This window comes from Larus michahellis, chromosome 4 (assembly GCF_964199755.1).
Source record: "Larus michahellis chromosome 4, bLarMic1.1, whole genome shotgun sequence".
Lineage (NCBI taxonomy): Eukaryota > Metazoa > Chordata > Aves > Charadriiformes > Laridae > Larus > Larus michahellis.
This window is the reverse complement of record NC_133899.1, coordinates 42841614-42979379: the sequence shown is the minus strand read 5'-3', so window position 1 is coordinate 42979379 and position 137766 is coordinate 42841614. Positions and strand designations below refer to the sequence as shown.

The 137766-nt window shown below is 41.6% G+C and overlaps 1 protein-coding gene across 4 annotated transcripts; it reads right to left on the bottom strand.

The window, feature by feature from the left end:
* Positions 1-19001: 19001 nt before the first annotated feature.
* LDLRAD3 (low density lipoprotein receptor class A domain containing 3) lies at positions 19002-127130 on the bottom strand. Of its 4 annotated transcripts, none has more exons than XM_074584277.1 (6): positions 127004-127130; positions 92368-92514; positions 73497-73622; positions 70614-70748; positions 22174-22519; positions 19002-20502 (listed from the first exon to the last, which is right to left on the bottom strand). In XM_074584277.1, exons 1-6 carry the CDS (start codon positions 127035-127037, stop codon positions 20241-20243), a joined length of 1050 nt encoding a protein of 349 aa, XP_074440378.1. In that variant the 5' UTR covers positions 127038-127130; the 3' UTR covers positions 19002-20240. The 4 variants fall into 4 exon arrangements, with proteins under 4 accessions (XP_074440378.1, XP_074440380.1, XP_074440379.1 ...); XM_074584279.1 differs by having other exon boundaries at positions 19426-20499; XM_074584278.1 differs by having other exon boundaries at positions 19426-20502; positions 70614-70745.
* Positions 127131-137766: the final 10636 nt, after the last annotated feature.

Here is a 137766-nt window from a genome sequence, read left to right as displayed (position 1 = left end):
CTCATCTGTTTGTTTCAGAAGAACCCCCTTTCCCTTGAAAATTTCAGACCTTACATGTAAACCAGCAACTATCAAGACGATTCCCCTGGATACGCCATGTTCCCTTCTCCAGCGGCATCTTGTCCTTTAGCCTTACCTCATATAGCCGTGACTAGGGAGATGCGCACAGGAACAAAATCTCAGGTATTTAAATTCCCCGCTGTCTGTGTGATGCACATGCCTACGCAGACCGAGGAAGGGATTGTGGCACCTCCAAATGAATCAAGCCTGGATAATTCTGATCGATTCACTGACATGAATTTCATTTTCGTAGCTAGCTCCCTGTTGCCCAGGGTGTTTTGTTTTTGTCAGATTTGCCTGGTTTCCAGTCATTTGCAGTAGGACTTGCTACAAAATAAATGTGTCCTGGAGGGCAGTATAGCCTCAGCAGTCCTTTAGGAGGGTCTGCAGAGCTTGCAGATACCAGCGATACCTCATATGTGGGGTGATGTATCACTCAAATAAACCTGAGATGAGGCAGATGCAGGGGACGGGGAAGCCATCCTAAGTGAAATATGAATACAGATTATTTTTTTTTTTAGCTGAAATCATCATTGCCATTTATTGCCTTATTAAAGCATTTATGAAGTTTGGACCTCCCACACCTGCTATGAACTAGTTATGTTCATGTCTTGTCTTTGATCGGGGCTGGCCCATGAAGAGGTTTATGGGTCAATTACTGTCCCCTTGAGATCTACTGTACGTTGACTTATACAGAAAAAGTCACAAGCTCTTTTATAATTATAACACAGCCCCTCAGCTAGTGTTTCTGCCTCTCTTCCTCCCCTCGTGCCCCTCAGGAGCCCTCTGAATGCATCATCAAAAAGATCACTTGTCTCTAGAGTCCCTGTCATTGCATGCAGCTATCCCATTACCACACAGTCCAACTGTGCTTCCGAAAAGAAAACAAAAGTAAACCCAAGCCATCTCCACAGATTTCCCCACTTTACCCCACAGCTCTTTTTCGTGCCTTGTTAGCACCTTTGTGTCCAGTTTGGAGCAGGGTCTGAAAGGCAGATCTGCTGCTTAGGACCCAGGGCTGGGGCTCTCTGCTGTTAACCCTGGGTTTGCATGTCCGTGACATGTCTGCAGGCAGCACAGGGTTTTCTAAGCGGCCAGGCACCGTTTAGAAGGCAATGACAGCATCCGTACTGCTCCAATGACTACAGCTTGCCTTTTTTATTTGGTGCTAGGAGCATTACGGGGGCGGGGTGGGGGGGGAGAAAAAAGGAAAAAAGAGAGGGAGTGAGGCAGGGAGGGGAAAGATCAATTTTACTCTGCTCTTTGCAAGCACTGAGACTGAAAGTGTTCACCAGTCAGCCTAGTGATGAGAAATGGCAGGCTGAGACTGACCTACACCTATTTTAACACACATTAACCGGTTGCTAACTAACCCAACTAAGATTAGATTTAGCAAAACCTTTGATTTAGAAGTTCAATACCTATATTCACCTGAAAAAAAAAAAAAAAACCAAACCAGCTTGTATTAAAAATACTTCTACTCATTCCGGCCTGACCCAGGAAGGCTAGATCCCCGCAAGCCATGCAATGTTTAGAGCATGTAGCGGATGCGCTCGGTCCTGCAGATTTCAGTGCCGAGCTCAGTCAGTTGTTGAGTGAGCCACGCCGGGTACAGCAGCAGGGATCCAGGCAGCAGTTCAGACAGGAGACTTGAGAATAGCCAGCGCTTTAAACAGCCTGTTGTCAGTCGGTATTTGCAATTTAGTGGGCAGCAAGCAGGAAGGCCTCCAAATAAGAGAATTAACTGCTACATAAGGGCTTTGTGCTCCAGCTACTAGCTGGCAACAAAATTTGTGCTGATACTGATGCAACAAGCTTTAATCCTGCTATGTGTTCGACACTATGTTTCCAGGTTTAAACACTCCCAGTAGATAACATGTCCTTGAAAACTCACTGTCTCTTTAATTCCCAGCACTTTACTTGAAAGCATAATCCGAAATATCACATTAAGCAATGGCCACAGCATCCTTCATCCACTCTGGGACCCTTTTTTTATTTGATATCTACCACATTATCACAATCCAGCCTCAGAAATGCTGTTAAGAGACTCAATGCAACATTGCTGAAGTCAAATGACGGATTGCCCTAGAACTACATATCCTGACATTCAAGGAGACAACTAAAGAAGAAATATCTCAGGAAAGGCAAAGTGTTTCAGAGGGGCAGAGAGATGGATGGGCACAGTCGAGCAGAGACATTGTCACATGTCTTTGTCTGATCACAAACTGAGACTGGTTGTGAACGAATCCTTAAAGAGTTAACTTAATTTTACAGTTTTAAGTTCATGCAAATCTCGGGGTTCAGCCACACAGTCAGCGTACCACTGTTTAACAAGTGATTGCGTGTCAGCTGAGCCATGCTCACTCGCTACTGCCTTCTGCTTCCAGCGCCCGAGAGCACACAGCGCGCACGACTGCACTGACGTAAACTGCAGCAACAGGCAGGTTAACACCTTCCACCTTACACTTACCTCTTTCAGACAGGACGTGGCCGGGTTGGAAATGCCGCGTTAAGGCCATACTACACCTCCTTGTGAATGGTGGGGGCTAACCCGCCTCATCGCGTGCCAGGGTTAAATGTGTTTTGCTGGAAAAGGATTACCAGGAGATGAACCCACTCAAGCATCCATTCACCTGCTCTGCAAGTTTTCTGAACTCAACCCCTGAACTAATTTGTGGCCGGTGTCTGCTCAACAGCCAACTTGGCTCAGAGCTATGCAGTGCTCAAAAGAAGAGACGGAATGCAATTTTGCAGCACAAACTACCTAGCCCCCTGTTACAACAGAGACTCCTTGGCTTGCACAGACAAGCTCCTCGATGATAAGTCAGGGATCCAGCTCTCATGCCAACATTTCCTCTTCCACACTCTGTCCCCCTCCAAAGATTTGCAGATCTGCGAGTCTCAGCTACAGTTCTTGCCTCACAGACAGGCAGCAGCCTGGAATGATAAGCTGGGGGTCATAGCCTCAGCGAGCAGATCCCCGTGGCTGTCGTTTCTGGCTGTTGTGCCTTCAGCACTATCAGAAGGAGTCAGAGAAAATCAAACGTGATGGCACGAGCATTTAGGGCAGTGGGCAGGAAACACAGAAAAGTTTTTGGGAATCTGGGATGGGAAGGTCAGTATTTGGTATTTAAATAACGAGGCTACTAATCTCAAGATAAACTCTCACGGGTTGCAAAAAGCCTCAAATTAATACCAACACTCCTCTGTCTCATCAGCCTACTTTCTCGTCTGCTCCTTCACCCAAACGCAGTGAGTCCCCATTGCTCAGGAGCCCTAGTGAGAAGGCTGGGGAAGGGAAGACTCTTCTTACACAGCGTCTGCTGACAGGGATAGCATCCAACCTGAAGGGCATGCGGGGCCTAGTTGTAAAAGAGCATTCGACACAACCTCTTCCAGCTTTGTAGATAAATTATACATTACTGGGCAATGGTACTTGCAGATCTTGGATTCACAGCCCCACAGAAAAAGATTGACCACAGCCAACATCAGCAACAGAGCAGAATAAACACACAAGCTTATGAAGTGATCAGCAGGAGGGACTGATGCTGGGATCAGATGGACCAGTGAGATGGACAAATAGCCGGTGATCTGGAAGCCCAAACAGCACGTTCTGTCAGCCTGAAAGACATTTCCCTCCTTGTGCCATCTCACTCTGAATTACTCATTTGTACGTGCTTAAGAGTGAAAGGGTTAACTTGGAGAGAGTCCCTCGATACACTCTTCTGAAACGTGATGGAAATGCCAAGTGACCCCTCTGGTCCAGCATGTTCACTCAGGCCAGAGGCTGCTTCCTCATTAGCAACAAAAAATTCAAAGCAGATGGGAAAACTGTGCTCCATTCTCTGATCCAGCTTTCAAAGCCCTTTGATTTCAGATTCCCTTGGCTGCTCTTTAACTTTTCTCGCCTGTCAAATTCCCTGGCAAGACTGATAGGGTCTAGACAGGAGGACATCAGTGCAAATTCTGGTACCGGTCCTCTCCACTGCCGAATTTCTCACATCTGACCATGTTAATTGCAGCTTCTCTCCCTGCCTGTGGTGTAAAGACCTTTTGATTATTTTTTTTTTCTATCCTTCCTCCATCATCAGTTTATTACAACACTGCAAGGGTTAATAACTAACTCCTTACCATGTCTGCATAACTTCTGTCATACACAAACTATTGCCTGCCTGCATGTCACCAGGCCAGGCTAGGAACTGCTCAAAGCTACAGTAAGTTTCTTTAGAGAACGTGCTCTGTTTTTTCCATGCCACAAGCCGAAAGCCATGAAGTAAGGTGAAGTTTGTCAAGGACAGCAAGATAGCAACCTAAGTACTAATGCCTGGACAAACCTCCATGGCAAATGTAACACCAGGACAGGGTCAGTGAATGAGTGAGGCGTCCCCATACCACAGCTTGCGCAAAGTTGGGTGGGCAGGTCCTGCAGAGCAACTTGGGCAGGAGATGGGTCCACCACCACATCTGACAACCCTTTCCCTCAGCTGGCATGAGACATTTCCCGCAGCCCAGCCTGTGCCTCGCTGCCTTTTTCGCAAAGACATTTTTCCCAGTCCCCAGCCTGGATGTGAATTTTCAGCCGACTGCTTCTCGTCCCACCCAGGCAGTGGAGGGACCCTCTCCCTCCTTCCCCGCCACCACTGAAGTCTCCTCTCATGTCCCCTCTTGGAGGTCCTGAGGCTGATTGAGGGGGCCCTGTGAAACGAGGAGGTGCAGAAACAGAGTGATTTACTCAAGGTCACCCTAGGGAGCACCCTGAGGCCCTAACACTTCAACATCCACAGGTGGAAGCTCTGGGGAGCCTCTGAAGTAGGTAGGGGTCCCTCCCACCTTCCTTCAAAGGTCAGCTTGAACAAGGCAACACTGGCTAATGAGGCTTGGCAGATACCCCCACGCACCACCCCAGTCCCATCGTGGACTGAGACCAGCTCTGCCAGTTAAGACAGCTGCTATACTCCAATACTTCATTTCCACCTTTCACAAGCAAACTAGTGTTTCCTCGTGGATCTGTGATCTTGGTGGCAGAGGTTTGTGGTCCCTGTTCCCCACTGTCCTCCTGGGCGCTGCAGATGCTGTTCCTCGCCTGTGATCCAGGACAGGGGGTCATATGCCATCCATTGGAGCCCATGAAGAAATACTCCTGAAATCTGGGCAGGCCCTGGCCATCCTGGAGCTGTCCTGTCTGACCTTGCCTCTTCAGGAAGACCACAGAAAATTTTGCCTAAGCAAAGTAAGCTGAAATGAGGTTAAAAAGCTGTTGCACACAAAGCTCTAAGAAAATCTAGGTAATAAAACCATTCCCAAATCACATTAGCCTGAGGTTTTGACCTCTCCCAGAGCTGCTGATCCAACAGTCCTCCAAAGTACAGCAAAATTCACTTTTATACATCCCTGTGATGACTCCTTGCAAAAATGCAGCAACAAATATTTCTAGAAATAATGAAAGGCTGCTGGGATGCCTCAGCTGCTGTGGCACGTGGCAGGCTGTAAGAGCAGGGGTAAGAGACAGAGACGTTTCCTTCACTAAAAGCAGGTATCCGGCTACTGTCAGCAACATTGAGCTTACAATGCGCAGATAAGCAAAAAGCTGATTTCACGTAATGAAAAACAACCACGTGATAATCAGCTTTTTGACTAGACATTTACTTATGCCTGGTGCTTGATAATCCACCTTTTGGCCTCAAAACGATGGCGGGCAATGTATGTTTTTACTCACCCTGCAGTAACACAGAGCTGTGCCAGTGGTATATTCAACACGCATGAGATGATACATTTTGGAACATGCTGCACTTCCAAATCCCTTGGATGCTTTCAAAGATCTCCCCGTTGTCATCCCTTTTCACTGAAGCCAGTGCACACAACCCAGCTGTTGGAAGAGCCAGAATCCAAGGGTTCCATCCCGACTCAGGCAGCAAGCCTTGTGCTCAGGCTGTTTCACCTCTCTCTGCTTGTGAGGTACACCAGAATAAAAACAGATCATAATTCCTTCCCAGCTTACACACAGAAGCTGAAAAGTATCAGAATAATGTTGATAACACATGTAGTTTTAGTTGTCGCTAAGTAATGCTTATATTAAGACAAGGACTTTTCCAGCTTCCCACAGAAGATGAGAGGGAATATAGACAGGACAAGCTGCCCAAAGCAATAGTCCGTACCGTAGACGCCATGCTCAGTATATAAATAGGGGTTGGCTGGGGGAAAGGAAGCCACGATTGCCACTCCGGATGGGCAATTGGTCATCGGGTGGTAAGCAGTTGTATTGCATCACAATGTTGTATATTCTTTTACCATTATTATTATTTTCTGTTCCATTACTGTTCTATTAAACTGTCTTTAGCTCAACCCACCAGGTTTTTTTCCCCTTTTTTCTCCGTCTTCTCCCTATCCTACTATTGAAAGGAAGGGACGGGGGAGTGAGTGAATGGCTGCGTGGTCCTAGTTCCCAGCTGGGGTTAAACCATGACACTAGTAAAAGGCACAGTGACGCTAACGTTTCTCTCTGAGACTGAGCAGCTGCCACTGTTGTTTTGGCACAAAACTGAGTAGCAGCGAGCTGGGCCACCGGGGCACCCACTGCTCCTACTAGTTTGTGGGAAATGTGATCACAACAATGTTAATGATCAGAGAGAAGGGTGCAGGAGGGAACTTGCCATACAGCAAGGCAGGTGCAAGGTGATGCTCAAAGGCTGCAAAACTGTCATTTGATGATTATGGAGAGACTGAAGGCTGCTTTGCCTTCCTCCTCCTTTCAGGGTGCAATCGCAGGCACAGCAGAAACAAGGAAGCGTTTTGTTCACAGCAAACAAAAGCCAAGCAAACAAAACTGATTTCTAGTTCAGCAAGTCGGAAGAGAGAAACATTTGGCTGTGTGTTAATGAGGCTGCTGTGGAGACTTCAGCCAACAGAAGAGCACAAGTAATTTTTACTGGAAGTATCGGAACGTCAGACACTGAAATACTAAAGCTCTGGAGATGTGCATGTCTTGGATGTTGATTTACTTGTTACCTCCATGTAGTCAAGCGCAGAGGAGGGAGAGGGTTACCCTATGGCTAAGTGTGCTTCTAAAACTCACTCCTTTCCTTCCAGCTTTGGTAGCTGGGCCTGAAACAAAGGTGTCACCTCCCCTCTTCCCATCCTGAGGGACTTCATATTTGTTTAAGTGAATCACTTGTAACTTCCCAAAGTGCTTAACACCTAGGTAACTGCTTTCCGAGCCATGGTAGGGGCCAGGAAAGCAGGCTGCAACAAACTAGGGCAGGGGAAGTGGAGACACTCCATTGCTCCGGCAGCAGAAGCATTGAGAAGAGCAGCAATAAAATCAGTTTAAGGGTTTTTCCTCAGCCTGCAGTCTTGGGGCAGAGTCCACTACCTATTTTTACTTCGGACTTGAAATAAGTAAATTATTTGTTTTTGTTATCCTCTGTCCTCACAGAAGCTTATAAATCTTAATTCATAGCGTTCGTAAAGCAGTCTGCAATCTCCAGAGAGAGAGTACCGCTGAAAGGCCAACTAGCAGCATCAGCCAGCCTGCCGTCACGGAGCACAAGGCAGCCCAGAGACAGTGCAGAGGGAATAGAAAAGGGGAGCGATGAGGCAGCCAGCCCAAGGGTCACCCTTCCCCATCCCCGTTCCTAACTGAGGGAGAGGATACTCAGCTTGCCACAATACAGTCTAATATTCAGAGGGTCACAGTTTTGACTTTTGCTTCAGGCCTTCCAGACTCTCTGGCACAGCATTTCAAATTGCATTAGTTTGGGAAGGAGACAAACAAAAAAAGTTGCATTTTTTTTTCCCGGGCATTGCTTAAAATAGAAAGCAAACAAATGTCAGTGCTGATACAGACAGCCCCGGAGACAGCAGTGAGACGCACAGACACAGACAGATGCACGCGACTGGCCCCTGTGCTAGATCAAGACTACAGTTCCCTATTTTCAAGATAGGAAATATTTTTTTTTTTAAATATCAGATTATGGAAGATAATTAAACACCTTTCCACTCACATGCTGGGCCATTTAGTGAATAACATGAATACTGTGATGGTTTGTTCTCGGTTTTCCATCACTTTCTTTTCCCCAGTCTCCTGTGTAATTTGCTCTGTCTGGCTATTTCAAAGCACGTCTTTATGATGTCCTTTTACTCTATTCAAATCACCATCTGTTGGTGTCATTAGCATTCTCACTTGGGGGGTGGAGTGTATTTAGGAGGGCATTCAACATTCAAAATTAAAAGCCTTGAAACTAACATTATTTAATTGGAAAATGATAAAGTGACGCTGTTTGGCATTTTTCAGAAATGTCAATTTCTTGGTACTTTCCCCTTCTCTTTTACCTTTAACTGAGAACCACTGGTTTACTTGCAGCCTGAAGAGGGCCAAATGCTTCACGCATTTCAAAGAGAGGTTGTTAAATAATCAGGCTAATACTCGATGGGTTCACTTATTTATCTGAGCGCGTGGTGCTCAGCAAAGATACGTGATGTTACCAACTACCAACCCCTTCTACCCTGCCTTCAGTGGAGTCAAATCTAACGGAGATTGCTCTCGGCCAGCAGTTCACAGGCCAGCAACACATTAGATTGATGAGAGGGCCACTACACAGCTTACCTAGAAAAATGCACAATGCCATAAAATAAGCAGGCATAAAAAGGGGAGTGCTTGTCACCTGCAGTGTAGTGCCACGTGGAAGACAAAGCATCACTTTTCACGTCTCCACCAGGGAGTGCAAGGTTGTTGGGACACGATGGCAACTTACTGGTCTAGGAAAAAAATCTGAGTAATTTCTTTCTGAACCAGAGGGGGAGCAATGAATTCAGCTTCATATCTGCATGCCCCCCTTGTTCTGTAGCACAGGGTGAAAAATAAGCCCAGCCGGAGAAGGAATTATTCCTTCGGAGAACTCCATATCGGAGAAGGAAAATGCAATATTACGTTGCATTTGGTTTTGGGATGATGAGGGTAGGTTGGCTGCAGGGGGAAAACGGAGATCAGGCAGCCTAGAAGCATGAAGGGTCACATGGTGACCTGTTCCTTCACCGGGCCATTAACTCAGCAGCAACCATCCCAGATGTTTTATTGGTTTAGATCCTGGATTTGAAAAGTTCTTGAATAAATCGTGACTTCTAGACTCACTAGGCTACAGCCGAAGCTATGATTTCCAACAGGGAAAAAAACAGACACTTGAAAAACAGAAACACATGGTAACTAGTGCACTGCTAACCTGCCTGAATCCAGGGTCCTGCTTACAGGGAAGTACGCTACTACTGCCACCTGCACAGGCTGCTGACCGAAAACACGACTGCATCAGGAAAGGGTAAGTGGTGCCTCAGGTGCTGGGTTACCAGCATCTGATGTGCCTGGTGTTACCAAGCCATTGCTGGTGTACTGCTAGGGAGACTCTTCTCCAACCTATCCCCTCAGCAGAGGGACGCTCAGTTGCCCCTTCCCACTGGCTACCTAAAGACAGCGGGTGGAGATCCAAGCAGTTGGTCAAGCCACAGCAGTGCAGCCAGGCCTGCTCCATGCTGGAAAGGTTTGGGGCAAAACTGTCTGTGAAAATATCCCAGAAGAGTTCAGAGATGGCCTTTAATTGCTCGAGTTACCTTCCATCAGCAGGGCACCGTAAAGAAGTCGTGTAAGCTGAAGAGGACGCGAGGGCAGAAGGCAGTCCTCAGACTGAGCACGCACAGAAGCACCACACCTTCACCAAAGTGCCACGTAACATGAAGCCAACAGAAGAAATCTAACCACAGGCACAAATAAAACAAGAAATTCTTCAGGACATCTTAATAAACTCTCAGACTGAACAGAGATGAGGGAAGACAGACCCAGTGGCATTTTCCTAGCAGTTGAGAGTGGTGGGGGAAAGCCCCCCCATAGCCTCAGGGATCCTTCGCAGGCCCCTGCTTGGCTGGCCGTGTGAAGTCAGACACTCTCCAAGTATCTGAAGTACAGCACAAGCTCATTTACAGATGATGTTTAATGTTCTTATCCCTCCCCTGCCTTCATTTCCCGCTTTGCCTTTGGACCTGTCACAGTCTATTTGGTGAAGATGAACTGTGTTGCTTCCGTTTAAGGAGATGCTCAAATCCCATAACGTGGGTTAAGGGCTTTCCGACAGACCTACTCCTGGTGCTGCTGTGCAGGCTCAGCTACCATCCCCAGTCACTGGAAGAGCGCTGAAGCCCAAAGCCCTCATCTTGAGCATATCTAGCTATCCAAGGTCTCCCCTCACATGGGTCTAGTCTCAGTGACCTGAAAAATAAAAATCCTAGGAATGATTAATTCCTTAAAGGCTCTCTTACTTCAGAGGCAGGACAGCCACCATCAAAAGTCCACTCAGCACAGCTCAGCAGGACAAGAGATGAACCACTGGCTACAAGTGATTGTAGAAGCTCAGATCAGACTCTGCTTCCACTGAAATAAGTGCCTGTTTTTTCAGAAGAACATGAAACCCTCAGGTGTGCCGGCGCAGGCAAGTTCTGCGTCACTGAGAAATAATGGATAAGCCCTGAAGCCACCGGTGCTACCCAGCACACCGTGCAGCAGTATTAACCTCTGCACGGGGGTTATAAGCCTCATTACCCAGCGGCTTAATGGAGGCCCACCCTGGCACAGCAGTATTGATTTCAGCTCTCAAGCTAGCTGGGATCCCACCACGCACACGGCGCACACACACCCCCAGGAAAAAAACAAGGGTGAAAGCAATTTCTGCCTCGATGTGCTTACAAGGCAGCAATGCTATTAGCTCCCCGGCTCCCTGCCTCCCTCGTCCTCTCCAGCCTGGGCCGGGGATTTTGCATTCGGTCCTCTGTCTCGGTGTCGTATCACACCTTCCCTTTACAGCCCAAAGCACGCGGTTGCAGCCCACCTTGCTGTGCACTGTCAGTGCTTCTCCATGCTGCGCCTAGCCTATGCTGGAAACAGAGCTTCCTTTATCGGAGTAACACAAAAAATGCTATCACCATAGTAGCAGGCTCTTAATACCAATTAATAGTTGCAACTTAGGCGTGATTAACGAAGGGAAGGGTTAATGTCAGAGTTTGTGTGACAGAGGCTGTCAGTGGTGATTAGGGGAAACACCCATCACATCTCTAAGTTCTTGTCTGCTTCCACTGTCTTTTAAATAGAACGTATTTTGGACAGTATCAAAGTAATTGGGCTCATTAATTTTGTATGTTTTTCATTTGTCTTTGCAGATCGTGGCTTTTTTCTCTTCCTCCGGTCATCATCACCATGGGAAATTAGCTCCTTAAGTCTTACTAATTCTTTTGCCGGCAGTCTTTAATGGCCTTGGATCTCACAAGGCATTTCATTCATCTGGCGACTGCCAGGCTGCATGAGCACCGGGGTGCTCTCCCCCCGCACCCTTTTCCTCAAAGCAGAGATAAGAGCACAGCTATTTTAAAAGCAGAAGGTGAGATGAAAGCGCCTGCTTCAGATCAGAGGCTGCTGCCATTCCATAATTAACTTCACCTAAATTTTCAAAGGAAGAAACAAAAAAAAAAACAAAAAAAACAACCGCCATCCAAAAGTCATTTCAAACCACTCTCTCCCCCACACGTTAGTCATCTCATTCTTGATACCAGTATCAAGAAAAGAAAGTGGGGACAGGACTTTTCTTTTTTTTTAAAATAATATTACCAAGACACCCTTCAAAGCGCTATCTTGAGCTCGTTTCTCAAATGCCAGCATAAAAGGCAGCCAGGTCGCTCGCTTCTCTCTGTACTTCCCTCTATCACTTTGGGCTACCTATATGCTCAGGGTCAAAATGACATTTCTCCCTCCCACTTTCTCACCCTCCTTTCCCGATTGCATAAAGGAGAATATGTTGGTGCCAGCCATCTGGCAAAGTGTTCCTACAGCTCCTGTTGGAACCTGTGCCCTTACCCGCCGCACACTGCAATCGCTGTTTGCATCTTTAAGCCAGCATGATTTACAGCAAGCCACTTCCAGTACACCCCGGCTCCCTTCTGGCAGACATTCACAGTCCACATATTTGTTAACCTGTGGAAACCTACAGAAATATGTACTCTAGGTTAAGTCCCAGCCTGGAAACTAGAGCAGAATCCTCCTCCATGCAACGAGCTATACAGACTAACTGTTTCAATAAGTCTGCAAATATAAGGCAAACAAGTACCTAGAGGCTAGAAGAAAATACGGAATTCAAGTATTTGTTTCTGTTTTTTGATGACTGCCTGAATTTTTGCAAAAAGGAAGAGAACTTAAAACAGTTGCCTGCTGGCCCAGACTTACCCTTTCTTTATTTTTTTCTTATATCTGCAAAAATCTTCTGTTAAATTGAATGTATTCAAAAGACGACAAATGGATGGATAAGGCAGCAGTACCCAGTGGTCAAGAGGCAGGTTCTTGTAAGAGGCAGGTTCTGTTATTTCTGAAACTCATCTTGATGTCTCTCTCTGTCTCAGGTGTCCCCACTTAAAAAACAGTGCAAATCTTCCTCCCACCCCTGCCACTGATAAAAAGGAAGAGAGAGAGTAACAAGAGCGTTAGTTGCTTGAGAAACATGACTTCAACAAAGCAGCCATGAGATTTCTACCTAGCTTCCAGAAGGATGGTGACAATCAGTGTAGAATTATTTTCGCATAGTTTGGGTATCAGATACCAGACAGACCAACTCATGCTACCAAAACTGTAACAGCCATTGCTGCCAATTGTGAGTGCTGCACCCAGGCTCACGGAAAGGGATTTCTAACCCCCACCTGCAGCCAGCTCCTACAGAGTGGCGCTGCTAATGAAGATCTGCTGCATCTCTCAGATGCACAGGGTTGTGGGGGTTTTTTTTCTTTAGTAGCTCAGGTATGATTTTATCTTCTGTAAACCACGTCTTAACCAGCATATCTAACGTGACACCTTGAATGCAGATATTTAAGCCAGCTCCATTATTTCTGAAGCAGAACACTCTCCAAATCCACTTTGGATAATTCATTGGTTCTGCTAACTCCTCTGCTCTGCACAGACTGCCAAGGGAGAACAATAAATACAGCAACAGATGCATGGAGAATTTTTGCTCTTGACTTTGCATCGTATTAGAGTAAACAGAAAATAGCAAAAGAGCAGCCAAATATAAACCATGTTTCCTTAGTCTGCAAACGCACTTATTAGTTCTTATTCAGGTAAAACAGCCGGAACACTTAAGAAACCTCCAATGAATTATATCTGTATCAAACAGCCAACCTTACTGTCCATCCCTTTACCCCGCACCTCTGCAAGCTAGTGCTACTTTGGATGCAGGGCTGGGCGAAGAGCATTTTCTAAGGTAACTCTGGCACAAACAAATGAGAAGAAAAAGCTACTCTGTCAAAGAATACATCATAATTCTTCATCACTGTGCTGCAACATGACTTGCATTTGTCAAGGAAATAGTAGGTATTCCAAATAAATGCCATAGACCATTCATTCATTCCTTCAATCAATCAAATTGACGCTGCCAGGGTGCTCCTCTAGAAGTGAGATGGTTTGGGTCAACCTGAGCTATTACTCCTATTGTTCTTACACAGGTGAAGGCTCTTGTACTTTTGTGCTGAGAAATGACCATGGTTTAAATTCGAAGGAGTTACAGGCTGTGGTATTAAGTAATGAGGTATGAAGTTTTTTACCTCAGGGTAACTGGTAGAAATTAACCTTAGGTGAGAGCTAAAAATAATAACAAAAAAAAAACCAAAAACCAACAAAAAACTACTGTCCTTTATAGTGGCTGTTGGGAAGCATATAGGAAGTAATGGTCTCAAATCAGTTCTCAGTGAAAAGGGTCTTCTCTACGGTATTCAGCACCAAAGCAACTGCGCTACTGGACCACCTTGTGCCCGTTCTCACGGAAATGCTAAGGGCCAGATCAGCCACAAAACTGCTCTACCTTTTTCATCTGCTGCGATCCCCTCGGTAAGGCTGTAAGGAATACCATTGGGATTTTGAGAAGCAGATAATCACGTTTCGGTTTATCTATTCACAGTATGTTTGGCAGATAAACAGAAAAGTTAATTCCCCAGGGAGATCGATCCAGTACTTTTCCAAAGTGCTTTATGCAATATGCATACCCTCAACTTTGCTTTGAAAAGAAGAGCTGTGAATTTCCACGTGAAGATATTTTTACTTCAATTAATAACAGCTCATCATTTTGGACTACAGCTCCCCCAAAAGTGAAGAGCTGCTTAGTTATCTCACCAATAGATAACTGAGGCTGAATGATTAGGAGACTGCTTGCAAATCAGCAAGAAAAGATGCTGCATTCAGAAATCACTGCTGAAATAAACTGTGTATTTAATTTTTAAGGTGTAAAAATTAAGATCTTTAAACAAACGGAAGCAGAGAGAATAAAAATGACTAATCAGCGAGCTTAGCTGGAGTATGCTATTTATTTTCATAAGTGGCTGTCTTCTGAATCAACATTTCTTAAGTATAGCTCTTGCTGGGACATGACTGAACGCGCCAGCTCTGAGACACCAGTGTTCCCCCGCCTCGCGGAGAGCCCATTGTGGCAGCCTCAACAGCTCTGCCTCCCTTGTGCCGCTAGTGTAAATTCTGGATCCACAGCTACTGTCTCAAACAAAGATTACCATCTGAGAATTTCAGTGAGGGTATGTGACTTAATTAACCGGGATAATGATAAAACTGACATGCCTTTGTGAAGGTAGCAAGTGGAGTTGAGTCATGGAAGTGAAATATGTCAACCTCCATATACTTACACAGACTGCAATATTTAGACGTAACGTTTCCACCCATTCTCCTTAGTCTGTGAAAATTACTTCATAATACAAGGGTTACTTCCTAACACCAGTCCTTTGAGTGACAGGACCATCTCTAATTAAGTGCCTTGACAAGAAGGGTGTCTATGACCAAGATGTTAAGTGGGTCTGGACTTTGTGGCGCTGGATGGTTCACATGATAGTGGTGGTGCCTCCATCAGGCACCTGCTGGGGAAAGAGCCCTGACATGGGACTTCGGCCAGACACACAGCCTCCACGGGGCATCTCAGCTTGAATCTGGCTCATGCGTCTGGCACATGGATCATGGACCTGGAGATAAACAGGGACGTTGTGCTAGGAACGTAAGTGGTGGGAAAGTGGCAAGCAGAAAGGGGGAGGCAGAAGCTAATGCTAGTAAATCCGATTGCAGCAACCACCACAGAGCATCAATCTCTGCCGAAGCCTCTAGAGCTTTGCTACAAAGTAGACAACAAGAAAACACAAATGCTTCAGACACCTCACCTTTGATAGCACAAACAAAATGGCAAAATGAAAACAAGTAATTATGAAATAAAGCAATTTTCATTTGTGTAAATATGGAGACATATATATCAGTATATTTTTATACACACGTGTACATGTGGGTTTTCAATATCACTTCCTTTTAAAAATGTTTAAAACCCGCAAAGATTTAACAAAACTTAACATTGAATGCAAAGGAAGTTGGGAGAAGCCTCATGTAGGAGGCTATAGAACTAAAACAACTGAGACTTCATGAGACGGGACATCCTCACTTGTGAACAGCATTAAACCAACAACTTTATTCAGGAATACAGAATACATTTTTGAAGATTTCCAGTTTACAAAAGTTTAAGACAAGGTCGGGTTTCAACATACAGCCCCCCCTTAAAGCTCTTATGTAACATCTCCATTTCAAGTTCACAAAACCCCTCAAATCAGTAAAAAAAAGGACAAATGAAGGCCACAGTCCTGTACTGGGATACATTCAGGCAGAATCCAGCACAGTATTGAAATTCTTTCTGCAGTCACATATTTTAGTTCACGGGTGCAATATAGCCTTGTGTTAATAAAAAATATTTCAGATCTAGTATGAACTGGGAAGTGGAGCACTTGTCTTACCATTTTAGTTCCAGGCATTATATGCAAAGTGGCTTCCAATGAGCAACAGTTAAGAACAGTACTTGCCATCTGATCACCATGTTAAAAATACAGCATTAAATTCTTCCTTCATTTATACAATTTTAAATATTCATTAAAAATTAAATTCAGAATCAGTGTCCCTCTATCCTTTTCATCATTAATAGTTTTTCTTATCTACTAAAACCATTTGTCTTTTCTAAGATGTCTAAAAAGTAAAGCACACAAGATTAACAAGCTGCAGCATTAATTAAAATGAGAGTCGTCATCTCTTTCCTCCACTCAACTTCTAAATCTATCACAAGGGCCCTATTAGCTGTATCAAAGTGAAGTGGTGTAAATAAAACCGATTTGACTTAAAAGGAGAGGAAGGATGAATGCAGAGTTATTTAAAAACCACGGTGCAGTCAGTGTTGTTCTGTATGTCGCTGTAGACGAGAACTGAGAAAATTATTCACAGGCTCTTTTTTAAAAGCATTACTGCTTAAGTTTTCCATCACCACAATACCAGAGAGGTAAACTGTAATTTGCCTTAAAAGGAACTTCAGATTATTATCAAGTGGATTCACTAATGGCCTCATTTTAAATAGAGAGCACTCCGACTTCAGCAGAGGTTACAGACACTCAAAACTCCTGAAATCTATTTGTTTATTTTTAAATAACCCAAATCTTGTTTCCAACAGGCTAATCCACATTCCTTCACTTCCCTCAAGTAATCATTTCTTCAAATTCCTTTGTTGGAAACAATTATATTAATACCTGTGCTGAGAACCACTCACAGTGGTCACCCTACCATACAGATGTGGAATCAGAATTTGGCTCTGGAAGAAAACTTTAATCAGTTCTACTTTTGTAAGAATAGGCCTTTGAAATAACATCCATTTGTTTAAACATTAAGTATGAAGGAAAGCTCCTGCAGAACTAACCTCAAACTAAAAGCTTAAGAGCAATTGCAAACAATAGTATGATCAATCCCAATTTTACTGGCTACTGGAAAGAAATCCTACCATGTGGTATTTCAAGAACATTTAACTTCAGCCTTACAAGCTGCAGAATTTTCAATGAAATATTTAATTTCATCAGCATGGTTGTTGCTACCATGTTTTCCCAAAGATTCTACTGAATAATGCAGTATAATGCTGTATTAACACTACTAGAAGTGACAAGTTATAAACAATTTCTGTGTGATACAACAGCAATTTCCAAAGAAACCAGCTAGCAAATCTGTTCTACAAACCAGAAAACTGGAATAAGATTAAACCCCCCCTTAAAATTTTAGCCTGCCTTTTTGGAACAAGATACTGAACTTCTGTACTCCTCAAAGTTCAGTGGTCCCCATAACAAATAGGAAGACAAGACTTGTTTCTCTCTTTGGATCTCTAGAAAATGATATGTAACAACACCCAGAAATGTAGTTAACAGCCCCACAAACCGACATTCGATCAGAAAGGCACAATATCCTTTTGTAACTCATGTTCTCAAAAACTAAAAGATTCCTATACAAAGATAAATACACCCTTAGCTGGAAGGGAAAACGTCACACCATTTAGAATGTTTTTTCTTTCTTTTTTTTTTTTTGTAAAGTCCAAATGGATTATCTTAATGCAAAAGTTACATGAATATATACAACCTGAAAGAGTATCTTGAGAGATATATATATATATATATATGTACATATATGACAGTGACTGACACAGAAGGCAGAAGCAGCAGGCTATGTCCACGCTTTACCTGCTTCTTAGCAATGCAAGGCAATGTTTTTCAGATGCCACAGGCAAATGATATTTGGTTTGCACAGACCCTGGTGTCTTAGAATACACATGTTGAAATACAGTCCCCATTGCGTGAGGGATATGTGCGACCTAAGTTACACTGGACACGATGATTTAGCTTCACTAATACAATCTTAGGCAACTTTAAAATTAAAAAGATGTCTAATTCTACTACTGCAAACTCTTCAATAATATGTTTTAAAGACCAATATAATGTTTTAAAAACTGCAACAGAAAAACGTTAAGGGTAATTCTGATACAGCACCACGTAGCTCTCTTACAGAGGCCTAGCAGAACCTTGACAAAAGGCAAGAGGGACGGCAGAGCCCAAAGCTCAGAGGAGACATCCCTGCACCCACCTTTGCTGTTAACTCAGCTATGTACCTGAGTTTAACCCACCTGTAAAACACAGAATAACTGTCTGCTATGTGACAGTGACAACAGTCTGCCAATCAAGTCAGACGGAGTCATTAATTAGCCAAGTCACGCTTTGTGAAGGACAGCATAATTAATTAGATTGCCTGAGCTCCCAGCAAGGATGAAATGTGACCCAGTGCTGTACATTGTTTTACAAGGACCTAGGATCACCTTCACCAACACACTTCAAGACAGGCTGCCTAAGCTTGTAATGAAAGGCTGCCATTAATCTGCTTCCAAAGTCAGCCAGGCCCATCAGCATTAGAATTCTCCAGCGCTCCCCACTCTTACGTCTCATTCCTGGAATAACCTGTGCTTGTAAATCCGTCTGGCCCCTGCCTCTTACATACCATGGCAGTAGACTCCAGAGCTGGAAATGAAAAAAAAATACTACAAAAAAAATTCAGGTGTATGTGTGGGAACTGAGACAGACCTCGAGTCACTCCCCTACATACACTCAAGCTCAAAAATTCTTGGGTTCCGAGCATATAACCTTTGGACATAAGAAGTTACCTTAGAAAGATGGGGGGAAAGAAAGCAGAAGGTGTGGGCAGCCATCTTCCTTCATTTCCATTAAACAGCAAAGTCTGTTTAATGACACTGTTCATTGCATGGAAGGAGGAGTGGGAAACATGTCTGACAGACAAATATAAATAATTTTTCAAGGCCAATTTCCCTTGGGACAAGAGGAAGACACTGCATTGTTTTTTTGTATACTGAGCACAAGCAGAGCACTGCAGTGGCATTTAAATTCACAGCTAACCTTGCCTCCTGCCACTCTGCATACCTCTGAGATGCTTTCACATGGGTGATTCAACACTGTGCACTGAAACACACTTCACAGGAGACCATTCCAAGAGTCAGGACAAAACAGACACAAATAATTCTTTTTTTCTGCAGAAGCTAGAATTTCAACCAAACAAACATGAATAATGGCAAACTCCATAAAAAGCAAAGAGCATATCATCAGTGAAACCTTGACATTTTAGAGTTCTACTGGTCCAGTAGAACTAAACCTATGCAAAATACACTACTTACATACATACACATAGCATTAAACATGTATATCCATGCATGTACGTATACATGCTGTAAAACAAGGCTGACAAGCCCACCAGCTTTCACTACATGACTTGCTTTCAGCTATTTTACACATATAACAAACTAGTCATTCACATTAAAGCTTTCTGTGATGGGTGTTTGCCTCTGGCTGGTTTTGGTGTTCAAGATTTAGCTGAAACCAGGTTGGTTTTGGTTGGGTTTTTTTGTTTTGTTGTTTGATTGGGTTTTGGTTTTGTTTTTTTTTTCTTTTTTTTTTAGGAAGGAACACATGGACAAATGTTGTTTTGCCACACTTGAAAAGAAGTCTTGCGCTGGTTTGTTGAGAAGCTTCAGTGCCTCTGTACTCAGCCTTGAAGTTTCACAGATAAGCCAACTCCTGTGGCGTTCCTGAGAAAAACCATGCAAATTTGTCCTAGATATTAGCAATTGGGAAAAAAACCCTCATTTGCTCAGTTAGAGAGTTGTTGCATCTTCACAAGCTTAAACTTTGAAAATTACATTCACAGTTAGAATGTTCCAGACCATGAAGAAAAGGGTCAAGCAGGACATTTTCTGCAATGTGAGCACCACCAGTTGGCTAGCATTGGGCACCAGAGCTCCAAGCAGAAAGACTGCCTCTCATGTGCTTCAGTGACCACCAGTTGGCACCAGGCAGTAAGAAGAAACAGCTCACGCATCGACAGAATGGTAGGCAGTCTGAAAACCAAGAGTCCTTCTGGCATAGTTTTTGTGTGCAACATCTGTATGTATTATACATGCATATATATACATTCATATACAGTAAATAGTCCAAGAAATACATCACATCAGTTCTTTGACAAAGCACTGATGTTTGTCTTACTAGTCTGAACTGGAACTTGCTCATAAAAATACTGTGGAGAGCTGATGTAACTCTCACAGCTGGGTCTTTGATGAGCCCAAAATGCAAAACTCAAATATTAACTTAGTGTGGATTCAAATCAAGTCATCATTCAGGCACATGTACCCCTGAAACCTATTAGCCACAGCAGATTAACCCATACAGACTTGAAAAAGTAAATGCCTTCCTGCCCATCCCAAATACCGGAGCAGTTACACTTCTCTTTCAGCAATGTGGTTAACCAGTGAATCGCTTTGATCTGCTGTCCTCTCGAGAAGAGTTCTGTGGCCATCCATGCTGCCATGGATATCTCTTGTCCAACTGCCGGCTGTGCCCAGAGGGCTTCCTGCCATGGGGGTGTCTGTGCTCACCAAGCTTCCTGTCCGAGATCGGTAAGGAGGAAGATCTGGCTGATTAGGGGATTCAGATTCAGAACAGTAAGGCGGTGGAGGGAGGTCAAACCAAGGTGGTCTGCTGTAAGAGACACAGCATAGTAAGAGGTTACTGAAAACAGTCGTACAGAAGAAAGTACGTAGTTTTCCAATTATGAAAAAAACAAACAGCATTTCTTAGCTTTTCCATGATGACAACTATCAGGAGATCTCAAACAGACCTGCCTACATTATTCAGGTCATCCCAAAATATCCACAGCACCACTGGGCACCAAGGTTTCTGGTCAAGCTGCAACATAGCTAATTACATCCTGCTTAACGCTCTACACTCTGATTTTCATGGGTATGCACTTAACAACAAATCTTGGCTTACCCTCAAAGACAGCTGCAAGAGGTGAGACTTTTTCCTGTATAATATTTACACAACCTGAGAAAGTGCTTTAAAAGAAATAAGGTAAGTAGTGGATTTACACCTATAGATGATGATGTGAACACCAGAAAGGTCTGAGGAAAACTCCATTAAGTGACAGAGATTAATAGCTTATGGTCTACAAATAAATAATGAACTGAATTCTCCACATGACAAATAACTTTTGCTGTCACGATATCACTTGCAGACCAACTACTATGTAGGCACAGACGAGATGAGTACTGGATTCAGGAAAACAGTTTTTTGGTTCTAACAGTAAACAAGTAAAGGGACTGAAAGGTTTAGCAGATTGATAACAGGTCCTGGGAGCAATTAGCTCTAAAATTGCTGATGCTTTGTATCAGCCCAGGTGAGCAGTGATTACAAGCTGGACTGCTGTTCATTTAGTTGTCCTTACTAATGAAAAGATATCATTATTATGAATGTCAACATTAAGACAAGGGAGCTGCTGCCAAATGCAGGGGAGAATAAGAATGTAAAGATTATACCATCATTCTTAGATCCCAGAGTTTGTACTAAAAAATACTGACAGTGTGACAGTGAATGGTCTGGATCATTAAAGTTCATACCAAGCCCTTTTTATGTACAGAGGATGTCAGTCTAGAGAGTTTTGTCTGGAAAGACTTTACAAACAGAGGTTAAAATTAAGGTTAATTATCTACAAATAAAACCAATGTCCTAAGTACAAAAATATCATAACTCAAACCACACCCATCCAAAAAAACCTACAAAGCACTTTCAGCTATTTAAAATGAGAACAGCACTTTCCATTTCAGAGTCCTGTTCTTTTCTTCTATTGGTAAAGGGAAAGCAGTGCAGACTAGAGAGACTATACAATTTCTTTATGCAAGAATTGAAGACCTCTAACTTTTATATACTTATCGCATACGAGGGTAATTTTTTTTTAAATAGTATGACCTATAACCTAGTTGGTTTTTGGCAAAACTCCACTTTCAGCTTTCATGTTTTGATTCCAGACTGGCACAGGATATCACTACTAGACAAGGGATACATTTCTTTGCATTCTCCTACCATCCTCAAAATCTCTACTACCAACAACATGCGCTAAGAGAGCATGACTTAAGTTTGCCTTAAATCCCTTTAATACCAGTAACAGTAAGAGACCTGAGGACCGCGAATTTTTCATGTGCAGGGGGAGATCAAATTTGCCCAAATTTGGCGCTGTGCATGTGACAGAACTGCAACACTGTACTTCTGTCAAAAGCAGTAGTAAGAATAAATGGGAAGCAGAAGCACAGATTAACAGAGCTGCAAGCAGTAGCGTGCAACTTTCATGAGCACAGAATTAGCTTCTGTACATACCTTTGGTCGAGCACAGCCTCTGAATAGGACGGCGGAGAGTCCAGGTCCACTGGTCTGTGGTAGGCCTGGTTGGACATGTACTGGATCCCATTGTTGACATTGTAGGTGACGCTGCAGTGGTGTGGGTGATCGAGGACCACCAGTCGGGACAGCAGGACAGGGTGCTGCAGTCGATGCACTGGCAGGGTCATGAGATTGTTGCGTTTACGTTGGTGATGCAGGACTAAGGCAAGAAAGGCCACCACGAGTACGAAAATGACAGAGCTACCAATGATGGCATAGGTAATACTAGGGTAGTAAAGCAGCTGATTTTCCGAGGTCACGTAATCTTGGCCGCTGCCTGCCTCTGCAAGACAAAAGGAAAAGGAAGCCTGAGATACAATATAAAATTGTTTCAATATAAAACTGCTCTTAAGCTATGCTGTGTTTTCCACTAACGCACTGTGTGACAAAAGTGAGTTTTCCTTTTTTCTTTGGATTGTGGAAAATTAGCTTATTAAGAGCATGTGCATGTAAATCAGAGATTGGCTGACTATCACTCAGTCCATCCTCACCTGCATTAAGTGCCAGCATATAAAGTACTAAGGAGAGACAAACTGAGAAAGAGGAAAATACACACTGTAGTAGGAAGCATGTGCACTATCATGGGAGTATCTCTCCCAACCCTACCAATTAACATTAACTTTTTGTTTCCAGAGGTGAGACACCCAATTCCAAGGCATAAGCACAGTACCTCCGCTGTACCCGGCAAACCATACTAGAATCAAAGATGTAAAAGGCCTAATCTTCACTTTCAATGATAACTTTCAGTGCAATCAAAGTTTACATAGAGTTTATCAAAAAAGGCAGCAACTACATCCTGTGCTCCACAGATCTAACAGTCCAAAATGAGTACAGGAGAAAATATAGACAGCTGCTGAGTAAAGGGTGGTTATTTGGATGTTTGTGACCAGAGTACCACCTGCCGGAAAAAATTCAAAAGAAGAAAGGGTGTTGGAACAGCAAAAACAGCAATGTAAGCCTAGTAGATGTGATACCAGTAAGAGAAATGAAAGTCTAAAAGCAAAGAGTGCAGTGAAATAAGTGGATAGTAAACAAAACAAAACAAACCCCCCAAAGTAAACTAAAAAAATGGTTAGGATAGAACAAGATAAGGAAAAGAAAAAACATGAGCTGGGCTGATGCCATGAAAGATCACAAAGGTGAGCGTCAATTTGAGATGGAAATGGTGAAGGGAATGGTTGGAAACGGTGAGTGGCAGGGTGCAGGAGCAGAAGCATGACCTCAAGTAGCAGTATTAGAGGGATAATGAGAAGAATAAGAAGACCAGATCAGAACAGGTACTTCAGACAGCATATAGTATATGCTTTATTTGCAGGAGGCACCGAGGAATTGGCAGTTACTGGGAATTGTAAGAGAAGTTACCGTTGGATTTGTTCAGTCATGATACAGAAGAAGGGATTCCCACCCGCGCTCTGGGCCCAGATAAGCAAAATGGTAATGGAATAATGACTGTGGACAACATCTGAAGTGATCTTGAACAGCATGCAAATCTTATAAGAAAACACAATAAAAGGCAACAAAATGCAAAGGAGCAAAGAAGCTCAGAGAAGCAAAATGGCATAAACACACTGACATGACCCTGTTGCACTTGAGGCCAGCACCAGCACCACAGAACCGTGTTCCTCTGACTCCATTTCAGCCCCCTGCTTACGAGGTCATACAGCCTTTGTGTACTGTTCTCTTTTTTGGGGGGAGAATTTCCATTTCTGTGCAGGCTGTAACTCCTTATAGCCTCAAAAAGAAAAATACTATTCTGATATAAGACATTCATCTACCTCAAGAAAAATGAGAGGCTGAGTAAAAAACAAACAAAACAAACCCAACCCCTTGGCCTCCAAAATCCACACAATTGCAAGAGGACTATCCATCCAAATTCTTCATTTCCTACTGCAGAAGGCTGGGACAGTAAATCTTAACATACCATTTTCCTTTCTTTGGTCTGTCAGCTAAAACTGGTTTTTGGCCACTCAGAATTGCAACTTACAGATTTCTCTGGCAACTTACAAATAATGAAATATATACTAACTGTGTATCACCATAAAAGTGAAGAACTTTCCTCAAGCACCCTTTGTTCTGCATCAAGATGCTTTGCGTATTTTTCTCAGTATTTGATTTTGGTAATTCACTTCCATGGTTAAACACCAAACCACATTTTCCAGCATCACTAAAAATAACTTACGCATTAGTTAGGTAAGACAACATTAAATGGCTAATCCTTTAAACGTCTACAGTTTAAATCATAGATTTTTTTAGCAAGAAGGGATGAGATGGGAAAGAAAGACTGTACCAGAACTAAGAGAACATGATTATTGGTCCTGCTACTGACTACAAAATCTACCACTCTTAAATAGAGCTCTTTTACTGGTGATGCCACTACAATCAGACCAGAGCTTTGCAGGCCAGCTGCAAGCCACAGTTTTCTTGTTACCTGGTGTCACACCTCAGTGAGGATCCTTACTAAATTTATTTACTTGTGCAACTGTGCTGGAGAGAAGGCAGAAATCATTGTTGCCAGTCAACACTACATCTCTGGCTCACTTGGCAAAGTGAACAAAGTCTGCATGAAGCATGTAAATCACAGCAGAAGGGAGGAAAGGAATTTACGTGCATTAGTAATTTTAATTACAGCTCATCACATATTGCCGTGGCTTCTTCGATACACTCCTGAAATTCACCAGCTGAGAAATGAATTCATGTCAGGTATCATGGACAAGGGCCAGTGTAGGGAGTATAGTGACAAGCAGATCATTTTTATGCAACCATCAACAAGTTTATTTGCAAGGAATGATCTATGGGTGAATACCACTACCTGCAATTCTTCAGTGCAAGGAAGGTAAATATATTATGACATCCCAGTAAAATACCACAAGACTTTCATTCAACTTGGCTCACTGGTTACAGTGCATTGGCATAAGACTTTTATGCATAAGGCATAAGAGAACAGGATGCCTTTGTAGACCTGATGAGACCTAATTAATTACCATGGGATCATTCTGCAGCAGCACAGTCCCTTCTTTTTATAATCTCCACCTTATTAAAAGTGAAGAAAAATGAGATAAATTAATTATCCATCTGTTTAGGATAGTATCTTCTAGGTCCTGCATGAAAAGCGTCTATAAATCCGAACAGATTAACCAGACTGCTGAAGAAAAAATATTTTGACAGAAGTCATAGAATCATAGAATTGTTAGGGTTGGAAGGGACCTTAAAGATCATCTAGTTCCAACCCCCCTGCCATGGGCAGGGACACCTCCCACTATATCAGGTTGCTCAGAGCCCCATCCAGCCTGGCCTTAAAAACTTCCAGGGATGGGGCTTCCACCACCTCTCTGGGCAACCTGTGCCTGTGTCTCACCACCCTCATGGTGAAGAACTTCTTCCTAACGTCCAGCCTGAATCGACCAGATGGGACCTGATGGCCAGCTTTAGGACAGCTTGAAACAAAACCTGGTTTATCTGGTTTTATGATCCTTTTCATACAACAACCCTCCTATCTTGCAGAGATTTTGGGTAAATTTGCAGTTAACATGGTGTTTTGAAGCTTTGGGATTACTGTGGCTAAAGAAACATCATTTGTTTACCAGTAACACTCTATTCGTTTTCAGGTTGTTAGATCTGTTGCTTGTATTGCCACTGTATTGTTCACTGCATCTCTGAGAACAAGAGCAATCTAAGGGCATGCCTACACTAGGGACCACTGATCTACGTAGAGACCTCTGAACCAGAAGTATAGCCATGAAGGTGCTGTTTTGAATAGTGCTATCTGGTGCAGTCTTTGAACCGCCCAACACAGCAATATTGCTTTTTGGGATCTAAATTAGCATCTCCATCAGTTCAGCTCATTCTAGCTTGTGTGTCTCTAGCATGGAGCTGCACTGAGGATTACAGATAAGTGAACATGAAAGAATCTGGTTTATCTGACAAGTGCTCTTTCTTGTGCCCCGGCCAGTGTTCAGTACTTTGCATAGAGACTCTCTCTCTCCCCATGCAAAGAATCCAGCTCCCTAAACATGCATATTCTTTATACCTTTTCAGGAAAAGACACAGAGCGCACCAATATCTCTGAGACAGATTCTGCCTAGGAAGATTCATCTATCATTGAAACACAGTCTTCTTCCACCACCTTAACAACCTTTTTCTTGCCCTATAGGTGGGTTTTCTCGGCCAAGAAGACGTAACGTTAAGATCCCTTAGCAAAACACGCTCACAAGTGAAGTCCAGTGGTATTTCACTTCTGCTGTGGGGTAGTTTAAACCAAGAAAGACCAACTTGCATCCAACCTCCCTTTTCTAGCAAAGTCAGTACATCCAAGCCTGCAAAAGACGAAAGTAACGTTTCCCATTCAAGGAAAAGAAATGAACTGCCCTTAATGGTCTTCCAAAATAATGCTCTGTCAAGAAAACTGCTCTATAGCACAGCTAAAACAAAAGCAGAACTATCAGTTTTGCATATAAGAGACTTTGACTTTTCTTTGTCTTAGTATATATCTGATCATGTTGAAATAAATAACTTTTTGGTTATTGGTAACATTCTGGTTTTTTGTAGAGACAGGTGAGTATACAGAGGTGTGGAAGGGAATGATGGGTATCTAGCTGAGACTGCTCAGTGAACCTCTATCCATTTTGTGCACTTCGTAATAGGGAGAAGGCAAGATACAAGAACACCTGAAAAATCTTAGCTGGACACGCACAACTACTTTAGAAAGAAAAAGCCATGACTCTTTAGTTCTGCTCTAGTAACTTTCAGCAAAGGTTTACATATCACAGAAGTCATTGAACTGAATTTCTTGATAATTAAGTCATCTTCTCCCAGAAGAAGCAGGCATTATCCAGGCAGGTTTAAAAAGTTATGTCTGCTCTGCTATTAAATGCAAATTCACAAAAAAAAGGTGAATGAGCATGCTAATTTAGCTTAAATTCATGGAGTATTCTTTTGTGCCTTTTTTTTTCCCCCTTAAGAAGATCTATGTTTTCTAATCACACCACATATAAACAAGTTTATCAATGCCACTTATGCCTACTACACTTTATTACCTGGGAAATACTGAATTTGCAGATTAGAGATTTTTTGAATGTAAAAAGCTTTGTGAATAATTCAGGAAAAGACTAATAAAGGAAACATAACAGGTTGTGCTCAGAGGGCTATATTATTGACTGTGAACAAATTTGCTGTCTCAAAGTTTTTAAAAAGATGTGAGAGTAACTGCATTAAGTCTGCCAGACACAGGGACGAGTAGCTATTATTTTATCTTTCACAATCCTCTGCTCAAGCCTGGCTTTTCACAGTTCATCAGAGAAAAAGCTTTTGAAATACTTAATCTGAGCAGACATCTGTAGCCTTAATGAGCATGAGTCACGGTCCATCTCCAACAAAGACGCTACTGTAACAACACATTTAAATTCCAACTGGTTAAAGAGCAGAGCTGCAGCTTGGAAGGTTAAAGACGACAAAAATCAAATACAGACAGGCAGAGCCTCTGAACATTATTTACTTTTTGTGCTAGGAGTACCTAGGGCATCCAGCTAAGTCTCCAAAAGCTCTTAAATTTCTGATCCTTGATGATTTTATGTCCCACTAAAAGAAGTCTTATATAGATTTTGAGCACTGGACTTTCAGAATATTCTTCATTCTAGTGATGTCCTTTCTAACGCAGTTATCTTTTTTCCCTACTGCCCTTCTCCAAGCTACAAACAAGATCTAGCCCAGACAGCACAGCACCTTGCTTTCATGCAGTTCTGTGCTCAGTTACTATTAGTTCCCCTCCCCACGCATCTTCCTATTTCCTTTAGACACCCAAGACAAGGACTTGTTTTCAACTGCGTTCAAAGTGTGCTTTCTGCCCTGTTTTGGCTTCCACCCTTTAAGGCACAGAAGAGAGATTTGTTAGTTATACGTACTAAACAGACCTTATCTGTGGGAACTGGCCAAAATAACACAATGTGATTACATCTTTGCTTACCAGGTACTTGGTAAATGGATAAGATTTCTGGGAAAGCAGCAGGATGAAACTCCAGCTCCTTCAAGGTACATCTACAACTGCGATGCCTCCACTTCCAGACAACACTGATCTGCACAGATGTCCTGGCTCAAAATGGCACCAGGTTATTCTGTGTTTCACCCTGTGCTAATCACGAGTATGCCTTATACCCAGGGACCAGAACCACAGCAGCCAGCACATTCCCCGAGCTAAGTTGGAGCAGAGGGTGCCTCTATTCACAGCTCTTGAAGTTGCCTATCAGGTAATTTTCTCCACCTCTGCCTGGCTCCCTGCCCTGCTATCCCCACCTGAAAACTAGATAATGATGTTCTTGGGCTCTCAGGATGTTCTCCCAAGCTCTTCTGTACCAACAAGAACTACATTGTCCTCAAAAGTGTGTTTCGAACATTAATCAGAAGTCTAAATCCCACTGGGTGCTCTGTCTTTGCCTATTCTTTCAGGTGACTGAAAAGACATTCATGACCTTGCCTGCATAAACAGATTAGGACATCTCGATACGGAGAACTTTCTATCCATATATATATTTGTTTAATCATTATTGGTATTAGTGGAGTGCCTTGGAACTTTGGTAACAAAATAGGATTTCTATGTACAATGCACTGTACAGGCTCCAAGCAAGACGACGGCCATTGTTCCAAAGAATTTAAAGCCAAGCGTAAGCCTTATAGTTATAAGCCTATACAACTAACTAGCAAGATACAGATAAACCTCAAGACAGTATTAGTCAGCAGAATTAGCAGCAGTCTCAGCACAACTCATTCAGCGCATCAGAATGAGTGTGTTACCCGTGCCTTCCTCCTCAGACTTAACCCCCTCATCCTGACCACAAGCAGTGCTTTCAAGTCTTTGCAGCTGCTGAAAGAGCATCTGAGTCATCAGACAGAAGATCAAGAGCCTCCCCTCTCACATGTCCTCCTTTTTATCTTCTGCAGAGTAGGATAATTATTCCATGCGCTTTACACATCGAAGTTTAAACGTTAAAAAAAAAAAGGAAAGCATCAAACTGAGCAAATAAGTAGAGAACTAAGAAATACTTAGCAGTAGCCATGGGAACTAAAGATCTAAAATTAACTTGTCAGCAATGTAAAAACCTGCAAGGCCAAAATCTGCCAGCAAGCACAGAAACAAAAGGTCCAGGCTTGGCAGCTAGGTGGAGGCCAAGGAGGAAATTAAAATGTTACTCAAATGCACGCTGACATTGATCTAAGCAGCACCTCCTGGACATGGGGTAGCCCAAAAGACTAGTGGTGTAATTTGATTAATTCACAGCCAGTACAGAAATTACACTCAAAAGCAGGGCAGAATATGAAAAGGATTAACTTTCCCCCAATAAAGCCCTCCCTTCTAAATGGAGGGGTTCAGTTACTTCTCTTTATCTCCTCTTTCTCCTTTGAAAATTGAGGGTCACCATCAAGAAGACTGACAAGAAGTTAGTTACCATACACTTCTCAATATTTTATGACAGGAAGATGCCACTCAGCAAGAGCCTGATGCACTGAAAGCTCTAGGGGCTTCTACTACTATTGTCCTCGCAGTCACTCAATTAAACTTGTTCCGCAGAACGAAAATCTCAAATAGCAGTGCCACTAAAGGGCTCTTTGGTGGGCCAAGCTTATGAAATAAAACAAGAACGTGCTTCAAAGAAAGAAAAACTGTATTGTCTTCGCAGCATAAATGTGGTCTTGGTGCTCTTGCCAAGACCTTTGACAAAAGCAGCATCCCAGGCTCTAGCCCCAGTGTTTGCACTGAGGCCGAGTTGGAGATAACAGCAATTGATCTTTCCCCTTAATCTCCAAAGAGATATTCCGCACAATACTCCCCAACTGCAGGAAAAGTCCAGATTTTGGGTCTCTAGTTGCTGTGTAATCCACTGTGTACAATTAATGAGTAGTACTGTATAGTCTTGAAAGTTAGAACAAAAGAATGTTTTAATGGAAAAGTTAACAAAACTGTGAAATTCAACCAGCAAGACCCAAGCGGACTCACAGTTAGCCTCCAACATCAGCTTTATCTTCACTTCTTTAACTAACGGCATAACAAGTATATTTTATACCAAATATATATGTGTATGTGTGTATATATATATAAATATAAAAATTTTCTACCAAATACCTTGGGAACACTGGCAAATTTATATGCAAGTGCACCTTCTTTTGCAAAGGCAAATTGGAATAACGGAGCTCTGAGGTACGTAAGAGCCTGGACATTATATCAGCTCCCTGCTAGCACAGAAGCATGTTCTACCTTGATTTATTTTGAAAGGTCTTAAGCAGTTTCAAGTCAAAAGTATGAAGGAAAAGAAATTTGTCAAAGGCCATGGGTGCCTTTGCCTTTCCTATTCCAGTCTGACTCTGAGAGTTTAGAATCCAAGTTTCCATGACATGCTCTGCTAACATTCCTTGCTATTATTTGAATATCTAGGAGGAAAAAAAAAACCATCTCAAAACAAGAAGTAAACTAATTACAATGAAAATCAGTGGATGAAATGCTTGTGTTTTTATCATGTACCAACCCTGAAACTAAATTACACCACATTGCAAAACTGTTACCAATTTATCTCGGGTGATCTACATGGCTGCAAAAATGCACATTATTTCAATGGAATGGAAAAAGCTGAATGTGGGATGCCGTACAGGACAGACAGATGAATCGCATTTTTACAGCATTTATTCTGGAGGTTGGTAAGAAGAGACACACACTGTTGAGCTAGAACGTGCACATTAACTTTTTCCTAGATACCGCCTTAGTGGTATGGAGAGCTGGTGCATAAGAAGGATAATAAGGCTTGAAGAGATGCGTGCAGGGTTTACCGAGCCTGCAGAGTCAGCTATACTTGGCAAGGAATAGTGCTTAAGCATGATTTAGATATGCTGTAAAGTAAGTTTTTAATCAGCTTTTAAATTTAGTCTAATCATTCAAGGACTGTATTTTTGAAAAAGCGTTAGCAAAAAGTCCATACCCTGTCTTATATATACTATTATAAATCCTATTTTTTTCTAGAATTGTGAAGAGGAAGAGATATTGTCAGATACACAGTCCATAAAGCTTCACTCGTTCAAGATAGCATCCTAATGATTTAGAAACCATTAGCAGGTTGTGATCTTGAGTAAAAAAAATAATCAAATCAGAACGCAGAGACAGACAACACCTGCTAGGTCACCTAATCCTTTTCCTAGGGTCACATTTCACATCACGCATTCATACCTACCCAGTGTCCCTTCACTGACTGCTTCTAGGATGCAACAGAGGAAATGGGTGGCAAATTCATTCTAGCAAGAGACCTGCAGGCTGTCCTGTCTGCCTCTAGGAAGCAAAAGGAGAATGGAGAGGAAAGCAAGACCAAGATAATTGAGTGGATTTGGTCAGATGTGCAGCTGAAACTAAGACGGATCTCAGTGCTTGCACCAAAGAAAGCACCTGTTTGAAGTTACATCATGAGACACTTTGCTTCTTAAAGCTATTCTGACTTTGCATTACAATCATTTTGACACACAAACTAGTGTTCCCTTCCAGCTACAAGCTCTGTAAACTCAGTGTAAACAGCAAGAAAGTCTTGCCAAACAGTGGCCTCAGTAGTTTCACTATGTTCAGGTTACACCTTTAGGAAAGTCTTAACAAACACCATACTTGGTTGCAAATCAAACTCTAAATCTTTCCTTTAATGTTATAAAAAAAGAAATAAAGCATAAAACACAACAGCAAAGATGACAACAATTGGTTGTGAAAGTAGCTATTGCATAGTGTTTGGCCTTCATGATCACAAGACACAGACTATCAAATGTCAGAGAAAGAGAGGAGGAAGGAAAAAAAAGAAAGAGAAGCAAGCAAGGAAAAAAAAAGAGAAGCAAGTGAGGAAAAAAAGGAAAAAAGCTGCATTTGAAAGCTAGTGTACACAAATGGGACACTGACAAGCATCTGGAAGGCATTAACAACTGGAAGAAGATAAACTTGTGCTTTTCATTCTCTGCTAAAAATCTCACCTGATCAGAAAATGTGACACTGAAAATAGGGAGTGGGAGGGAACCATTCAAAGGCTGTAGCTGCCAGTGTTTCATTACAAAACGGAAAGCTTTTCATGGGGACCCTAAGGGCTCTGCCCTGGTACTATTCGATAACTACCTGAATGACAAAGTAGAGAGAATATCCTTACTCAGCTTGCTGATAGGCACAACACAAGCACCCTGCTAGACAAGATTAAAATTCAAAATGATCATCAAATAGCAGAGACGGTCAGGATCACATGAAGTCAGGTGTCACAAGAGAATAGGGTGTTAACTGGCAATGAAAAACACAACCCCAACAGTACCCAGCCCTAGCAAGGTGTCTGCTGGGACACCTTGCTCAGATCCAGCTCAGGACATCACACTTCAAAAAAAAAAAAAGCAAAGTTGAATCAGAGCTTGGTGGAGAACAACATGATTTATCAGATATCTGTAAGACACTAAGAAGAAAGGTTGTAAGAATCAGGGTTGTTTAGGCTGAAGGAAAAAGATTGCAAGGAAGCTTTCAGTATTTTCAAATACAGAAGTTTGAAATTAAAGAGAATCAAAACAATGCCTGCTCCTACTAACAATATAAACTCAGTGCTTTCAAAAGCTGCGGGAAAGTGTCCCAAATGACTAACATGAGAGATCTCAGCTTTATTTCATGCACCTAATTGAATACAGCTGCTACCTTTGTCTGTGGGTGAACAGTGGTCGCACCACGTGCCTCCGTGCCTTTAGATCTTCAGTTACCCTGACCACTTCTATGGCTTTTCTGCAGAACATCAAAAATCCTACAAATTTTAAGTAACTACATGCCAAGTTGTATCTGAACCACTTACCCCCAAAGACAAAGTACCACAACGACTTACTAGCAACATCCTAAGCATGTGTGTAGCTCTGGTGTCATGTGCAGCTTGCTAAGTGTCAAGGATAATGAAGCACTGGAACAGATTGCCTTGAGATAACAACAGACTAGATGCCTCTTTGGAGGTACCTTGAGACCTCCAATATTACAGAATGTAGATGCTGGCCTACAGCCTCCCAAGAAATTAACAAAACCTCCACCCCTGTCAATCAAATCACCCAAAACACCCCATAAACCCCAAATCTGTATTATTTCTCCACGCGATCTGACAAACCTGAATTAGTTTCACCAAGTCTGACTTCAGACAAAGGGAAAAAAGAACGAAAACACCATCTAACAATGAGGATAGATCTCCTCTTTTAAAGAATTTCATCTCACTTGTTGCATGATTCCATCCTACTGCCAAGTTCAGTAGAAGTTCATACTTCATTGACAAATCTATAAATTCTAAAAGCCTTAGAAGCTAACCATGCATTCGCAAAGGAAGAAGGAGCTCACGTCCTCCTTTAACGCGTAGAAGAAACTTGGATAGCTTTTCTTAGCGCATGGACTCAGCATAACACTTCAGACAGTAAATCAAGATATTATAGTACCTGGGACTTTATCCAGAACCTTCATTCCTCTTTCTGAAATACACATTATAAAAATTTTGGTCTCACTTCAGCAAGTTTTCATATAAACAAATTAATCAAAAAATGTCTTTAATTACAGAATGAAGAAACTTGCTGCACTTGATGAAATGTTGTTCATTCAGCACTGACAAATACAGCCTAATGAATGGGAGAGTGCCACATTTTACTCTCATTGAAGATGTAGTCTGGCTTTTTGTTTCCACAGAGATTGTGGAAACATTTCTTTTCCCTTTGACCCTGTCTGTCTGACTGACTGAACTAGCCATACTGAATTGTGCAATTCTTGATATGAAAAGCATATGTACAATGCAAGAAAGAAAAACGTATTTTAAAATTTGTATTAATAGGCAAGAATCATAATTATTAATCACTATGTCAAGATAATTACTGTATGCAAGGACAAATGAAGGGATTTTTGATAGCGTACTTACAGTTCGCATTCTGCATGGAAAGACTGGAGGCAAATAATAATGATTAGTACAGCTAAGCATAGTTTAAAAGGCACTGAATTAGCTAATGCGTCACATGAAAATGGACTGTTATTGACAGAATCTTGGTGTAATGCATAGCAGTGGTAAAGAAGGTTAATAGAGAACTGGCTTATCACAAGCAAAGGATATTAAACATATTGTTGCATGATTCTACAAAACCCCAATGAAACCACGTTTGAACGCTGGCCAGCATATTTGAAGACAGACAGAATTAGGTTGGTGAGTACAGCATGAGAAACAAAGATGATGAATGGGGAAACAGGGCTTAAATATCAAAAGAGAAAAAAGTAGGATTTATTTAGTCTTGCAAAAAGATGATTAAGAGGAGACATGATTGAAGCATTTATAATAGCCATGGGTTATAAAAATTAAGGTCAGTGACTCATTTTTAGATTGTTGGGCAGACCAGAACTAAAGGCAACAAGGGTAAATGGGAATAGATGCAGGACAAATTTAACAATACATTTCACAGAAAGATGAGAAAATAAGTGAAATGATGTTTTGTGACTATATTCAAACAAAAGCTGGGTGACTGCATAGAATACGTGCTGGAGAATAACCACATCATGTGGGAAAAGCATCTAGGGAGCACCTTTTGTAATAGTTGAGACATGTTTCCATACACACACACGTAAGAGAATCTGCAGCTATTTTAAAAATCATTGTTAAAACAAAAAAGGGAAAGAGTTTACCTAATTTCAAACAGGAAGGAACAAAAATATTTACTATTATTCCTTTATAGTACAGATGCAAATAACTAACTATGCTATTTCTTTATAGTACTCTTCCTTCAAGTATTTACAGAAAAATCACAGAAATGTTACAGTAATCTAACAAGATAGGTAAACATATTCCTTACTAAAACGCAAGGCTTAAATTAATAAAATGATTCCCCTAAAGTTGCAGAGCTAAAAATTGTCAGCCAGAGTCAGAAATGGGAGTTCTCGGCTTCCATCAGCCATACCCTGCTCTCCACACACACACTTTAAGAAATTATTTACTTTCTCTTTACTGTTATAAAGGAGGTAGCTTTATTGCTTTACTTTTAAGGTGCACTTAATTATCCTTGCGCAGCTCAGTACTGTCCTCCTCAGAGCTCTTTGGTATTTTAACAAGCCACCTACAGTGTCCATACATTCAAGATAGAGATTGATTTAAGATGCCTATGCATCAGCTTAAAAACTTAAATAAACACAAATTAGGAAATAAAATTGAAAAAAAACCAAAACAAAACAAAATCACACCGGATTCTAGACTAAGCAGAACATACCAAATATCTGGAAAATATTGAATTTAAAAACCCAAAACAAATCGCATACACTCACTCCTCACGAATCCTTGCTCCCTTTATAAAACATTTTTCTTGAATTTTTTGGCTAGTTGATGTTTCTATAGATAAGGACCCCATAAAAAAGACCTCTGGAAGCTGTAAGGGCCTGACTCTGATCTTAACATTGCTGTGTACAGTCACTCTTGGCTTGTGCTATTGAAGATCAAGACGGCTGCTCCATCGCATGCTCACCTGTGCAACTCTACACCTTTCTCTTCGAACATTTTAAATACATAAACAATAAAAGATGCAATTTGCTTTGATTGGGCTTTTCACAGAATTTTCAAGACCTGGAAAGTTGGAACATAATGGTTACCTACAACTGAGGAAGTGACAGATGACCTGGGGGACCTCTACATAGGAAAAACAGATCTTAAAAAGTCATTTTCACACTCTCGGGGTGTAGCTACCCCGCCTCGGGAGTTTCACAGCATTTTTGAAGGGATTAGAACAAAGAATAGCCTCCATAACTAAGCCAGCTAAAAGTTTAATTAAATACAATTGCTTGCTGTGCTTCCCTTCCCCAAACAGCCTCATGCATATTCATCACTCATTACAGCAGAAAAAACTCCACAACTAATTATGCCACGTTTCTCATCTTCTATATGCCTGGAATTTTTTACATAATTACTACTGAAATTAACTGCAAGTCAGTTAATTTTGCACTTTGTCCTTTCAAGCTTAATAGAAAATTAGAATTTTTCAAACCAAGTCATTCTTGTAAGCATGGTGCTTTTACCTCAGATGGACCCATACACAAAAATGTTCTTTTAATTGCTTTAAGTAATGTAGCATAGAGTACTAGTAATGTAGCACAGAGGAGTACTGTAAATTTTATCATTTAAAATAAGAGAGTGTTGCCCTAATGCATATTTACTATACGCTTGTTAGTCGTACACTCTTCAAAGAATATTCAACCTGACTGCTGCCACTTGGCGTCTCACGCAGTACATTAATTAGCGTGTCATCCCCTGAGACACAGGCTACTCCACCGGTGCCACAGTTAGCTTAGATCAAGCTCAACCCTGCAATTTTCTGTGACTGTGGTTCAAACATTGTGCCTAATATTTCAAGGGTGAATAACAATTTTGGATGTCCAGTTCTACAATGGAATTTGAAAAAAGTAATAAACCTTTCTGCTGTTGAGAGGTGGGGGAAGAGGAAGAAGCAAATAGGAAAGCCAAATTTTGACTTGGCCTAGAAAGATAATAATCTGAAAAAATTTTGACTTAGCCTAGAGAAATAATTGCCCAAGAGTACATGGTGTGCACAGCAAACTTTTAAATCACCAGGTCAAAGTCTTTCAAAGCTACAAGCAAGCATTTAACAGGGCCTCTTCATTTGCTAGGGTAGTCGACTTCAATTGCACACATGATGTTTTACTGATTTGGGATATGCCTTTTAAGAAGGACACCGTACAACGTAAAATCTTGCTGTCTACTAAAAAGCATCTAAATTCCATGCTGTGTCAGCAGATGCAAGATGCAAGCCCTGGACTGGGCCCCAGCAATTTCCAGAACACAACTGGTACTCGAACAGGACCAGTAATATGTCTCGGCAAACCAGAGAACATTTCAGAGGCCCACGCCACACAGCCCCATGTAAATCAATCAATTATTACGGTTATTTTCATTTAAACCCATGTCCTTAATACCTTATAATCATGATATTTAAATATTAGCTTTTAAATATCAGATATTTAAATACTAGCTTTTTGACCCATTAAAATAATTCATTACTTTTTAAACCGAAAAAACGACAACAAAGTCAGCCAATCTCTTTTTCAAACACCTTTTCTAGCTTAATTCTGAAGCTGCAATCCTGCTGGGTTTAATTTAATTAAATTTTTTCTTCGGTCAAGAAATCTTGCAAACGTCTAATCAGCTAGTAGATTTTCAGGACAAGAGAAGTTTTCAAACAGAACACTTGTTCCTTACTCCTCCACAGTCTCTATAAGCCACTTATCTAACTCAATAGGTAAATTTTCCCTTACGGTATTTCAAGTCTTCACTACAAGAACGAGAGTGAGCTGCAACAATGCAAGGTGGATGGTTTATAGACTGACTCCTTCAGAAAGCAAGCTCCTCTCAAAAGCGTGACTTTTACTTACCGACTGCCCCATGAGCAAGACATCAGTATCTAAAGGGAATAAACTAAGTTTATCGATTCTGCAATTCTGCAAAAATTCCCCTTGCTCCAACAGGGCGAGGGATCTGTCCGCAACAAATTTGTCACAAAGATCCCCAGCGCAGGCTATCCTGCCGGGAAGGGAATTGTTACCGCTAGCTAACTTTTCTTCCAGTTATCTAGAGTGAAGACTGGTGTTCTCAAAAAGCAAAAGGCTGAAGAGGAACACCTCAGATATGGTACAACATCAATAAATGAGAGCTTCCAAAAGACTGGTAAGAGCAGCTACCTCTGGAAAATGTCCAGAATGTTTCAAAATCTTGTTGCAACAAAAATCAAATGCCAGACACTTAATCCCGTCACCTGTGCTGGAAACTGCTTATTAGAGCACGTGACTATACTGCTAAAGGCTTGAGCAATACAAAGCTGTACGACAGGGCACAGCGTTAAAGCTGTCTTGGACCACGTCTACAGAGACAGAAAGGGACTTTCGTCGAGTCAGGAGGAGGTGTACATCATAATCACCAGAGTAGCTGCAATAAGGGAGGTGCAAACTTAATAGCCAAGAGGAATTCCTCATTTTGAAACTCCTGAGTGAAGAGCCAACAGTGAGTTCCCAGGGTGGATGGGGAGTAATTAAAAAGGTAATTAAAAAGAAAAAGCATTGTAAGTCAAGAGCCCAAGAATGCCAAAAAAGCACTTTCCGTAAGTGTCACGAAGACCTGTGATTAGCGATCCCTTACCAGTAAAGCAAATGAATACAGTATTTGTTCCGTCTCAACAGTCTAAGAGCTGTTGAACCTGTGTGCCGCATGTGTGTTATTAACTAGGAGGTTCTGTACAAACTAGACTAGTACACTGTCAGAAAGCACTGATTTCTGTTTTACAGATAATTTGCAATTCAATGGGGAAAAATCCCTACTTGTTTACCATGTCCAATTTAAAAAGTGAAGCAAAACATAAATCAGTTGCGTACTTTCATAGACTGACTGTAGTTAAACACTCCTAATCACACAAAATTGCAAAGCTCTTCGTAAACAAGTCTAAAATTTTCTTAACCAAAGAAAATATTCTTCATTCTGCTAATGGCTAGCCATAATATTGCACAGATATGTACACAAAAACACAATGAATGGTTTGGTGTGAAATTCTTGAAGTTTTTATGTACTCTGCATCTTTCATCTGATAGAAGTCTTCTATGCTCTTATCCAAAACTTGGAAAATACCTGCTAGGAACATTCCAGGCTAATGCACATTTCCTAAGGATTTCTCCATGCATACCTACATACTATACTAAGAAACATTTTTAAAACCTAAAAAGAAAAAAGAAAATAAAAGAAGAAAAATCAGATTATGGCAGTCTTGCAAATGTTCACTGTCATTTATCTAAACTACCCCACCATAATACTTCTGCTTTAATTAAATATCAAATCGGTCAAGTAGGCGTGCAGATTTAATTACTGCTGCGGTTTAAAATGAGCTTGTTTCCCCTTGAAACCAGTGAAGGTTAGCAGGATGACCTCAGTCTAATGGAAAATCCTCAGTCTGGCAAGACTGCTGGACAGGAATTTGTCCCTTATGGCATAGTTCAAATACCATTCTCAGTAATACAATGCTCACAAAGAAGTTCTGGTTTAACAAGCTTAACCCAAACATACCTGAGATCTATGACAGCTGAACATTTGATGGAAATAAATTAACTGGACCGTTACAGGGAAATGGCATATTCAGCTCAGTAAGTGTGGACCCGATGTCAGAAGTCCCTAAACATTTTCAGGTTTGTTTGATATTTTTCTCCTCCGACTCGTGATTCCCACCAACCGTTTCACTCAGCCACCTGGGTACAGGAGTAACGTCAGGTCACTTCAAGTGAAACAGTCAGAGCTCTCCTAGGCGATAACAGGAGGTACAGGAAAAGGGAAAGAAAAGAGGAACCCCAGGTAACAACTTTGAGCCAGAAGTGAGAGTGGCAGTGACTGAGGGACAGAAGAGTCTGTTAGGCCACACAGCATCAGTTTCCCATCAAACACCGAGAATGAGGATTGTCACCTTCAGCTGAGCCTCTGCAGAGCTTCCTGTTCACATCACGGGTTTGGAAGAGACCAAGAACACACCCAACGTGATGTCGACAAGAAGTTCTATTCTCTCCTGAGGTACGTCCTAAAGAGACTTCATCGATTTTGATCTATTAAAAAACCATAAATATTCAGTGAAAAGCAACTGGCAGCTGAGAAGGTACTTAGTAATACAGTCCTCTTGCATTTAAAAATTGCAGATGTTCCTGAGTATCTTTATAACCCTACTCTAATACTCTGTCTAGACAAAAAACTCATAGAACATATAACATATGACACTTTCTACGTCCTCTGTGGGGATTAACCAATAAATCAGGTTTGCAGACTCAGAAAAATTGCATCCTTTTGAAAGTGACTTGCCAAATTTCAGTAAAGGAAAGGTTTTCTGCCCTTGGGAATAAAACCATGATGCTTTAAAGATGAGTAGCTAAAGACTATACCCAGGAAAATAATTAAACCAGTATTGCGGTAATAGAATTTGCAGAGATGAAGGAGAAAACAATGACAATTTCTGTGCTGCACATCCTCTTTTCAATGCTGCATCTTACACAAAGACTCCAAACTTAACACTCATTGTACAAAACAAATATTACGCATGGTCTTTATTGCAGGCTAATTCCATAGCAAAACTGCAGCATTATGACATTTAACACAAAAGCAGCATTCTATTCTCCTCCTTCACTAACATCTGATAACAAAGGAAATCGGGGTTGTGTGATCTTACCTGGTCAAGGGAGTTCAAATCAATGGTTTTTTTATCACCCTAAAGTTACTGAACCTACCCAGGCTGTAGGTCATGGCCCATTAGCAACTAGAGTTCACCTGGGAAACAGGAGATGGCAGTTCTGATCTCTTGTCTCTTTTCTATACAGTTCAATATATAAATACATAAGTCATCCTTAAGGAGGAGAATGGAATACAGAGCTGCCTCCTCCCGTGCCATTTTTGCAGCATCCTTCCTCTTTCTTCCCCCCCTTACCAGCCCAAGGACTCTCAAATTCTCTCTTGCAAAGGAGAAAAACAGAAGGAAAAGAGTGTTTCCACCCAAACAGCCTGAAGCTGTGCAGTTAAAGGCTCTCTCTTAAGGTGTTTTGTTCTTAATCACTTTAGGATGAGGGCAGCAAGATGTTCCATACCCTTGGACAAAGATTTAACTATGATAGTGGATGAAAGGGAAAAGCAGATCATCCTAGGTCTTTCTGAGCTAAATGGATGCAAATGCTACATTTCTGGTGGAACTCAGTCCTGCTTGTGCATGTAAATCCTCGAACTTGGGAGTTTTTGGTAAATGAACTCCTGCTGAGAGCGTCCCTTTCAGATACAGGTGTGAAACCAAAGCCAAACTGCTTTGCCCTGCCCGAATGGAAACAAAGAGAACACTTCAATTTCATGAATCTAGGTCTATTATTTTTACCGACTACTTGCCACACCTCAATGGCATAGATCTTTCAGACAAGCACCCTTCTCATTTTATTGTTTCCACCATTATCATCAATGTAGTTCTAAATTATGGGGGACAGATTAGCAACAGACTTTTCTTTCTGAAAGTTTGTCTTTGGCATAGTTTCTTTCACGAAACTCTAAATATAATTATTCATTTGCTTACTAGTTGCTTGCTGTTTCACTACTAACTGGATAAAAGGCGTTTCATTTAATGAACTGCACATCCTTACTTAAGAATTCTTTATAGTGCACTGCATTTTTAATAATGGGCTGAGTGAAAAAAAAAAATACACTGCATTACATCACCCAAGGCCAACACTTTCTTAAATAAGTGAAATTTCCCTTAATCTGAAGCCCAACAGACCAACTTCATTCCGTTCTATTTACTTACATCTGATGAATGCATGCCACAAAGCATAAGCACTTGCCATGGCAATACATTCAGTGCTAGGGCTTCTGGTGTGTGATAAACGTTTTAAAAACTATATGCAAATTCCTTCTTTTCCAGCTGAAGAAAGCTCCTATTCATTCATCCATTGTATACTGTGCATTTTTAACAGTTCAAGGGGTCACTTCACTAAACCCTAAACCCAAACTAAATTGTATAGAAATAGTCCAAGGCCCTGACTTTCTCCCGTAACTAATGACACTTTCTCCTAAAACAAACTGCACATGTTCCTTACTATTGTTCTTGATCTCTTATAGCAAAGACAGCACCTTGGAATTTTCCTTTCACCCCTTCACGCTTCACAGAGAAATCAATTCATTTCTTCGTAATGGATCTAAAGTTTCTAAGTTTCTCATGCTCTAAGTGTAACTTCGACAAACTCTTGATCATTAAAATGTCCTAAAAATATGCAAGCAAATGCTTTCACCTGTGTAGAAGAATATTCTGACCTAGGTTGAAAAGCAGGAAACAGAAGATACAGCCGTACGCTTTTCAAGCCACAACCTGTCCAGAGATGAAGCCTGCTGTTCATTACTGAAAATATTTTGGCAGGAAGAAAATACACCAGGCACGCTACACTCCAGTAATATACGCACATGTATATAAAAAAGAACATATCTGTCAAGACTGTATTAATTTTCATGTTTGATTGGTCTGGTCAAACAATTAACCTGCTTTGCTGATTAAAAAAAAGTAACTTTCTCCCCCTTCTAGTTAATACAGACTCTTCTCCATCAACAAAAGAATACATTCTCCCATGGGATACCCAGAGCTGTGTGTCCAGGTTTGCTGTTCTGCCTTTGGGTTACACTGTGCATCTTAAATTATACAGCACTTAAGCTAAAATAATATTAAGTTTATGATCCTATTGGTTTTTAAAGCTAATGATATGTGCTACTTACAGCAAACTGCAAGCCCAGTGGGAGGCATTTTAATTAATACCGTTTGTTCAAAGAAAAACAAATGCAATTCCCCCTCATCTGTCAGCCAGCTGTATTGCAACCTGAATGCAAGGAACACAGAACAATAAAGCAAGCCTGTGAGAAAATCAGACAGAATTGGGACTTGACAAAGAACAGTGAGAATATAAGCCAATTCCACCAATATTAGGCAGGAAGATTTCAGTTTTGCAACACCTATTTCTTAAATATAATTTTTCACCATCTGCACTGGTTTCAGGTTTATCTTTCCCGGCAGAGACTAGCGGACAATTTTGAAGTACTCTCCCCCAAGGAGATCTCTTCAATTGAACTCCACAGTGCTCTAGATTATGAGAGCTTGCAAATTCAGGCACAGAGGAAAAGCATGGTAGCAAACGTGGTAAAGAACAAAGAAAAGTTTGCACAGCAGAACTGGCCATGGGAATTTCTCCCCAGCCCCTGAAGACATACCCACACCAAACAGAAGCTTACTGTCACACTGATCAGAATTCAGTAACAGTTTCATGCTCCAATATTAACATTGAACTTCAAGCACTTGCTAAAGCAAATGACAGAGATATTTCATTTTTTGGACCAATGTAAGTTTATTAATATACTGTGCTGTTGAAATAAAACAGCCTCCATCTGAATGTGATACCAATCTCGTAGGCTACAGGTTAGCTAATAGTTTTAAGTTAGAACATGGGGATAAGAACAGATATCCTTTGGCAGAAATCAATCTAGATAATGGAACGGAAGCATTCTCTTCCCCTCCTGCTGAGATCAATTGATCCAAGAGCTGTCAACTGAATATTTAAGCTGAGGTATATGTATCTGTACAGCTGAGTTTAACTTACCATGCCAGTAGCAACACATTATTGGGCATGTCTTCACGTAAACAAGCCTGCACAGCTCCATTTTCCTTCACCTCTGGGCTTCATTTTGCAATGCCCAATACTTAAGATGATCAATGCTTAATTTTGGAAAAATAAGAAAAAGATTCAACCAGCTCTTCTCTACACTATGTATAAAATTAACCTGGCCCATGAGAGGAGCAACTGCAAGAGGAGTAACATCAGGATCCTTCCTCTTAGCACATTTCCCCTCACAACACGGGGACTGCTACTGTATGCATTTACTCTAATTGGGTTAAAAGGAAATGAAAATCGGTGGGAATGACATGCACTGCAGATTTACTTACCAAAAAAAAAAAAAGACTCAGGATCTGGCATTCATGAAATTTTAAATAAATCAATTTTTTTTGCACTGTTTCTCCTTCTTCCCTACCCCCACACCTCTACAAATATGAAACAAATCTAATTTATACAAGTTCCAAAATTTGTCTTGGTACAAAACTTTTAATAATATACTATTTTTCAAGCAAAAGGGCAATTCTAAGACCACACAAGCCAGAAGAGCTCAGGATGGCAGCACCAGCACCCAACCAGGTAAGTGAAAAACTGGCGTCACCACCACCATCAGATCTTCTCAGAGCTCATTACCACACTGCTCCAATTTTTGCTTAGTTTAGTATTACAGTATTGAAGCTCTGTGGTAAATGATATTAATCTGAAAGTGTGTCCACTAACCTCTGTTCTTCTCATTTGGTCTTTTCTATTTAGAAAATCATACTCTTTAATGGAATGGTGTTTTCACCTCATACAACATCCTGATCCCATTTGCTGAATTTTCAGCTTGACTAGTCTCTTCTTTGAACTGATAATTTGAAGTGGTAGAGATTGTATTTCCATCACATTTATCCATGAAAGAATTATTGATATCTTTTAAACTTGAGGACTGTTTCACTTAGTTATGCAAAGAAATAGATATGAAGCAGCTTAATGAGCAGCATGGAATACAGAATTCACACCAATGAACCGTATATCCCACATAATGTTTTATATGATTTGTTTTTATATATATGTATTAATTCTTTTCAGCATGTACAGAAACATACAAAATTCAGAATAATCTTCAAAATAGAAAATGGCTTTTAATTTTAATTGTTTAGAAGTATCCTTTCAGACCCAAACAACTTTTGGAGATGCCAAAATGAAACAGTGTCTTCTGGCATATAGATTAGAAACAATGAACAAACAACAGCTGTTTTTTGTTGAGTTGAGGGGGGCCAGGAGCATCTTCATATGTGTACAGGCTTCAAATCAGCACAAAATCAAGAAGCAACAAGTCTCTTATCTCTAGTATCTCCACAGCACTTACATCATCCCCCAAACTCCAAGGGGCTTGTATGTTGTAACTTTAGAGGAACAGAGGCTGGCATGTACACAAACCGTGTGAACATGATTATTATGAAGATGCTAACAAAGAAATTACTTTCCAAGTAAAAACCCTCTGCAGAACACCAGATGCTTTTTCCTGCTGTTAATTAACAACAGCGAAAAATCCTCCCCCATCCCTATAATAAAACAAAAGCCATTTTACCAAATGAAAAAACCTCAGCGCCTTTTCTGTGCTACGCCCCATGTTTACTTCATGTTTTGGCCTTCATCACTGATTTACAGCTGAAATTCCTCTCTATCTATATCATTGACTTCCAAGAAGAGCTGCCCTGAATGAACATAAATTTAGCTCTTGAAGAACACTGTGAAAACACTCTTAACTAATTGCATTATTTCAGCTAATAGGTATTTTTCTCTTTCCAATGAGCAGTAGATTTGATTAATAAAGGCAGTCTTTCAAAGAAGTAAAATCTGCCTAATACACACAAAACACAGCAAAAACAAACAAACAAACAAAACGCACCAAAAAAACCATAAAATTGTAAAGACTTAATTGAAAGCAGAGGATAATATACCTAGACTCATTAGAAGTATATGCCAAGACTAGGAAAAAGCTAGTTAAGCCCTTCATCCTCTCAAGAGACACAAATTGATACATTTCTTACTCATGTAAGCAAAAAAAAAAAAAACATACAAAGAACAAGAGACAACTGATAAACTTCCCTTCATCATTATCTACTTGCACAGCAGAAGCAAGAGTGACTTAATAATGTTCTGATATTCTGATACTTATATTTACCAATTGCTGAGCTGATTTCAAATGAAAACGTAGAAATATGAAAAGGGGTAAGTGAGTATATGTTCTCATATTTTGCTAGATAAAATAAAACAACATTTGATAGAGAGATTTAGAGGTCAAAGTGAATATTTTGAGATCAGAATGTAAATACTTATTTTGCAGATATCCTCTTGTCCCCATATTACTTTTTTTTCATACAACTCTAAAGTGTTAGCTTCCAGGAATTCAGAGGTGAAATGGGTCTTCTGTATTAAACTGTCTTCTCGCTGCTCAAGAGGATTAACAAGGGATAAAAGAGTCATGCTAAAAACACAAAGACAAAAGGGCTAGAATCAGACTATACTGATCACAAGGGGAACTACATTTTTTTGTTGCACTTCAAATTGCTGAGTGATACACGCATTTTCCACACAAAGAAATATGCCCATTTCACCCGTGCAGAGGTCAGACAGCAGCATTCTGCTAGCATTTTAGTTAATGAAGTTTTGATTTCTTTTGGGAAACTCCACACTCACAAGCTCCATGTTCCTAGTGAAATCATCTTCTAGGAGTAGCACAATTTGAATCAAACCGCAAAACGTACAGCAGGATCCAATCAAGATCACCCTATTTCCAAATACCTTGTTGTAGGTGCCCTGGGGAACTGCATGAATTAACTCTTAACCCAAGGGTGCATCCAAAAGAGAAATGGATTCCCGACTTCTTCCTGAACAGTGTTTTCAAGCGAACACGTGACAGTATGTTTCTGCCCTGCTGGATACTAAAATACAAGGCACTAATGCTCAGATCGTTACTTCACTAAAATTCATGTGAAGGCTGTGTTTAAGACCGCTGGCACAAATCCATTCATATGTCAATGTAAGGTATTACCCCGTTCACTCGTAAAAAAATAAAGGAAGAAAGGTATTTTTACCATTTCCTAGAAGTCTTAGTCTGTTTAGAGAATAATTTCATGCTTTGCAGCTTGTGTAGGTAACACAAAAGACCATGCTAAAAGTAGACAGAGATATAATCTTTCAGCAAATAGGTAACCTACTGCAAGTTCTGGATACCACATTAAGGTGCAAACAACAATATCTAAATACCATGACTTGAAGACTTTGCCTGTGTCAGCATACAATTGACTGACTACTTACAACAGAGCATGCATTTTTATGGGGGGGTTGTGTTTTTTTTTTTCTTAATTACCTGAAATTATAGCTACTCTGTCAAGCTTAAAATTACATAAACGATTCCCCTCCTCCCTTGAAACTTGTAAAAGCCCTTTAAGAAGAGAGCTGAACTTATTTTTATATGTATGCTGTCAAATAAAAATAAGCCATGATGGTAACAAGCATTAAGAGATATTCAGTGTAAGAAAATCTCAGGATTGCAAAGAACAAAACTGTTTTCTACTAACGTACCAGTTTGACAATTAAAAATGATTTATGCAGCCTTTTGAAAACACTGTAAATCAAATAATGCATCTGTTAAGTGCCCATGATCAGATGATTACAGTGTGCATTTATCACCTATCATTCTTCTCTGACAATGCGGAGAGTAGTGAAAATAGCTACGTTCAACACCAAAACTCAGCCCCACTTCTTTAGACTATGCAGATGTTACATACATGTAAAACACCTACATGGCCATAGTCTTCCAAAGATTAAGTGCAAGTCTGCTGAAGACGGGCATTACATAAAATCTGTCAACTTTGAGAGTGAAGCTCTCCTCCTATAGTAAGAGAGCTGAAACACCAGAATGCTGTCATGGTAATAGCTGAATCTTGCAGCGGTGTAAACCAGAAGTGCTCATCTTTCTGCAGCAGCACAACGGCTTCCCAGAGCTGTGCACAACTGAGCATTAGTGCAGGCTGCAGTTTGTGTCACGGTACTTGTGTGCTTGCCCACCTACCCGTTTAAGAGCCACGAACGCACACGTCACTTTCAGAAACACAACCCTCCTTTGCCTCTTTTCAAAGTTTTCTTAGAAAAGGCATTGGTGGGTTGGCAGGTCTGTGCGCTGCTTGTAACTGTCTAGTGAACAGGGCAAAGGCCGACCTTTGCTTTTGCTGACATCCATCACCAGACAAATACTGAACAAACACAGCAGCACAGGGACTAAGAGACGCTATTAAATCTGGTGCATCTAGAGCATCAACAAATACAGAAAAACAACAAGCAAACATGAGTCAATCCCAGGACACACTCTTTTCAGTGTCTTAGCATAATGTTAAAAATTTGTTTGTTTTTTTTTTTACTTCTGTGACTCTCATTACCTCAGACAGAGTCTTAAGTAAGCAATCAACAAATATTTTCTACAGTCTCCAACTGCAATCCTTGGAAAATGAGGAAGCACTACTGCTATTTTAAAAATTGGGGGAAAAAAATTATTGAGACTGAAACTTGCTGTAAGTCACATAGTAGGATCACAGATGATCAAGGAACTGCATTCAGTTTCTCAATTCTTTGATTAGGATGGCCCAAGTGGCAAGGATGCTTTCTTTGATCTTTAATTTTATGATCTCTGGTGACAATTAGAGCATGCCAGGAAGCCTGCAGACAGATTATCCCTATATTTATACTCTAGCTACAATAACAGATTTAAAAAATAGAAACACCACCTTTGACTTGCAAAATCAGTTGCCAGCAATGCAGGTCCTCTTACTAACACTGAGGAGTTCAACAACAAGGAACAACTCCACATACTCAGTTGCCAGCAATGCAGGTTCTCTTACTAACACTGAGGAGTTCAACAACAAGGAACAACTCCACATACTCAGCAAGTAAGCACCCTGAGTCGCACTGTCAAAAATGTGCGACTAAATGTCAAACTCCCTTCAGCATGCTCTCTTCCTTCTTCGGATGATGCATTCATAAAGCTAAACTCCATGAATACTCCTAGTGAATGCTCATTCCCCAGGAAGCGGCTCTATTATAGAGGAGACACTCAAAACCCACCTGGACGCGTTCCTGTGCAACCTGCTCTGGGTGACCCTGCTCTGGCAGGGGGGTTGGACTAGATGATCTCCAGAGGTCCCTTCCAACCCCTACCATTCTGTGATTCTGTGAATGTTTAGAATCATTCTAATATTAATACAAAACCAGATTATGATCTCAAAATTTATCACCAATGCCCTGCTCCTGAGTCTGTCAACAGAAGCAATGGGCTTCGCTAGCAGAAGCAGCTGGGATGTTCTCATTCACTTTGCAATTGGCCTATACCACAAGTCACAAAAAATTCTGAAGCCATAATGGACCGGAGAATTGTGGATAAAGAAATGATATTAAAACATCCTTCTTTAAAACTCTGACGATTAAGAGAGCTCCTGCTTTTAGGTGAGAAGGTCTGTTTCAGCTCGGGATAGTAGTAAATGAAGCATGAAGTGAATTATCTGCTCACCTATGGGGCTTCAATACCCTTCTTAGATTAGGCGCATTCTGTCAAGCCACTGCATTCCCGGCACAAGTCCTGGAGCCACAGTCTGTAATCTGAAATCAAAAATACCTCGGCCATATCATGCAAAGTGCTAGTTTGGGATAAGAAATTTATTAAAAACAAGGAAGTGACTGTGTCTGAAGTCTTCGTACTGGATAGGTATCACCAGTCCCTCCTTCAACTGACCTAAATCCAGTATCGTGGTTATCAACAAACACATTGGTCAGATCTGTACCACTGGCTGATAGAACAGCACATATCCCAAGAACTAATGATTCTGGAATAACGGTCTCAGACTGATCCTACACCCTAGCAACAAGGCAGTTTGAAGGAAGAGAGTATTGATCATCCATGCCTTATCCATGGGCATACAATTTAACTCTTTGGGGCTGAAAAACAGAGGGTTTGTGTGTATGGGTGTTCTAGGTTTGTTTATTTTCACAGCTACTGGATACTTTCAGAAATTCTACTCTATTTCAGAGGCAATACTATCCCCTTCCATTAGGCAACAAAAGAAACAGAGGGTACTGAAATAATCAGAGATGCAGCATTTGCGTGGACAGTTATCCCAAAGTATGCAAAGAATTCATAATGCCAAAGGATGCAGAAACAACAAGCTGAATGTTAATCTGCTGTGATGCCAAAAAAAGAAAAAAGGCTGAAAAGAAAATATTTGACAGTACATTCTTTGGATCACTAACAATGTCTAAAAATATCTTTGGTCAGCAGCTTTCCTTGACACAAGCGATCCATTCAGAAAGGCAAGTCAGTCTCCCACTAAATCCCAATCAATAAAAAAATCCACATAATACAGAAACATCTTCCCTTCACAATTTAAGTAGCCAGTGCTTTGAACACCTGACTAAGCATAGTAGCAGGGGAACAAAGAATTAAAGTACCAGGAGGTACGCAAGGGGAAAGTGCAAAGGACAGAAGTTTGAAAGACTAGTGTTCAAGCTGCATGTCACAGCACTCCTCGTAAGCACTCGATTTACATAGCTGGTCTGAAAACTCATGTAAAGTATGTATTTCCTTTGGAAAAAGTATCTACTTGGCATGCAAGAATCAATCACATGATTAGATGCTAATAGGCAGAAACAGAATGCTCTGAATGTATCTAATTATAGTAATGGGAACCAGAAGGGACAATATTGGCCTCTGGAGTGAAAGAGGCGATGGCAAGTTTTTCTGATAGGAAATCAAACGTATTCCAGAGCTTTCTATATGTCACCCAGAGAAGAATGATCTTCCCTTTGCTCTACTAATTTTAACCAAACTCAACATTTACATGATACCATTAGTAGCAAAACAGAAATTACAAATATAACCAGCATAACCCTGGCATGGCACGACTGTATGAAAGGCTGATAACTTCCTGCAAAGTGATTGTAACACACCAGAAAAGCTCAGCCACAACACAGCCCAGAGCTGATTTCTTTATCTGTACACCAGGAGCACAGAAATTGTTGAAACAGGCATAAACTTACTCAAAAACCGCTCAAGACATTTCACTCTTCTGTGACAGAGGACACGTGATTGTCATCATAGCAAATTATACACAACTCTGACATTCAAGTGTGAAGTTTCTAATTTTAAAGGTTCATCTTGAGAAAGACCTAGTTCAATTTTTATATAGGAAAGTGTCTGAAGCGGACCATTTTCAAGTCATAAAAATATGATGAAACAGGCATTCTGCAGCTCTGGGGCAAAATATGGGAAGCATTGCAAACATTAGTTCAGCTTTCAAAGCAATTTCTGTATTGGACCAGGAGGAAAAAAAGGTTTTGGATGTTAAAACCCATGGTGGCGATTTGCATATGCATGAACCAGATAATGGAAAATGAAAGCACCACCAGCAGAGATGCTCTGGATCTGCTGATCCCTGGAACACAAGGTCGCAATCGTTGGCAGAAGATGGGAGGCGTTACCACTGAACACTCAACGCTGTAGCTAGCAAGTCTCTCCTGACAGTGAGATGGCAGTTGATGGTTGGAATCCATCACACGCCTGTGATGGTTCACCTCTTCTGAATGAATAATTACCTTCACCAGTAACTGTCTGAAAGGCCAGGACAACAAAACGCAATTCATTTAACGTGCTGGTGTGAGGATGAAGGAAGGTGAAGCATTAGTGGAAGGATCCATTGTAGGATTTGGATTAACAGAATAGTGTTAAAAACAGGCTGTGCCGTAAAGACACTGCAGAGATTATATTGAGTAATCATCAAATTACTGCATTCCACTCTAAGCGTAAAGCCACACGAAAGCAAACAGATTTCCATATTTGAAGAACCAACACTCATCTCTAGCTGCATGTATCATTTATTAAACATTCTGTGACACGAGTCCAGTGGTGCTAACAAGCCCCGTTCTCCATGTCCCTGGCATAACACAGACCAAACACAAAATTCTCTGTTTAACAGGTGAACCTCATCTGTCCACCTAAGGGTATGTTGTTTTGTTTTAAAAAGGACAAGATTGGTAAAATAACACGCCACCCATAGCAAGGTTCAAAGTCAGAATTCATGGACCAACAGTAACAACTTTAAAGGTTAAAGACATGTTAACTTACATGCCTTGAGGTATGATCTTGAGCCATCTGCCTATTCAATCCCCTTCCCCACCGTGAAAAGCTAGAAGGAATTTATTTTCACAGAAGAATGGAACAAGTTTGCGTATGTTATTTCCAGAAGCATTTGACAGCATTCACAAAAAGTAATTTTGGCACCATGTAACATACATTGCAACTTCACAGAAGTACACTGTTCTTCCAGTGCAAATAAATCCCATGCCCATCACCTGTCGCCACCAGTTCTTGCCTGTACACGACTACCACCCACAAAGTAGACTTTAAGGAGCCTTCTCTTCTACCTGAAGTGGGAACTCCCAGAGCTGCCAGGAGAGCTACAGGCAGTGGGGTGCTCCATGGGATTCCCTCCTTTTTCCCCTCATGTTGGATCAGACACGTAAACAAATACATCAGGCCTCCAGAAGTAACGGCAATAAGGTTTTGCCAAAGATCACCTTCCTTGATGAACATATCCTTGTGTTGTGCTAGAGAAAATTAGGGATCTAATACTAATATTTCTTTTTAGTTTTTTTGTTTGGTTGGTTTTTTTTTAACCAGATAGCCAGAAGTGCTTTTTCCTAAAGCATATTCCTTTCTACACGTTTTCAACAGGACCATGGCCTCACACAACACACAACTTTTCTTTAAGAAAGCCAGCAATTACACAGCAGTAAACCACCAAGCCGCAGTGTGATACATACAATGCAATGCGGGGCACACTTTGTCTCATCTGGCAAACACCACTGTCAGACAGTCAGATTTGTTTGTTTGATACTGTCAAGATGCTTTAGAGTCTCAAAGATTAATTATAAATCAAAGCAACATGACTCTTTTTCAACAGAACAGATAGTTCTGCCTAGCTTTTGCAGGATACATCCCATGCAGTGCTCTAGACAGACACTTATTCTCATGGCAACTGCTCAAGTTAAAAAAACCCAACACATTTACATAATGAGATTGTGAGATAAACTCCTGGAAACAAAGAATTTCAAAGTTAACAGTCAGCTCTTTGTCAATGCTAATGATGTGTATACTTGTGTGCATGTGAGTGGGCAACAATCATCTGCAAAATGAAAAAGCCTGCATTAGCATTGAATTTTGGATTTTCTGTGTCTTGCTTGGGTTGCAGATATAATTACCTTTTAATACAGGCTTCTTGCCTATTTTTTTAAAAGGGAAAAAAAAAGGATTATGAAAAATGAAATGTATCCACAGAACTTTATTGCTTTAGCCAAGTAATTATTTTTAAGCTGTTTTAATGTTTTGAAAGCTTTGTCTCAAGTAATCAAACACCACTTTAAGGAAGCTGATCATGATATTTATGAATGCAATTGCTACAGCAATTTATTCTCAAGCTATTAGCTCACTGGGTCTCATGAGTCAAACACAGGATTAGGGTAAATGAGTTTCCTGAGATGCTTGTGACAGTGAGAAGAGAGGAAGAAAGGGAAGAAAAAAGCTACCACAAACGGTAGAAATAGGAATTCAGTAAGATAAGTGCCCACTTTTATCAGGAACACTGCTGCACCACCATGCTAGAAGATTCTGCAATATTCAAGGCTTCATCTCAGATGAAAACACAAAGCCCTGACTGAAATACAGTCCTGTATTTCAAGTTTCAATACCTGATTTGCGGTTTACTTGGCATTTTTCACAGGACTCAAATTACAGCTTACCTTAGTCTGTGCCCCACTGCCCTCAATGCAATTCCTCTGGAAAGGTACCAGAAGAACTACCACCACCACATCACTACGTGTTCATGGAGAGCAAAGCAGCTTCTCTGTGCGAGCTCTGAGGACTCCCAATTTGCCTTCTGGACTTCTCTGAACATGCCTCTTCTGAGCAAACTGTTGTAATTAATTTGGCTTTCACTAGTTTGCAAGGAAAAACTGAAGGTAGGATGCACCTATAGAACACAGACTGAACAACCTGAGTTCTGGAAGACTACATGAAGCATTTTAAAAATGTATGCTTATATGCAAGATGGCAAAAGTGACAGGTTGTATGAACTGATGGTGAGTCTGTAGAACAGGAAGTTCACTCTGTCCTGTGTAGGAAGGAGTGCTACGTCCTGCTGAGGTGACAGCTCTCCCTCAATGAACCAAACCCATGCTGCGTTTAAAGCACGCTTGGGCGGAGCAGAGGTGGCATCATAATTCGTAATAGTAAATGCTTTTAAATGACAACAGACAGGAGTTTCATCCTTGAGAGGAATGAATGTTCATAACCTTAGCTAAGCATGTGAAACAAGAAAAGGCAGCAGCTTTCTCTAGGCCTGACAGAACGTATGGCAAAGATGCAGCATGAAATCAAGAGGAAAATGACGCTCTCCTCTGAAAACACATTCACCCAAAGTTTGCAGACATTCCTCACTTGCACTTTCACGTCACAGAATAGCCCCCTCCCTCCCCTCCCTCAGACTGCACAGTGGTAAGGGGCCACATCTCCCACTTACACCTACTTTTCCATTTTTCCCACCACTGCTTCTCCACCAATGTAACCAAAACCGAATCAGCCAAACAGCGCTTTTACCCCCAGGGCAAAAGCCCATGGTCCTGGGGAAGGGTCACACCAAATCGTCAAGCTCGCAGGGCCCAGCAGAAAAGCCCAGAGCTTCTCAAGTCACTGAGACACGCTGTTTAACAGGCAGCATCCCTTTCAGATTCACCAGAAACTGCCAAATAAGCTGGTATGAGGACACCTGAGAATTTTGCCCAATTAAAAAGAAAACAAACTGCCTTCGGAATTACCAATACAAGCAATAACCTCTCCTTTTGGTGATGTACAATAGCTAATGTACTCTCTCGTTTCAGCAGATCACCCCCAACTCAGCAAAGGAAGGCCACCGAACAACCGTCTGCATTTCAAGGCACTCTGCTTGAAGGGCAGAGGAAAGGCTTTTCACCACAGTGGTGAGACAGGGGACTGGTGCGGTGTGACCAGTGAACAAATGTGACACGGAGCAATGAACGACAGAATGAAAATACCTTTTAACAAGCAGCAGCAACAATTGGAAGTTTTGAGAGACACTGGGGTGGGGGGAGAAAGAAAAAGGGGGACTCTCACAGACTTCACTGTCTCGGCTAACAAGATCCCCCTTTCCACCTTGCTGAACTCCCTCTGACAGCTTCTGATGTCTACACACTTAGAGACGCAGCAGTTTCTGCCTGACATTCCAGCAGATTCTTCCAGCAACGCATTTTAATGAAGACAAACACGCCAGCTGCACAGAGATGAAACGAAGTGGTGCAGAGAACTGAGGGCTGAAGGGGGCAGGCACAGCACCCCCAGCTGAGCTCTGGATGGGGCTTGTACCTGTTGTTCCCACCCCAGCCTCTGGGCAGGTTATCTTTTTTCTCTGGGCCACGTACAAGGGGGACATACGCAGCACATCAGCGTGTTCCACACCAGTAAAGCATATACGCCTGTCCTCAAACCTTCTCCCTCTCTCCTATGAAAAGCTTCTCAATGTGGCACCAACTCTTCTCAACACTTTCAAACCTGGCTTGTGGGCCCATTCTGCAAAAACTTCATCTCATCTGACAAGATGTCCCGAAAGCAAAAAAATGTGCGCAGGTAGCTTACCCAGTTCTGGAGAATATGACAGCCCACTTGCACAGGTAAAGGAATTGTAGAAACCTCCCTTTGAAGTCTCACCATGGAAAATACTTTTTAAATATATTAAAACACAAAAAAGCTCAGAACATTTTCCAAGCTAATTAAGGTACTTAACATTGTTCTTAAGCAGGATAAATACTTTGAAGCTGCACATAAACTCATCTGCAAAAGCAACTGCCAGAAAAAGCAGTATATGTAACACTTTGAAGAACAAGGTCCCTCAAGTTCTATTACCCTTTTTCTATACACTCATGTTTATAAAATTATATTAATTATATCCAGGTTTGAAACGGAAACAAGACAGTAAGCAGTCAGCCTTAAGTACATGGTAAGCTGTGAGAGGTGCTGTTTCAAAGCAGTAAAAAATACACAACTGTCACCTTCCTCTTCTCCTTCTACCCTCCCCAGGAAAGACTCCTCCCAACCAGATCTGTTTTCTGGACGTTTCACGCAATACTTGGCAAGTAAAACATGTTTCTGCTTCCTGAAATCATTTTCATGCAGCTTGAAAGTGCCTAAGAAAACAGATGCTGTCGAGCACTTGCTGAGTGCCTTTCTTTCACCCACCACAGCTGGACGCCAGGCACAGCCACCCCCGCAGAGGGGCCTGGCTGCTCCCTGGGCCAGGCTGGGGACAAGGGCCTGGACCCTGCTCCCCTCCCTGCTCCTCAAGGCATCTCCATGCTGGACACCGGGAACCGGATCCAGCCCAAGGGATAAGGAAAACGGGAAGGGGGAAACCTCCAGGCTTTCCCCATCCCATACACTGTCAGCCTGAAACACTGAATGTAAACTACGTAGGGCAGAAGAAGGGTTTAGAAATTGAGATCCAGCAAAAACAGAAATAGGCAATAAGTACAACTGGACTGAGGATGAATTCATGTGATTTACCAGTCACCGACTCTGTAAAAAACAATGTCGGTCATTTCCATCCCTGGAGAGAGAAACAAGAGCCAAGAAAAATGAAAGAGAATCTTTATTCAGTTGTTGTTTTGAGTTCCAGAGATCAAAAAAGCCCAAACAGTATAGTAAATAAATTAAGTCATTAACATCTGCATCCCTCCTGTACTCCTCTGAAATGAAGCACCTATGCAAACACATGAGACTTGGGGGAAAAAAACCCTGCAACAGATAAAACGCGGAGGACAGAAGGAGATCTGGGCAGGTTGAACCACACACAAAATGTTAACAGAAAGGCTAACATTTAAAGATGAAGCCATAAAGCAGTAGTTTAATAAGTTCCTAAAGACAGAATGTGCCTGAATTAATTTTGTTCTAACCACTGGAAAAGTAACAAGCCAGAAAACAGGCTCACCACAACATTATTCTACCTCAGGACAAGCAGAATCTTCTTGTGAGAGATTTATTTAGCAAGACTCAGAAACAACTGGTCCACAAGACCCTCATAAAAAATGCAGACGGGTTGAGTGTTCATTACATGCAGGACACACATTCACTGTACAGTTCACAGAAGGAGCAGAAGCAGCCCAGTGTAGGGCAGAGCTCTCTTAATCTCATAATCAGTCTTCACCCACAACAGCTGAGATAAATCCACTCCCCTGTTTGGGAAATCAAAGAACAGGACAGTTTGTTCCTCATGCAAAACAGACAGGAAACGTAAAGGTTGGGAGCCATTCTGTACCCACAATAAGTGACCTGCACTACAGGCTTGTAGAGACCCAGAAACCAGGTAGGGAATGTAGTACTTGGAGAGTTTTACTTGTTGGCTTTAGTTAGAACAGCAAAACTTGTTGTGAGAACTGCAGGTACAATAATCACCCAGAAACAGTAATGAAATCCTCACGACCGGAGGCCTTGAAACTTACGCTGAATAAAGCATGACACAGTGCAGACAGAGTGGTGCTGCACTGGCAAGCAATGGAGATCCCCTTTGAAGCCTCTAACAAAGAGGGAAGTGAAAATAAAGCCTGTGTGATAACTGCCCAAGTCGGTGTTCTTGCAAACAGGGAGAAGTTTTGCTTGCATTAAATTTTCTTTGGTCCTTCATTATTTAACTCCTTTAAAAAAAAATATTGACTTTACATAAAAAGAGTGACCTTTTCAAATATGCCTAAGAGCACAGAACCTACTAAAAGTTGACCTTACTCGTGCATCTAAACAGACACTTTGGGAAAAAATCCACCATCATAGTTTTTGGCTTTCTTGTTGGGACATAGCCATAGCATACACAAGAGAGACGCATTCCCTTCTCAATGTTAAAAGGGCAGAGGCACACAGCATCCTCTTCATTCCCCTGGCTCTCTCACTGTGTAGTAAAAGTGGAAGGAAAAAGGGTATGGAAAAAGAAAAGAGAGAAAAAGGAAAAAGCTAAAGAAGCCCCTTCTAATTACCAGGAGAAGAGACAGAATATGTTGCAATTGCAATTCCAGAGGCAACTGCCATAAGAGTAATATAACAGTTATGGAGAGGCAGTCCTGTAGTCCCTGGAAAGGAAGGAATTGAAAAAGTTTGATCCCCCCACCCCCCACCCCCGTCTCCTCAATCAGCTCCCACGACTGAAAAGCTTGGGGAAGAGTGCTGCAGACAACTCCACCCTGTTGCAAATGACAGACTTGTGGTTGAAAAGCATCAAAAACCCAGGGGAGATTTTTTTTCCAAAGCACTATTCATGTATCTCACAGCAGTGAGGAATGCTTCGGGACAATTGCTGGCAGCAGCCTGCCCTCCACCCAGCGCAAAGGCTTCCTCTCCCTCCTCCCCTTTAATATATGAGAGGGCAACTTTAACTAGCGCAGCTCCTGCTGTGCGCACCAACTGCTGCAGTGCTGCGTTTGCTGCCGTGTGCTGAACCTGGCAGGGGACTGGCCAAACTCCCAGCTTACACTCCAGAAGCGGACTATTAACCCGGTTCATGTGGAAACTTCCTCCTCCAGCAGATGTTTAATGCAGTAACTTCTTTCAAGACACCCCCCCCACCCCCGGCTTCCACTGCAAGGGCGTCCAGCAGGAGCGCGCTGCAGCCAACGCACACACCTCATGTCAAAAGCATCAGGAGACTGCTCGCACCCAGCAAACCACAGGCTGGGAACTGCTAGCAGTGTCAGAGAAACTTGTGACATACGCTATAAATCAAGGCCAGAAAATAAAAGCAGTAAAAATCATGTGGTAAAGTAGGTGGAAAGGCAATTCCTGCTCTAACAGCTTTAGCACAACCAGAGCAGAAATTGACTCTTTTCTCACCTGATTGTGACTTGTAGACACCATTAAACTTGCAATATTAAATCCCTGCTGAAATTACAATCAAGAAACACACATTTGCTGTGAGTACTGCCAACTGGAAATGTTCTCGTAGAGGGCCACCATCTGGCACTCGTATCAGAGAGGAGATGTGGTACACCACAGACAGCTGGATGGAACAGAAAGGAATGTATATCCAGTCTTTTCAGGGAGATGGTTTCTCCTGCATGTGGGCTTTTTTGTATTTGTGTGTTTTAAGCCTAGACCACTCTCTGACCCTCCAGGGCGACACTAAAATATGAGAACAATGTTTGAGTTGGAAAGATTTACCTGAATAGGGCAACAAAACTTTGTAGTATTTTAACTGTCACAATAGTGGATCGAAGTCTGAATATAGCTTAATGTATAGTTTCTCTTGTTTGATACCTCCAGAAAAGCCAAAAAACACGTGAAGAGCCAGCATGATACAAAAACTGAAGAAAGAAAGAAACCAAAAAGCAAACAAACAACAGGAACAAGCGATGAGAAGTCGCTGATGGCTCACAGGAAAGAAGGCAATAAAAAAACCAGGGGGAAGCACAAATTTGACTTAATTTCTTTACAAATGGAAACTTAATAAACTGCTTGAGGTGTTTTTCCAACAGAGAAAGTACAAAATACGGTGAGGGTGAAACGATGAATGAAAGAGCACAGGAACCGGTTCAGTATGATTTCTCTACTCTGTATTTACACTAGGCTTTCTGGAAAGACTAAACATATTATTGATGTATAGATAAGAAAGGCACAGACCAAAAGCACTCCTGTACCTTGCTGGGAAATTCATTATTCAAAGTTTAATTCCTTTCACAGTGTTTTTCCGTGTTGCTTGGTTTCCACCTCAGACGAGCCGCATAGCTTGCAAAGGCATTGTGCTGCGATCTCTCTACAATACACCAGCTCATGATACTACTTCTGAATGTCTCCTCAGGCACCTCCAGCCAGAGCTCCTTCACATACGGAGTCTTGAATTACACCTAGCTTGGCCAGAAAGGTACTCTCTGGATAATTTCTTGCAATTGTCAGTCATGACCAGAATCTGATCTCATATGGCTGCCAACTAATCGTCAACTCTCTGGGATTTATATATCAAGATGTGGTGGAAAAAGCAGTCTGGAAAACAAGGGAGAGACCGGCAGTGGCTTCTGCAAACACTCAGTGATTCAATCACACTTCTGTTGCGAGCTCAATGGAAAGACCAAGAATTTGGGCTCAGGAATGTACACCTTGGCGGATGATTCATCACAAAACTGATCATGTGTGCGTAAGAGCAGAAGGTTACGACCATCTCAGTCTTAATTATAAGAACTGCCTCCCACACAATAGCAAATGACAAGGCTATGGCCAAGTGAACCTTTCATAAAATAAAATAATAAATAAATAAATAAATAAATAGAAAGAAGTAGGAGCATGTCTTAAGCCTCTACCTATGATCTCCACCCCCTATTTGCACGCCAGGCTCTGCACACTGCCACCATGTCTCATTTTTATCACAACAGCTGTTTCAGTCCTCTCACACCTGCTGTAGCCACCCTGATGTCTGAGCCCGTCTCTGAAGAACCTCTCTAACTGATCACCAACATACCCCTTCCAAACTGGTCAGACAAATTTGGCATTGATAACAAGCAAAAACAACAGAAAAAAATCAGCCTGGAATTTGTTAGCTTTTGAACAGAACATATGGCCTTCTCATCTTGATCACAGTCATCCAGTTGTTAATCAAGGATATAACTTCCCCCACACCATTGCTTTCCTGAAGTCACATGCTTATTGTTTTCTTCTTCTAGAGTGTGAAAAAAGAAAATTAAATTTGACAGCAAGTTAGTCATTTACCATAAAGACACTCTCTTTCCCATACAATATTCCTACAGCTGTGGGTTCTTACAAGCATCAGTGCCAAATACCTTGCAGAGCTTCCATTTAATTGCACATAATGATCCCTTTCCCTCAAGCCAGGTCCAAACCACCTCCTTGCAAACCACTCAGCAAGGCTCCAGCCATCACGGACTTCAAAGTTAACTGACACAATAGTTCAAGTTTTAGTTCAGAAAAACCTTTCTTGAAGAAAATTCTCAACTCTAGAACTCTTTCTGTAGGACAGTCCTAAGTCTTCTCCTGTAGAGGGTAAATCACCAGCCCCATTTGCCATAGAAAAACCTGTCTCAAAAAGTCTAAAAGCATTTTCCTGGACAGCTATCACTAAAACGAGGTTGGTGTGTGCTAGCTATTCAGCATGCAGGAGGCAAAGGGAAATGATGATCTAAGAATAAACAGTTGAACAAATGGAACAACCTAGTTTTTAATTCCCGCAGGTTTTAGTGCAGTGTAACACATTTCCTAACCTCTTAACAAAAACACCAAATCCTCAAAATTACTTCCACTTAAGAACTAGTTGGTAATCACTGCCTTTACTGTGATGCAATAATGCTCTTAGAATAAACAAAGCCTTGAAAGCTTCTGCTTTGAAGCCTCAGAGGATGTAATTCAGCGCCAATGCCCAGACCCTGCAGTGACTGGTTGGTACACTTCAGGTAACAGATAATATTCAGAAATCATTAATGATATTTCTTTCCTTCAAATGACTTTATAATCTTTCATAAAGCTTTCAAGAGTTAGAAGTTTGGTATTTATCTGTAAAACAGAGATCAGGCATATGACAGACGTTAACCCAAAATGCCCAAGGTCATTTACCATACTAATAGCATCAGGCAGCTTTAGTTGCTGCCACCTCTGTGCTCAGGACACGTGAACGTGCACCCCCACTCTCCCAACCTTTAGCCATGTTAGTGGAAACACGACTTAATCAATAGGGCATAGGTATGAACAGGACTTCTGCACTCAGTGCTCCCTGCTCACCAAGCTGCTACCTCCCTCAACAGCAAATACCTACTTTGATATCTGAACTGAATTTGAATAGAGATACTAAAAGTACTTCACGGCACTGCACCCTCCACACTCCTCCGCCTGCTTCTTTCTCCAGGTTTTACCGCTTGCATAGTCTCTATATTACAAATAAACAGAAAATTAATTATTCAGCTTCTAATTCCCATTGCATGCTGATGTTTATGTAATTGAAAACCATATAATTGCTTTGTGTTTTTAACATCCCTTATAAATATGGATTTTTAACACAATCCTTTATAGCAAATTAGCACAGAATATCTGGTAATGTGAGATGGAGTATGAGTTTGTTTGGCAAGCTCAGGCAACAGCACACAGACTGAAGACTGGCATAATGTCTCTCACCACTTCACAATTTTCAGCAGCCAGAAGAAAATCCGCTGTGGTGCCCAGCTTTCCGAGGAAGCTTCATCAGACTCTGCGACACAAGTTTTAATGCAAGAGCAGCAAAGAAGGGAAAGCTATAATTCAACAGCCTCATCCTTCACAGATTTACAGCTACTGAAATGCCTGGCTGAGGATAAATCTCAGCTTAATCTAAAGCCTGGCAAGAAACTTTCTTTTTTGTGGTAATCCATTTGCTTACCAAGTTTCATTTGCTAGTTTTAGATCAGGCAGTACGAAACACCTTTCTTTGGAACGCTGGCTGGCAACCTGCTCGGGATTTAAAAATCACCCTGAAGCGATTTATGCTGCACAGTGAATACAGCCCACTGACACAGCAACTTAAGTGCAACCTGCAATAAGGAAACAAATGCCATTTGCTTCAGCTGCAGAAAGTTAACACTCCCACTGACCTGGCCAGGGCCAACATTTGGAAGGAGTGGGCATGAGACATAGTGATGTCTGGTACACACACTTTGATGTTAATACCGCCTCAGTTGTGAGGTGTCCCCCCCCAAATTCAGTTTTCCATACCCTTACTTCTCCTATAAGATGATATAAAATAATATTTTTTGTAAGGCAGATTAAAATTGTAGTTATGCCAGCACAGTAAAACCACTTATAGAAAAAAGGGAATTACTCTAAGCAAAGATTTCTCAAAATAAGAGACACAAACTGCCCAGACCCATTAAAGTCCTGCACACATAGGGTCACCTACATTTCTGAGGGCAATTCTGCATTTCTAGCTGCTCTCCTTCCTGCGAGCCAAGCGCACAGCACCAGCACAACTTCTAGCTACAGAGACATCTGGCTGACCTGCATTTATTCTTGTTGAGCAGACGTCAGTCAAACTTTTCAACAGACCATGGTAACCCTGCTCCAGGGGACTGTCTACACTGAAAAAATGCTGCTTTAGGTCAATTACATAATTGATTGTGTATTAAACTGCTACAACATCTGAACAGAGGCACTTTTACACCTGGTCACATTGGCTTTGCTTGTGGCTTTACATTTGAGTAAGAATACATATACAAGCTTTGACAGAGCTCACATGTCACAAATTATTCCCAGATATAACTGAAGTTGTGAAAAGATACACATTTTAACCATGTGCAAAACTAGTTTCATCTGGGGACAGAGTTGTAGCCTGACATTTTATAAGCCACTTCTTGCAACTTTGCTGCTGGCAGCTGCAGGGGGAAAAAAACAAACCAAAAAAAACAAACCCTACCCCAATGTCTGACACACAGGATGCTGGGACCTGTTTCTCCCACTCAACACAGGTCTGAGCAGCAAAACTGGTCTTCTATTCAATTCCAGTGCTGCACAAAAAGAACAGCCCAACTCCTAAAGAGCAAATAAAGAAAACTCTTGTGCTCTCTGCCCAAGTCACTGTGAAAACTGCTGAATATAGCAGGCTTCCTCAATAGTTCACAGTGGGAAATAATTTCTAACTAGTGGTTACAGGCACAAGAATGCCAGACCAAGACTCGTGAAGGCACTGAAGCATAAATTAACCTCAGACTTTTTGCTGCCGTGGTTACTGCAGGCAGGTGTCAAAGATAGATTTAGGCTGAAGCATTATCACTTAGCTAAGATTAATGTTAATAATCAGGCTAAAGAAGAAGGTTTGCCATTTGACTGAAACTGCAGGGCTGACAGGCCAGGTCAGGAAGAGCCATGCAGACCAGCCCCCAGCTGGAGCTGGAAGCAGAATTACAGGTTGGGACAGGCTGGTCTGCTGAATGAGCGTCAGGACTAGAAACAGAAGAGACAGACAAGCTAACTGCCACTCTGCTAGTGAGAGCTTCTCTTCAGTACTTAACCCAGGAAACTGTGCTGGGGCTCCTCCCTGACACGTATTTGCTATGACAACTACCACTATCCAACAAAAAACAGGTTGCCCCAGTACTGAAAATTGTACTAACAAAATTTAAAGTTTCATTTTAAATACAAACGCTATAATCCTTTTCTACAATAACTGTAGAAAAAGCACTTGGTCACCTTACCTGGGATTGATTTTGTTGTACAGCAAGTCAAAGATTAACGCCTGTGCTTTTTATTTTAAATCCCTCCATTGACAGCAAAAAGACTACGGGTTGGCACCTACAGTCCAGCAACAGAAGCCTTCTGCACAATCAAATGACACTGACATCTATGAAAAGTTAATGCAATTCAGCGGCCAGGACATGGCGTAACACGCCAATACATATGGTACATTTCAAACACCTATATGCTGTTAAAAACTTGTGGGAAATGTATTTTAAAGGAATTGATTTTTACTAACGAAAGCTCAAGAAAGAATTTAATTAGCCTCAAAAACAACAGGGAAAAAGAATGTCCTTTATTTTAAACTTGTCTTCCTCTAGCGTGACATTTTATCACTAGTTTTTGCATTTTTGAAGCACTGGCAAAGAAAGTGGATATTCATGTCATCACCTTTTCCTGGAACTGTTAATTAGGCATAAATGCCACAAAGCGAAGGTAAAAGTATCTGGACACAACTGTTAAGAGCTCATATTTCATTCCTGCACAGGTGAGAAAAAAACATGCCATTTACAGTCTCAATTCCCAGCTCTCCTCATCAGCCACTGGCTGAAAGGAAAGTAGCTGATATATAGTTACTATCTCCTGCCCCTACTGTTTTTGTAACCAGCTTGAGAACCGCAATTTCTTCCCCAGCAACCAAAAAAAAAACCCGAAACCACCAAAAAGCCATTGGGGATTACAGCGAGAGTCTAATAAGGCACTTCCATAAGAACAACACTTCCATCATGGGAGTAAGCTTGAGAGAAGGCTACCATCAGCATCCTAAAGTACACCTGCCTACAGAACAGGCATAATATCAGCTGGAGACACAAAGTCAGTTCCCTGTCCTTACTGTCTTCAAGGATAGTTGCCAGATCCTCTTTTTCTTCCTTTTTTCCCCTGCTAGAGCTGCTGACAAACGTGGTGAGCCCCCAGTGATACAACACCTTGTCTAAGATTTGACCTAGGTCATAAAATTGATTTTTACACTAGCCAAGTCGTTATCTGCTGATAACTGCTTTGAGCTTCAAGCTACAAAAGGTGGGCTCAACAGAAGATCAGGTGAAGAGGCTGGACACCTCCCAGATCTACAGATACCCTTTTAAGCAAGTTTGTTGTCCATTTGAAGACCTGAAGTCATTGCTTGTCTATTGCAACATTACAGTTGCTCTTATTAGAATAGCTGCTCACCAAACAGTGGTAACTTAACATTTTGGCAGCATGTTTATTATTATTTTGCCAAAATGCTAGGCCAAAGTGCCTGCAGGAGCAGCATGCTGATCCACAAAACTATTCCTCAGGTACATATGCCTGTTCTGCAACAAAACCCTGGCATCTTCACAAGCTGAGGGAGCTGCGAGATGTAGCAACTCAAACCCATTTGTACCAGCTGCCTGGACCTCGCCCTGAGATCCCCACATTTATTTTACACTACTTTAACTGCAAAGCCTCCACTCATAGTGAAGTAAGAATTCCTCTCTCAGTCCCATGCTTCTGAATGAGTCTGTGACCATCTACAATAACATCTGTGTTATTATCTGCTGATCAAATGAAGCGATCAATAATCAATTTTACAAATAACAGACTGGCCTGGGAGGCAGCAGGGACGGTGGAGTCCACATGGGGTTGAAGTAAGTGCACAGATGAACTTACCGGTCATCTGAAATATCAGTGCCCACTAATATGAGTATCTGCCTACTGTAGCTCACCTTACCTTTTAAGTCTCCATGAAGATGGATCTATTGTTTTTCTCGACAAGAACCCTCTCAAATAAATAATCTTATGAGGAGAGAAAAAGGCAAAGAAGAAGAAGCCTGGACTTAATCAGGGAATGGAGGAACAGAGAAAAGAAGGAATTCACAGCTGACAAAAACATTTCCATCTAGCAAGTGTTATAGAACGAGGATATTAGAGAGCTAAATATGCTCAGGCAAAGCCTTCATTTAATAAAACACTCAGTGACATTTTATTTGTATCCTTCCTTAAATTTCTACTTCTATTCAGTCTACTTCTGAATATCAAATTCCTGCTGCAGGCTGAATCTGGGCTAAGGTGATGCACAATAATTGCAAGTTGAGCTTCAGTTTAAAGACTGAGTCAATAATGAGTCACAGAGACTCAATAAAAGGAAATGTATTCAGCTAGGATCAGACTACAGAGTTTTGGGATGTCCAAGTGATACCACAGCATTTGGGAATTTCAGAATTTCAATTTGCCATGTGCAACACAAAGTACAAGCTCCATACGGAGTGGGATGTTCTGGGAGCTATTTGTATTTCATAAATTAGGTTTTGTGGTATTTCACTGAAATTTAGAGTATGTCTGTTCCACTTGGCTGTCAGTTCTAAAACCCACTTTGCATTGCAACTCAATCATGCAAATACCAGCAATGGGCCATAGCGTTTACCATTACAGCCAGTCCCCTTCCAGCTTTATCTCACCTATACCTAAATCCACAGAAATTATCATTACGGAATTTATATTATCACTTAAAAATTAATTTTAATAAGTCAGCCTTTTAAACTGTTTTCCCTTTGTTTGACACAGGGTCAGATTTTTCTTCTTTTTTAGTATGCTGCCAAATTTTTATAGAATTTATACATGCAATAGAGGAAAAAACAGAGACTTCTGACAACTGTGTGCGCTTCTAAATCTGTTAGCAAAATCCAAACACAAATTCAATGAAAAAATATGCAAAAATAAAAAAAAAGGAGGTATCCACATGTGCAACAGTGAACATTACCAAATACACTGTAGAAACACAGGGCAGGAATCAACTTCAGGACACTTGCAAAACATTTGGTTTATAACTTGCCCACAATGGCACTGTTTACTAACACCGCAGATCTAGAAGCGTAGGAACATTACTGAAGCCAAGGGCCTCTCTACGGCACCAGTCAGAGTGAATATAGACTCGCAGCAATAAAACCCCCTTTCCTAGGCAACGGGGTTAAAGCTAATAAAGGTATTTAGCAAACTCAGGAGGAAAGAAAAGAAGGGCCATGAAAGGAAAAGGAGTTAGAATTAAAATACCTAGTATGCTTTTATCAGTGTTAAAGCTTTCTAGACTCAAAGTACAAAATGGAGGATAAACTAAAGGAAGAAGTGCTGTGAAGACACATTTAGACTAAAAGCAATTAAGAGAATAAATTAAAGTCCTAGAGCTGAACAAGTTCGCATGGTTGTTGAAAAATTTTAAGAAGGAGGAATTCCCTTCCAATTGAGCAGATGCCTGTTGCAGAGCAGGAAATCCCCTCAGTGAGAGGCGGGCACGAGTACACCCAGAGTAGCTGCTGTGAATGATTACCACTGTCAGCTAATTCCAGGCACAGGGAGAGATCTTAAAGTAAAAATAAGAGAAAAAAGTGTATGGGGGAGAGGAACTTCCCTGGATTAAGATTCATTAAGGAACAGGAGCAGAAATTTCCAATTCCTAGAAAGAGCAATTCATAAATGCCACTCGTGTGGATTATTGAAGCAATTACATCCTCCATCCAATCCCAAATTCAGGCACATACTTTGATAAATACAGCACATTTCAGACTAAAGGAAGTCTGGCCATACTACTTCAATGCCGGAAACCAGAGATGACCACAGTATAGCTAGGGTGAGATTAAAGTTTACCATGGCAGCTACAAGGGCTACAAATAATTACTGTTGGGAATTAAAGAAGAATTATTTGATTTGCTGCTAGATTGTCATAGTTTAAGTTTTTAAACTGACACTTTCCCCACGACATACAATCCTTTGTACGATGTGCAACACTCAGTGACAAGTGCTAAGGAGAAAGCAGGGCAAGAACTTGTTCTGAAAAATTTGACCTTCCTCCCATTTTCACAACTAAATCCTGGGGCCTCTGTCTTCCTCTCCTCAAATGAATCCGCCCCTATTTATGACCAAAATTAATCTTTATAAACCCACGGCTTCAGACTCGTCTCATCTCAAATTGCAGCATGCTAACAAACTACTACTCATCAAGGATGGCGCATTTTGAAGAGTTCCACATCAAACCTGGGTCAGTATGTTTTTCAGTAGGGGGTCACATTCCTGTTTTCCTAGCCTTCAGAGTGGCCCTTCCTGATTGAAAGGATCTTTATGCATGGAGGAGTATTTGACACAAATCAACCTGATATGCTACTGGAGCTTTCCAGTAATGACAGCAGGATAAAGGAGGCCTTTGAAGTTCAAGGAGGAGTAGGAAGAGGTGTTAATTTAAAAAGCTTGTCAGTATACCCAAGAGCAGAAGTAGAGCAAAGTACCAATTAATAATTCACACTCCTATTCCACATGTTATTATAGTATCTCAAAACAGTTTGCAAACATTGATTAAGTCTCACGACAACCCCCTGAAGCAGACAAGCACGGATGAAGCTCTAGTCCTGCCAGCTAGGATGTCACTCTGGGAGCATTTCGTTTAGCCGATCTATGCCCCCTCTTCCCCATCTGTTAAATAGTGATAATGACACTATCACAGAGTGGCTCAGAAGCTTAGTGATTTCTAAATCAACACATTTTTAGATACAAAAATAGCACACAAGTGCAATCTCGTATGTCAGACTACACTCAATTACACTGAACTAAAGCTACCACATGTGACATGATAACATAGCTAGTGGGAAGAAAACCCTCTATCTTGATTTTATAATACCCTACAGAATTGCTTTGCTCTGTCACTAAGTACACAGAGCACTTGAGTTCTAGTTAATGAGTAGGATTCTTGGGTACTGTGTTAACACAAACCTCATTGTAATTACAGTAATTAGATCTCCTATAGAAAGAATTGTGAGAAACGAAAGACTGTCCACAGTAGCTTCTAATTCTCAATTAACACAAAGTAGCTGGTGTGTTTGGAAGCCAGGACAGACGTACCCATAGCTGCAAACTCCAGAGGGAATCATCATTTACATTCAGATGGGAGGTTTAATCCTCACTGTGAAAGACAGGTACATGAGCATTGCCCGCTTACAGATGGCAAAATGGCAATTCATGGAGGCTCTGGGCTGCCAAAGGGCAAAGGCAATCACACACGCTCCCCATAACCAGCATTTCACTCTGGGAACTCCTCATTCCCAACCCTGTATTCGGACTCCTTTTTTTTAACAAAAAAGCGCACAAACGATTGCTGCTCTCATTCTAATGACAGGGAGTTCCTTCTTCCTTGTTTGGGGCTTTTTCATGCATAGAATCACAAAGTAGTTGGTGTGTTTGGAAGCCAGAATTACTTTGCTTAACCCTCTTACGAATTTGACTTTTCCAGAAGGACCAAGGATAAAGACAAAAGCAATGGCTTTATGAAATACAGCTCTTTTCTTCTCCTGAGCCTGACAGTCACTTCCAATAGCAGATCGTCATGACAACAAACAACCTGGAGGCAATCCAGCCAATTAATCTGCAGAGGAAGCAATCATCCCAACCTTGGAAAAGAACACTGCTGCTTTAAGCTTCAGAAGCAAATGGAAAAAAAAAGAAAAGAAAAGAAGAAACCCAACAAGAACCCTTGCCACCCGCATTAATCTTATTAGACTGCCTTAGGCCCGCAGTGAAAAACAATTCAGCCCTCCGCGGGGGCGCAGCAGCATTGCTGCAGCAGCAATACCCACACGCCAGTCCCTCACCAGCCCTTTCCTCCCCCCCAGGACAGAGGGTAGGGGCAGGCCAGACCGCTGCTCCGAGGCTCTGATCTCAGAAGGGCTGTGTTTCCGGGCTTCGAGGTAGCCCTGCAAACAGGCCAGTTACCAGGATGACCCCTTCAGCCCTAACATATGGAGCCAACGGAAAGAGCTCATAGCTTAGGCAGAGGAATGGCACAGAAGAGACTGTCGCATACCATTGCTATAAACCCTGTTTGTTGGCATTTCTGTTGTGTATTTTCCCTCTTCCCCTGTGAGCTGTCAAGAATATTAATCACCATGTTAAGCTCAGAATTATTTTCTCTTCCACAAAGGACTAAATCACAGTGCAGCTAGATATTAAAGTCGTTCTCCTTCAGTTTCCCTAATTTCTTCTTCCTTCATTCCCTGCTTTCTCTCTCCATGTGTCCTGCTTTCTATAGGCCCAAGCACATTGCATCTCCCCTGCAAATATCCACCATCTCCCATTTTCTGCTTGCTCTGATCTCTCATTAGTGACTTAGACATGAAAATAGTTAGGAGCTGATGCCCAATACACCTAATGTATTAACCTCACGTCATTTGTAAATACTTCATGTTTTATAAAATACTATGGTATTAAGTTACAGGAAAAAAAACTGAGGAGCACTAGATGTAGACTTCTAAGTTAAAAAGAAAAAAAAAGTCAGAGGTTGTGTTCTGATATTCTCACAAGACTCAATATACAACAGTTTTTAAACAAAATTTTCCTCATCCTTTTCTCTAAATAGAGACAAGGAAGGGTAGGAATAAATTGTTTCGCTGTAGACTTGTCCTGCAGTGAAACATGCTTTTCAGAAAGTGAGCAATAAGGATCTAAAGCTTTAAGCCTACACAGATGTACTCACCTGATAAATATACAGACCACTGAACTACTTCAAACTGAAGTTTTATTATTGATCCCTCTGGGTCCAATTCATCTCTCACAGAAGTCACTAAATGGATTCCCAGCAACTTCAATGAGTACTGGATCACAGATTATAAGCATTTCCTGCAAAAGTGCATTTTTACTAGTCTGAAAAAGTTACCAGTCTTCTGAGCACTGAGAATGAAATGTATGCACGCACGCACACACACGTTTCACTCTCATTATTTGCAGAATTAGGAAACAACAGCTCTAGCCAACACAGAGCAAGCCAACAGAATCGTCTTTTCTACTGAGCCTGTTCCGTGTTAATTGGAGTTGGTATAATATTGCAGGATAGAATAAAAATCCTGTGCCTACCTTGAGGGCTTTCGCAGCTTTCTTCATCGCTGTTGTCTTGACAGTTATTTTGACTGTCGCACACAAAGCTTTTATCAATGCAAAGACCATTTTTACAGTGGAATCGGGCAGTAGAGCAAAGCAAGGGATTTGCTGCTGCGAAAAGAGAAAGTGAGATCTTTCATTAGAAATTCTCTTACCCAGGCAGTGAAATAGCCGTTAAGCAATCAGCTACAACAGGTCACAACAGCCGGTCAATTCGCTGAATATATGGGAGTAACTTGGCAATTAAACCAACCTCGTCTCTCTAAACAGAGCGCGCTGAAATTTCTAATTCATGCAAGATTCGTTACAATTAGCAGAGATTTAGTCCACCCACAGTTGTGATAAGCCTTCTGTTCACTTTCATGAGCGCCCCTACCATGATCGCTGTTTGGTGCTCAGCATTTGCTCACACTCACGACAGATGGAGGGCAGCACTGCCTACCATAAATACTGCCTGTTGCTTCCTATTACAACAAACTCAATGGAGCTGAATTTTCATATCATAAGCCAACAACCCTGGCTGAGAACTGCCAGGCAGTGGCTTATTTACCTCTGCTTCTTTTCCACCTTCCCCATTCTCCTCACTATTGTGAATTGATACAATGGCAATGCTGACATGTGTTTGAATTTCAGCTCCTTTTTAAGGGTGACATGCACATTACAGTAGCGCACAGAAAGTCCTTTCATATAAGGCTCGCTGTTGCACACAGAGTAAAACCGGAATAGTATTTAAGCACACTCATTTAGGTAGAGCAGTCTCCTCACCCACGCCAAACCCAGCAGTAAATATACTGCAAGATGCTATGTCTAGTTTCATTTAAAGCTTCAAGCAGTGCAGTTTTCAGCACTTCTCGTAGATTACATCACAGCTTCAATGCATCTTACTGTTAAGGAGGTTTCCTTGATATTCATCTTAGTTTTCTCTTTTCTAATTTCATCCCTCTACTCTTAGCTATAGCCCAGCATACACAACTATACAATCCCTCCTTGAACAGTGTTTGCACCCTTCATATACAGCCTATATAGCCTTATCTTCTAACATAGTCATCGCTTAGCTGAGATATGCATAATTTAGCAGTTTTTAATATCTCCTCATAAATCAATCTCTCTGTCCCTTAATCATTTTTGGCACTCTTCTCTGAACTCCTGCCAGTTTTTGGTAATGAGGTGACTGAAACAGAACGCAACTTTCCAACTGAAAACCTTAAAATAACTGTTTAGATGACTTGTCTGCTTCAAAGTGCTTCTCTGCCACAATAACAAAGGGGATTACAGTTCCCAAATACTAACTGGCTTCCTATTTTTTATTCTTTAGAGAGCTGCCTTTAAAGAGTTTTTTAAAAAAACAAACCCATAAAACTTTAAAATCTGCCATGCATATAACCTGCAGTATAGATAACAAACGCTCCCAATTCATCCAGTTCCCCAAAAGCATGTTTATCACAAACATGCTAAATCTCCTTTGGTCTGAAACTGCTGCACACTTGCATAGCACGTTGATTTTCCAGGTCACTTTAGGGCCTCCAGTGTTGTTCCTCTACATAAACAAAGCAGTGACTAGACACTTGGATACGCTAGGAAATACCAAGTGTGTGCTAAATGGTATGGAGAAACGGGGAGATCAGCAGCATGTTATCATCAGCTGTAAGGTCCTACTGGAGCTACACACTACGAGCTCATGGGAAAGAATGTCATTCATAACCAGCTCCATGAGCTGGTGCGTTTTCAGTTGAGAACATGCCACTTGTCATTTTACCACCTCAAGAATATTCAAGGCACTTTTGTCAAACCTTTTTTCTAGCCTACTTCTTTAAGCATGACCCAAAGTAATTTTGTTAGCCTTCAATCTTCTTCCTCTAGCTTCACTTGCTCCGCAGAGGTGCAATCTCCCCGCCACAGTCCCAGGGCTCAAATCAGACTCTAGGCCAACAACAGATGGCACCTTAAGACAGTGTTCATGCTGTGGGGGAAAGCAGACAAACAAGAAAGGCAAGTTCTCCAAGAAGCAGACAGTGATACATCACTGTAAAGATGGCCCCTTTTGTTATCTTTGAAAGCTGGTGTCTGTTGTCCTCCTCCTGACCTTTAAATGTCATTAAATGGAAAAATTCATAGTGCTCCAACAAGAGAATGAACAAGTATTTCCTGCAAGCTTCTGCCTACAGACCAATGCTTTTACCAACTCGCGATAATAGCAACAGAGCTGCTGGATCGAACATAACCCTTCCTTTCTGCTATGAAACATCCCTGCTAGACTTACAGATACAAATGGGTCTATGCAGCCACACGCGGGGGTTTTAGCCCCAGTCAAGTAGTACTTCAGATGATGTGAACAAGCAGCTCAAGTTAGTGCATTGGCAGGCGTGTCTGACTTCGAGAACCTCCTTCTCTTTCCAAGAACCTCTTTCACTAAATAACCCTTTATTTGTTTTTTTGTTGCTTGAGAACATCTATAAACAGAGAAACCTAAATGTGCTGATGAACAAATAAGTCATAATCTTCAGTGACAAGAAAGAGGCGAATGAAAATTAAACCATTTTAAGTTACATTTAACATTTGCCCAATCTAAGTTACATTTGAGTAGAGAGAACCTGTTCAAAACAAACATGTAGCTTAAATCTCATTTCAAAGTTACAATAGGGCCTGAAGTATCATATCGGCATTATATTCAACACAAGACTGAGCTGGACCTTAAAAAAAAAAAAGACTGTCATTTACAAAGTGAAAAGCACAAGGATCATCTGGGTTGTAAACGACAGGGAGAATATTTGACTCAGAAACTGAAGTCTAACGAACGCTTCCTTTCTAAGTAGTATTAATTAGTTGAAAGCAAAAGAAGTGAAGCAGGCTGGCACTTACTGCAGTTTTCCTCATCGCTGCCATCGGGGCAGTCCTCGAAGCCGTTGCACCGGAAGCGGCCAATGATGCAGTGGATCCCACTAGCGCAGGGGAAGAACGTGGCACCGCATTTGGATCTGGCTTTCGCTGGTAGAAGATACAGACAGAAGAGGGCAAAGATGAGGGAAACAGTTTACAAAGGTTAGAGATACTTTTGTAGCAGTACAGGTTAGGGTACTCTAGGCAGTGCTGGTGGCGCCGATGTTAGGTGCCTTCCAAGTTCCTATGGCCTGCTTTCAACTGCTTTAAGTTTTCTTTTTTGTGAGATTTCACTTGCTTGAGATGAATTTTTGCCAATTTGTATGATGTCCAGAATGACTGAAACATTCAATCTTAAAACAAGTCACATGACATCTCAAACCAAATTAAATTTGCTCAACACTCTGCAGTACAAGCTTGTAAATTTGGCAAGCAGGTACTCCTAACTGTCCCTTAAAGACTCACGTGAATTTGACCAATTTAGAAGCATTACAGGAAAAATATTAAAATAGAAGGATATACTTCACAGAAAAAAAGAGCAACTACCTCCTCTTTTCACGGAAGTCTGTTGTAAATGTCACTGCCCCAGGCATAAGTCCAGGAGGCAGACATCTAAGTAAGTCCTCAGGTGGCAGACCACAACCCTTGGAGGCAAAGGTCTAGCTGGACTAGCCATAGCTCATACACACACCCCCAAACCTGCAATGCCAAGTCCACAACCACTAAATAGCAGCAAAATTCCCGATTTTGCACATCACCAAGCTTCTCTTGCTTGCTCAGAGAAGCCAAGCAGTGAAGAGCCCAAGGTAGACAGAGATAATGAACATGACAGCCAGTTCAGAGAATTTGGGATCTGGAGGCAAACTTGGACAAGACAGGTGTACAAAGAGTAAAGAAACCTCTAGAGAAGGAAAGGAGGAATACAGAGCTATCAAGCGAGTTACTGTCTTTTTGAGAATAAGAAGCACAAGAGACCTTCATTAAAGTATTGGTCAGGCTGCAAATATCAAACTCAAAAAAGAAAATGCTACAATTAACACCGCCTTTATTCAGCACAATTTATATAAAATTGGGTGCAAAAGGAACGTGAGTTATGTGAACTGCATCTCTTGCTGTACTTCTCTCTATCATCCATTATACAGCTCTTCAGGACAGAAACTACATCCATTTCATAGCACCAGCACAGCTATTCATATATCCCTAAATACTAACAGTAGCATCAAAATGTGTTTAACAAATGATTACAGAATCTCATTACGATCTCAAGTACTTCGCATTTTTTACTTCACTGCACAGCAACTCTGCATGGCAAGAAGAGAACACTGTCCCCAGCTACAGTGATGCAGATGCTTCCACCACGGTGCTCAAGGCAAGCACCAGTTAAGTCTTGTGGTATCACCAGTGTAGAACAAAGCAACTCCCAAAGTAAAAATCAACTTAATAAGATGTATGGTGACATTTTTTTTCTCCCTTTCGCTTTTTCAAATTAGCACATGACACAGTGGACCACATCACAGGATGCTGAACTCTTCAGAAAGTCCACTCTAAAGCAAACCCAGTCACTGCGGGAAGAGCATGCTGGTAACTGCAGGAAGGTGTGTACGGTGCAATGTGAACACACGGTAATACCATGCACGGACCATTGATGGGGGAACACCAGAAAAGAAGCCAGCTCCATAACTTGTGGGTCTTTTGAGTAAAGGTTTCCTACTCCTATATCAAATCTACAAGACGCATTTACAGCTCACAGGTTTTGAGACGTGACAGATCTGGATATCACAGCAACGGGCAGTCTTTTTATATAGCCATACGGCACATCAATACGCCAACCTGCACAGTATTATAAAGCTAGGACAGGGTCATGGACAACCAGAGTACAGACAAAAAAAATGTATATCAAATTGGGACAAACAGCTTCAGCATTAATTTGGAAGGAATCCTCTCTTCCAGGATTAAAAACTAAGTGCAGCTGTAGCAAAACCTTCTTCTATCACTCAGCAGAGTGCATATAAACTGTTTTAAACCACAGCTACAGTAACTCTTGCTTGATTTAGTGTCCTCCAAAAGCAAATTCCTGCAGTTCCTCTCTTACATGTTTTTCTTTATTATACCAGTACTTTTCAGTTAGGATTATGAAGTGTCAAATAGCATGTATCACTGAATTTCACATATTCAACTACCACTTTTTCTGAAAAGTATCCAAGGTCCACTTGGGGAATAAAAAAGTGAACCACTGCTTCATAGAAAAACAGGTGATAAATTATCCTGAAATAGCTGCCGTGCTTAACACCATTGGCAATGAAAAAGCCTCAGCCAAGACATCCAAGCCCCTGCAATTCTTCACACAACTTCAAAGAGTAACGTCTGTGTTAGAGGTTTGAGGCAGATTGATCTCAGCTAAATAATTCAGTAACCACAAGGTCTGAAGCAGTACCATACCCCCAGTCTTTAAGCAAAAGCAGCAAAACAAACACCTCACCAACAGATTCCCAGACCGTCACTGAAGCAAACAGTCTGTATTAGCGTTTGACCAGTATTCAGCTCACTAACCAGCCAGCCAGGCTGCTGCTGGGAACACGTGGTAATAAAACATGTATGTTAAGAGGTGCCCAATGCTTCACATGTTACATTTTTGTTGCTGTTTTTCTTTTTCTAAAAGCTAACATCTTTTTGAAACCATGCAGCGCGTTTAAGTTTCCCAGATCAAATGACTGCCTCTGGACAGCTTCCTTTTTTAGAGATGTATTTTGAGCCACAACAGTTCCAAGAAGAGGAGAGGGAGAAGAAATAAGAAAAGAGGGAAGCAACTGTGGTTTTGTCCCCGATAACATTTATTGAATTCCATTTCTTCAAGCAGGTTTACTTCAGTCGTTTGGGGTCTGAACTGAACGGCTATCAACTTTCTGGAAAATCACATTCAGAGATGCTCTTTTCCATCTCTGAAAATCCTGCCAAATTAAAGCTTCAAAATTATTTACTTGTAAAATTTCTAATATGGGTCATCTCTTACTGTTCCAGGCACACCTCAGAGTGAAAATCGTCAAAAGCTGAACCTCAGGCCCCCTGAAGAGCAGAAGTCACGTGCCAGCCCTTTCCTGACCAGAGCTACAAGCTGTGGCAAATGCTGCAGGAGCTCCGTTTCAGGTACGACAGACACACGTCACATCAACCATGGCTGTCCTGGTCACTAAAGCAAGAAGGTCCAAAGCACATCTGCACATCTGGTGTATTACCTTGAGTTACCACGGTAAAACCATAAACAATATTTAATGTTTGATCAATTCTGGAGGAAAAAGGTGCTGGAATGGCCATGAACAAATAGAGTTTCTGGAAAATGCACTCTTTCTTCTGTCCAAAGCATCCTGATACCCCATCAAAAAGAAGGAGAAACCATTCAGGACAATGATTTAATGGAAGTATTACTTAGATAGCTATATAATGTTTAGTCCAATATTTTCTCCCCAGACCTCTTCCTATCTCCTCCTCCTCTTGAAACAGCAGTCAGAGAACAAGAAAATTCTGTTTTAGAATAACTGTTTATCAAAAGAGCACGTACTAGTAACCACAACCAAAAACTAACAAGAAACTAAACACCTTCAAATTATCTCTAAGTTTCCCTTTTACATAGTCCACTGATTTCTATATTTTTTTTAACTGGAGGGAAGGAAAAAACAACAAACAAAACCCGAATGTAATTCTCCGTATTTGCAACAGGTATGATATATACACACACCAATCCCAGTTCAAACTTACATTTACATTAGACACCCTGAAAAGATAAAAGGGCATTTCAAACACCATAGTGATTCACTAGTCACACAGCTAGCAGTTTACTAGACACAAGTCTCACTCCCAAATAGAGCTTAGTTTTCCAAGCTCCAATTCCAGATACAAAATGCATTTCTCATATGCTGTGCATAAATGCAGGAAAAATGAGAAACCAGTAATGTCTTAGTCCAAGCCACGTCTTCTGACCCTGGAGAACTCCACTGGGCACTTTCTATTTTATTTTGAATTTGACATCCTTGTCCTCTGGCACAATTTTCCCAAGGTTTTCAGGCAAGCATTGCTTGGTTATTGCTCATAAATTTCCTACGGAAAGCACAATCATTTCCTCCTGAGCAGAAACACACCTTCCCATTCTGCAGTGATCTCTGGAGATACCCTTAACATGAAGGGCTATCCATTTTCCTCAGGTTTTCGGCACCCTCACAAATAACAGATACGTACACCAGGATCACGACTGCCTGTAGCAGATTCCAGTCATGTGCTGCACTATTCGCACCACTCCTCTGCAATTCCTACTGCCATTGCATGACTGTTACAAAAAAGGTTTTCTTCTCCTTTGCTCATCATTGTATCTTCTACTGCATAGATCTCCAGTTTTCAGGCAGATCTGTATGTGAAAAGCTTTAAGTTTATTTAACAGCAGCTACCTATTTGGCTCCTTCAATGACTTTGGCTTTGATAAGCTTTCAAGGACAGCATTACCTTTGCAATCTATATCCTACTGTTACCCTTGGTTGAAATGGGCTCAGGGTAATCAAAAATTACTGGGATATCCGGAACTGACAAAAGAAAGTGAAAAAGGACACAGCTGCGTGTGGATCATCTGACCTCTGGTGTTATAATCAGCTAAAGGAAAGGGAAGGGAGAAGTTGGTTGTTTTTAAAGGAACTGGCAGGTCCTCCTGAGCTCAGGTCTCCGGAACCTAAGAAACTGAGAGACCACACACTGGAGGGGAAGGGGTGAGGACTGGCAGACACACTTGAAATATACAGCAAGAAATCACACAGCAGCTTACAAAACCATGTCCAAAGAAAGGCTACTCAAATAGCACATCCAGTCTGGATCCAATCGCGGAAACACAGCAAGGGCAAAACCCACCCCAAATAAAACAACATTCAACCAATTTGTGAACCCATGGCAGAAAAGGATTGATTCACTCCAGTTCCACTCTTCGTTTGTTACCTAGTCACAGCAGAAGCAATCCAGGACTGAAACATTAACATGAATCTGTATTTACATTACACAAACGGGGATTGCTGTGGCATTTAGAAAGAGATGCCAGTGAACCACCATGCACTGGAGGAGCTTCCTCTGACTTCCTTAGCCAGGGGAAGAAACTGCTCCTCACTAAAATATTCTTCTCATCTCTTAAAAATCAAACACGAAGCAAGTTGTGAAGATGGTGGCAGAGAAATGCTGGTGACAGGGTATAAGCTTGCCAAACATTCCCCCCAGGTTGGTTTGCTTAAGTTCAAGAAAACCATTTTGGCAGTTGTATGTGCGAGTGTGCGAAGTCGCTCCTTATGCTATGCAGAAACCAATCCTCCCACCCTCTCCTTTTAAGGCTCTAAAAAAATAGTAACTTCCCATCAGGACCACTGTACATTCAACTGAAGGTGTGACAGTTTGCAGGCACGGCTCTACAGCATTAACAGCAAAACATTTTGCTATCTTTAGGGTACCAAGTGTGAAACAGCACTATTTTTCAAAAAGCGTAATCCATTTTATTATTTCTCAGCAGGGGAAAAAAAAAAAATCAGATTTGGCATAAAATGTGTAAAACCTTGTACTGTATATAGATACACACTCTTGTATAAAAGCAACTCTGACACTCTTGACTTGGCTACAAGGACTTAAAATCTGACTGGAAGGTTACAACAGTTGTGGATTACAGGTTTGAGGAATATAGCCAGGTCAAGGTGGCACCTGGCATGGCCCAACTTCTTGGAAAAAAAAAGTGTCGTATGTAACTGTAAGTAGATACCTAACCTACTGTTTAGATATCACAGTAACATTTTAGAGCTGTGCCCCACTACAACGGCACAACACTTAAAGAGAAGACATACATTTTTAACAGGTTGAGTTTCTCTTACAGAAGCCAGTACACGGTCTGGCTAATGAAACTTCAGGGAAGAAACTTTCTGACTGAGTCCTTACTGTTGAGCCAGCTAGTCCACACCTCCAGCATTTCACACCAAGTTACAGTGAACTAGGCACTGCTTACTGCACGCAACAGATGCAGAGACAGCACACCACAGGCACCCCACATGATGCGGCCACAAGGACAAGCACATTTCCTTCTTTTAACTCTATGAACATTTCTGGTTTGAAATATTTCTCAGTTATTTTTCAATCTGGAGTGAGGGAAATGGACAGTAGCAGATCGAACAGCAGACATTTTATGACAATGTGTAGCTAGGAGTAGGCGGCACAGTATTTCAGCATCAGCAACTCTGAACTCAAATTTTTGCGTTAGAACCCCTCCAGGTAGCAATCACACAAAATAACTTTATGCTGCTTCACACCCACACATCTCAATCCAACAACAGATGATGATTTACTCAGCTAATCACAACTCAATTACTTGCATGTGACAAGAGCAACTCTCCCAACGAAAACTTCTGTGTGCAGCTGCTGCATTATTGCAGAGCCGCAGATATTTTCCTGACTTTGATAATGAACCACCTTAAACTTCTTTGCTGCTGTTAACTTATGTTGAGAGATGCCACAGTCACATCAGATTGCACTGTAAATCCAGTCTCTCTTGATGCATTCATGGTGAAGCACAGGATGACTCTATGTGAAGGAGTTAAAGGTAGCCATCTTTTCAACTTGTCCCTGCTCTTTGAAAAACAGGTTTTAACTTCGGTTTACAAAGAAGGATCGATTTTACAACGCTTACTTAACGCAAGCAGGACGGCACCAGGAAATGACCCCTTTCACCCCAAAAAACTGATATAAACCCTAACCCAGTAAATACTAACAGTTATTTTGGGTTAGTTAATTGCTGTTTAGACCCTACAGTATTTTCAGGTCAGTTCCCAGTGGGAAAGCCACCGCTACGTGCAGTCATTCAGCTGCCTCAGCACAGAAGGCAAATGCATCATCTGTTGGCTCACAGAGCTCTTCAACAGGGCTGTCTCGCAGAATGACATGGAGAAGTTTCACTTCCTCTGCTTGCTTTTTCATACCTAGAAAAAAGCTAGCACTTCAGTACTATTACCAGTATAAAATCCACACAACAGTCTACTATGCCAGAAGTTCTCCAATTCAAGACAAAACAACTACTTAAGTTAATGAGTTTTGATCCCAAACACAGCCAACTGCAGAGCATTCATTGCACCTACAAAAAGCCCTTGGGTCACTCTCACCTTTGCTCCCTGTTTAATCACTCAGGTGAAAAGAGTTGCTAGTCATAAACTGCTAAAGTGAGAAAGTGAGCCTAAAACACGCTTTATTTAAAAAAAATAAAATAAAAAATGCTGCCTTTAAAGTAGTGAAATTAGCCCCATAGGAAACACCAGAGGTTGCCTTCAACACAGTGAACTATCACCCACTTACGTGGGCAATACTTGCACTATAATTTACAGTAAGAGAGAAAGGACAATGCTAAAGTAAAAAAGCCAATGGAGTCTGCTGCCATGAAGAGTGAACTGCTTCCTTTGAAAAGGAGAAAAAGAGAAAGCTCTTCAGAGTTGGACTACTACGGCTCAGTGGTCTTCACTTTTCGCCAGGCACTAAGGCCTTAAAGTAATCTTTCCTGGTCTAGAAGTTTACATTTCATCACAAAGCAGATGAGATGTCAGAAGAGAGCACAGACAGAAAGCTTTTCAGACATTCAGTAAAGCGACTTCTCACTAAAAGTAGTATTTTTTGGAAGTTACTTCTCATTAAACAACCTGAACAATAATATCATACAAAAGGAAAAATACTAAATTAGCTGTTACGCCGTACAAATTAAACACAACTTCAAAGTTGTTAAATTACTCAGGATGCATACAGGCAGGACAGAATACTGCCCTTAAGGGACTTCAGAAGCAGGGGCAACCCTCCTCAGAGGATGTCAGTGTGCCCAATGGGCTATAATCTCTCACCCCATCCCCCATCCTGGACTACTAGCTACCCGATCTTTTCTTTCAGTTGTGCCACTGAATCCATCCAACTGTTAAACTTGTCTCGATTCCAAGTTCTCCAATCGGGCTATTTACCGACCCCCACCTAGAGGAGACCATCAAGAGGATTAAATAATTAGCACCACAAGCCCTCTTGATCTCCCTGCATAAAAAGCTATTGAATGTAAATAGCTATTGCACTTTCCCTGACTCATGTGTAAATTTCTGTAATTGAGCTTCAAATGAAACATTCGCCATAGTCACTTCATTATAAATCTTATCATAACCACTAAGTATTTGGTTGCTTAATCACGAGTGAAAACGAGTTAATTCCAGTTTGATATTCCAAGTTCGAGAGCCATCTGAGTAAGTGATAAAAAGATCAGCAGCTGGCTCACAGCATCCTCCCAATTAATGCAGATGCTTATTTCTTGCACTGCTTAATATTCAGCTTTGCTTAAGAATTCTGATGTTTGTCATCTACCTGCAGGTCAACCAGGAGATAACAGGAAGCAGTGAGAAAAACAGGAGACTTAAAACCACTCAGTGATCATAAATTGTGAATAGCAGTCCAGAGATCTTCCATAGGTATACGTACCACTACTACAACACATACAACTTTTCTAGAAGGAATTCCTAGCTTTCTGCTGTATATTCTAGTCATTTAGAAAAAGAAAAAAAGCATTAATTTCATTAGCCTTTTACACAAATTATTAGTGTATTATAAACAATAACAGGACCACTAAGATTGCATTTACACAGTTTTGTAAGATTGTTGTTTGCACAACACCTGGAAGCCTGGAATGCTAGCGCATGACAATTATTAACTCCATTAACATAAATACACAAAATCTACTCTAACTGCAACTTTTCATTGCCATGACCCTTCCAGGGTGCAAGCTCTGGTAGAATGCTTCTCTCTTCCTTAGTTCTGACCGTGCTGTTGTTTGTTTTCTCCTTCCATATATTAATCCCTCCTTCTGTAGGTAGTCAATTTAAAAAAAAAAAAATCCTTAGAGGATTCCTCAGAGACTTGTGTTTTCTCCACAGACGTTTAAAATGCAGTAGATGTAGTGTAGGGTAGGGCACCACAAAGGTACACTGTTAGTCCTGTTTATAGGGAGAGTTAAATTCCCAGATCGTATGCTCAAAAAAACACGAGACCCACACTTCCACAATTTTGCATAGATTTTAACAGGAATGCAGAGTTTTAAAGTATTCAAGTTGCTGTAATTACACTAGTTATTTTAATTCACTGCTTTTATATTTATCCTTATGCCTTTATCTTGTTCCTTGTGCCTGTATCGTCCTCCTTCATGCTCACGGGGGATCAGAGAGCACATTAAATCAGTCCGTATTTGACGGCTAGCTCAGTTATGTGGATCAGCCATTCAGCTGTCTTTGGACACATCCATTTGCAGCAGAGGCTTGTCACCATCTCCAAAACTGCACATGGAAAAACAACCACAGCTCACAGCCACCTAAGCCTCTGGAAAGTACCACGAGCCATGTCACTGCCACTCCACACTTTCCAAAGTAGCGGATGTAGATTTGATGAACTAACGAGTACAAGCTCAGCTCTCTCTTGAATGGTGTTAGAATCATAAGATAAAAATCCTCAAACATGACAAAGCGATTTTGATAGAGTTTGTTTGGGTTGTTGTTTTTTTTTTTTACGTGACAGGTTGCTAAATTGCTCACTTGCAGGTATTCATTACTTGCTTAGTTATCTTTTCCAAAATGTGGTGAGCTTTGATACAACACACACCACAGCTATTTCGCTCACACTACTACAAATTGTTAGCTAGCAAGAGAGAATCCAAACTCATCAGAAACCAGCACTGGAAACTTCTCAAAGCTAAGAGTGCACCTGGCTAGCAGCAAGAGACTGAGATGACTTCACCTTTACACATGACGGGCCAGTCCAAAAAACTGTTGCAGGTATGCAATGCTGAATCTCAATCCCAGGAATCTGAATGCATCTCTTGAAAACACCACCCTGACCCTGATCTTCTTTAGCATTAGCCTTAGTTAACACCAGGCTTTAACTCATGCTTTAAGAATCATTTTTTGGGGCCACCGATATATTAAACAATTCAAAGTCAGTAATCTTTACAGATGGGTAGGATTAGTCCTACCCGGGGTCTTGGCCTGCTGCTGTATTTCTAGATCTCAGCTGGTTTAGACAATCCCTAGAGCTTACTGATGTTACTTCTGAATTGGGCAGACATTTCTTATTAACAAAACACTGCATCTCGTTCTTCAGTGCACTGAGCTCTGGTTATTGAGCCTAAAGCCTAGTATTTAAAAGGATAGCGGCTAGAGTTATTTTCTGCCCTTTGTTCCTGTACATGAAAGCCATTCATTAGACTGACTCTGCTGAGTGGCTAAACCCAAGCAAAATATCTTCAGCTGTAATAACTGTACTATCATAATAAGCAGTCATTAAATAGCTTATAGAGATTGCAGAACTCATTGTCTCTACAAGACCTTTTCTCTCTGTCTTTTAGCGGCTTCTAGATCCAGTTACTTATTCTTAGCAGCGTGAAAGTCACGAATTTGACGGCTCTCTCAGCAAAGCATAAGGAAAGGTGAGGACAAATATCTAAATTCAGACCTCAGCAGAATGATTTGGGTTGACAGTAAATGACCGTTTATTAGTAAATTTTGTCAGTGCCTTCATTTTAATGCTGGGACTTACAAAGGGAAAAGCATGGGTACATAACGCGCCTTAATATAATTCCAGCTTGTGATCTTCCTGTAGAGCAGACCAAAGCATCCTCCTGATGAAGGGTAAACTCCATAAAATTTTTAAATTATTTTTTTTAAAGCAGTGAACAGTGACAAATCTATAGGTCTTCTTCTGAAAGCTACTCCCCATCACAGATGGCAGGACAAGGCAGTCTGACAATCCTTATCTGAGGCTTCCAGGCATTTGACATGGATTTGAAGCTAGTGCAGTCCCCACTGGATCCTCTTCCTTCCTACTGCAGGCTGCAGCAGGCAGTGTAGGAGTCTTGCATTCAACAGCTTCTCCAATGACAGAGCAACTTCCTCAGCCATGACTTCGGTTTCAGTGGGCTTTTTTCATTTTTAAATATTTTCCACGTCTCTGATGCTGTGAAGCTTTAAATACATGCAGTTCTTCAGAAGCTACCTGTTTTGTAGAAACTGGATGTAATTAAGTCAGTCAAAATGCATCTGAAGTACCAGTCTGAAGATGAAAACCTAACTGACCTGCCTTTGTTCTGTGAGAATTTCAGTTTCACAGCTGAAAGGTTTTAAAGCACAGGAAAAGACTCTTCAGGCAATCTAGGAAACCCAGACTGCTAATTGCAGAGTGTGGGTTTCATTTAGCATTCTTGTGAGAAGACTCTTTATATCTCATCCACGACTGTGTGCAATTGTTTGTTACAAACACTTTCCTGAAGACTCTCCATTACTCCTGAACACGTAGAGCAGTAAAACCTCTTGCAAATGAACACCAGAGGGAGCAGTAAACATTTGTCTGGTAGGTATTAAACTGGGAGGTGGAACAATAAGGTACAGGAAACCTTGGGGAAACTTAAAAAATAGTTATCAAAGATATTGCTAATCCAGTCTAATTCCCCACCAGTGCAGGGTCAATGAAGAATAAGAGCAAGTGTGCAGATACAAACACTTTGAATGAGGTAAGCTTAGTTGTGCCACATCTCCCACCCCCCACTCCACCTCCTGATAACACCGGAAGATTTATAAGGTTTTCTGGGACCATAAGGTCTTCTGTGTGCATTTAGATAGATTACATGGAACTGAAAATATACCCAACTGTCATGGTTTCATCTGGGATGGGGTTGACTTTCTTGACAGCAGCTGGTGTAGTGCTGTGTTTTGGATTTGGGATGAGAATAGTGTTGGTAGCGCAGTGATGTTTTTGGTTGTTGCTAAGCAGTTGAGGCCTTTTCTGCTCCCATCATACAGCCCCACCAGCTAGTAGGCCAGGAGTGCACAGAGCTGGGAGGAGACGAGGCCAGGACAGCTGACCCCAACTAACCAAAGGGATATTCCATGCCATATGACATCATGCTCGGTGTATAAAGCTGGGGGAAGAAGAAGGAAGGGGGGGGACGTTTGGAGTTACGGTGTTTGTCTCCCCAGGTAACATGATGGAGCCCTGCTTTCCTGGAGGTGGCCTAATACCTGCCTGCCGATGGGAAGTACTGAACAAATTCCTTGTTTTGCTTTGCTTGCATGTGTGGCTTTTGCTCTACCTATTAACCTGTCTTTATCTCAACCCATGAGGTTTTTCTCATTTTTACTCCCAACTGGGGGGAGTGAGTGAGTGTCTGTGTGGTCCTAGTTGCTGGCTGGGGTTAAACCACAACACCAACATAGAAAAGACAGACACAAAGGAATGTAAAAAAATAGGGCATTTTTATTATATATAGACACAGAGTTCAAACTACACAGTGAAACCAAGAACATGGTTAAGAGATACAAAAGAAAAAATGAAATCAAGGATTAATATGCCGACATATCAGCAATGAACAAGTAATCACAGCACTTTCTCAAATATTTTTCTACTAACCTGCCAAAGTCAATTTAAAAATGCTTGCAAAAACAACAGAAGCATGGTTACAACCATAAAGACACAGATCAGAAGACACTCCCACCACACATTAATAAAAGCCCTCCAAAACACTTTAAGGAACTGAAGATAAAAACAAAATTTAAGTTTTCTCTCAGGCCTTCATCTTTGTACTACTGCATGCAGCCTACCAGATCCACGAGTTCCCAGAGTACTTGTCACCAGGACCCTGGCTTCAGCATGGGTCCCAAGGGCTTTAATTCCCTGATACTGAAAGGCTCTTACCAGATCTGCTAGGCACCTGGATTAAATTGCTTTGTCAGATCACCCAAATAGGAGTCACAGCCTTCAGGGCTATGAGATTTAGCTTGCTGGTGTGGGACTCCAGAAAAGCGTGGCTCATCACACCACACTGAGTGTAACCCAGGACTGCAGACATTATAAACCCTTCAGTTCTGACTACAAGGGGTCCCCTGCAAGCACACGTATCCCAGGTAAGGGACGAAGCTGACCTTAAGCAGAAGCCTGCTTAGCAGGTGGCTTCAACACCTGCCTGGGGAGTGACAGTTAAAATTGACCATTTTCATGCAGCACTTCACTTAATGAAGACATTCTCCCCCATGGAGAAGACTTACTCATAAAGAGTGTCTGAAGGACAACTGGAGCAAGGTCTGATGATGATGGATTGCTGGTGATGAAATGAGCTTTTTACTCCTGCAGTTCCAGATGTTTCTACAGAGGCCAGCTCTTGCTAGCCGGTGCAGAAGTGCGTTGGCAGCATATGCTTACAAATATGGATGGTGCCCTGTTGCTCAGATATCTATATACTCCCATCACACAGCCTTTAGCATTGACTCAAAAACCTGCTTTACCTTTATGTCTGTGTTGAATGGGCAACAGTGGCAACTGGAAACAGAAATATGTGAGAGACAGAAGCTCCTAACACAAGAACATACTGCCCCAAGGCTATCATTGCATACGATTTTTTTTCTAGCCCACAGCCTACACTCTTTAGCCTTCAGGTTAACACAGCTAGTTACTGTATACGTTGTTTGCCGCTACTTGTTCATAGCCGAACACACAAACCTGGCATGTAAGAAACAGCTCTCTGAAGAACAATGAAGGAAAATCTACACTTCTGGGTATTTGGTATGTCTCTAATTCTGGCTGCTGTCATGCTAGGCACTTAGCACGGATGATGTGCCATGCTCTGAATCTGCACCATCTGCTGCTTGTTAGCTGACAAAGGCAGCAACATGCCATCTCTCCACTAGCTGTTGCTCATTAGCTGACAAAAGCCATTTTCAGTGTTCACATTGTTCTTTCTGTAATAATCTAATACAAAGATTTACAGAGAGCGAAGAAAAGAGGAAACAAAGATGACAAAGTAAATTATGAGCTTAACTAAGAATATTAGTGTAGTCCTAAATCTCAAGGAGAGAATCCTTCTAACAGCAGGATGCAGGTCTTGGCCCTAAAGGAATATGTCAGCAGGTCAGCACTAAAGATAATCCATTTACCTCAAAATGTTTTGAAACATGCAAGCACACACTTCTAGGCTCTTTCCATTCAGGTTCTCTATTTTGTGCTATTCTGGATCTTCTGGCCAGGGGAATGAACTATAAAAAGGGTTCTCCATTTTGGGAAATGCACTGATGATAGCAGATTACTCAAACTATAGAGAACTGTAAATACTCAGAAAACATTTACACTGCTATGGTCAATTCTTTTTCAAGCTCAATTAGTGGCTTGGAGGAAAAGCCAGAGATACTCTGCTTCAAGGAGAAGCAGTTCTTATTTACGACAGTGAGAATTCCCTCCCTCTTACGCCTTCTCTCAACCCTCCTCCACAGATAAAACACAGATAAAATTTTTCTGTCATCACATTGCCATGACAGAAGGCAAGAGTACAAGAATCGTTCTGTGCACTAAACAGCATACAGACAGCTGGCACGGGAAGTGTTAAACTGATCACGGGTCAGGGCACAGAGGAAGCAAGGATGATGACAGATGGTATGGATTCTGGTGAGTGTGGGAGATGAGGAGAAAGCCCACAAGCAAAGTGACATGGTTAACAGAAATGGTCCTGCAAAGCAGGAGACAGAAAAGGGACAAAAGCAAGAGAGGAAAGAGATAAGACACGAATGGACAAGGTGCAGGTAACTCTGCTTCGCATCTTATTTCCTGCTCACACCCAGACCTGCACTTTTCACTCACTGGCCACAGAAAATGAGAACACATTGTGAGTTTTACATTTTCCTATTTGAAGGGGAACAGACAGGATGAGATGCTACAGCAACAGAATTGATAAAATATTGCTGGACATCCATGTTCAACCATAAGGCAACCCAAAAGAGAAAGACTTTGCACGTAACCACACACATGCACACATGAAACTTCCTCAGTGGGCAAGACAAAATACAGCATACTTGTCTTCACAGAAATACCAGTCCACAGTACCAAATGAATCCTGTAACCAAACGCCTATTCACACTTTAAAGCAAGGTTAAAGCCTTTCAATATGAACTAGTTAGTCGATGAGGAATCACACACAAGCAGCTTAAAGCATGTCTTAGAGTAGTAACACACTGGGAACTCAGCCATCTCATGCTGCTAATGCAACTCCTACGGCTTTGTCTTCACTATCAAGAGCTCAGCTAATGCAGAGCAACATCACAGCAGAAAGCAAAGGACTCCAACTGTGCTGCAAGGTAAGTTTTTTTGTAAGTAGAGACCTATTCTGATAGGAGGAAGGTAACAAAGCCTAGCCTAAAACAATTAAAAAAAAATATTTTATACCTATATCTAAACACACACATGCTCCAACCCTTGCAACGCTAGCATGAAGCTCTCAAGCATGGCTGTCCTCCCTGCAGTTGCCTGACACAGGTAATACAACACACACTGGTACAATGACACAAGCAGATGCAACACACACACTTATACATTTTGAATGTCAACTGTTCTTACTTTTCAGCTGCTGTTTCTGCAGTCAAGAAGAACAATTGCTGGGCTCCTACATTCCCCTCTCCCACTCACTAAGGCCAGAGGATCTGAATTTTAATCACAATGCACTTCTTTAAAAAAGTGTTTAAAAAAATGTTCAGCTTCTATCTCATCACTGGAAACTGATCGTGTACTAAGAAAAGAAAATTCCCAGTAGGCATACTCAAACCCTGGAACAGGTGCCTAGAAGGGCTGCGGACTCTCCATCCTTGGAAGTGTGCAAAACATGACCAGACAAGGCCCTGAACAACCCTGCTCAAAGTTAGTTCTGCTCTGAGCAGGCAGCTGGATTAAATGACCTCCATATTCCTTTTCAGCCTAAGTAATCTAGGAACCTATTTTTACAGATTGACAAAAGCTGGGGTGGGGAGGAGAAGATACAAATGATTTTCCTTCTTTCTTTGTCCTTCTCAGACAAGATGGTAGGGCTGCCTTTCAATGCCTTAAGCCTGAGCTGAAAAGTAAGAAGAGCTGACATTCAAAACGTGTAAGTGTGTGCATCACTTCTGGTCGTGTCATTGTACCAGCGTGTGTTATTTGTGTCAGGCAACTCCAGGTAGGACAGCCATGCTTGAAAGTGTCACTCTAGCATTACAAGGGCTGCAGCAGATTCGGGCTGTATAAGCCCATCTAAATTTTGATTACTTTCTGATGTAAAAGACTGTTGGTAACACCTTAACAGTACACCATAAGAATGGGACCATTTTCAAAATTCATCAAAAGTGCAAACCAAACTTTCTTAGCTACACACACTGTATGTACATACCCACACGCATAAGTGGCCGAACTGTCCCTCTGAAGCTATTAGCAAGACTAGGTGCTTAGCAGGATTCAAAAGGGAGTATTTCCTGGGTTAGAAGGATTGTCCATCCTTGAAACATTAAGCCAACTTCCTCAATTCACACAGAAGCCAACAACTAACAATGCAAACCCTTCCCAGCTTCCTTATTAATGCTGTAATTCTTTCTCCAAGTGACTCCTCTCACACCCCATGTCTCTGCCATGATGCACAGACTGTAGCTACACAGGCTACAGTGAATATCAGCATCCCACACACAGAGTGGCTGGTTCATTAGACGTGCTTCTTGTGGCAGCATACAGAGAGTTAAAAGCTGCCTATGAAAATGGAGAGGATGGAGATGCAGAATAGGCTGCTTGAAGCTCTCTGGATGTATGACAGAACCTTGTTTACATGAATATTAATTTTTTGTTTGGAGATTCAAATGAGCACTATCTCCATTCTGTTTTGGCTTATCTGACCCGTTAACAGCAGGCCAGCACAGGATATTAATCCCTTGCTCTCCCTGTTGTCTCTTTTCCATGCTAATTTTACATTTGTGAAGGTGATCAGACAGCAGATAGATGTATAGGAAGAGGAAAGAATAGTCTAATTATCTCAGTTAATTTGTGCAGAATCAAAAGAATGTTCATCCAGAAAACTGTCAGCCAATCAAGTGGGCTGGAAGTATTTAAATAAAAAACCTAAAGGACAATTCTACAGAAACTTAAATTCATAGTTGCAGCATAGCCTAGATCAGTGTGGTTCATTTGAGTCTGTCGTGACAAGAACACTTTATGAACTGTCATTTTGCAGCTATTTATATTTTATTGTCAGTTACTACATTCGTTACTGCCTGCAATTCACTAGATTCAACTGATTTCGGTAAGGAAATTTTTGAACAGAGTCACAAAGTATATTTTCCTGTTACCAATTCATGGGTAAATACCCAGGCCCAGCCTTCATTAAGAAAATCTTCATTAAAGTTAAGGAAAATCTTCATTAAGATTTTCTAATTGTACCAGGTGAAAAATTCATGCAAGACAGAGGATGACAACATTCTTAGAGACAGAAAACCTCCTGGTTTGTATCCTGTAAGTACAGAGAAGTGCCATCGTTCAGCTTGTTTTAAGAAGTAGAAACAGCACACCAAAAGTCACACTAGCAGCATATTCAGGAGCCAGCTAATGAGGAACCTGAGAGTCAGACAGCTGTTGTCATCAGGAACATCTCACTGAGAGGTACAGGTTGAACATTTGATATTTTTTATTCTTGCCAAAGCTCCCACTAATATAAATCCTTCTAGGGTTTAAACAGACATGCATGACAACGATCAATCCTTACAACAGGTCCATCCTTTCCCCAAGATTTTAAAATCTAAGTAAGAAAAATAAAATATTAACCTGTCCTCAACATTGCAACACAAGCCTGATGCTTTATAAAAGACCACAAAGCATCAGATATTTTATACAGTTACCTTTAATGCCTTAGAAAGGGAGAAAAGCTCACTGGCTTAAAGCAGAACTATGTATAGAGATTTCCACAGCATAGTTATTAAAGCCCCCTTATTTTAAAAGGGATGGGTAACTGGAGTTAGAGAGTCATCAAGTTAAAAAGCAAGAGCATTTAACAAAGCATAGTATTTCTAGTCAGTTAATTTGTAAGAAGCTATTCTTTCTCCATAAGCAAAGCTAATGATATCTTGGAAGCATCCTGGGAAAGGTAGGCTTCTTACTATTTGGTTTTAAGTTTAATAAAAACCCCCATAAAGCATAAATGTAAAGGAGCAACATTTGTTAGACAAAAAGCAGTAAAACTTAGTTCTCAAACTTCTCAGTCGCTCTAGAATCACATGAGGTTTCAGTGTTTTTTCACTCCCAACTGGATTTCAAATCATAGTGTAATGCTGCAGCATAATCTTACTGTCTGGGTAAACGTGTAGGCTAGAAAATTTCATGCTAACTAATGGCTGAATAAGATTAACTAAACATTAATCAATGCTAAGAAAAAGATGAAATCACAAAGAACCAGATGAGACCTTTTTTAGCTCTTTAGAACTGGGAGTTCTGTAGGGAGGATTAAAACATGTAAACATTATGTAGCCAATTCGTTTGGTCTATTTTCCAGAAAGTGTTAAGTTTCAAAAGGTTAAGAATGATAACATTTTGTCAGGACAGAACAAAAATAACAGGATACAGTCAGCAATTTTGAAATGAAAGGAACTAATCTTGATGGTAGTGGAGGTCAACTTATAACACTAGGTCAGTGTGCTGAAGCAGTATATGCAGGATCCCTAAAAATCACAGAGCATCACTCTTCTACTGGAAGAATCGTAAGTCAAGTCTGTTTCAATTTATCCATCTGTGAATAGGGACTTAGGTACCTGCTACCAAGTGCTGTATTAAAATTGGGCAATTTGAAGAACCTTAAAGACCTGAAATAATAAGAAAGGCTGTACATTTTTTCTAACAATAACTAAATTAAGAAACTGGCAGTAGCTTTGTTACCTTACCTAAAATACACTACAAAACACAGCGGTAACACTACCTAGCCAAGCCTTGTGATGTTAAGCATGTTAAGGTCATAGCAATGGTCACTTACGGCATTCCTTCTCATCACTGTCATCAAAGCAGTCCGGCAGTCCATCACACTGCCAGGCCCCTGGGATACAGCGCCCGTTACTGCACATGAAGTTTCCAGGAATGTTGCATTCATTTGTAAAGTTATTCCCAGGCAACAGTTGGCTCTCTGCAACAAACAAAACAGAGGAAAGTTTACAGGAGATTTTAAAAAAGGCAGCAAAGAGAGTCACTGACCAAGCTGTTTATTAGTGATTGAAGGAACATGAGACAAATGGATCTTGAACCTGGTTATTTTGCCATTATTCTATCAGTATCCTGAGTATGGTGCTTGGTAGCACTTTCTTTTTCCTAAATTATAATTTTGCCTGTTCTCCATTCACATTCCCCATTTTACAGATTTCTTTCTTGCTATTTTCTTTCTAGGAACATACATGCATCCTTCTATGTATCCTCTGGTCAAAACAAAGTTTGTCAAAAAAAAATAACCTCTCTTTCACAGGGTCAGTCTAAACACAACTAAACCAGACAAGGCTACAAGAACGCAGCTCCATATTCCCATGTTTTTGTCAGATCAGTACTTAGGTTGCAGAATATTTTGTTGTTGTTGTTTTTGTTACCCAAGGGCTAGGAACTAGGTTAACACATTGACTAATTCATACTAGGTTTTGAATTAAGTTTTAAAGATAATGCTGCTGATCAAGTGTTAGAATTGAGCTTCTTGGTGTTAATATAGTCCCCTGGCACACAGCTGTCCGCAGGCTAGTAAGGCAGCTGGCACGCCTCAGTCTGCGAAGTGGAGGAGATTTAGTAGCTGGATACTGGAGATCAAGAGAACAGTGCAGGAGGGAAACCTAGAGATATGCCTTCAAGGTTAAACACAGCTCTAGTCACTCATTTTAATCTACTGTGTTTCCCCCTTTGTGCATTGGTTTTGGAATGCAGATATCACAGAAATGCAAACTTCAGGGAAGGAAGATAATGACACTCCATGGTTTTAATAAGCACCAAAATGGCATGCCATGTTGTCGAGCTGGGGGGAAGCTGCAGGACAAGGCAGCAGATGAGAGAAACAATATCCTTCCCCTTGTCTTCCTCTGCCATGTTTCAGACTAGGCCCAGGCCACATACACTTGACCAGGCAAAAAACAGAAAATACAAGTCTTCCCACATAAGGGTGGAGGTGTCACAAAAATACGCCCTTCCTGCCTGCCCACATATCTTCATGGTTCAAAACCAGGAAAAATAAATTAAGCTAACATGCAGCTTAATAATTTATCTATCATTTACCTATTTTGAAGATAATTGCATGACTTTTGGAACCCTGGGGGAGCAGCAGCGCTGCAGTCAGACGACGGGTCTAAGCATGAGGCTTTCCAGAAACTCCTGAATCAGCAAAATGCAGATGGTTCCCTTCGTCCCTCGCCACACAGCAAAATGCTCCATCCCTGACACAGGCAAAACTGCTAAGTTTTACTTCACTGTTTCAAAAGATACATGATAGGAATACTTCAGGGAAGTATTTTTTTATGCCTATATCTGCCCCAAACAATGTATTTCCTCTTAAACATTATTTCTTGCAAATGGCAGACTCTCCTGGGGAGGTTTTAAGAATCTGCCAGAACAGAGCAGATACCTTAACAGAAATTTGCTCCGAGCTGTTAAAAGACAAGGTAGTTCAGAAAAAGTTGGAAATAAGGTCTTCTTCTGAGGCAGATGGGCCAGTCTCAGCCACTTGCCACACACCCAGAACCACCTGTAACTCTCATGCTATAGCACCTTAAAGAAAGAAAGTGACAGCCATAAAAAAGCAAGCCCAGGCTACGCAGCTGGCAATTTGGCATCTTTTTGGTTTTAGCAGTTTCATTCAAACCTCAGTTTCATTCCCAGCATCGCTGCTCTTCTGATCCAGAAAGAAGGGGTTTGCTCTCCGCACTGCGACGGGAAAAGGCTACAGCCTAGAGCATGCTGGAAGAAGCTTGGCTGCAGCCCACTCAGGCAGGGCCTTCGCTGCTCCCCGCAGCTCCCAAGGAAACACCGTACCCAACTCTACACACCTGAAGTAGATCAGCAATGGAATGGTTTGTCCTTGGCTAGTCCTGCCATGAAGTACTGAACATATATGGCACTGTCAATAATGACCACAGGCTAGTGCAGCCTTACAGCATCACAACTAAGTTCTGCAGTTCTATGTTCATCCAGCAAGGGTTTGGTTTTGTTTTTTTTTTTTCCTTAAACCAGTGACTGAACACATTTACATCAGTCTTTGTATCGTTGACCTGTACCTGGTAAGTAATCACCAAACTAAAATAGCCACTCTTGAACAGCTACAGAGGGTGAAACTGTCAGTGTTACACAACCTCCTATTAGCAAACAGCTCTCAATGTGCTAATAACATCTCTGCCTGCAACTGGAGAAAACCTACCGCAGTACTACAAACTACAGCATGCCGCCACCAGATCAAGATATGAGAGAGATGAGATATTCTTTGCAATGTAAAAGCACAGCCAATATGCCATGTTCTCAAGTTATGAAGCATCCAAGCGCTTCAACAGCAGAACTGCACCTAGGCAGAAGCATCGAAAAGGTGTCATTCTCATGGCATCTCCCCCCTGTTGCTCTGCACTAACTTCTTGTCTAACCTCATACCTACATCTCTCATCCAACCTGCTCCACTTCTGCATGGAAGCTGAACAAATTCAAAATGAAAAATCCTGCTCTCGATACTTAGTGAGACCTCTTCTAGACCTAGGCAAGTTGCTAGCTAAGAGCCAGCATCAGGTCTCACGGCTACCCATCTTAACTACAGGACTATCTTCTCCCCTCTAAGTATCACAGTGTTCCTGAGAAAACATGATAACTGGTTGCATTTCATGCACTGTAACACCTCCTGTGGAGAATAACCGAAGTTCAGCTCCTGTCAGATCTACCGCTGTTATCTTGCCTGAAAATCTTTAGCCGTGATCTCCACAATTCTTTAATGAAAAAATTTAGACCAAGCCAAATTATTTAAGAAATTTTTAGTTTCAAAAAGTAAAAAACACAAACCAAGAAATAAACTCCCCAAAAAAGCTACAGAGTCCCTGCTACTTTTAACAACTCCTCCAAATAAATGCTATTCTTCTACCCTATTAAATTGAAGCAACATTCCAGGAAGAGATACCAAGTTTTGTTTGTTACCCAGTTCATTGTTTGTTTATAGGATTGCCTTTGTCATACAATAAATTTATCCTCAATGTTCTTCTAAAGCAAGGATATATTATTAACCTTTTTACCAAACAGGAAACAAAAGATACTGGCAGATCAAGTTACTTGCCAACAGCCCTACACAAGCTGTGCTGCAGAATGGGAACACAGAAGTCTGATGAAATCCGATTTCAAAGCAACAGCTATTTCTCTTAAAACGTGACCTTCATCAGGTGCTAGAAGAGAGCTGCAGGTTACAGACAGCAATCTGAGAGTCATAGTCAATCCATCTAGAAACTTGCTACATGCATTACTCCATCTCCAAAAAATCCATTGGTGGATAAAGAACTGTCAAAACAATTACACATGTGGAACTGTTTTAAATCATATTGCTCCTTTTGCTTCCTTCACTTTGTAAGTCTCCTCTATGGGATGTAAAAACCCCCAAAGAAATCCTCAGCGCGGTCATCACCTCCCAGCCCTCAGGAATGCGATGTTCCTGCCCACTCAGCACACCGCCCGCTGCATAACTCAGGGGGGGCTCTGCGCACGCACATGAGGAGGAGCCGTATTACAGACACACACACACAAGGCAGACATGGGAAGGACCAAACTAGATCATCTTGTCCATTTTTTCTAATAAGGTTGATACAGATGTCACGTTTTGCGCTGCCAATTTGCTATACTGCCTGTTGGCAGGGCAGAAATTCCTTCAATCTGGCAGAGCTGGCTTTCCAATAGTTGACGTATTTACCCTGCAGCCTCTTTGACTAATTTTGAATTCAACCCAAATATGAGCTACATGGATGTGTTCAGTTAAGTAAAGGAGAAAGGGAAAAAAGGGGAAAGAAGTAGTCCATTTTTACTACAACACATTGCTCACTTTAAGAAGCATACCATCTGGGCTGATTAAAAAAAGGGACTCGTGTTTCACTTTGAAGGGGACTGAGTAAGGAAAGCCAATCTGTTTTAGCAGCCACTTTCCAAAAATGTTAGCATCTAAGTATTTAATACTCACTAAAAAATAATCAGGGAAAAATAAAGAAAAGGACAAGTCATACTGAGCATTTCACACTGTATTAAGAAAGCAAGTCAAGGATATCTTTCACAAAAAAAAGACAACATTTACCTGAAAGCACTCCAGAGAACTGTGCACATTACAGAACAGATCACTACTGATGACACTGCTGCCTCTGTATCAGGAAGCGTAATCACTAAGAGTAGGCAGTCACCCTGGCCAAGGAGGTTTTGAGGAAGAAATACAAGACACTTATGTGTTGAACACCCTCATGAACAATGTCAGTAACTCCAGTCTCTCTCCAAAGAGGACCTATTGCCAAGGATGAAGCATGAACTCTTCACTCCCAAACCTTTGGTGTATATTTTGTAGCAATCCTGGGATCTTCACTGGATACTTTCAATGGATCACTGCTTAAAGTTTTTTCAAATGTGAAGAGAATTATTTTGATCCAGATTGGTATGTAGCTGTGAGGCCGAAGGGGAACTCATGATACTTTCCTGTCACACAATGCACACACTATGCTCCATACTTGAATGAATTCATTCTTTGTTTCTGCTTATCCCCTTGCTGGGTGTAAATCCACACCAGGTTTGCTTTCAGCACATAAGAAATCTGTTCTCACTCTACTGAAATCTGCAATGTGTTGTGAAAACAAAAGGAGAGAGAACAGAACAAGTCAGTAGCTGGAATTCGCAGCAAGATGGCATCGAAAAGACATAGCTTCAATACCTGTCAGTATTTGCTCACCAGCAAAACACAACACAACCAAAGAAAGGCAAGTGATAATGGCAGACTTGAACAAACACTTTTTGATTTTCCTCCATCATCTTAAGAGACAGCAAATAAGCAGTGCTAAGCACCCAGTAGGATATTACAAGATCTGATTCCTCAGAGACTGCAAAACAAATGCTTATATTCAGGTCCAGTTGCTTCTGTAAATTTAGCCGCTAAGGACAGATGTATCTTATGATACTGCTTTATGTTGACATGAAGCATCTGACTCACTCCACATCTACTAATGCAGACGATGCACCCAGAAGAGCATGAAGGAACTCCAAACATTATGCTTTGCCTATAAATTTCAGTTTAACACGTGCATGCATAAACTTCACTGGCAATAGAAGTATGTTGTCAGCAAGATAACACCAGGGGAATTAAGGTAGGCTTGGTCCCTTGCCAGAACAGAAGAAAAGCATCCCAGCGCACATTCAGGCTGGCTTTGGGAAGCAAAGAATAAGACTAGCTCTCTTTTGCTCTGCCATGAAGCCTCTGACAACACCTAAGCCATCTGTCACAAGTAAAGGACACCTGCCAGTGATTATCTGACAACTTAAATCCCCTTGAACAGTTTTAATCCCTATCCTCCCCTATCCTCATTTAAACTGCCTGATTATTACATTGCTTATGCAACATTAGAAGTTATGAAGGTTATTTGCAATGGCAGATTGACAGCCCCACTGCAATACAAGTGCTCAAAAACGTTTCTTCACTGAAGCAGCAGGTAAATTATTGATTATTCAAGGAACAGCTCACTGTTCAGGTTTAACTTCCCCCCTTCAGTTTTCTAACAGTGATCCATAAGATGCAATATATTCAATATTTAGCATTTTCAAGATTTGAAATGGATCAGGCCTAGTCAAAAGAGCAGAAACTCCTGTGGTTACTTCCAATTAACACTAAATATTACAGAGGCAAGACAAAATCAATGGGAAAAGCCTTTTTAGAGCACTAAAAGGGATAGCTTCTTTCAATTTAGACAGGAAAAACTACAGTGGGAACACAGACTACTATCAGGTGCCCATCCTTCACCCATTAACTCCTCACAGCAAAAGCCGATAATCTCCACCACAAATAATACAATATGCATAGAATATCTTTTTCTAAATATCTTACAGTGTTAGTTTAAGCAATTGGCACATTCCCTATAGCAGGTGGCTGTATTTCAGCACTTAGCCATGCAAGCGCCTGAATTAAATATAATCTTCTAAATCATTCCCTAATAAACAACCATTTGCTTTTTCCTTGCAACACCATGTGCAGGAAGTGAGCTAAGGTGAACAGGCTTACTTTAATCCTACAGCCATCATGGCTGGATTCTATATTTGAGGAACCAGGCATTTCACTAGAGCCCCCACATTTGCTTGTCTCCAGTGCAGCTGCTTGAGTGCACACCAAAAATACATACATCTCCGACGTCTGCGGACCCTTAGCAGAGTTTGCATAGTGGAAGAGAAACAGGCTATGGGCCATTAACAGTACAGAGTGAAGACAGCTGCAAACTAGTACAAGTTTAAACAGAAAAAGGAGGAAGAGGAGAGGAGGAAGAAATACCTATTTAGATTACTGAACTGGGTGCACCTTGAAAGAGAAGCAGTCCCCAGCAAGAAGGGCAAATGGAGATTATACACTATTCTTATGCAAACAAAAGCTACCCAACCAGATTACTTCCTTACAGAAGCAGCAGAGGTAAATATATCTTATTCTTAACACCTTTGAGGGATGTACTGCTATAACACCACCCTGAGGATAACATTATTTTTTTGTCTTCATAAAAAGAAAAGACTAAAGGATTTAAGCACAATACCACAGAAGATACCTACACCAGATCTTTGGGACAGAATTTAGATTTCATGATCCCAGTCTCTGCTTTAGCAATACACTTGTAATTACTTGCCAACAGGAGTCAAATAAACAGGAGTGCTTGTATCAAACAGCTGTACCTAAGAGAAATTAAATGGGGTTAGGGGTGAAGGAAGAGACAACAAGCTCATGCATCCCATCACACTACTCTGGTCTCCCGACAACCAGGCCAAGCTGACATTGTGCCTGGAAAATATGAAGGTTATGCCTGAACTGTGACAGCAGCGAGACCGAGTCTGATTCATTCACTTATGAATTTAAGCATTTAACTCCAAGAAGTGCACATGCTGCTCCACACAAGAACAAAAGAATGATGGAGTTGAGCCCTTTTTATGCTCTGGTGAATAACATTTATCATCAGGCACAAGGCAATGGAGTCATCCCATGGTTTACCTTTCTCCCTAATTTTGGTTAGTGGAGACTCCTGGATATTCACGGGCAAAAGGGGTCTGTACATAACCCCCAACTTCTTTCTTTGGACTATAATGGCCACATGAGTGAACGGTTATCTTGAGTGAACAGTTTCCCCATCCTGCTTGCCCTCAAACCCTCAAGATAACTTATCACTGAAGACCAACTCAGACAAACTCATTCACCCAACCCCTACAGTAAGATCAATACTCCAAATTTAGGACTGTTTTGTTTATCCCTGACTCCTCTCCAGTTCATCCCCTTCCCGCCAGTGTTTAAGCAAACTATGAAAACCATTACTGTGCAATGAATTAGAACATGCAGTTACACAGAACCCTCTAATAATTAACATCCTCTGGAAAGGAAACATTTTCTCTAACTATGTGTTCCTCATACTCTCAGAAGAGCTTAGATATTATATCTGGGCACTTAAAGTTAATGCAATCCAAAATAAAAATCTGAAATACAAAGAACATACTGCACCAATTGTTATCTTCAGGTTACTGAAGACTGACTCTTTTCTAATCGTTTCATCTTACCCATAGGTTATTATTACTATCTTTCTGATCCTAACAAAAATAGCAGAAGACATTGCCACAAGAAAATATTCCACAGCAGTCCAACAGAACAAAAGCAGGACGCACACACCCCCACCCCCAGAGGGAACCTGCTCTCTGACAGAGGAAAGCTGACCAGGACTGTCTCCACGTCAGCTCCACAGTCAGATTCTTAATCACCTTAACTTCAGTGCAGCTTAAAGTCAGGGACACATTCGTACATCTTGGTAACCAGAACAAGGAGAGAAACCGTTGCTGCTAGACAGGTCTACAGGATCTTCAGTTTATTGAAGTAATGTGCATAGTTAGCAGGGAAAAGTGAAAAGGTAAGATCAGCAGACGTTGGGGGATTCTTTTACTTTCTACTGCACCAGGAGAAGCTCACGTTTGGGATTTTGGTACGGCAGTGGGCACAGTTATTTACAGACCAATAAGGCTTTCAAACAGCAGTCAAGAGACGATCACTGACTTTGGGCTTTCGGTCTTCAGAAGATGCCTCCTTTATCACAGTGCTTTGAGTCACAGGGCAGTGGCGTTCCTTGCTTGAAATCACTCCTAGCAATTTATCAGCTCTACTCCAAACATCAGCATGTTAACAGGACCACTTGCCTTTCCACTTCCTAGTAAAAGGCACTGCTTCTGAAGGCACAGTCCCGTATTTAGACAGATTATTTGGAAGTTCAGCTTCAGCATCAGAAAACAATAGTCATCTTCACAGGCTGTGTGACAGACCTGCCTGTTTCTAAACAGCTCAGGCTCTACCGTCCAGGCTAGTGCCAACAGTTTGGCTTAGCGTAACACGGTGTTGTTTCCCAGGAGAGACACTGTTGCATGAAGCTTTGCTTTGACTGCAACCAGGTTAGTGTCTAATCCTTTCCCAGATGTTCCCTGGCTAGAAATGCATACTTTTTTGAATTTAACTTCACGCTTTAGTTTAATGGAAGAACATGACAGTACTGGTGGCAAAAAAATAAACAATATAAATACATATCAAAAAATGCAACTGAGTGCCTTGATGAGGGTAGCAGCAAAACCAGCAAGAACGAACATAAAACTACAGATGTAATTTCTATATTCAAATCTGCTAAAAGCAAAGCTAATCCTTTTTATTTTATACCCTCCATACTCAGTAACTTTCAACACACTTATTAAAGACCGGACCTGTGTATATAGAAAAGAATCCAATTTCTTCATGGACCACGTATATCATACATTCATCACTGCACCTCAGCCACCTTACAACAAAAGGCAACAGTAAGTCACCTCACAGACCGCATTACAAACTACAGGCACCTAGAGAAGGACAGAAAAGAACTGGTTTTAGCGTCTCAGAAGAGAGTATTTTTATCTTGTTTTGCTCAGCCTCTCTACCTTTGAGAAAAGATTTCTCTGCATGACGACAGTTAGGTATATTATCCTCCTCTTGGACAGATTCAGACCATGCTTTGAAGAAAAAGTAAATCAAGTTATACCATAACTAGTGTCAGATGAATAAAAGTACAAGTACCTGACACAGTGAAGAACCTCAGATTACTCTGCTAGTTATGCCTTAAAAGCCTGGATTTTTAAAAAGGGAAGGAGGCCTTGGTAAGCTTTACGATCAATAGAGTATCAGCTGTCCTCCCACAGACAACGCTGCTGTACCTCACCAAACTGAATAAATATGCTGTCTGCATCAAGACTGCACTATCTGGTAATTTGGTATTAAGAACCCTGAAAACACAGACCAAATTATTCTCAACAGGCCACAGACATAAAAAGACTAAACAGAGACTAAGTAATCTCAGTCTTATGTATCAAACTACCATCAATATCAAATCCTTACATCAAACTCCCCCCCATGTGTATGATTGCAGAAGATCTTGGATTCATAGACCTCATGCTCAAATTACTACCCACCATCATTTTGGAAGATAAAATCCACTTGATTTTCACAGCTTTTAAACGTCAGCTTTCTTAGGAACAGAGATATCTGAAATACTTTCTAAAGAAGCAGGACTGTTGCGGGTTGCAACATCAGCTCTGGCTGCTGGTGTGACCCACTGCTTTTATCAGGGCTGGCAGGGGGAGCTGACCAGAAAGCTAAGTGATACCAATCACAGCCAGGGAGATGTTTACATTCCTCTGCCTACAACAACTCTTACTGCTGAAACTCTTCCTCCACCAGTCTCATCTCACTGCTTACTCTGCTGATAAGATAGGGTAAGAGAAACGTACTTGTGGCCAACATCCACCTAGTGATAAGATTTCCAAGCTGAATCTTATCTTCTTTCTTCAAAAGGAGGAAGTCTGAGCACTAATCCTGAATGGCCTATTGATAGGGAGGAAAGAAAAGAAATACAGTCTCATATCAACAGATAAACACCTCGAAGGTGGGAGGAGTACTACTAATAAGTTTTAGCTTATTCAAGGATCTTTCCTAGGGATTCAATACAAATTTGCCTTTATTTCAAAAGCTGCTGAGACAATTAAATTCCATCTGCAAAACACAACAGAACATGAAATTTTAAAATGCTCTCGCAATACAGGGCCTAATCACTCATCCATAAATCTGGCCTTTAAATATTCATGCGAGATTAAACCAAACTGCTACATACAGATCTGTATATAGTTACTTTCTGCTGTTAGGTTTTAGCTACTTGTTCTCTCAGCAAACACAGCCTTCTTTGTCTAACATCTTCCTTGGCAACAGGATACTTCCAAGAGCATCATCCAGTATAAATCATAAGCTTGTGTAAACTAGTTAAGGACAGATGGCAGAACTGGACGGTAAATCTTATACAAAGTGAACACCGAGATTAAAGAAAGATGTATCATTCAATTAAATTATAGGAAAGGTAAGAAAAGGAATAAAGAATGACAAAGTTTGAACTGAAGTTATATTTGGGATTTTGTGGCATAGCTGCAGAACCATTAGAAATCCCATCAGTTCGGTTCAGGTATACACATTTGAGACAAGATGGTAAAGAAATATTTGTCCAACCAATACCTAGCAAGCTGCACATCCAGAACAAAAGTGAATCCAATGTCTAAAATTAATCAAATTTAAAGGGATAACCTACAACAACAGAAGCGATAAACAGAAATTCCATTTAGCAACAAACACTTCGGGGGGGGGGGGGGGGGTTGGGTTGGTTTGTTTTTCTAACAATTGGAAGGGGCTAGGTTTAAGTTTCCTCACACAATACTCCATGTCAAAAAAAATCTACCTAGTACAATTAAGTTTAAATTTCCTAGTCACAGAATCTGAACATTTACTTTAAAAGGTCAAAGTTTTTTAATTGCTCTTTGAGACTTGATTCTGTAAGGACATTTTTGCACTATGCAGATGCAAGAGGTCATAAGAGGCAGCTGTTAACCACATTTTCTTGCTTAAAAACATGTATTAAATTATGTGTACTTAGGGGTCTTCAAATATGACGGTTAGCTGTGTAAACTCTGGATGTTCAGCCTTACTAGCTGGGCAGGTTCTTTTAGGAAGAAAAAATCCCACAGTTGTTCTGTCTGGAGAAAATAATTGAATTCACTGTTGGTTTATTTCCCCAAGTGCAAGTGCTACTTCCAGCTGTTCTGTTGTGCCATACAATGACGACTTAAAGGGTGCTCCAATGAGAGGTAATCACAAGGAGTGGCAGCAGTGAACTGTGAGGCTGTAAATGTAAGTGTTTGTTTCAGAAAAAATATTCTATAATGTCAGTTGCTCTAGGAGCATTTCACTATGGCAGTGGTTAAAGTACACCATAACTTATAAGCATAAAAGGCACTGAAGTCCTTTGGAGTTGGTACCCGATACTGGACACACTATTCCTCTCTACATCTCAGCATACAAAAACAACAATGCCCATATATGCAGTAATACAAAAATATGGAAGGGGAGGAGAGCAAGGAAAAAGTTGTAACTAAGAAGGAGAATGCCAATCTCATCCCTCAGCAAGACGCTAACGAGGTATCATCTTACCCCTTCTCCAATGAATAGTCACTCAGCACTTATAAGAATATTTAGTATTTCTGTAGTCTTCTGTCCCACCACACAGATCACACACAGAATCAACCTCTGCAAATGAATGCAGTTTAAGCAAGAGCTACACATTACAGGAAAAAAACCAAACCCATAACCAGAAACTCTTAACTGGTAGGCAGAAGAGGAGGAAAAGTGAAGAAAAAGAAAACCCACCAAAAAACCAACCTCTGCACCTCCAAAGACCTTTAGAGTCCAAATATGTAAGAAGATGACAGTACAGAATGATATTACTGGTCAGTGGCAAAAGCACTACATCAAAACTAACCATGGATGCTTTTTTTTCATAGCTGTGATTAGCTAAAGGTGCATCTCCTCAACAGCTTAAGCTGATTTAAATCAGAGCTAGTAGCCCCATCTTTCTCCCACCCCGCTATAAATTCCTGTCTTCCCTCTTACTATCCAGAGGCATAAACTTTACCACACATGGGCAACAAGCTTTCAAAAAGTTAACCTAAAAGACTTTCATTCCAGCACTGTCTGAATCAACCCACCGCCAAGTTTCAAGAGCATCTGCCATCACAGAAGAGAGGGAGAGGAATACACATGCCCTGGAAGGAGGGACAGCCCAAACACCTTATGCTGCTGTGGAAATGCACCCCTAGGTTAAGAGCAAGACAAGGACTGTAGCCTTTTCTCAGGCTAAATCAGATAACCTAAACACAAAACACTCCTGCCATTTTCGATTCCAAGAGACATCATGTGGTCTAATAAAGTTGCATGTCCTTAACAACTATGCCACAATTCCTTCTTTAAGCAGCAAAGGAAAGTTTTCAAGAGCAATAATGGTCTTTGCAGTTGCATACCAAAGTCTTCCCCAATAAGGAAAGCTGCATGTCAGAACCAGACATGCCACGCTATGTCCCAGCAAGTATGTAGGTGGTGAAGGCTGGTACCTCATGCTGACATCTTACTGGCGAATGACCATTTGATAAGTGTGCTAGGCACAGAACATGCAGGGCTCTGAAAGCAAACTCACTGTGTAACCATGGTGGAGAAAGCAAAACAAGATGAAGTTACGATAACGATATCCTCCTGATAATATCAGGACAGTAATTTATGCATTTAGGATCTGACTGCATGTCTGTACAGCACATCAGGAGAGGAAAGGGGAAAGTAAGTTGTGGTATCAGTAACAAGGGAAAAACTTGGGCTGTGTGACTACATGAAAAGGCCACACCTTGGAAAGAACCTGCAAGACACAGCTGGGATGTGAGGCTCTGCAGAACAGCCAAGTCCAAGAAAGACCAGGATGCGGGCCAGAGTAACAAAACAAAACATCAACAATGTCCTTAACGGTAAAGAAATAACTCATAACCTCTCACTCAACAACACTGAGCTAATTTCCAAGTGTGAGGAGACTGATGACAGATAACCACAATTTTAATCTAGACAAAGAGAGACAGATATGCAGACTTCCCTACCCTGGGAAGGCAACTCAGCTGCTGCTTTGAAGTCTTGCCCTAAGAACAGAAAACAAGACGACCAGAAACATCTCTCCTGAGGTTCCTAAAAAAATCTGGAAGAGGAACAAGAATGGTTTTCCAAACAATACATTGAAGCAACAGTTAAATTTAGGAGAAGAGTTAGCAGAAGACAATCAGAGACAAGGAGAGGCAACAGTTTAAGAAGAGAATGACTGTACTAAACGCTAGTGACAGCAAACAGCCAGTGAAGAACAGGTAGTGTTCCTAAACAGAAGCATTAAGTAGAAATAGATGATAACTTCTTCAAATAGAAATGCAAATCCTACAAAGAGATAAGAGACTGAAAAGAGGGCATACATGAAGACCACGTGAGTTGGGTGACAAAACATGGTGCAAAGTGAACTTAGAACACCCCTGAATCTTCAAGGGGAAAGGAAACTCATTCCTCTCCAGCTGCAATGATAATGCAGAAGTGGACATACACATCTTTAGAAAAAGCAATTTCAATATAACAAGCCAAACTAGAGCCTTGATTTCAGAGTTTCATCATGTTGGGTTATAATCAGCCAATTTTCATCCACCCTATATTGAAAACATGACAAGCCATAGCACAGCCACAGCAACACCCTTTAGATGGCCCGGGACCTCACACCACTCTCACACTATTTTGGAGATTACTGCTAATATACTGCTCTAATTCAATAGTGAGACATCACAGGACACAAGCCTCTTAAAATGTCATGCCCTAGGCCTATTTGAAGAGATTTTGCCATTACTTTAGACTGGAGAGGTTTCTTTTATAAAAGGTGGTGTGCATTTGCCCCTTTCCCATAGCTCTAGTCACACGTCCTCCACTAGACAAGCCTCAAAGAGAGTTAAGTGGGGGCAGAAGATGGGGATCAGGAATGACAGATGTATACAAGAACTGGTTATTTATTTGAAGTTGGGAATTTCCCATAATCACTACCCGAGATCTAGAAAATAATCACTTCAAGTGAAAAATAACAGTTTTTATAACCACCTACCTAAAGCGTGACTTTCTCCCATTCAAACTGAGCTCTTTGATGTGCTTTATACAGTAATAATAATAATTTATATGGAAGATAAAGTGACTCAGTATTTGCTGCACGGATTGGATTTCTGCTGCTTTCTGTAAGCAAATCAATAACAGAAAAATAAATGGCATTTATATTTTGTCAATGGGAACCATGCTGTTAGGAAGATACATGGCAGGGATTATATTGAAGTGAGAGACTCATTCTTTTCACAGGAGTTCAGTTTCATCTTATCTATTTCACTTATTCACGGTGCCAGAAGCCCTAGCTGAGAGCAATGATGTTTTTCCATTGTAGAGGAAAGTATACAGTGGCCCCACACAAATGGGATGTTAATGCAAGATGCATAGTGTGGCTGTGCAATCCTTCTGCAAGGCACTGGTGACCAATTCTTTCCAGCAAATACTGCCACAGCAAGACACCATCCATGCACACTATATATTACAACATGCTTTTGAGCTAGCTGTAGAATCAGGAGTTTGTTTGCAATATAGGCAATCTTGGATTTTGGCTCTTTCAACAGTTGCTGTGTTTAACAGCAGAGTGAAGAGTGAAGAATACTGGAATGAAGATAGACAGAGGAAGATTTAGCAAAAAGCAGAAAAACTTGACACATGCATGAGAAAAATCAATGTTTCCCCAGAAGCTGTGGAGGCAACTGTGGTCAACGTCTCTGGAAAGGGCCACACAAGAAACAGTCCAGGATTTAGTCTATGTGGTATACAAGCTTTCTTCCCTTTCACATTTTTTGCTGCTTCTTTGATTCCTGCCAAGTCTGTTTCCTTTATTTCCTAAAACCCTCTGAACAGTTTCCAATAAAGAAAAGTAGCACCTGCTTTTTAGAAGTCTATCCTGGCCCCAAAAGAAAAAAAAAAAAATGCCACCCCACTCAAAATGCCCATTAGTCAAAAATTGTCTCAAAGAGAAGCTTCCCAGTACAGTCTAGTTAAGAAAGCATAAGCATTTACATACTTCAGCCCCCTAAGCCAAATATTTTCTGTGTCTCACTTGAGACGCTTGCAGCTTCCAAACCTGGATGTATTTTACTCATATGGGTCAATCCCTGGACAAATACCGAGTTAACAAAAATTGGTAAGTTTATGGTTAACTACAAAAGCCTTCTTGGTTTTTAAGGCTTCATTCAACATTTTTTGCATCAGGTATTCTTCCACTGAGCCAAATCAAAACTTGAGATCTCTAAAACCTTGCCATAACTGTGTGCATCATTTTGCTAGTTAAACAAACTCCGAAAGCTCCACATTCCTCCTGGCATTCATCATATTTATGCATGCTACAGAGTGTACTTTCTGAAGAAGCCGGGGCAAAGACACATCCAGACAGAGAATGCCAAACTGGCAAATGCTGGGAGGGCTGCAGAGCAACCCAGTGAGCTGGGGAATCACCTACGGAGTTACACAGGTGGGGACCAGAAGGAACAGACATGATCTCAGGAATTCCATTACAATTTTCAACAAAAACAGAAGTCTATAATATCTCAGTAACTCAGAGAACTCAAAATGCCCAGACAAAAGACATGGCTTCTACATATTCAATAGTAAAGTTTTCAACTTCAAAATGCGTATCTACTTGGTTCCAAGGCAGGAAACATTCATTTTCACACAAAACCCAAACTGAAACTTAAGATACGCCAAGCTCATAGATTTGCCATTCTTTTTTTCAAGGTTCTAGGGAAGCAAGCATTATCACTTGCAGTAGCATCTGAAACTGGCCATAATAGAGGTTCTTGAGAGCCTTGATGAACACACTAATGAAACAGCAGTTTCAACATGTTGCCATTAAGGGTTAATTTTGAGTCTCATTGGCCTAGGTGGCCATTCCCATAAATACCAACCCAGCAGATATAATTGCAAAGCAGGTATATTTGGCTCCAGTCACCCTACCAATTTAGTGGCAACTAATGCCTGAAAATTGCAGGGTGTAAATTTAGAATAGCAGATCTCACACATCGTGCTTTTTTTGCTAGTAGAGACTGTATTTGATTAATCAGAATTAGAAGAATGATATCACACTTCATGAAAGCTTGTCTATTTCCCCCCTAATCTCTGGAAAGAAAGAAGAAAAAGCAGACTGTATTGACTGGATAATGACAAAGGCAGCACAGCTCAAAAGTGTGCATTTCTGAGTTTCAACAGTCATTTCCTTCAGATCGATGAGCACAGAATCACTAGTGCCAAGCAAAGCAGCTATCAAATCTGCATAAGATAAAGCAAGCAGGAAGAGACATCTTTTGAATACAAGGAAAGGCTGAACATATTTTCTCTGTGACAACTATGTTCAAGTTTCTTTTACAGCCCCACGAAATCAGCAACTGTCTAGCTCTAACTGTGTCTCTCCACTATCACATCCACATTTGCACCCTCCTTTCTGTCATTCCCACACACAAGAAGTTCAGAAGACAATGAAAACTGTACATAATAGATATTTTTAAGGTCGCTTTGGTAGGTAATATATAGTGCCAGACTGACAGCCACTGCCATCAAAATAGACCACTGAGTGTAACGCCTGCAGGCACTAGCCAAGGTTTCTCCTAGTCCACTTAACACAAGAGCACAACATCAGCGAACAAGCAAAGCAGGCTCCAGCCTTTGCATTTCATGAGCTATTGTGTCTGTGCATCACTGCTGTTACGATAACTCTAGTTCTTACTTGACAGAACAATGTCTCAACCCACTCGCATCCCATACTGGCTGCTACTCATTTTGGTTTAGATTTTCTAATGAAGTACCTAAGCAGACTTATTCGAGACTTACTAAGATATGCAGTCTCTCAGCACTGGAGCCACTGCCACACATACCCTTGCTTTAAACACACAGGCCCATATTTAAGAGAATGGGAATCTTGCTGAACATTCAAAACTCATTTTTCTCCTAGGGAAACAGCAATAAAGATCCTTAAAAAGTCACCCGCGATTGTTCATAGACTCATTTATTTAATTTTGATTCCCAACTACTGAATAATTTCTACTTTTCTTAAAAGCCAAGATCTGTTCAGATCATTCTGTTCAGATCTTCCATCAAAGAGCTGCAGAGTCACAGCTCCCACCTTCCCAGTGAGAAAGCCAGGTAAACTGCAGTCGTCCATATGTGAGGTTTTCTCTCTTCTCTGAATCCACTTCATTAGGATCAGAGAAAAATGCCTCACAGGTGAGGTACAAAGCTCTTTGCGGTAATATAGACCTTGCTGTAACTTCGCTAAACACTTCAGAAAGAGACCACATACTTCAGACAAGATGCAAAGCAACTAGGAAAAAAATATTTAACAAGAGCAAAGACTTTCCTCCTACAAAAGGAGTAGGAGGGGGCTTTCATTTAACACAATTATCTTCCCTAAATTTTCCCTTCACTTCCCAATACTGGCAAATTACTGAAGCATATGAAGATCAGTACATTAGTACAAATATCACTCTTACTAAGGCAAAAATATTTGGCCAAGAAGATGAAACCTGCACTTAGATCATATAGACCATGAATTCGGGACCTTTTTTAACCTTGTCTTTATTACAAACAAAAAATGTCACTATCCTTCAAGATGCTTCCAAGAAAGGGCAATTTCCTCTTTACAAACACTAATGCTTAGTGACACCCTGTCACAGCAATTTAACAGGACAGCTATACCATCCTGTTAACAGGAGACACTACACGTTAGCAGAAGACAATAAGCAATACTGTCTAGCACACAGGATAAGCACCATCATGAGACAGGTGATGTCACTGGATAACCTGTGACCTCATATATTACACAATACACCAAGCTGTTCTGTTTTCAGAGACCCATACAAATGCCTCCCAGACCGATTCGTTCCAAACAGGCCTTTGTTTGCCAGCATTCAAGAGGATGCTCATCATTAATTGTAACGTAAAAGTAAATTCCTTGCATTCAAGAACTACAAAAACTGAGTTCTGTGAAAGACATCAACAACTCAGCTGTGTTCTCCACTTCAAGGCTGTAAGAAAGCGTGTCTGCTTCTCACACTGCTTCATGTGCAATGAGACTCCTGTGACCCTGGTGATTAGCACAGAGGATAGAGGATAGCCAACCACCAGGAGCAGCTTCCTTCAGCGATCCTTCATCAATAATTTAACTGTTAATGGCCATGTAACTGGAGTGGTTGCAGGAGAAATTAACTGTGTAGTTGTCCATTATATTGAAAGCACTTCTCTTCAATTGTCTTTGCTTCTCCTTTGTTCAAGGGTTAGTCCCTTTTAAAAAGGAAAAAGGTGTGAAGCTCAATTGATAAATACAATTCCTTTAACTTAGTTTTTTTAATCTCTCAAAAACGGCTGAATGCGATTACTACAGGTCGCAATTAATTTTCGCATATTCAAACAGAATATAACATCGAAAGGAAAGATTTATGCACTCATTGCTTCGCTGCAAGTTACGTATATGGGTATTTCTGATTCAGGAAGTTAACACAAAAATAATATTACTTTTGACCATGTACACTGACCCATATTCTGTGAACTAACTGAAAGCATAAAGGGAAAACTAAGATACAGAAAATACAACACAATGCTAAAACTTGCCCAGGAATCTAGCACCAAACAATTTGGTTCTTGGCACATACAACACAGGCTTTAGCTGTCCTACACCACATCCATGTGTTTCATACACAAAGCAGATGATGTGGCTCAGCCAACAGCACTTAAATTATCCACTAGGTCTTTGCACTATGGCTGTGTTTTCTCCAGACCTGCAAATAAATTCAAAAGGAATGCTTTAAGTATTGACTGCATTATGGCTGATGACTGCACAAACTTGGTATCACCACTAAATAACACAAGTTCATTCCATCTGTGAACTCAAAGAAGGACACCTGAACATGTCTATGATACAATATCCCAAACTCCGATGTCCTCAACCTGATGATTTAAGTTCTTGCTTCCTTTCCACTTATGCGGTCACTAAGATTACTCATAAGATCAGCAGCTAATCTATAACATGCCATATGCCAACTCCAAAGAGAAGAAAAGGCAACACGCAAGGAACAAGCAGCAGTGACAACACAAGTCCTCTCAGCTAGCTGGAGGCTGTAAAGAAGATACAATCAGAAATCCAATGCCAAAGAAATGTGGTCTCTAGGGAAAATTAATTTCTTACTTCCTCTAAAATAATCTACTGCCAATGGTACAGAGTATCCCACAGCAGTCAGGAATGTTCGTCCCAAAGGCAGGAAGACTTTCTCAAAGAGACTGCTACCAGCAAGGTAACTTTGCAGCTTCACTACTGTCATTATCTGAGTGCCCATTAAGAATTTTGCAGTGTATTTCAGATAGCCCTATAAACAACGTGTTTCAGGAGAGGCTAGACAATACTGACACAATAGGCTTGGGTACCTGGATGACATTTCTCATGCTCAGACACAGCAGACTGTCATATCATTCACAGCAACTGACAGTCAGGTGACACCACAACTCTTCCAGTATGTCAGCATACCTTCTGTGTTTCAGAAGCACCTTGTCACCAAGTAGCACATGGTAACAGAGGTGCTTTGTGATCAAAACCATATATTAGCAGAAAAAATTTTGCATGGCAAGATGAAAACCACAGTAAAACTTTAAACGTATCGAGAGAATAGGCTTCCTTCTCCCCATGTATTCCCCAAACAGAGCACAAAACTCAGTGTGCCACTGGAAAACGAACACCAGTTACTCTTTTCCCATAGACCAGCCCATGTCTCGATTCCTCCTTCTGTTGCATCACTTTTACATTGGAGTTGCTCCTCTGAAGCTGTTACTATCTCATTGGTGAAAGGGAGCACAGAATCAAGCATTTTGTTTGTGAAAAGTGAAAGTTTAAGCCATTGTACTGAGACGTTAAAATTACAATTTTCCCCTTCTCAATTTGCTGCCTAGAAAAGTTTACAACAAATTTTTCTGTGAGACATAAAAGAAGAGATTTCAGAATATATTGTGCAGGTACATTACCGCTCAAGATATCCTAGCTGCACAAATTCAAGTCAAAACTCTCAGTTTTAACAATTCCTCAATGGAAAACTCTCCACTCGAGTAACAGCATCTTTTGTGTCCAGTTATTTCCCTCCTCTTCCACCAAGGAGAGGTAAGAGTAACATTGTGAACAGAACAAAGTGCAGCTGACTGAAAAGATTAACTTCTTTCAGTTTCAATGACATTTCAGCATTTGACATTTCATCTTAAAACCAACACTTTTTAAAGGAAGTTTGCTAACTGGAAATTGAAATAAGAATGAAGTAGTCTTTAGGGAATCCCAAAAAACAGTTTAGCGACAGTGACATTCTTTCCAGACTTGCCATTTCAATGAAGTTTAAAGACATTGAAACACCTCAAAACAAAAAAAAAACCCACAAACTTATTTCTGAGAACTGGGTTGTCAATTCATTTTTATATTCATAGCATTTTAAAACAGAGAGTTCATGCACTGAAACATATCCATGTAAATTCATTTAAAGAGGAGAAGAATTGGGATACACAGCCTCAAAAATATATAAAAATAGTAAACAAAGTAATTCTTTATATGTTTTTAAGATAGAAGTGAATCCATTTGGAAGCTATGTATGTTTATACAAAAAAAAAAGAAAACACGAAAAAAACAAAACAACACATTCCCTTCTAATGCCTCCCTGGCAAACCAGACTCGGATGAAGGACATGCTCCAACAGACCGTGTGCTGTCTTTTAGGATGTAGCATAGTTTTGGAGCACATTTTGCAATGCCAAACCCTACACAGGTGTTAAACAGTTCAGATTCTGCAACATAAAGACAAAGTCCCAAACTGCAAAAAAGCAATCAGAAGATACTATGATTAAAGTCCTGTTGTAGTTACTTACCTTTGGACCTTCATCCAACAAAGCAGATGAAAGATGCTTACAGCAGCCCTAGGGGATAAACTATGTAGATAAACCAGTAGTCCTCCCCCACCTCTTATTTCTGGGTAAGACTGTGATACTCCACTACTTTCATTTGTATTTTAGTTCCCATCTTACATAGAGCAGAGACTATCCTATGCTAATAAAAACAAGCACCACATATTTTCCAGGACATCTATTTTAAAGCTCCCCTCTCTAGTGTCCAAACAGCTGCCAGAAAAGAAATCTGCCATACTCCACCCTCGACACTGGAGGTGCTCGCCCTTTTGCAGGAAACCCTGCAAGGAAAATCAAATCCTCATCTCTGATGGTACAATTTAAAGTACATTCCTCAAATAAAGAAAGCAAAACATAAATACAACTGCCACCCACTCCAAAACTATGTAGTCCCATTATGATGAAAAACCATTAGAAATAGCTCACACATGATTCAAAATAGGGATATAAAAGGGACAACTGAAACAGCCTTCTCAGCCAATGTTATAGACAACAGCATCAGACAAAAGTAGCAGACTTTGAACATTTTGAACACCAGCAGGAAGAAAAGACAGCAGTCCAGGAGAAGCCTCTCTATCTGAACGAGTAAGAGAAACAGAAGTGACACAGTGACAGTGTGTCGTACACTCCAACTCCAGCCTTTCTGCAGTTCAGCCTTTCTTGGACATGCTGCTGTTGCAAAAAAACAAACAACCCATGACTCCATCTGATGCTGTTTGCCCCGTTCTGTTTGTGAACTCCTCCAGTTTTATTGTAGCCCTAGAGCAAAGCATTCATGGAAGAAGAATGAAAAGGCACGTGGACAACTCCCCACAAAACACTGGCAAACGCAGTGAAGGGGAACTGACAGGGGAAACATACCATTTCCTAGCGTCCTACTTAACAAATAAATCAGAAATCAGTTACAGCAATTAAGTGATAATGAATTACTGATGACTCTCACTTTGGGAACTGAGCATTTACCAGCATTTATGAAACTAAAGAAACTGAGGTGGCTAACTGGTATCTCCATTTCAAGTAAGGCACAGAGTAAGGCAGACAGCAAACAATTTGCCTGATGTTACGCACTGCCAAGTATCACTGTTATCTACAGGATGTTATTGTAGTTCTATTTGTACGTGATCGCACATCACCTCAATCTGTGCCCTACTCATCTGTGCCCTTACTACTCACTTGTAAAATATTCCCACTTCAGAGAGGCACAGTGAGTGCTCCACGTACAAAATTCAATAATTTCAGTAACCACATCTTACTACCATTTCACAGCAACAAGGGGAAAAAGAAAGGGGGAGAAACGAGGAGAAAAGGAAGAGAAGAAAGGCTGCGTTCAAAGTAAAGAGCAGCAAAATTTGAGCCAGGGAAAAACCACTTTAAAGTGTGGTCACTCAAATGTCACTCAAACTGTTCTCTAACCAAAACATTTACTACAGCATTTCAATAACACATTTTTTCCAAAACAATAGGCTGATACAGTCCTTCCAAACTGAAGTAAACACCACTGGAATATTTACTAAACCTATGCCAAGTTAGTTTTCTTATAGGGATGTGCAAAGTCCCTCGGAAGGCTCATGTTTGCAAACACCCAGTTCATCCCACCTTCAAGGGCCAGGCTGGCAAAGGTGGAAAGAGCGCCCTATCTCCCAAAAGTTACTGCTCCTTTCAGATATCCCATATCAGACATGCTTCCTATCCAAAACAGAGCTAACCACCAGGTATTTCAGAAGTGTAAGTGCAACTTTAACACGATCCCACGGACCTTATATAGGTCCCTTTGATACAGGCCCAAAGGAAGTCACATTGATCACTTCTTAAATGGGAAAGTCTGTTCACAAAAGCAAGCTGCCTAATTTTGCAACTGTTGATGAGCAAACACAAGAAGCACCGACACTGCAGGGAAAAAATAGCTAAACCGTGCTTCACAAGCTGAACACAGTTTCCCCATGAGACTACTTACAAGGAGCCGTGGCAGTCAGCAGGTCAGCGACTCTGGATTCAACTTCAGTTAGGACAAGAATAGCCTTGCCAGTGATCAGAAATGCTTTTTGTATTTTCAGATTTCATTTGACTCTGCTAATTGGCCATTAAGCTCCAATAAGGTGGACATTTATCAACAGATAACACCAGGATATTGGGAAGTAAGCAGCCTGAGGCTACCCTGAAGACTGTTAACCAAATAGCGAGGCAGAGCTCCATTAAAACAATTCATCAGAAAACCGATATAGTCCCTTGGCAGATTTTCAAGGATCCCATTAGAAATTTTAAGGATATGCAATCTGATTAGACACCAAAGTCTAACTCATGCAGAAGTCATTAATAAGTAGAGAGCCTTTAACTTTGAAATCCTGAAAGTTATCAAAGCTGCTGCGGGAAGAGACACTGGGCATTTCTGCTGTAACTAATATGCATAGTTTTGCATAAGAACGGCAAAAGCTTTCTATACTATATTAAAAAAGTGAGACCGAAAAGGTATAGCTGTGCAAATCAGTGTCATCAAGTACCCACTACATTTGGGTGGACTCTGTTGATGTAACTAAGAGACAAACACTTTTACGTGTTACCTCAAAAGAGCCTACATCCAAGAACTTCGAATCAGTTGTTCTCTATGAAGTGTCTACTAATATCTCTGTTGTTGAAAAGGGCAGTCACTTCAAAAAGAAAATCACTTGAAGTTGCAGTACAAATACGAAATTATGCTGTAAACCATTTTGTTTCTACATTTTATAAAAACTGTAAGGAGGAAGAAAAGTGGCTATTGTGCTCTTACCTTTAATGGACACGTAATTCATATGAAATAAGGTCACTGAAATGATTTTGGAAGAGAAAGGCTGCAATGAAAACGTTTCAAAAAAGTGTGATGCTGTCACCAACCCTTATAGGAAAATAAAAAAAAAAAAGCTGACAACATCACTCTACCTCAAACTTGCAATTTAGAACCTAGCACTCCTCATGGAAGATTTTCAGGGTACAAGTGGTACTGCCAATTCGTATTATTTATAAATACTCTTAGCAACTCTACTACCAACATTCTTTTTATCTTCCAGGTATGCTGTTAATATTTAGTCCTGATTTGTTCATTGCACACGGTGGCTCCTTTTTCAGAGGAGCGAAAAAGAATTGGTTCCTAAAACTCACATACTGCTTGGCAGATCTAAGGGGAAGCCCTCCATCTGACTGTGAAAGGACAAACACTTGTGGTTAGTTTTAGAGCTCATAGGCTGAAATACTACAGAGCTTTGATTTTCTCTTACCTTCATACTTGCTGATATTCAAAGCCAGTACATTCACAAGATTGAAAATGCCTAACAAGTGGAGGTAGATCTCACCTTTTAAGAAAGGGCTAGCAAACAATAATTTCTTAGAGGACGTAAATCAGAATTCCAACAGGACTTGATTTAATAAAGGGCAAGTTTAACATGCAGAACCTCAGTTACATGGTAAAGTGAATGATCTGTTCATTTAAAAGTTCACAGTGGTGGTGTGTGTTTGTTTTTTCCATTCTACCTGTAACTCCATACAGGCTTTCATTTTGCTCACAATCAGGTATTTGAAATTCAGCCAGCACTTTATTAAGAGATGTGACTAACATCAGCCACTGGGATTTTTTTTGTCCCCCTCCACCCTCTTTGCACCTTTTAAAAGCCTGTCTTAATAGAAAAAAAAAGAAAAGAAAAGAAAAGCCTTTTTTGAGTTTGACTAGACAGCAATCACCGCAAACACACTGTTGTTGCTTGTTAGCCAATTTTGAATTATGCCTGATTAGTTTAACGACTTAATCTTTTAAAACTGATTGAGTGGTAAGTACAGTTCTTCCAGACTCCAGGATTTCAGGAGCGCAGTTTGCATTCTGCCAGCCTGAGCAGATTTTGATCTCAGCATCTGTATTATGTCTTTCCACTTACCCGAAAAAGCAAAGCTGTAGTCTGGTATGCCAAGTCCTTGGTAAGACGTGTTTCTTACTGTTGTTCAGATCATGGAAGATTTAGTCCCCCATCCCCAAGATCACACATACAAAATCAGCATCAGAGCCCCAAATTCTTCTGATAGATAGCCATTCTCCTCAAGTCAAAATACATGCACTTAAGGTTCCAGTTAGACCATGTATTCGTTTTAGTAGTGTGCAGTTCCACCCAGCTCTTAAGATGACATACTTTTGGCCCTAGCTGCAAGAGCAACTTGTGCCATTGACAGGAGACTGGTTAGCAAGTTAGAAGAGTTATTTTGCCTTTGAAGTTCATTGACTGCAATGTGTTTCATTCAGAGGTTGTAAGTGCTGTCTCTATCAATTTATCTGTTCATGAAGAACTGAGGTACTTTGGCAGGTGATGCAAAGTAGAGCTACTCTGCATATTTAACAACATGAGGAACTCCTGTAGCATATTATGTATCAGTCTTTCTAACAGTGCCCTCATTTACAAATTATTTAGACACTTATACACGCACACCTGGCGTTGTGTGTCCAGTCACCACAAAAAAAAAAGACACTGATGTGCTGGAACATGTGCAGAGAAGGGCAACAAAGCTGGTGAGGGGTCTGGAGCACAAGTCATATGAGGAGTGGCTGAGGGAGCTGGGGTTGTTCAGTCTGGAGAGAAGGAGGCTGAGGGGAGACCTTATTGCTCTCCACAACTACCTGAAAGGAAAGCGGAAAACAACAATAATACTGATAAAGGAAGATACAAAACATGATTAATGAACAACCACTTATTGATCAGACCCCAGAAAGCTCAGCCTGCTCCAGAGTGGCAATTCCTACCCCCGCTCCGGCCAGCTCCTGCAGCTATATACTGAGCAGGACAACACAATGGTATCAAATACCCCTTTGGCTAGTTTGGGTCAGCCATCCCAGCTGTGTCCTGTCCCAGCTTCTAGTGAAAATTAACCCTATCCCTGACAGAACCAGGACAGTGCCACGTGATGTCACCCAAGATGATCTGCTCCATAACTTTCCCAGGCACCAAGGTCAGACTGACAGGCCTCTAGTTCCCCAGATCCTCCTTCCAACCTTCCTGTAGGTGGGTGTCGCATTTGCTAACTTCTGGTCAACTGGGACCTCTGTGATTAGCCAGGACTGCTCGTAAATGATTGAAAGCAGCTTGGTGATCACTTCTGCCAGCTCCCACAGTACCCTTGGATGGACGTCATCCGGCCACACAGAGTTGTGTGTATCTAAGTGGTGGCAGCAGGTCACTAATGATTTCCTCTTGGATTGTGGGGGCTTCATTCTGTTCCCTGTCTCCCAGCTCAGGATGCTGGATACTTGGAGAACAACTGGTCTTAGTATTAAAGACGGAGGCAAAGAAGGCATTAAGTACCTCAGCCTTTTCCTCATCCTTTGTCACTGTTTCCTCCAGGCATCCATTCCCTTCTGTAGCCATGTGTGGGCAATGACCACGTTCCCTGTGAAGCAGCTATTAGCTAGCAGTACTAGCTAATACAGTACTGCACAACAGGTTACCTATGAAGGGAACCCTGGACACGTAACAGTACTACAAGTTGCCAACTCTCGCCCTACCTTCCACAAGGAGGGGAAAAAAGTGCAACTTGCCAATACATGGATTTTCATAATTACATCAATTTTTGTGTCATATTATGTTTCACATTCTTCTAAACCTAGAACTCCTCTGTTTGAAGAATCTTAATGACTTCAGTATAACAACAAAAAAGAGAAAGGAAAAATAGGAATACTTGAGAAAAACTCATCATATCAGGAAAAATCTACTTATCTTGCATCCGACACCTACCACCAAGACAGAACATTTCTTTAAGGCAAAGAGCTATTCTGAACTGTAGAAAGATATGCCTGTTGTTATTTGTAGCGTATAGCTTGACTAAAATTAGGGTAGCACTAATACCATAAAAGAAAGATGCAAAGAAAGAGAGTTGGTGTCCAAAAAAAACCTGATTAAACAGGTAAAAGGGAAGTGAGTACCAGGAGGAAGGAAACAGATCTTGATCAAAGTCATAGTGCTGATCAGTAATGCCACCTGGAGTAGATACTGCAGCACTAAGACCCTGAACAGCTTTGCCCAGCAGAGTACAAGTCTTCAGTTGACACAGACAAGGCTGGCAACTGCATTCTGTCTGGAGCTATAACCATCATCTCACTTGTTAACAACTGAAGCGATAAATTCGTGCAAAATCTATAAAGAAAGAGAAAGGTCTCCAAGGAATTAAGGAGTCTGAGCACAAAGCCATACTTAGTAGCCAGAATTCACATCTTAGTGTTTAATGGGACAACAACCTACTTGCTGCAGTAACATTACTGCATTTTATCAAAATCAGATATAAAACTCCACAGGAAAACATTACTTAAGATTGAACTTTTCATCCAACAGACCCAGCTGTTTCAAAACAGACCAACATAGGCTACCTCATCTGTTGTAATTGGTTTCCATCTAAAATCTTCAATAAAAGAACCCCAAGTCAGGAATCTCCCCCATCACATTCCCCAGGAGCTGTATGGAATAATTGTCTAAGCAGATCCTGACACCAGAGACTCACAGCAAGGTATGGCACTTGGGGATTTTCCTTTAATTTAAAAGAAAAAAAAAAAACACCAATACAAAATATAGCACTAAAACCTGAAAAAAAAATTGTAATCTTAGTCCTATTGAAGTAAATTATTTTATAACACAACAGCACACTTCTACCACATTCAACTTATTCAACCACTTCCCAACCTTTAATAAATTAAGCCTCAGGCTACCTGAGAGATATTAAATCCATTTTAAATCTGAAACCTCCTGGCTAAGAGGACACAGTATCAGGACCTCCCCGGATCTGCTATGAGTTCATCAGCCCCTAATCCTAAATGATCCCACACAGTGGGTTAAAAGCTTATTCTTACGGTACAGAGATCATTTTAGCTGAATTTCACAGCCACATCACCTTCCACTCGTTAGCTCAGCCCCCTGATTACTGTGACATGTCGCACACTGTGACATAGCAACTCACACAACCATTTACTCATACACAAAAAGCAACTTTGCTTGATATCTTTTAATCGTGCCCAAGTTCACAGTTGTCCAGGCCATGGTAGGAAGAAGGCTTAAGGATCACAGAGAAGAAAGTTCTCACCAGCCACCCTCCCACAAATTATTTCCATTTTGATTTTGTTCATCTGGGCCCTTTTGATTATCCACCCACACGATTCCCCAGTCCTTCAACACATCTCTCACAGTAAAAGGAACTACCTATTATTTCTCTCAGCCTTTCAAAGAGGACATACTTCTACAAGCTGCAGCTAAATTAGGTATCTGATTCCAAAAGCTCCTCTGCAATCAAGATGGGAATATCTGTGCAAGTAGCCAAAAACAAGAACAAGCAGAGAGACCAATGGCTCCATTTAGAAATCTCCTCACTGCCTCAACATCTCCCATGTGCAAATTAAAACACAAACACACACCAAAATCAATTAGCATTACACCATCTTCTCCCTTAAAAGGGCTTTTCTGTCCTGACAGCCATGCTGCATGCAACATCAGGTTGGTCTAAACTGCCTTTTAATCTGACAATTTTACGAGCATAAGAGGCACTATGAAAAAAAACAAACACACGATCAAGTTACTGCAGTTCAACAAGTGTCTACATGTCAAATAAGCAAGTATCTGGATACACAGCCCACAGCAAATGCAAACCTCCATGGATCATATAAATTAGAATTTTCATTATAAGAGATACTAATTTAATTAAATGCTTTCTGCAGGGGTGTTTGCCAAGTTTTTTGTTTGCTTTTCTTACACTATTTGTTTAAATTTTCATCTTTGGTGTTGTTTTGGGTTTTTTTAAATACATATGAGCTCCCCCTCAAAAATTCTTCAGCAATCAGTAAATTTATGATAAACTGATTATACTAATGGCTGACTATACAATTACTTTCAGCCATGATCTACTTACATTTCAGGCAAAGGACAGTTTGTAATTCAATGTTTCACTTCATTAAAACTGGTTTCACTTGAAATGTTCCACTCTGCATCTTAGCATATGCTGTTATGATATCTTGCCAGAGCAGAAGAGTTTTGCTTTAATACTTGAAAAGACAAAAACGCCCATAACGAAGAACAATCTTGAGACATAAGATCCTTCTCCCCTCTCATCTTCAAAACCTACCTGCTGATAATGAAACTGTTTTCAAGTTCAAACTCTGAAAATGCCAGTTTAAATACTTATCACAGAGTGCCTTCTACCGAAAGCAGGACATCCACAGCTTCAGTCTGCAGTAGGTAGGACAACCGAACAACGACAGCCTACAAGCATTACGACCAATTCATAAAACTCATCACTAGCTTCCACAACGGGCAAGATACTGAAATGGAGAGCACTGCTATCATAACAGCAGATCTCACGCTACAGATTTTTCAGACCTGCTCCATTACTGCTTTTCTGCTCACAGACAGAGCAACCACAGGACAGGACACATCACAGAAACTATTCTGGTAAGATTTACCAGTTTGGAGAAAAAGAAAAAACAAAACAAAAGACAAAACAAAGTCTGTCCACAGGTGATAAATTAATTTTGTATTAGGCATTCCTACATTACTGCTCTGAAACAAAGATGCTTAAACCTCATCTCATTTCATCATGCTGCCTAACAAACGGTCATCTCCCTGTTACAGTCCACCAGATTTACAGCTAAGGGAGCAATTTCGTTTCTCACCTGGTAGATAATCAGCATACAAATGGAAATAAGATGCAGGTTATTGTTGTCACAATAAACATTATAGTATCACCAGGAAATTTTTTAATCCAAAGAAGTATGGAGCTTTCTAGCCTCCCAAGGTATCAGGCATCACAGAGTGACTGTAAGCTTATAACATTTTATTTCACATTTGTACAAAAGGTGCATTTTTTATTACCTATTTTATAGTCAGCAATCTCCACTTCCTATCACAACATGTGACTGCAACATTGCAATCATGCTTTCACCCTCACAGCCCTTGGCAAGTGCTGGCTACCATTGTAGCAGTTATCTTAAGCAGGATACAATGGCTGGAAGCTTCTGGGCCCTGCAGCTCCCCACACCTAAGGGGCAACAGGAACCTATGGAAGTCCAGCCAAGGACGTGTCCCTTTCCCTGACCCTATTCAAAATCCCTGAAGTTTACATGAAATCAACAAAGTCATCACCTGCTTACTTCAGTCCCAGCACCAAAAACATACTTGCAAGAGTAAAATCTGACAACATCCTCAACTATCAAACATCTGATAACCAGAAACTGATCTGAGAGAATGTGTCTGTGGGCACTGGCTTCTGCAAGAAATCCAAAACATTCTCCCCAGCATGGTTGTGCAGCTTTGCACTAAGTTTAGTACTTCCCAGATGCTCAACCACTGGCAGACTTAACATCTTCAGTAAATACCCAATGCTTGTTGTGTATCACCTCTTTCCTATTACTTTGTCCAGTTTCTTGACTTGCCAAAGCTCAAAGAATCCTTGTCCATCTTGAACGCACGGATGTGCTACACAAACCCACAGCTGGCTTGTGTACTGAGAAAGACAAGCTGCAGCACAAGACTTAGAGAGGATTGCATCAAAAACGTGAAATAGATGTACTGTATACATAGGACAGACGCAAGTCTTCAAGTAGACAGTGGTTTTCTTGTTCTCTCTACTTATATAGCAATAGAGCAGAACAGTGTTCAGCAGTGCTCTTCCCATGCGGTACATAGAGTAAAGAAATTCTACCAAAAGCAATACCTCTGAATGTCAGTACAAATGAACATCCATGTAAGCAAATACTAGGTATTTCCTTAGTAGCATCATAGAAGGTGTTGGGTTGGAAGGCACCCTTAAAGGTCATCTAGTCCAACCCCCCTGCAGTGAGCAGGGACATCTTCAACTAGATCAGGTTGCTCAGAGCCTCATCCAGCCTGGCCTTGAATGTCTCCAGGGATGGGGACTCCACCACCTCTCTGGGCAACCTGTTCCAGTGTCTCACCACCCTCATTGTAAAGAACGTCTTCCTAATGTCTAATCTAAACCTGCCCTGCTCTAGTTTAAAACCATTGCCCCTGGTCCTCTCACTACACGCCCTTGCAAACAGCCCCTCCCCAGCTTTCTTGTAGGCCCCCTTCAGGTACTGGAAGGCCGCTATAAGGTCTCCCTGGAGCCTTCTCTTCTCCAGGCTAGTGGACATCACACAATGCAGATTACTGTGGTAAATATCACTCTTTAAGCAGCTCCTACCCCTGCTTGATTTTGGGGATGTTGGTTTTGTTTTTTTTTTTCTGGGCTTTCGAGATGTAGTTGCAAATTGTGATGAAAGCACATGTGTGGCCCTGCATGTTTATGCTGTCTGTGGAACAGGGCCCCAATGCCAACAGTGTTAGACCAAAAGACTGTCGGGAACAAGACACAAAAGCCTCCCCTTAATACAGAGCAAGTTGAGTACATTTTAAGACGTATAATATCTGCATTATATATTTGGCTTACGCATTAGAAAGGTCCTTACACTGAACTGTGACATCTTGGGGATCACACTCAGGAATTCCAGCTGTGCACTGCATTCTGACTTTCCAGCCAGTTGAAGATTGATATTTTTAAGACCTACTTCATAACTAAAACAGGAAGGTTTGTAGTTGACAAAAAAAGTAATCTTTTTCCGCTCACTTTGTAATCATACTTTTTAAAAGCAGTTCATTTAGCTAAATATTTGTGACTCTTACCATCATTTCTCTCCTTAATGGACAATATACAGGTTAAATAAAAAAAAAATTACATAAATCTATCTTCAAAATGTATTCAGTAGATTTAGGTTCCTTTGAATAAAAAAAAAAATTGTGTCTTGAAGATATAGCACAGTGGTAGTCAGGATTACAGAGAGCTCATTTTTCTTTTAGGGACTGTTTACATTTTATTGGTTTATTCAGCTATAATGTACGTGCAATTGTCTGGAGCAATCCTTTCCTAAATTCGCTGTAACTGTGCGTAGCTCAGCTTGTATTACTTAAGTAATACAAACTGTGGAAGAATATAAACAGAGATGTCTGTTTTCTAACTAACAAACGTTCTTCTACATTAACTTAACCCGGTAATGTTGTTAATCTAAGCTGGTAACTGGAATCCTTGCAGGACCTAACCCACATCCAGGAACTCCTGGGCTGACACTGAGCCAAAGTAAAGCACTGGGAACTGGGTCACACTATGGCACACGCAGGGCAGCAGGAGGGGACCAGAGGTAAGCACAACCTGCTTATACTGGCAAAAGCACAGAGAGATGAAAGAGGCTGGGTGTGCATGTGTTTGCATGCACCTGAGAGCTTGATGAGACTTGCAATGAGGCAGGGAGCTGAAAAGGAAAGCAAGGGAATCGGGGAGCTCCTGTGTGGGGAACAGAGATTAAAGCTTCAGATAAATAGTCTCTTTTTGATTAGTTATCAGTTGCAATTAAAAACTGAAATTAAATCAGCCTGGTATAAGTTCATACTATATATCATAACAAGATAAAACCTTTCCCATGCAGATAAAGTCTTTCAGGATCAAAAGCACTATTTGACCCAACTGTAATATTAAGAATAAAGATGCAAATAACAGATCAAACTTTGCCTTGCAAATTTTCACTAGCACAATCCAAGTCAACAGTTTCTTCTGCATGCTAACAGAACAACTGTTTAGACAGAGACATTATATAGTGTTTATTTTCTGTTAACTGAATTGATCCCCAGGGTTGCAAGGTTTCCCATCTGTACCCAGAAAAAGACTCAGTAGGAAAAGAAATATTTTCATGAATTATCAGAACTAAAGTTCAAAACAGAGTGAAGGCCAGGCAGAGACAAACTAATTCTCCCTGTTGGAAGCTTGCAGGCGTGCCAAATATACAGAGGAAGCAACATTTAAAAAGCAAATCTCCAAAGACCCCATAATCTATTCTTCAAAAGAAAAACAGAAAACATTAAAAAAAAAGGTTTCAGAAAGCTCTTTGAATCTGCCCCAAAGTAAGCCAGAGCCTCTGGTTAAGTAACAGCAGGGTAACTGTTGTGCAAAACCAGCAGTTTGCAGTCAAAAAGCCAAAGTACTAACCTCCATACAAGAAACAGGTCTTCTTGGTCACTGCCCCCAGGCCCAGGTGGAACAGGAACATGGGGGGCAAGTGGCTGGGAAATCTTCGTATATAAAGATTAGTATCTTGTAGCATGGAACCCTCCATGTTAATCTAAGGGTGCTATTACAAGCAAATATATTCAACGAATGGAAACATGTATCTTGCTATGAATAACTAGGTGAAATTTTGGCAACATTACTGTAGTAAAACTGAAATTAATAAGAAGGCAACACAATCTAGGTAAACAAACCTGAACTTTGCCTCAGGCTTTCCAAAAAAGGAACTACTGAAATACTTTTGCAAAGGCACCCAAACCTACAAAAGACTGATGAATGTTGCAGCTGAAGTTTGCAGTTGTGTAATTTCGAAAATCTTGAGTCCTATTACACTTCTCCTCCTTCCTACATCCTTCCTCCATCTACACCAAACTCCAAACAAAGTTTTATCACAGAAGCTGTGAAACTTACCAATTCTTCATGACAACAAATACTCTTCAAAAAAGAGGAAAAAAAGAAACTGAACTTGATAATCTGACTTTTACCCACTGCGTGTCATCACTTCATCGCCCAGGCGCGATTCGGAAACAGACACAGCAGTACGCAGCCAGGCTACTTACACTGTCTGGAAAAGCGCCTGCTAAGATCATGTTGCAGAAATAATTCACACCTGCAGCAAAGCTGCACAAAATATCATCAACTTGGCGACTTTGACAGACATATGCTGACGGTGGGGGGAAAAAAGAGTTTCTACAAAGATGAACACGAATAAAAAGTAGGAAATTGCCCTTCAACACTCCAAGTGAAGCCAGGCAGGACCCGAGCATTTCGCTCGGGTGCACGGACCCCGGCGGTGCGCCGGACAGAGGCCGCCGCGGTCCCCCCAGCCCAGCCCGCCTGCCCACCGGCGGAGGCTCTGCTGCACCCGCGGCGGCGGCCGCCTCCGCCCCGGGAAGGCCTCAGAGGGCAGAAGGGGCGCGGGTCGGCCCAGCCCGAGCTGCACCAGCGGGGCCGCAGCCCCTTCGTCTCGGCGGCGGCTTCGACGCCCGACTCGGCCCAGGGGTGCCCGCCCCGGAACCATCCCGCCCTCCCAGCGCCTCGCCTCACGCCAGCCGCACACACCCCCGGCGGGGCGCCGGGACCACCTCGAGCACGCCCTGAGGGGGCGGAGACGCGCGCACGCCCCCGCCCTAGGCATCCCCGCCCGGCCCGGCCCACCCAGCGAGCCGTGGGGCAGGCGGTGCCCCGCGCCCTGCCCGCCAGGGGGAGGGGAGAGGAGCCGAGGGGAGTGAAGGCCGGCGGCGACCCCTGCCCGGCCCGCAACGAGCCGCTGAGGGGGGGCGGCGGGAGGCGGGGAGGCCCCGGCGCCCTCCTCCGCCGACCGGAGCACACCCCCTCGCTCCCGGGCAGCGCCCCGGGACGCCGCCACCGCCCGCACTCACCCGCCGAGCCCAGCAGCAGCCACAGCAGCCACATGGCCGCGGCGCCGGCCGCTCCGCAAACTTCGAGGCTGCTCCGCCAGTCCGGCCCCGACGGAGCTTGCGGCCGGGGGCGGTGGGGCGGAGGGCGGGCGGTGGGAGGGCCCGAGGGCGGTGCCCGCCGCCGCCCCGCCCCGCCCCGGCCGCCGGTCGTGCCCACCCGCTGCTGCAGCCGCCCCGGCCCGCCGGCGGCTCACGGCACCCCAGCCCGGGCGGGGCCTGCGCCCGCGGCGCCGCTGAGGGACCGGCGCGGGGCCACGGCCCGGGCCCGGGAACCGGCCGGGGAAGCTCGCGGGGGGCTGCAGGCCCGTGGGCGTCGTTGCCCGCCCTCTCAGCCGGGAAAGCCCGTCCGGGAGCCCTGATGAATGGGGCCCCGATTGGGTCTGCCCCGCAGAGTCACCCCGGGAAGGCGGGCAGCGCGGCTCGAGTTGTCGCCGAGCGTGCCGGCCCTGCAGGCCGGACCAGTGACCCGGCCTCTTGTTGCATGGCTGTCCGCTGCCGATCCGCACTGCGGGTCGCACAGCTCGGTTCCAGCCTGGCCGATGGCACTGGGAAGCTCTTGCTGGCGACCACCAGCCAGATGCCCACAGCACATCACAGCAGCACACTGAACCACTGAGAGCCGCCTCATCTTTCTCAGATCTGTTGCCCATCAGACACCTACAGCCAGTTTTCAGAACCGTGGAAGGTTGTGGTGGCACATATATGTGTTGTCACACAACAAACCCTGCGCTTGCTGTGTAGTAGCGGGTGGGAGCCCTTTAATGAGGCCTGGAAGAGTCAGAGGTCAGAGCTGCACCCCTGTGGACAGGCTGTACCTTCATAAGGCGCATAAATGTTCGCTCTGCCCCTTCTGCAATAAGGAAGGGGTATGTTCTCAAAAAGCCTCCTTTCCCAGCCCCTGATGCATGTTCCTCTCATCTTCATTCCCTAACTGGAAGACAAGAGACATTTTCATTATACCCAGTCAATCAGAGCTAGCCTCTGGAATTTAATATCCTTGATAAAGCTCTGAAACCCAGCATTTAGGAAACTTAAATTGCATTTCCAGTTCTAGGGGCCCAATCCTGATCCCACTTGACTTCAATGGGAGGAGGAGCGGGCCGTGTTTGAAGGAACATTATTTTTCGGTATATAATAACAAGTAGTGAAGAAATGCACATTAGCATGTGAGCCATTCTGCTTTTATGGGAAAATTGCTGCCTGTTCATTAAGCGGTACCTTTTAGTTGTAAAGTATTCTCCCGTGTATGTGTCAAGTACATAAGTAGATCATGTGTATAGAATAAAGTTTAACTCTCTAAAAAGCTTGCAGCATGTATTTAATAGCTGAAGAGGAAGGCTTAGTGCAGAAGGTATTTTAGCTAAGAATTAAATCCAGTTTATAACGGTAAAAAGCTGCCAAACGATTTCTAAAATTGTGCTCAGCTAAGCTGGACAAAAATACTGGTTCAAGCAGAATTCTTACAATTCATGTTTAATGTAGTCGGAGGAGCTTGAGGAGATTTATTGACAGGGATTTCACACCACTTGGAAGGATTAATTTAATTTTTTATTTAAAATCAAACTTTTATCTGAATATCTAGATTTACCTTCTGTTAGTCCTTTAATGGTATTTTATCCCCTGATAGATAATTCACACATGGAAGTCAGTTTGGAAACTAGTTTTCAGAAGGGCGTTTGAGACGGAGGAGTGGTTTCTGACCTCTGAAGGATGTGGCTGTAGGAATTTCTTCTACCTGCAAGGACACAATCCCCAGCCACTGCCCATCCTGCTCAGGCTCCCAGTGTTATGACCCAGCGTGACCCATCTTACCACTCAGTGAGCTCCAGCTATCTCATTCTGACTACAGGCAGCAACAGGGGTTAAAAGGCAAAACAAGGTGGATGTGTTCCTCCTTGGCAGTTACCAAAAAGCAAGATCTTCTAGTTTGCTAAGCGACTAAGTGGGAAGCTCTCAGGCTGTAAAAGCATTTCTTTCACCTCAGTCGCTTAGTCAGCACAGGATAAAGGGTCCAGGGTGATTTCTCGTCACCTTGTGGCTGTTGGGTTATGTGATTAAAAGTGTAATGCCCGTAAGCAGAAAGATGCAAGGAGAACAAAGACAGAGAAATCTCAGTAACCTCATCAGGGAAAATGGGGCACACCACACATTGGCTGCTCCCAAACACATCAGAGAAGACTGATTAGACCTTGTTACCCGGTGTGAAGCCTGCCAAGATAAGTCAACCAAGAAACTCCCCAATGCCTCGCAAACTAGAGGTGGTTGTTGCCTATGTTATAGGCCACATTAATGCATGCAATGGCAACAGCATTTTGGGAACATCCAAGACTTACTATACAATGTTTAGGGCAAAGACCAAAGCAGGGGAAAGGGAAGGTTTGAGGTGGACTGAGGAGAAAAATACATGGGAAAATAAAGGGAAAAGAGGATAAAAGGGGCTGGACCAATGTAGCTGAGCCCTGTGTTTGATCACCACAGCCTATCCTATATTCTAATTAAACACTAGCAAACTTCAAACTAGATTAGCCAGCAAACACAAGGTCTGACTATTTGTAACTGAGTGCACCACAGACCTCAGGTCAACAATACACACCCTGGTGCACTTTACTCTTATATGAACTGCCTTCATATCTCCGGGGTGGATTTCTAGTTTTGTAGTTGGATGCAATATGTGATCCCAGCTCTGTTGCAGACTTTGTGGGGCCTTGAGCAAGTCACTCTTGTCAATCCATGCTCTGACTCTTGATGAAACTACATGTATACCACAAAGGTATTGCAAGGATAAATAAATAATTTCACATTGCTCAGAATGTGGCTAGATTCTAAATGCCTACCTGTAATGCACGGTACCAGCCAACAAACAAGGAATATACCCTGAAAAAAGATTATTTAATTGCGTCTGTTGGCTTCATAGTAAATTATGCTGAAGTAATGAAGAACTGTGCTTGGCCTGTGGTCTTGGCAGAATCTGCTATGAGAAAGCCACTTATTGTAGCTTTGTGCACAATGGCTAAGGGCTAGAAATGGAAATTTTCGTCAGAGCCAGGCTTGTCAGAGAAGGGCCGTTTATATTAGCACAATTGCTACTAGCCAAAGTTTCTGGTGCTTCCTTTACTGCTCTAAAAGATGTGGAATTTTGCTGCTGGATTTTAATTTCCAAATGCAGCTTCACCTTCTGCCCTATCTTGAAATGGAGTCATCAGTCCTCTGATTTATAAACATCCCAATCTCCTGACATCAAACAGCATTTAATAAAACTGCATGGGACGGCAGTGTCCACATGGCCCATGTAGTTGCACTCTTCCACGAGAAGGTTGCAGGTGGCTTCAGGAAGCTGAAGGAGGGACAGATGTAATGGAAATACTAAGGAGGCTGGGGATGCCCTGCGTGAGTACACTCTTGTGTGGGTGCCGAATTAGGTGTAAGAGATACACAATCATTCTCTCCATCCACATGCAGTCTGTTCTACTTAGAAATTTCTTTCTGGCAAATCTGTGAATAAATCAGGTGCTTTTTAGCAAACTGTGTGTCAAAGTTTGGGTGTCTGATGACAGTAGAACAGGTGTGAGGGTATCCCTCTTAACAATAAATTACTGTTATTGTCCATGTTACTGTGCTGCCAAAGGGTAGGCATTTAATCTTCATAATGCAAACCTGCTAGCAGGATTGTGGGATTTAACCCCTTTTTGGTTACATATTCTTTTGAGATGCCCAGATGAAAGATAACCAATAACATAAAGGGTTTCCTATGAAAAAAATTATCCAGATATTTATTGAAACTAATCTCTGCCAATTATTATTAACCTCAAGAGTGCTCTTTTTAGGTTATTGTAGATGACGTAGTGTTCAACTCCTACTGGCAGACTTGCCGGTTCTTACTCTGGGGGGCAAGGATTATTCCTAAGTATATTGCGGGGGATCTGTATCTCCAAGAAAACCTGACCTTTCTAGGAGGTACCAGTGCTCAGCATGTTGTTAGCTGAAGCTCAGATTTTTCATTTCTCGTTTCTAACCAGCTCAGTATATAACTCATATTTAACTTCACAATCATTCTTAGAAGCTGGAAGTTGTTTTTTAGGGAGTTCACGCTGGTTTGAGGCAAAAGAGCAACATGCAATAATGTCTCTAGATGCAATCTAAATTTGCTGTCTTCCATCTGGAAATAGTGCTCTGAAAAAAATTAATTCTAGTCATTTATATGTGTCATGCCCAAGTGACAGGATTGATGATGATGAAAAGTCAGGACTGTGTTAATTAAGGATGAAAATCTGTAATAATTTATTGCAGTATTTTGTATATGAGTGAACTGCCACTTAGCAAGCCAGGGAGTTGAGAGCTGTGCTTAGCAACATCTTTTTCGTGGATTCAAAATAATAATAATCCCATTTTTAATATATTGCAGCAAAATGATAAATGTAGATCCAAATACATTTACAAATTTCTCATCATCATTAACATCTATCAAGTTAAACAGGTATATTAGCATATCAGCTTATATCCATTAGAATTCACCTCCATTATGGCTTTGCAACATTTTGATCTTTAGCTCTGCATCAAGCTTGAATCTCTCCTGACTGTTGCAACATTATTCTCTTTAGAAAACAGAGTAAGATATTAGTTTTCAAAGGAGGAGTCATAATAGGCGTTCAGATTCCCTCACATCACTCGTATGCTTCTAACATCTTTACAGACAAAGGTACGTGTATGCATTTATGTGGTCCTCATCACTATGCCGGTTGAAAACATAAGGATCAAATCAAAAGTAAGGCACAGTTCTCAGACATGTGGAATTACATTTTCAGTCTTCTCAAAAAGCAAATTGAACTATGATGGAGCTCAAAGAGTGAGTGAGACAAGTCTCCCCCATCCCCTGCATACCAGGGGCTCCAGAGCCTGCAGTGACAGGAGACACCTGGACAAACTAACACACCTTTCCTTGAGCTCCAGAAGTGCCAGGCTTGGATTTAGGCATCCGCTCAGCTGCCGTGGCCTGCCTCTGTGCTCCCAGGAGCTCACTCCTCACAGCTGCCTGAGGCATGCGAACGGTTAATACTAGAACCGGTGTCTGCAGATTCAAGCTACTCTATATTCTGCATGTAAAAAGGGTTTCAGTGAGTACCCAGAAAGAGTATATTATGACAGACCCAATCAGGGATGTTCTGCTTGTACAAACTAAACTAGCTTAAGTGTTAAATCCTCCTCTCCTGCCAGGCTCTGGGCTCGGCACGATAGAAAATGTGCAGAAACTCCTTGCTCTACAATAGCCGCTGGCTTTTCTGTCCTAGTGCTATGGAAAGGGAAGGCCCTGAAGCTCTGGCCCATTCATTTTCATTTTATTCTTTGTACAATCTGCAGAGAGACACCTTCTGCACAGCTCCCATTTGGCCTGAGTTGCAGCTGTAACAGCATTCTCTGTTTGGGACCAGTGATGGAAAAGGCTTGCGATGTCAATTTGTCCATACCCGGGGCAGCGTGGGACTGCTCTCTGTTGCACAGTAAACCTTTACGTGCCCTACCTAGGTCCCTCTTACTGACCCACAGGGAGGGGGCTGCCATGCTGTGCTCCAGGAGACTACCCCACGCTCTGAGAGTGCGTTTAGACCCTTGACCACTCTTTCTGGCTCATCACTGCTTGAATTCCTCCATCTACCTCCTATCTACCCTTCGCTTGTGATTTTGGGACTGGGGAGAAGTGCGGGGCAAAAATCCTCCTCGGCCTCTATTTTGTGCCACAGGCATAACCTTGGGCTTCACAATTTCAGTCCTGTCCTGCCCTTCCTTAGCACAAATTGCATCAGTGTTGATGCACGATTGCTTCACTGTTAGTACAATAGGTTGTACTTGGTTTTGAGCTCTGCCCTACTGCCAAAGTCATGGTAGGAGGCTGTAATGCCACAACAGCAGCAGCATGTCCTAGGGCATAGCCCGACAGCAGGGCAAGGGGCTTAGCTCATCACTCTGCCCACCATGATGACAACTCGTGAATATTACTGGGTGATGTCTACGTTTTCCCCCGTAACACAAAAGATGCAGGATCTATCCCTGAGTTGTATTGCTCAGGTGGCATGCAGCTGTTTTTCCTTCTCCTCATTTTCCTCTGAGCTATTTTAAATTTCAGCTGGAGCATTTTCAGAGCAGTTGTCCCACTCCCAGCTACCTCCTCCCCCCGGCACAATGTATGTGGTTGCCCCAGTCTGTCTAGACAATTCCACATCCCCACATCCCTTGCTCAAGCCAAGCAAATTCCCAATTCCAGCTACTCTGATACAAAGGAAAAAGTTTGAAATCAGAAATGCTGGTGGAAAGCTCTGATGCCTGTTTTACCTTTTAATCCTACTCTGTGGAGCAGCAGGGGGCTACACTAGCAGATTCAATTGCAAAATAAAAGCACTTTCAAAAAAATTGCATCCTTTCCTTACATATTTATAAATGTACATATAAATTAGGCATTCTGTAGTTACAGTTCTCTAGCTACAAAGCCAGACAAAGTTCTTGTTTGCAAGCTCCTCACCCCTCAGCCCTCACCCACTCAGGTCACAGTTTTATTATACCTGACCTTCTGAGTACTTGTGTTTTCCAGAGGGACTCACTAGAAATCCATTGCATTTGCAGGGTTGTTTTTTTTAATTCAAAAAGTAATCTTGTTTCTTTAATGTGAGTTTTATTCATTATCTAATGTGTCAATATTTTCAGCTAATGATTTCAAAATAAGTAATCATAGATAGCATATAGAACAGCAAGATGATTATATTGTCCCCAGGTCTTCCCATCACCTCCTGAACAATTAGCGTATCAATACTTTCCATTAATGTAATGGGCAGTGTCTGAAATTTCCAGGCTGCTTCCAGAATCTAAAGTAGATGAAGACAAGCAAACAGAGAGGATTATTTGGCAGTAGATAATCAATAAATGAATGTCCAGATCAATAAGTATCCCTTAGCAGGACCACAGCAGTTTAGCTACAGCTGTCCCTTAAAGAGGCTCTAACAAACAATAACAAAAGTCAAATTGATATGTCTTGATGATGAAAATTTGCTGTAATTTGCAGGAAAATGCCATAAAACTACATTATGTGTGTAAATCCCCAGCTAAAGTAAAGTGTTACACCACTTCTGGTGTCTGTGCCACTTGAAGGTCTGAGAGTTTAACTCACGCCTCTGATTTAACATCTGTTTTAAAAGCAGCGTGCCTCTCTTTTGCTCCAGGTCATTAAAAAAACACATCATGAAAGCCTCCTTTTATGTGCATATGTGGGAATTTATATTTTTTTATATTTTCACAAAATATTTGGTGCTATCTCACACTGATGCCTTTGTATACAGGGTAGAGAAAATGTAACAAGCAGCAGGCAAGTCATTAAAAATATAAGGTGGGGAGGGAATGGAATAGCCAGGATCCTAAAACCTTCATAGGAAAATAATACCTAAGCTAAAATTGGATTTTCTGAGTGCTAGATTTTAAATTAATTCTTTTTGAATTGAACTCTGAGGTCCTTAATCAGACACCTTTAAAAATGGTCTTGACCACAAAATGACTTTGTGATTAGGTAAGAGGGGAAGAAAGGAACCCATCTTGTCTCTTCTAAGCCTTCCTGAAATTCAAGGCAACAAGATGTCAGGAGAAGATAATCTATATGGTGTTTGCAGTTCCTATCTGGGAACCCGGCTGGTATTTGAAAAACTGTGAATTAAGTCATCTTGTGTTTTCTAACAAGGGTACATTGAATGTTTGCTTACATTAAAATGTTTGTTTAAAATGTTATAATTTTAAATGGTAATCTGGAATTTGGACTTTGTCCAAAATTCAGTCTTTTCAATGACTAATGTTCCTCAAGCTGTTCAAGGATAAAGTCCTCCTAGAAAGCACTGTTAGAGTTCATCTGACTTTTTAAACATCTGCTTCAGGATGAGCTAAATTCCCAGAAATGCCTATTCCCTCCACCAAATGTGAAAAAAGCCCACAATGTCTGGCTCCAATGGAAACAACTGCACTGTAAATGCCCAGAGCTAAAAGGAGATGAATCCCCCCCGCAGTGTGACAGCTCATACAGTCACAGTCAGACATCAGACTGGCTGTGCCTGAAGTGAAGCGTATCCTGTTTACGGATCCAGAGCCAGCCCTCCTGGGGCAAGAGGGGGTGCTCGAACTGGGGCTCAGATCACTTCCCCCGCACCTGAGGTGCAGCCATCAGTACTGAGTACAGCAAGAAGTTTGCACTCTGGGAAGCACGGGAGGCTCAGTAGAAATTTATGACCCACACAGTAATTTGTCCAGGTTTCTCTAGTTCTCAGAAGTGTGAGGGACTCACTGGTGATTGCAAGGACCACTAATGACACGTCATTTTTGGGTGCATGTGGAAAAGGTAAAACTTCAGTGTTTGTGGCGTGGTTAGCGGGGTGGCTCTGGCAGCCCTGATTTGAGAAAAGCGCATCTTCCATTTTCTTGCCACAACTTCTGAACACTTTGAGGCTTCCTAACTGAGAAATAAGCTGGCTAAACTGTGTTTAATATATAAGATCACAGCACAAGCTTGTATGACCAGAAGTCTGATGCAGGGGCAAGAAATACTGCATCTCTGTTTCCTAGTGCCTGACAGAGGAAGAGGAGCAATGAATCTGACACACCACCTCAGTTGTCTCAGCTGGGCTGCACGCAGTATAGACATAGATATAGTATGCATTTAGATAAGGGATATGCTTTACATATTTCTACAGTATTTGCCGTTTGTTTGTTTGTGATCAATGCAGGGAGCTGGAAGGGAATAAGACCCCAAGCTGTACACGGAGTTGTTCTTATTTTACACAAGAGAGCAATGGCATATTGAAACACTCACTTTGATGGTTTCCCTGGTCTGCAGGGAGTGCTCAGTAAAAGCTTTCTGCTACGTCTGGATCGACATAACTGGGATTGTTGGTCCCACATGAATTGAGCCAGGAAGTACTGCAGTACAGAGATGGTCCAGATAGGAAAGCAAATGTCACTGACAGGCAAGATCTAATTTCAGTGTTAGGCTAATGATGTGACTGATGCTGAGCCAGTAGGAAATTATTATGGCCGAGATTAGATTACGCATGCAATGTCAGAAGAGCCCTTTTCCACCCCTGTGTGCATCCCTACCCTTCGCCACCACACTCCAGAGAGCAGCAGGCCCCTTGCCTCTCCTCCATCACACTTTTACTACAGATAGGTTAGAAAGCTGTATAAGCAATTACAAGCTCTATAATAATGTTCTTAATAATATTCTAGCAGCCACCTTCCCTCACCCTCTCCTGAAATCTCACAAAATTAAAAAAAAAAAAGGAAAACCTGTCTGTATGGAAATCCAAAGTGACCTCTCTTACACATGCACTGGTATTTGTTTCACCTGACAGAAGAACAAAGGGCTTGTCAGCGCCAGGGACTGATGGGACCATCAGCAGGGGCCAACAGCAAAATGAATGAATGCGCGACAAACAAGAACGGGAATTTGAACCCCAGCACCTCCAGCCACACCTGAAACTCCCCAGCCAGCAGATCCCTCTGTCCCAGCATTGGCCGGCATGTCTTCATCAGCAAAAAACTTTCCTTCCCCAAAAAAAGGGGCAGGTTTGGGTTACAGTACAGGACAGCTCATGTTTGTGAAATGTTCTTTCCTGCCACACTGACTAGGAGAGAAGCCATCTTTGCTCAGACCGCAGCCAGGGTTAGCATAGCACTCTGCAAAGCCACACATCCACACATGGTGGAACACCAAGATGAAGCTCATGTTATGCAAGAGGGTGGCCAGGTATCAGGTAAAGGACTATCCAGCTGACTTCAAGAGACAAAGTACAGCTTTCATGAACGTAGGGAAATACCGCAGAATCACTACTAGAGAAGCTATTTCTATTGCATAGGTGTACAATCAAACCTCAGCACAAGATAAGTCCAGGTGAAAAGTACGAGTTTAACAGTAGGTGTAGGAGCAGATAGAGAAGAAAGCAGCAGTGATCCCTGCTTCTTTGCGTGTGGCTGCATAACAACAGAGGTTATGCAGAAAGTGGAGATCCTGCATGAGGGAAGGTTTGGGTTTCCCCACTCAGCAACATGTACTCAGACCCCTGAGAACCACCCTGCTTGAACTCAGGTGGACCTGAATCAGCTCTGGTGACACAAATGTCTCACAGGTGTGAGTCAGAGTTGAACTGAAAATAAAAGATAGTCTCATTGGCTTGGAATTTCATACAAAACCAGTGCAAATTTTGATCTGAAAACAAAATGTTCCCAAAGTCCAATGAGTTCATTTTTTGGAAGCTGGTGCTGATGCCCATGAAATAGCTTCATTACTGTTTGTATTACACTTGCGGTTTTGCATGAGATGTTGCACAAATACTTAGCATGGGCCTGTCCTGCACCTACATGGCCGTCAGGTTGATTGATTCGGGTTATTTGGTAACAGCTGAGTGTTTATTTATTCAGTGTATTGTGAGAAGCCACTTAAGGTTGACTAGAACACTGTATAGGCATTCCCTAGAGTTAGCTTGTAAAAATTTAGTGATATAAACAGGGAGTGCTCCCTTGAGCTTGCAGATGTTAGCAGAAGTCAGGCCCTAGTGGAGCTGTTTGAAATGCTGGTGACTGGACTTGATGGGATGGCATGAAAATGGGATTTATCTTTATTAACCCTCTTTTCAAAGCTTTATTTTTGAGTCAGTCAATTCTTTCCAAGTTTGACCTTATTAATGAATAAATAGTGACTAGCACTG

Excerpts from the sequence above, each read along its gene's own strand:
- LDLRAD3 (XM_074584277.1), bottom strand. The coding sequence starts at position 127,037 with ATGTGGCTGCTGTGGCTGCTGCTGGGCTCGGCGG. Across the intron at positions 70,749-73,496 it reads CAGCGATGAGGAAAACTGCA|CAGCAAATCCCTTGCTTTGC; the intron begins GTAAGTGCCAGC and ends CTCTTTTCGCAG. Across the intron at positions 20,503-22,173 it reads GAGGCTGTGCTCGACCAAAG|CAGACCACCTTGGTTTGACC; the intron begins GTATGTACAGAA and ends TGTCTCTTACAG.